A 133,136-nucleotide genomic window follows, 5' to 3' on the forward strand; every position below is an offset into this window, starting at 1 on the left:
AAGGGTTAATTATAATCGCCATTTAACTGCTACCTACCATTTGATTAGTTGGTATTAATAAAGGCAGGGCTCTTCCTTATCAAAGCATGCAGCTCTGTCACTCTCTCTTTGCATTCTTACCCTTACCAGCCAGTGTTGCTATGTGAACAGGGCTGGGGTAAGACTAATTATGGATGGAATCTGGAAAAAAACAAAAAGCTCAAAATAGAAAAATAATTTAGATGTAATGAAAACAGTCAACTGACAAAAGAAGAAATGAAATTAAATTCTGTTAACTGTCAAATGTTAGTTAAGATTGAAAACAGATTGAACCCAAACTGCTAGAAAATACTTTGCTATTTTATAATGGTCACACATCCGTAACGCTAGAGTCCAACTGTTTCAGTGACTAACCTCAAACAATAGTGGGCTGTTAAAAACAAAACAAAACAGCAGGGAATGATATTTGTTTGAAAGCGTACTTTATTAATGCAAAGTGCTGTCAAACACAGAAAACTAGATGTTAACCTGAGCAAGTGGAGGATCCTGTTGGAGCTCTATACGGATAACAATAGTCATTTAAATGCTATCCATCTGGGAGCCTGCCACTAATCAAATAGAAGCAGCTTGTATTTAGGGCGATGGTCAGCAGAATGGTTCTCTAAACACAGGTATCTAAGTAAATGTCACCTTCTTAACTCTACCTACCTTAGAAAGCTCTTATAATTGATTAGAATCTGTATCTTATTTATGAACTTTTCTAAACTACTAAGATATTAACCTCTCTTCACATTTTCTTTATCAGACATTATAATACAGCAATCGGAGCCATGTTCTCTCTCACACACTATTGTAATGCCTTTATATCATTTTAAGGGTTGACCTTTAGTTATAAATGTTATTTCAATTTTAATGGGTGGCCCTGAAAGCATCTAATAGCACTGGCGTAATGCTGCTAGGCCTTGTATGTTTCCATACACAATTCTGATAATGGAACTCAATCATGCTGGCCTGCAACACTTATGGGTTTCTATTTCTAATCTCATGGGGTGATCATCTGGCAATGGATTCAGGGGGCCTGAGGCAAAGCAAGTTCAGGGGCCTCTTCCATAAAAAAGTTGCAATACTATAGAATACTATATTTTTGTGGGGGCCCCTGTGGGGCCAGGGGCAAATTGCCTAAATTGTGTGTATCGATTAAGGGGCAATGTGCTTTAGTGGACTGAGCACAGGATTGCTAGCCAGGTAATTCTGCATTTTGATTTTAATTTTAATCCCATCACAGCCACTCATTTTTGTGACTTGGACCAGTCAGCCTTGTGAGCCAAATTCATCCCTTCATCTGAAGGGAAAGGAATTAAACCAGAGATTACTTTGATCATCTCATCTTCCTCATCTGTACAATGCAGATAACACATAGGTTCTGCACAATATTATCATTAAAATTATTCCAGTCATTACTGTTTTAACTGCTATATTAGCAGTAATTTGGGTCTCAGTTTTAGTTGCCAAATGCTTGGTTTTGCTTATTGTACTACAGGGAGGCCATGTGACCTAGTGGATAGAACAATGGACTGAAAAAATCAGAACATCTAGATTCTATTCCCAGCCAGTTCACTCTGTGCCTCAGTTTCCTCATCTATAAAACTGTGATAACGACACTTACACCCTTTGTAATGCACTTTGAGATCTACAGAGAAAAATGCAAGCATTAGGTATTATTAGTATTAAAGCAAACAATTGTCTTTCCCTCTTTCATTTTAAGATGAAAAAAATCAAGCTAGTCTTCATTTTAGCAATCTCCTTTCCTTCTCTTTCTGTACAGACATTTTTCAAAGGACAAAAACCTTGTGTGAGACTCTCAGATAATCTTACCTATTCATGTGGGGGAAAAGGGAAATGAGGCTATTTCAGGGTAGGATTTTGGGAGTTGTCCCACCACTGCTCTAGTATAGCAGCAACTCCACTTGTGCAAGCAACAGTGGGAGCACTAATGTAGAGAAGCTGCTAGCATTTTTATATCCATGACAGATAGATCTGCTGTAGAAATCCTGGGGATATCAATGTAGCTATGGCCTCTGGTTCTTTTCCATGCTTGTTCGTCTACAAAAAGAGACAAATGTACAAAAAGGGGACTAGGCACTGAAGAGCAAAAAGATAAGGAAATGCAGCTTTGGTTTGTCATGTTTGCACTTTAGTTGTCAGAAAGCTACAGGCACAACACACAGCATCACTCTTAGCTAGCCAGAGAAATCACAGCAAAGTTTTGCAATGAACCTGTCTGGCTAAGCCAGACTCTCACTAAGTAGAGAGCAAAAAATTAGAGACAGGAAAGATGTAAGAGGTATAAAATAGGGAAGGAAAGTGACACATGGGGAGGAGGGGAGCAATAGGAACCTTAGATTCACATCTCAGGAGTTGCTCAGGGCACAGCCATGGAGATGAATATCACCTGATTCCCTCTCCTCATCTAGTCTGGTCAGGACATCTTTTAGGATCAGGAAAAAGAAGGGCTGGCGGTAAAACCCTGCATCCCCACCTGTGGCAACACTGCTCCATTCTCATGCTGTGTGCAGAGCAGTTTGCCAAGTACTCCACAGAAAATAAATACCTAAAAGAGGTGGCAACTTTGTCCCATCCAAAACTCTCAAGTCAAAACAAGCAGCCAATGGTTGATATGTGTACACTTCACCTCACCATACGGTCTGTTGCTATAACAAAACTAATTCTTCGCTTGTAGCTTTGAATCCCTAATTAACAGTCTTCTTAGTTCCAATAAAATTAGTTTACATCATTTCTTTGCCATTGTTCTGTACTTTCAACCACAGTCTTATGTAACATGTTAAAATGATCCACCTGCCACCTTTCACTTGCTATGGACAATTTAAGACTTTGTCACTGGCCAAAGGTTCAACTCAGCACTACCTACATTTCAGGGGTATTCTGAAGATTAGTTAATGCTCGTTCAGTGCTTTGAAGAGATAGAACAATATATAAATGCTAAATATTATCTGCTTTCCTTGCTGGAAAAAATGCTTATGAAAAACAGGTTCATAGATATAATAAAATACAGTTACAGTTTTAGTAATTTCAGTACTTAAATATGTCATGTCCCTATCCAGTCCTGGGTTCCTTTTTTTAGAAAGTCAATTATGCTTAATTGTGTGATAGTTTTTTAATGCTGACAAACATCTACTAGGGAATAAGACAAAGCTACTTCTTCATTACTTAATAAATTACTAAATGCAAGATTTGAAGTAATATAAATCTTAGATTAAAACCTTAGAGCAATATCATTCTATGCATGGAAATCCCATGGAGGCCAACAGAACGTGTATGTAAAAAAGACGGTTACTTACCTTTGTAACTGTTGTTCTTCGAGATGTGTTGCTCATATCCATTCCAGTTAGGTGTGCGCGCGCCGCGTGCACGTTCGTCGGAGAAACTTTTACCCTAGCAACCCAGTCGGGTCGGCTGGGCGCCCCCTGGAGTGGCGCCGCCATGGCGCCCAATATATATCCCAGCCGACCCGGCCACCCTTCAGTTCCTTCTTGCCGGCTACTCCGACAGTGGGGAAGGAGGGTGGGTTTGGAATGGATATGAGCAACACATCTCGAAGAACAACAGTTACAAAGGTAAGTAACCGTCTTTTCTTCTTCGAGTGATTGCTCATATGCATTCCAGTTAGGTGATTCCCAAGCCTTACCTAGGCGGTGGGGTCGGAGCGAGATGTGGCGGTATTTAAAACTGCTACGCCAAAGGCCGCATCATCTCTAGATTGTCTGACTAACGCATAGTGATCGGTGAAAGTGTGTACCGATGACCAGGTCGCCGCACGACATATCTCCTGTATAGGCACGTGCGCCAGGAAGGCCGCCGATGTCGCCTGGGCTCTTGTGGAGTGTGCTGTGAGGTGGCCAGAGGGGACACGAGCTAAGTCGTAGCATGCGCGGATGCAAGCAGTTACCCAGGAGGAGATCCTCTGAGAGGATATAGGTTGCCCTCTCATGCGTTCTGCGATCGCCACGAACAGCTGAGGGGACTTCCGAAACCCCTTGGTCCTCTCGATGTAGAAAGCAAGCGCTCTACGTACGTCCAAGGAGTGTAGCTGTTGCTCCCGCCGAGAAGAGTGTGGTTTCGGAAAGAAGACGGGGAGGAAGATGTCCTGGTTTGTATGGAAGGCGGACACCACCTTAGGGAGGAACGTCGGGTGGGGTCGTAGATGTACTTTGTCTTTATGGAAGACGGTGTAGGGTGGGTCCACTGTGAGAGCTTTCAGCTCTGAGACCCGTCTGGCCGATGTTATGGCTACCAGGAAAGCCGTCTTCCATGATAGGTGTGTGAGCGAGCACGTCGCCAGTGGCTCGAATGGTGGGAGCATGAGCCTGTTCAGGACTACGTTGAGGTCCCAAGTAGGGGCAGGGCGGCGTACAGGGGGGTATAGTCGCTCCAGTCCTTTAAGAAATCTGGTGACTAAGGGATGAGAGAATATGGAGCGGCCATCTTCGCCTGGTCGGAAGGCTGAAATGGCCGCCAAGTGCACCTTTAAGGAGGAAGTTGCTAGGTCTTGCTGCTTAAGGTACCAGAGGTAGTCGAGGATTATGGAAACTGGGGATTGTGTAGGGTCCACCCCTTGAGAAGCGCACCAGCAAGAGAAACGCTTCCACTTGGCCCTGTACGTAGAGCGAGTGGAGGGCTTCCTGCTGTTAAGAAGTATATGTTGGACCGGTGCAGAGCAGCTGAGCTCCGCCGAGCTCAGCCATGCAGGAGCCATGCCGTGAGATGCAGGGCTCGCAGGTCCGGGTGGTGAAGCGTGCCATGATTCTGGGTAATCAGGTCTGGATGGAGAGGAAGGTGAATTGGGGGGGCCACAGATAGGTCCAGCAAGGCCGTGAACCAGTGCTGTCTGGGCCACGCAGGTGCGATCAGGATCACGTGCGCCTTGTCTCTGCGCAGCTTCAACAGGACCTTGTGTACCAGGGGGAACGGAGGGAAGGCATACAGGAGATGGCGGGTCCATGGCAGGAGAAAAGCGTCCGTGGTCGACCCCGGGGAGAGACCTTGAAAGGAGCAAAACTCCTGGCACTTCCTGTTGGACCTGGTTGCGAAGAGGTCTATGCGGGGAAATCCCCACCTCTGGAAGATGGAATGTATGACGTCCGGTCTGATCGACCATTCGTGGCAGAGGAAGGATCGGCTGAGGTTGTCCGCCAGCGTGTTCTCGACCCCTGGGAGAAAGGATGCCACTAAGTCTATCGAGTGGGCTATACAGAAATCCCAGAGTAGAATGGCCTCTTGGCAAAGGGGAGACGACCGGGTTCCCCCGTTTGTTGATATAATACATGGCCGTTGTGTTGTCCGTGAGTACGGAAACACAACGGCCTTGCAGGTGACTGAGAAATGCCCGGCAGGCAAGGCGGACTGCTCTTAGCTCCCGGACATTTATGTGGAGTGTTAGCTCGTGGGACGACCATAGGCCCTGGGTGCGAAGGTTTTCTACGTGAGCTCCCCACCCCAGGGATGACGCATCGGTTGTTAGAGTTATCGATGGCTGTTGCGGATGGAATGGCATCCCCGCGCATACCAACGATGGGGTCAGCCACCAGTCGAGGGAGCGAAGAGGGTCGGGGGGCACCGTCACTAACACATCCGGGTGGTCTCTGCTCGGTCGGTATACTGAATGAAGCCACGTTTGGAGGGGCCTCATTCTGAGTCTGGCATGCTTTGTCACGTAAGTGCAAGCGGCCATATGACCGAGGAGTGTGAGGCATACTCGAGCAGAGGTGAGAGGGGATGCTTGCAAGCTCCGGATGATCGCACCGATCGCCTGGAAGCGGGGTTGAGGTAAGAAGGCCCTGGCCTGAATCGAGTCCAGGGTCGCACCTATGAAGTCCAACCTCTGTGTTGGAACCAGGCTGGACTTCTCGGTATTGACAAGCAGTCCCAGTCGGGAAAAGAGGTCCGTGGCGGCCTCTACATGTCGTCGTACTTGCGACTGGGAGGAACCTTTCAGGAGCCAGTCGTCTAGGTACGGAAAGACATGGATTTTCCGCCGACGGAGGTAGGCAGCTACGACGGCCATGCACTTGGTGAACACCCTCGGGGCCGTCGAGAGACCGAAGGGTAGAACTGTGAATTGAAAGTGCTGATGTGCGACCGTGAAGCGGAGGTACTTCCTGTGCGGTGGGAAGATGGCAATATGGAAGTACGCGTCTTTCATGTCGAGGGCGGCGTACCAGTCTCCAGGATCCAGGGATGGGATAATGGTTCCCAGGGAGATCATACGGAACTTCAACTTGAGCATCCACTTGTTGAGGCCCCGAAGGTCTAGGATGGGTCTGAGACCTCCCTTGGATTTGGGAATCAGGAAATATCGGGAGTAGAATCCCTTGCCTCTCTCGGCTAGAGGTACTTCCTCTATGGCCCCCGCCACCAGGAGGGAACGAACCTCCTGTAGGAGGGTTTGCTCGTGAGAGGGGTCCCTGAAGAGGGACTGGGAAGGGGGGCGGGAAGGGGGTGAAGAAGCAAATTGTAGATGGTATCCATGCTTTACTGTGCGTAGTACCCAACGGTCTGACGTTAATTGAGACCACGCCGGGAGGAAGCGGGAGAGGCGGTTGTAGAAGGTAGGGAAAGGATCCTGAATTGAGACTGATAAGCCGTCCCCGGGCGCACCTTCAAAACCCCGACTTGGGGCCCGGTTGTGACTTGGAGGGCCCTTGGTTCTGGCCTCCCTGGGAGCTGGGTTGGCGTCTGCGTCCCCCGCGTCCACGCCGTCTATTGAGGTCTTGCCTCTGACGGGGTGGGAAGTATGGGCGCCGTGTTTGGGGCCTGAAGGGTCTACGCTGGGTGGACGGGGTATGCATCCCCAGAGAGCGAATAATGACCCGATTGTCTTTTAGATTTTGCAATTTTGAGTCCGTCTTCTCCGAGAACAACCCTTTCCCGTCAAAGGGTAGGTCTTGGATAGTGTATTGTAGTTCTGGAGGTAGTGTGGAGGCTTGCAACCATGAGATGCGCCGCATGGTTATTCCTGACGCAATGGTTCTGGCTGCCGAATCAGCTGCATCGAGGGAGGCCTGGAGGGCAGTCCTGGCCACCTTCTTACCTTCCTCCAGGAATGCGTTGAATTCTGGGCGTGAGTCCTGGGGTAGCAGTTCTGCGAACTTACCCACCTCCACCCATATGTTGTGGTTATAACGTCCTAGAAGGGCCTGCTGGTTGGCCACACGGAGTTGCAAGGCCCCCGCTGAGTAGACCTTGCGGCCCATGAGGTCCATGCGCTTAGCCTCCTTGGACTTGGGGGCCGGTGCCTGTTGTCCATGTCGTTCCCTGTCGTTGACCGACTGGGCCACGAGGGAGGAGGGGGGAGGGTGTACATACAGGTACTCGTACCCTCGAGAGGGTACCATGTACTTCCTCTCCACCCCTTTAGCTGTCGGCGGGATGGAGGCTGGTGACTGCCACAGGTTTTCGGTGGTAGACTGAATAGTCCGTATAAACGGTAGAGCTACTCGGGTAGGGGCATCTGCCGATAGGATGCTCACCACCGGGTCCTGAACCTCTGAGACTTCCTCCACGGGGAGGTTGATATTAAGGGCCACCCTACGGAGGAGGTCCTGGTGGGCCCTGAGATCTATTGGTGGAGGACCCGATGTTGACGTCCCGGCCACTGCCTCGTCCGGCGAGGAGGAGGAGGAGACTCCGGGGATGAGGTCATCCTGTGCGGCGTCTCGTTGTTCCTCTGGTTCCTGCTCGTGACAGCCCGGTGAGTCTGGACGCGGCTGTTTGTCCGACTCAATCACGGGAGGTCGGGAAACAGTGGCCTCTGGCACCCGATGCTCTGCGGTAGTGGGACGTGGCTGAGGTAGGGGGGCACCCTGGGTCTGTTGGTAAGCCCATGGTGTCCAGAAACCCCACTGTTGGGCACTCGTGTCCTGTGTGTGTGGGTCTTGAAACTCTCCCAGCGGTACTTCGGGTTCGTAATAGCTACCAGCATGGGAGGATGCCGACGTGCCTCTTGATGGCCACGGTGGTGCTGCAAAGGTCGGTGCCGAGGTGCCGACCGACCTCACACCTCTGGATACTGGCGACCGGTGCTGGTATCGGTGGGGAGAGCGAGACCGGGACCTGCGACCGGCTCGGTGCCGGGAGGTCGACCGGGATCGCGAGTGCCGTTGTCTGGATCTGCTTCTATAGGCACGGTGCTCCCTGCGGTGCCGTGAGCTGGAGCGGTGCCGGGAGTACAAAGTTGACGCACGTGACGTCGACCGGTGCCGGGAGCCTGACCGGTGCCGGGAGCCTGACCGGTGCCGGGGTGATCGGTGCCGAGAGCTCGACCGGTGCCTAGGCGATCGCCGTCGAGGTGATCGGTGCCGGGAGCTCGATCGGTACCGGGATCGGGATCGGGACCGACGCCGTGAGCCTGAACGGCGTCTTGAAGCTGAGCGTCTGCCGGACCGCGACCTGGAGCGGTGCCGGTCTGTTACACTGACCGAAGTTGGTCTGGTCAGGGTCGGCTTGCCCATAGAACACAGGACCCGCACCGGCGGTGCCGGGGGTAAGGGCATGGGTGCCTCTGTAATGGCGATCAGCTCTCTCGCCGCGGCAAATGTCTCCGGGGTAGTAGGTGTGGAGAGCTCTACCACTGTGTGCACCGGGGAGCTACCAGGTGCCGGACTCGACGGACCTCGCGGGGCCGGAGTCGACGGTACCGGTTTGGGCGGTGCCGCGGTCGGTATCGGTGCCGGGCAATCCGCCTTCTGCGCAGGGTCTGGCTGCGGGGCGGCTGATGGTGAGACGATTTGTGCCTTCGCCGCCTTCTGTCTCGGGGAGGTGGAGCGGCTCTGGCCCGGTTTCGGTGCCGCCTTCTTGGAGGAGGTACTCGGTGCCGCGGTGCCCTTGCTCACCGGCTTGCTTGCGCTCTGAGCCGAGGGCGAAGGTGTCAAGGCCGCTTCCATTAGGAGCTGTCTTAATCTGATGTCCCGCTCCTTTTTGGTCCTTGGTTTAAAGGACTTGCAGATTGAGCACTTAGCAGTTAAGTGCGACTCCCCTAGGCATTTTAAGCAGGAGTCATGAGGGTCTCCCACAGGCATAGGTTTGTGACAAGCCGAACAGGGCTTGAAACCAGAGGAGCCGGGCATGGGCTCCGGCTCCCCGTGTGGGGGAGGGGGGGGTACCCCGATCCCCTCGCTACTACTAAAAACTAAACTAACAACACTAAATTACTGACTATTGATAACTATAAACTATCTATATACAATAATTAACTATGTACAACGAAAGCTAAATGAGCTGCTAGGGAGTGTGGAGATCAGCGAAGCCGCGCTCCACAGTTCCAACGACCGACACGGGCGGTAAGAAGGAACTGAAGGGTGGCCGGGTCGGCTGGGATATATATTGGGCGCCATGGCGGCGCCACTCCAGGGGGCGCCCAGCCGACCCGACTGGGTTGCTAGGGTAAAAGTTTCTCCGACGAACGTGCACGCGGCGCGCGCACACCTAACTGGAATGCATATGAGCAATCACTCGAAGAAGAACAACAGTTTACGGCTGATTCCAAAGGGGAAAAATTATATATTATATATAGGAGCTAACTTCACATATACAGCTCAGGGACAATGAACATGAATAAACATTTTTATTCTAGGCAAAACAATTTTTAAAGGGGTGCTTTAACCACTGAATGTCTGCATTACTCTAATTTTACATCACTGTAACTGCACTGAAGTCAACTAGGATTCTACAGTTGGGAATTAGGCTCTCAGTATTTTCACACTGTTGAGTTATTAAACCTTAGTAAATATAGGACTATAAGAACTGATGCACTGAATTAAATGGGTTCCATCTAGTTGGGTATCTCGTCAACTGCCACACGCTTCAAAGGAATGTGCAAGAAACCACATAATGGACAATTATGGAATAACCTGCTCATTTACGGAGTTTTTTCCTACCCCCAGGCAGTTAGCTTATGCCCTGAAGCATGGGGGGGGGAGGGTAATATCCCTTATACATTATTTTTTATTACCTCATTACCCATATCATTCTTTTTTTAAATTCTAGTAAACTCTTTGTCAGTGATACTGGAGTAATGAGCTCCACAGGCTAACTAACTATCTCATGACCTACTGCTTTCTTTTGGCAAATACTTTTTACACAAATTCTTAGTGCTGTGGCATGTAGACACATAAGGGAAAGGAAAGTTTTCCCCCCTTGCATACCCAGCCATGCAGATATCCAGCACAGTGGCAGTGGCTGTGCTCTCCTTTGTTCAAGGGCAGCTCCAGCATCCACGTTATTACAAGCTCTTCAGTGGGAGCATACGTGGGCTGTGCACTCCACATCCTTTCCAAGGGTGGTGCAGTGACCACACTTTCTACACACACCTGGAATGACTGTGCCCACTCAAGGCAAAATGCCACAAAGAACTCCTGCTGCAGCTTTAATAGGCACTTAAACCAACATAAAGATGAAAAATCCAAAGAACCTCTAACATTTACCTGATTAAGACTTTCACCTAGTGAGTGACCAAACAAATGAACGTAGACTGCCATCTTAAGGAAACTGTCGTTATTACTTCCATCACAATGTCAATACACAGCATAGTGCTTAATTCATCATTATTGTGCAAACAAAGAGATACATCCCCAGTCTGTCATTTTTCTGACAGTAGGATTGGGTAGTTTTCTATACATTATTTGAAATGGGTTATACATCTGTCCGGGGAAGATACCAAGTCTGATGGCCAGTTCTGCATTTTATTATTTTTGCTGCCTCATATTTCATATGTTAAAGCTCTGGAAGCAGCTATGCTTCTAGGTATCAGATAAATTGAGCATCAAGCATAAAATGTAACACAGACACCCTTTTTCTTTTAACCGCCTCTTCCCCTTAGTCGATTCGATGTGTGTTCTACATGCCTGCATAGAAGCCATCAACTATTTAAAGGGAAGACTATTGCTTATTTTTGTGAGGAAAACTCAGAAGCTAAGTGTTCTACTCTCTCCTAGAAACGCTCTACTTCTGTTTATTACAACTGCTTGAAGTTAGATGCTAGTCTCACACTTGGACCCACTAAAAATTATTTTTCTGATGCTCTGTCAGGTTGTATTGCTAATGTAGAGATTAGCATTTGTAATATTACTGCATGAGTCATTCCCAACAGGATAAAAATATATCATAAAACCCCTAATAAGACTTTTCACCCTGCAAAAAGTATCTCCCAACTTCTATCCAATTTTTGTTAAGACAGCTGCACAAAAAGTCTTTGCGCTTTTCAGACTGAATTTTAAGTAGGCTTAAGATAATCAACAAAATTAGACTAACTACTTGATTTGCAGATACACACATCTGTAATTGAAAACTGAAAATCAAATAACTACTATTTAAATTCTAGCATTTGTACTCAGAAGGGATTGCAAGTACAAAACTGCAAATGTAAAATTAAAGGTGACTTTTGACAATTAGGCCTTTTATCTAAAAAAAACTGGTAAAGACAACACAAGTTTTCTCGATAGCTCCTTGGGAATACACTAAAATACAAAAGAAAGAAATACAAGACAACATTTAAACCTTTAAAGCATTACAATCAAACTTTTAAAATAATTTTTCCTTTGGCTTCTTAAATACCATTGATCAATTTAACTTCTTAGGATTACAGCTGCGATCTTATTTCTCCATACTGCATTTAATCATATCCATAAATTGTCTTAAAATCCACATATTTATGTATAGCTTTTTGATCATATACCCTCAAAACTACCATTTTGTAAAATGTTTATCATAACCTGACTCAAGATACAAAAGTACCTAAAAGCCTCCATCCTATAGTTCTTATTCAGACAGAAACACCACTGGTTTCAGTGAAAAGTGGAATTAGATTGAATGGCAAAAGACTACAATTAGGAAAAGACTCTTCATGGAGTCAAAGTACTATCTTTCTATCTTCAAAAGCATACATTACTTTCAATTTATAAATGGCTTAAAATGATGACTACTTTGAGTTCACAAACAAGAGAAAATATCTTTTATTTGAAGCAGTTTGATTTTCTGGTTTAGAGTAAGAAGAAAGCCAATTTACTCTGATTCAAAATAAACAGTTTATACACAAAAATGGTCAAATGTTTACACAACATTGTTATGAATTTAAACAAAGAAACTAATGTACTGATTTTCAGATGAAGATTGTTAACATTAGAGCATGCTAAGCAAACAATACCATTCACACACTCACAATAGAAACAAAACCGTTCTTAAAACCTAGGTCTTGTTAGGTAATTTAAGTAATCAGCATTAACTATTAGCTTATTAGAAACAGGTAAACATCATCATTAGACAAACTGCCACAAAATATGAACACAGACAATGAATCTGAACAGCCACATAACATTGTTATGGAATGTAGGTTAAACAAACTAGCAAGGTTAACTGATTCAAGTACACCGCCTTCCCAATGATTCTAAATTACTTACATTACAAAACTGGATGGGGTATCGCACTGCATTATAAAAGCTGTAGCTACTGTAATAAGTAGTTATATCAGTAGTTGTTTAAGGACTTGATCCTGTCCTGTGGTAGGATGCATCACTCTGTATCTCGTTAACCTGGGTACTCCAGTCTGCAGATGACAAGTGCCTTGGTGAGTTGCTCACCACCATTAACTCCTAGATGTGTGTTGGTGCACAAGAGGGTGACGTTGCTTTCCCACTTTCAATGGTAATTGAGTCTCAGCACATCACAGGATCGGCCTTATTTCAAAGTAGTGTGACTGCTACAAGCTATCTAGTTATACTTGCCATGTAAAGGACAGGATATAGTTCTTAACACTATATTAATTGAAAATAAACATGCATTTATTAACCTCTTAAAAGTAACAAAAACATGTATGTGTTCTTTCAGATGTGAACATTTAAACTCAGTTAACTTGGAATGCACGGAACACAGAAGAATCTTATTGTTATGGCTACAAAAGCATTGTTAAAAGGATAATTAAAAACCTATAGCACATAATTAGGTCTACGTGCAGAATATAAGTGGGGTATCAGTTTGAATTTACAGTATGTGTAGCTTTGTGTTAAAATACTTGCCTTAAAAACATTAGAATTAGGCTATTAGCCAACTAAAGTGAACCAAATTCTGCACTTTTCAGGCAAAACCTTTGCTGAAGGTGATGTTTTGATTGAGTAAAGACAGCAGGATTTGTAACACTCATAGAAACAATCCAGATATATAAAACATACTCCACATCTGAAAATCAAATGTATGTTGAGGTATTTTTAATTAAAATAAAATTTGTTCATTATGACTTGTCATTAAAACTAGTTTAAAAAAAGCATGTTTTCACTGAAAATGCTAGTATATACTTAAAGTATATATTTTATATTTTGAGCATGCTTTCAAATATTAATTGTAAATGAAAGTAAAAATAAGTGAATAATGCAAAAATTAGTTTTGCTCACTGTAACCAACAACAAATCAATCAATCAATGGTACTATTTGCGATTGTCATGAAGACTAAGCAGTAAGACTGGTATAAAAGTGGGGATTCCAACAAACTGGTAAAAAGCTAAAACGACTAGAATTTCATTGCTTTTTACACACAGCATGTTCCATGAACATTGTTAAAATACTTTTCATATTTTTTAAAAACAAGCATATATTATTTAAGGCCTGAACCAAAGTGATTTAAGTCAATGGGAATCTTTCAAATGACCTTTATATGCTTTTGATCAAGTTCCAAGTATAAACCCATTCTTACAGTCATCTGCATGTAGCTACATGCAAGACAGCTATAGCACAAAGTGGGTATAAAAGTCCTAGTAATCAACCAAAAAACAAGGATCTGATTTTCCTTCCACCCTGGTGTAAATCACAAGTGCCCAAACTGAAATCAGTGGAGTTACACCTGTGTAAAACTGGTGTTAAATAGGAGGAGAATTTGACCAAGGCCTCACCCAGTTTTGAGGCTTGGTTGTTATGATATAAAAGAAGTGTCTTTTTTAAAATTAAGAGATTAAAAGTGTACATATTGTAAAGTTAATAATGTTACAATAAACTTACTAACAGGGTACCCAGATGCATATCATGGTTCTCAGATTTATATATATAAAAACAGTACTATATTAGGCTAAAATTGTACAGATTTGTTAAGATCTTTAGTGTTCCAAGAGCAGACCTAGCTATGTTCTTTGCATCAAAATAATGTTGCCTTTCACAATGTGCTCACCATGAGGTAAATGCAAACAAGCTGAAAGTCACACAGATCTGGATCTGACAGGAGCACAGAGCTACTGTGGAATAAATTTGCTTGAAAACTGTATGTAATTCTGTAACTAAATCTGGAAGAAAAATGAAAAGTAAATTGAATAAATTGAACCTACTTCTTTTCCATGGCCTAGTTTTAAAATTTGTTTTTCTTTGATGCGGATGTGAACATGTTAGAATATGTGGCTTTCATGTAACTTTAGCTAACAACTTTTTAGCAACTTTTACAGAAACTAATACCTTCTACAGCTTACTTCCCTTAACATGCTTACAAACTTTGCATTAGTATACAAACTGACATTCTGTACGTTAACAATGGAAATCAGAACTTGTGTTTGTATTATTTGTCCATCATGTTGAGGATCATTTCACAAGTTATTTCTGTTTTCTGCTCCATCGGAGTACTTGTTTCTATTCCATATACGACAGGCACAATCTCACTGGCACAGCATTCAGTGTTCACAAAGGAAACATCTTGGAATGATCCCAGGTCAACAGCTTTGCAGAAAAATTAAACATCATAATTGTCAACTAGAGAAAGAATTAAATACTAAATGAATTTACCATTCTGCAGTTTCACTGTAGGGGGGAAAACATTTTCAGTGTCTATAACGTCCCACTACATTTTTTATTTTAAAGTCTCCAATTTTGGAGGATGAGTACATTCTGTTATAAATGTCACCTTCCTACCATTAGGATTCTGTTCTCAACTTTGGTGGATCAATTAGTTGTAATGTGCAATAATCAATGCTACTGAGTAGCACCAATGATTTACTAATCAGCAGAGACCTCAACATTAATTAACTGGAGACTCACATACTTTTCACATCCATGGCAGAATGATGAAGAGGGAATTTCTTTAAAAAATAATTAAATTCATTTTTAACAGCAGCAGCAGAGCATGTTATTCATCAGTCAGAAAGACACCACAAATCCATTTTTAAACCTGAGCAAAAAAGAGTCAAAAGTTCTTGTGATACTATGATCTTTTAATAAGCCAATTATATATCTATATTTTATAGTCAATATTCCAAGTGTGTGTGCAAAACTCTTCCTCTGCCCTTGTTTATCTCCAAATACTAACCACTGAAAAAAGTAATTTGGACCCAGTGCTTTAGCATGTAATATCTGAGAGAGTCAGATAATAGGAAGTAGTTGCATTCTGTCTCTCTAGTGCTTGTAGAGAGATTATTTAAATTCCAGCAAACTGAATTTCTCACCCCAAGAGCTGAAGATGCACAAAAATTCTCATAGTCTGTATGTAGCAAACAATGGCAGCAAAAGTCTACACAACATAAGCATTGCAAATACAAAAACCACAACCAAAGCCTAGGTCTGGGTCTACCCTGGCATTTCTTTTAAAATCTTCAGTCACAACCATTGCAGCCTTACCACTGAAAGGAGTGGAGGGAACACTATTGTAAAACCACCTGCTGATGTTCCACCTTGAGATGTATTCATCAGACTTTGAAAAATTACAACACCACAATTAACATTATGTGAAATGTTATCCCAGTGGCACTGTCCATACAGGGGAGAAAAAAAAATCAGTGTAAACTGCCTGCCAATACACTAAATATTGTGTTGCCTACTCATGCTTAGAAAGGGTCAAATAGGACAAGCTTGCAGCGGATCAATGAGCCAGCACCTTTTCATATTGGCTACCATCTTGTACTCCAGAATCTAAGCTTATTTTTTTAAAAAATTACTATATGGCCCTGATGACCGTAAAGATAACCTTCAAAATGTGAACAAATTGTAAACCAACGCAGCGTGATACACTATCTCAGCAGAGGTGCCTGAGCTGCTGGAAGGAGTTCTCTTTGAGAGGTTCTCAGTTTGGTAACTCACTTCCCCACCCTTGATCTGCCATAGCCCAGGTAGTTCTCCAGACATGATGCAAAGCTCACCTTGACTCGCTCACCCCTTTTGTAAAGGCTGCTGAGGAGAGTGAGAGAAATCCTTCTGTTCATCTTGTGATTTTTAATTTATGGGATAAGTGCCCAAAGTACTGGATGGGAGCCTATAGTTGCATTTTAAAAATCAGAAATAACAACAAAACAAATGTGTCCTCCCAAGCATGCAGACAGCCTGAAACAACTTTGAGGTGTGAACTGTCTTACTCATCTCAGTGGCATGTTAACTGGGAAGCCCAATTTTGTTCAAAATAGTCATTTTTACTATTTCTCTGATGACCAAACACAAGATAAAGAAGAGGAATTGATCATATTATGAAGACATGCTCCGTTTACTCTAAGCAGCATTCTAGTTTGGCATCACAAATGGCAGGAGCTTGGTTTGTGGTACTCAGGAGTTTTCAATTTGGTCCCTATTGGCTGCTGATCCACACTGATCCGCACAAGAAAACTCTCTGTGGCCTTCATCTTCCTTGATTAAAGAACAGTGCTGCACTTTTGACTATTGCTGGGCAGGGAGACTGCGAGGAAACTTGCATGAGCAGGGGAACAGTGGCTCCAGAACAAATAATTGAGCACTGACTCACACTCAGATGACTGGGCTTTCTGACACACACACAAAAAAGGATGAATGTTTGTTCCAGACACCATGTTAGCACTTAAATTAACTTCACTGTGAAATATTAATTAAATCACAGGAGGAGATTCACAGCTTTTAGCCATATCTGGTTGATTCCAATTTACTTGATTAAATTCTAACTTATTAGCTGATTACCTTCTTGCTTAACATCATGTTTTAGTCTGTCACATCTTTTCTTTTTGCCCTTGCTTCCTTTGCGGCGTGTAACAGATTCTGCTCTCACCAATCCACAGCTTTCAGAATGCTTATGCATATTACTCTGATAGGACAATGAAGCACAAACATATGAATGCAATTATGCATTTTAAATACAAAGACAAACATTTCAAGTTTCTAATATACAGATTTTAGAAACTAGAAAAAAAGTAAATTAATCGCAATGACTTGCTGCTTATCAAACTTCTGAAGATTGTTCCACTAAAAATTTTTAAATTCCACTTTAAGGGAACATTATAAAGACTGGCAGACTTAAAATCAGATCCAGCATCTTTGTTTGATTCATAAGTGAATAAAATTGATATTTTATAAACTAATTTACAAAGAAGATAGGACCAGATTTTGAAGCTACTATAATCACGAGGCCAAACAACAGTAACACTTCTTGTTGCTAACACAGTATCCTGTGTGCTCAGGGAGCTGGCTGAGATACAAATTCTGCTGGTAGCATATGGTTTTGAAGAATAGGATTATTATTCTCTCATTCACTTTGCTGAACTATTCCTTGTATTTTCTACTTTACATATTTTCTCAGTTTCTTCTATTTGTCTTTTGGTACCTATCTAGGATACTTTCCAGATATTTACATTTGTTTCTTATTTGCCTTTTATTTTCTATCAAGAGACTATTTGCACGTTCAATCTTATTAATTCCCAACTTGCACTGTACCAATAAAATTCTGGAAACAAACACCTGGCCTTTTATATAAAGTGGCAAATTGTCAATGTATTAACCCTTTGATGTAAAATCTGGGAAAAGCCTATTGGTGTGTCTGCATCAAGGAGCTAGCAGGAGATTCAGTTCAGCCAGTAGACTGCTTCTTTATAAAAATGAGGTATGTAGTACTTAACTAAAGATATCTCCCCATTGAGATTCCTTAAAAGGGAAGTACCTTACCCAGCGTGAATAGCCCTTGCCACATTTAGGGCATTCATAAACCATTGGTTTAAAATTGGAATCATGGTATTTCCTGAAGTGAACAGTCAGAAGCTGCTTCTGCCGGAAGCATTTGCTGCAACATACACAAGTGAAGGGTTTCTCACCAGTATGTGTACGCTTATGCACAATCAAGTGTCGTTCCTGAAACAAAAAAAACAATGTTTAAAACATAATGAACTTTTTGTGACAAGCAAGAAAACTAGAGTCCAAGGTTGTTGCAGTTTCCTTAATTTGTCTCACAGAGCACAGGTACTGAAGAACATGTAGGGTAAAATTCTGCTCCCACTGAAGTCAATGGCAAAACTGTCACTGACTTGAATGGGACCAGGATTTTACCCAATGTGTACCATCACTTGGAGAACAGTGATCCCTGAAATAAAATGTTAGGGTCTGAATACTGATATTTAGTTTGTATTTTCCTAAATTTTTCACTTTACCGGAACATTCAAGAGTGTCAATTATTTTACTGTGCAATCATTTAAAGAATGGTTGGAACAAAACAAACTTTTGCACAAAAATGAGAGAATAAGTTAACTGTTTTGATTTTTTTTTTAAAAAAAATGTTATTTCAAGAGTTAGTGGGTTCTTAAGACTTTGTCTCCTACTATCCATTGGAAACTCCACCCCTGCAGAGTTTGCATGGCCCCAATGATGCAGTGAGATCCACTGATATGGATCCTTGCATGCACCTGGAGACATGCTGAAGGAAATGGAACTCTATAGGGAACAGCCTATGCTAGCACATCAGGGCCTATGTAATTAACAGTGGGAAGGAATGACTAATAGCAACAGTATCAGATAGGGTAGAAAAGATTGCTGCTTGTAGAGAAAGCACGCCCGCATACTGCAGCTTCAAAAACCTCTTCAAGATCTAGCTTGCCTCCTGCCCTCTTTTCCCCAGACAAGCGGACAGCTGACTAGATAAGAGAATGCCTGTGCCCTCCTTTCCTCGGACAAGTGGTAACTGGTGAGTTCAGAGGGCTAAGTGGTTTTAATTCAACAGAAATTACTTAACATTAATAAGATGCTGAAGTTATAAACAACACATGTGAAAACCCATATTACTGAGCCCTCAGTATTTTACATTGTTACACACTTCAAGGGAGCAATGGCAAGATAAAGCTATACATGGTTTTAGTGGGCTTAAAAGCCCAGCCTTAAAAGTTAAATATCGCTTTCTACTACAGAGTATGTTTGTCTGATTGAGTATCCATGCTTTTGAGCCGTATTCAGTTATCTTCTCTATTTTAAGTCTCTTCCTGAGTGTGAGAGAATCTTTCTAAAAATCAACACACAGAACAAGTCACTAAATTTCCAGTGACAGTCCTAAAAGCACTTAGAGCAGGAGTCTCAATGAAAGAATCCAGTGTGTTTTTTATGAGTTCTTTTTAGAAAAACTCATACTACTATAGCATGTTTATTCCTTTGGCTGGTGAAGATTTTAACTGTGCTAATGTATAGTACATACATTGCTAACGTAAGGTAATAATGGAGTTAATAAACTGTTACGAACAAATAAATATTCCATAGAGCACGGCCACATATTTCAGTTTTTAAACTTGATAGATTTCTAAATACAACTTAAGATGATGAAAATTCATCACGTCTGGACTGCACATAATTCTCTAATCAGAGCATCCAAAAATAAAAAAAGTTTCTTTGGATTGAAATATAGTGTAAAATGATTTGTCTAGCATGTCCGTATCTCTTTAATCACATCATCCAGGAATGAAACAAAGACTACAAGGTTATATATTGGGATAAATGTTTCCCTATGTTACTGATATAGCAAAAAACGTATGAAACATATAGCATGATTTAATTCTTCCATTTTCAGATGCATGAAAATTCCTTCTAGAATAGGTATTAAATAGAAATATGTAGAAATACATTCTGATAACAAAAATGTCCACTAAGAAGTTTGTTTTAGCCAAGGCCAGATAAATAGAGCAAAGCTGATTGAGGGTATGAACAAAGCTGTGTAATGAAGTTTCTAAAGAGTTGTCTATATCTGCAAGATATGAGGTACATCTAATCTATTAAAAAATGTAAGTTGTGTAAATCAATTAGGCAAAGAATATAGTATTCTACGTCAAATTACTTTTTATGAAAATCACCTACTCCAGGAATCCAGTTTTTCCTGACATTTTGTATTGCATGGCGTCCAAGCTACTTTTATAACATATTGTTATTTGTTTTATATAAATGTCAGTTCCGACTGAAAAAAACTTTATTCTGTGCATGTTGAATACTACAAATAAGATGCAAATACCATGTTTTGTTATCACAATGGCAGTGAAAATAACTGCTCTTATTTTCTACTTTCGAACAGATCATGTCTGAATGATTTTTCATATGCAAATAGTTTAAGATTGTTTTGCATTACTAATTTATCATTCATTCATAAACCAGTTATCTTGCAAATAAATATAAACACAGAATTTTAGTTAGAATGTGGTAACAAATAACTATGATCAAAGCAAATATAACCCCAAAGCCAAGCCTACCCCACAGAAATATCAACTGAATAAGCAATCACACTCCAATTAATGTAAATACCTGCTTGCATGCATAACTGCATTGATCACATTTGAATCGCTTTTCATTTCTGTGAGTTTTCTTGTGCTGAATAAGAGCATAGCGCTCATGAAAGAGAGCTTCACAATAACAGCACTTCGTCGCTACGGTCAGGTAGGAATGCAAATTACGTAAGTGGACACCTAAAACAATTTAAAGATCATTACATTGAAAAGTTGTGGTAGCTGAAGATGGATTTTTGGATGTCTATAGCTTCAGACAAAAGGCTAGTCTGTGAATAGTCCTGAACAGATGTACGCGGCAGGGGGGGAAGAAAGCTGACAAGGAACCTTCCTGGCCCTTACTACCTCTGTACAGGAGCCAAAAAAACAGTCTACTGGCATCACCTATGAGGAACAGCACAAAGGACCAGATTTTCAAAAGGTGTTTAGGTGCTTAGTAGGATTTTCAAAAGCACCTAAGCAGTTTAGGTACCTACCTCCCATTGAAATCATTCTGCATCTTTAGGCACCTAAGTACATTTGACAATCTGGCCCAAAATGATATTTACCGTATTGTAATATAGAACCTGCAGTATACATAGACTTGTTAACAATCAATAGGTGCTTGTTAGGTGATAATCTTTGAACAAAGACAAATTCCATAAGTAAGCACCCTACCGTATTCATACCTTTGAAATCAATTAAATATTTATTCATAATTTGAGTTAGGCCTTTAGTGGGTTTTCCAAACGTGCCTAGGTGCCTGTCTTTATCTGCCTAAATACCTTTAAAAATGTAGCCCTTAATGTCTCAACCCACCTCATTCAAGCACTGGGAGCCCACTATGATAACTTATTTAATCAAATACACACACACTTGTGATGAAGGCATGAGCCTTTGTACAAGCTGAAAAATATGCAGTATTGACCCCAATCGTAACTTTTGGATATTCAGCACTTTTGAAAATCAGGTTGGCACGTAAATGGATACTCAAGACCCTAACTTTAGGCTCCTAGTTTGAAAATCTTGGCCTTTGTGTATAAATTTGTTTGGAACCTGTCAGTTATATTGACTCAATTATAACAAATAGGTTGTATTTCTAATACTGTGGCTTGTTAATAGAAATCTGGTTTCTATGAGGTCTTCATATTACTTAAACACATCAATTTACAAGTGAACTATATGGATACTGATAATTTTATTGGTATGCAAATGAAGTATTGTTTCATATAGAGAGTTAGTATAATCATAATTCTCTTGGAAACTCATGTGGGTTTGTATTTCCAATATAGTGGTTTGTATAACTGAAAATTTAATCTGCATATATCCAGCTTTCATTTATGATATTTTAAGCATAAATTTGCATATACACCAGTACTGTAGAGATATTACTTGCAGGTGAGAAAAAAATCCATGAGTTGTATAAAGAATTTAGGTATCTACATCAGAATATAGTGGTTTGCTTTCTGCTCGATGGGAAAAGACCCAAAGAGTTAAAGGTCATTTCTATTTATTGTACACCATCATCTGTCATGTCACATGAAACTTATAGAACCTGAAAATAGATCTGCTACAACTGCTTAATGGAATTTAGAAGTTATATAGTACAAATATCACCTGTTAAGCATATATGAAAGCAAGATTAATAGTTAATATACACTTTATGAATTGATTATGAATGTGATTCCTTGTACTCTTTGAAGTCTCATTAATGAAATGCTCCAAAATTCACAAGTAAAGTTAAAGAGACAGTCAAGGACAAATATAAAAAGGTACAAGCAGATCTTATATATTCAAGGATATCAGTATATTAAAAACATTCAATATATTTCTAGCTCCTCAGATTTCTGGTCTGACACCCACTTTTATTTCATGCTTGGGCTGGGGCTGGAACAGAATCTGGAAACTGTGACAGTCCTATCAAGATCTGCTCCTTCTGCCACACTGAGTTTCCATTCTGTGCAGTAGAGAATCTATGGCCTAGATTTTTGTTACGGCTGTCACTCTGGAAAATGGATTTTCCTAATGCCACAGGTATTTAGTAATATCTTGGAAATGTTAACTTGAAGTGGAGCACTATAACTGTACCAATCTATGGCAACCACAAGATGGCACCACATCCCCTCATCACGAGAAATCCATGAATACTTTTTCCCCAAGGAATACTTTAATGATAAACATAAGTCAATGAACATTTTTATAGCCTATGATCAGTAAGAAAAGATACCAAATTCCCTATGCATTTGCATTCCATTTTTTTCTTAAATCCAAACTCACCCAAATCACTTTTTCTTGCAATAAATGTATTACAATGTGGACACTGGTATCTGGGCACATTTTCACTATGCTTCTGTAATATATGGATTTTCATGGTACCACTTTGCGTGAATCTGGCCTGACAAACATAACATTCATAGGGTTTTTCTCCTATGAAAAAAGCATGAGAAGTTAGATAACATATGCTCAGCAGCTCTACATATATATTTGATATGAACACATCTTTTCCATGGACATCTATGGCCCTCATGCTGCACTGTGATCGACCAGCACGAACCTCTGTGCCCGAACAGAAACTCATTAACTTCAGTAGGAAAACTGCATGATGTCTGCAGGGATCAGCTGTAAACTAGTGTGGATCTCAATGCAGGATTTTAGCCTACAGAAGTTGTGAGCAGAACTAAGGACAGTACAAAAATATTAATTAGTTTGTTCTTTTTTTCTGCTGTGTTTAATGTAGGAAAATACACAATTGCTAACACTGAACTGGGCTAAATTCCGTTCTCAAGCAAACTTTGTAATCTGTTTGTCTTCACTGGGATTCCATAAGGAAATAGGAGAGCACATCAGGAACAAATTACTTTTGTTATTTTGCCATAAATATTAAAATAGTGCAAATTATAATTACAGGATTTGCAGTTACTCATTTGCCAAACTAATTTACATGAAGGGATTGTATTTTTAGGAAACAGATGTGCCACAGTCATGCCTACATGCCTATATTACATTGCCTTTTTTTTTTTAAAACCCTCCCTGACTGTCAGACACATGCTATGTAAAATTAACCAGGCCTGACACAAAACTGAAAATTGGATCACAGAAAACAAAAGCACACAAGTGAAGATGCTGAACGTTTTATTTCATATTGGTAAATGTCAGTTTAAACAAAATGAACACAATTAAAAAATTGTCATAATCTGATAGGCCACATTTTCAAAAATAGTTTTAAAAACAGACCGAACAATTTTACATGAACATTTTTCCATGTATGTTCTTGTGACACACAAAACATAAGTGAAAAAACTGTGTAAAACTGCAGCAGCAATTTCAGAGGCTGGATTGAGGCCAGTTTAAAAAAATATATAGTCCTACAGATTTACCAAAACTGTAAAATATATGTATTAACCATTACATTAGTAAATCTTACCTGAATGAGTTACCATATGTCTTTTCAGCTTATAGGTATCTTTGCTAGCATAACTACAGAGGTAACAGTTATAAGGACGTTCTCCTGTGTGTGAACGAATGTGACGCTTCAATTTGCTTGCCTAGTGTAAAAGTCAAAAATGTATTCAACACCACCCATATTAAAGGAACACGGTCAACTTAAAATCTAACCCATTTTACAAATGTAGCAATTTCAAGTTCTACACCAGTCATTAAAACACTCTTTCAATTTTAGTGGATTTGCAATCACAATTTTTAGAGGTATTTTTAACATTCCTCCCCTATACGGAACATTGAAGACCCATACAAACAAAAGGGAAACTGACTACGCAGGGGGAAATAGTGAAACTGGTCCTGCGTACACTTCCATCATATGCACAAAGGCTAGGATTTTCAAATCAGCCTAATGAGGGCACCTATTTCCCTTAGGCAGCTGTGAAAATACAGCCAAAGAAAAATTGAAAATACAGAGAAAAAATGGAAAGGCCATACTAAGTAACATATTTGCTCATCACATTGGTTTCAATCTGGAAAAGATATACATGCTTAATTTAACCCATGAATAGCCCCACTCAAAGTCACTACTCAAGTAAAAATCATGGATGTGCTTAAGTGTGTGCTGCATCAAATCCTAACTGCATAGCAATAACTATCTAAGAGCTTCTTCAGCACTCACTCAAGCAAAACTCTCAGAAACTCCAATGGGAGGTTTACAATAGGAAAAAGTGATTAATAGGAACCTTACTTAAAAAAAAGTACAGAGTATATTTAATATTTTTAAAAATCATTTCAATTTAGATTTAAATACTATTCAAAATCTACTAGCACAATGCATGTGGAGAATTAAGGGACCATATTTTGAAAAGAAGAATGGGCAAGGTCTGTACACAGCTGCAAATTGGGCACAGTATGATAGGCACTTAAGCATCTAAATAGTCATTTAACAATGTAACTGCAATAGTAGTGGACACAAATGTAGGTGCATGATTGAATGCTTACTATTCCATGTGAACCTCTGGCAATTTCTAGTTTTTATTTTATTTCACCCAAAATTACAATATAGATGCCAATACCACAAACACTAAGCAAGTGTTTTATACATTAGCAGCAACAAATGATTACAACAAGCCTACTCATGTGCATAAAGTTAACCAAGTGCCTGTTTGTAGGATCAGGGTCACTGTAAATACATCATGCAGCAGCCATTTTACTGTTGGATAATAACTAGAAAAAACATTAGAACAAAATGTATTTGTTGGTTTGTTTTTAAAAAAGGGTTAGATAAACACAGAAAATGTTAACTTAAAAAGTACAAGAGCTCACTCAGAAGAATGAGTGAGCAGACAAAATAAGGAAGTGATGATTCTGAATAAATATCTTTTTTTGGAAAGGCTTCTTCATAAATAATGAAATTCATCCTCTACTTCTGAAAGTTTTATTAATTGGGCTTTGTGAAGGCACCTAGAGGTGGAGGAATGGAACTCACTCCCTCAGTGTTTGGCCAGATCCTCGGGCTGAAAACTCAACCCTTTGTGGCCACTACACAAGTTTATGGGCCATTGAATCTGGAGATCCAGTATCTCCCTCTGCTTACACATGCCCCTGTGGCAATGTCCATGCCAGTCTATGGGATCAGTGCAGACCCCTCCTTTGTTGTGTGAAGGGACTATAGCTACTATCTGTGCAGCCACCCCTCTTCTGTGGAGAGAAGTAATGGGGTTAAAATGGTGGAAAAAGCAATACACAAGGCCTTTGCACTAAGGAGAATCTCACCAACCCAACCAAGTTGTCCAGTGTCAATACTGTAGCTTAACTTATGCAGCTACATACGTCATTTACTGACCTGTGTATCTGCTATGGTTAATGAGTTTTGTAAAACTAAGGTCAGTAAAGACAATATGAAGGTGCACCATTAGGTCCCAATCCTTCAAGCACTTGTGCTCATAAGTAATTTTATGCATTTATGTAAAAACCTACTGAATTCACAGCATATCAGGCCTTTGTATTTGAAAACATACATCCTCTCCCCCCCAAAGAAGAGACTCAGTAGAACTACACTTACTTCTACACTAGAATATTTACACATTGAGCACTTAAAGGGTTTTTCTAGAGTGTGCTTATATCGCCTGTGTCGTGCAAGCTCACCACTGGTCACAAATGCCATCTCACAGTCACTGCACTTATACGGTCTGGTCCCTGTAAGAACATATTATTTAGAATTTTTTAAAAAGGCATATCTGTGTAACTTCTCAGTAGCAAATAAGCATTTACACATTAATGAAAATAGTTTTAATATCAAAATGGATATGAAATTTTTTGAAGATTCAAATATTTTAAAACTATAAATGTATTATGAATGCAAAGTTTACGTATTACATTCCTAAAAATTTTAAATATTAGGAAGAAAAAAGCCCACAGACACTGAAGGAGACAGACCAGATCATGAGCACAGGAATTCGATATTTTAATTCATTTTACCTTGAGGATGGTTCTGTTGAATATTTTTTATATATATAAAAACCACTAAAGCCATGTCGTGTCACCGCTCTACATAATGGAACTCCCAATAAAATCAATGTGGGGTTTTGAATGCAGATTGATGGCAGAAGACAAGATCATTTCAAAGACACTTAAATCTGGCAGACACCAAGTAAAAGGAGAACTTTCTTACATATTAAGTATACCTGTATGTGTATTCACATGGTTACGCAGGAGAGTAACTGTACGGAAAGCCTTAAGGCAGAGATGACACACATGGGGTTTTTCATCAGAATGGGTCTTCATGTGCCGATTAAGACTTGACATTCTAAGAGAGGTGAATGCGCACAGATCACAATGGAAGATCATCTTTTTCCCTATGAGAATATAGACATATTTAGGACACACGAATCACAAAACAATTATTTGACTTAAAGAATAGTGCCAATTTCCTAACTAAACCTCCTAGATTAAGTAGTAATACTTTTCACTTCTGCAGTGTCTTTCATAAGAGTACCTCAAAGTGCTTTCCAAAAATTAAGCCTGTCAGAAAGGTATTATAATACCTATTATAAAAAGAGTTTAAAGTGATTCATCCAAAACCATATACTGAGTTAGTGGTACAGTTGGGAACAAAATCCAAGAGGCATGATTCCTAGTCTAACTCACACCAATGGATAATCCTCCCTCCCTTGAGAGTATCTTTAACATTTAGCTCATCTAGATGCTTATATCCTGTGGAGTATGCCTCTGATGTCAGTTTCATTAACTAGTGAGACAACCTCCTATACTTACACAAAAGCCTAGAAATGGCAGATTAATTATGAAATTCTCCACGTATTCAGAGGCTTGAAAATACTAAGTATAGACAAAAAAATTATTATAGTTTAAAGCCTCTTAATCTATTGCTTGAACTTCAAGAATGCAAATGCAGCAGAATGTTAGTTTCTTAGGCAGTCAAAAAGAACTATACTCCATGCTGATTATACAACACCTGCAAACTCACATAACAGAAGTAATGAATTTCTTTAGAAAATAAACCGAGGAAATTTGGAACATTTTCAGCTTTCAAGCAGATTCATAGTTGCCAAATGGCACGTAGTGTAATATTTGGACAGCATTCCTGGAACCATTATCTCAGGTCTGGGTCAAGCTGATTCTTTACAATAGCCATTCATGTTGCAGCCAACAAATACTTCTAGAGAATTCATGTGCCTGTATCAGGGCATGCAGCTAGCAGTATACTTCAATGAATAACAAACAAAAGTACTTTATCATTATTTTATCAGTTCATATCCACACAAAAAACTGCATCTTGGAACCACCCATTGGCTCCTCCAAACTTCCTGCAAATCGTGTAAGCTTGGCCACAGGGAGGCATTGTCTAGCATAGCTAGTAAGAGCCACCAAATCAGGGCTCAACATTATTAAGCACATCAGACAAAAAACCTGCCTCACCAGCAAAGTAGAAACTTTGCTTCTTAGGCAACTTTATCTGTCTGCCCACTTCAATCTCCTGCACCCTATATTGCCTCTGCTGCTGCTAAAAGTTTTTGCCTGCAAACCTCCCCTTCCTTCTGCCTTCTGTTAAGGACTGAGACATGGTGGCAGAGGGCACATGAAGTTTGTCACTGTTACAGAGACTGCTTCTCCACCTGGCAAACTCTTATGTCTCACTAGTAGAAACTCTGCTCTGGCAAACCTTACTAGGACTCAGGTTGAACTGGAATTCCCATTATCACAAAGAAAGCTGAAAATGAAGACACGGATGAGAGCAGACTGGAGGCACAGAGGCAGCTAGGAAGAGGGGCTGGTACAGTAGCAGTGGAACTAGATGGGTCAAGCAGGATGCACAAGGACAGGGAAGCCAGGATTCACAGGGCAAATCAAGAAGAGAGCCTCAGAGAATGGGAGTTATCTATGAAGATCCGAAGCTTCACCAGCTTCCTTAGCAAAACAAAACAAAAAACCCACCACAGATGAGTTATAACAAACAGCTCTTTTGTATTTTCCTCCACCATTAATTACCCTATTCTGAGTTTATACTTGATAAAGCACTCAGTGCAATTATAAATTGAGTTTTTCTCACCTTTGAGTTTGTCATAATATAGGAGACTGAAAAAGTTATAATCTAAGGATTTCAGAAGACAATTTTAAATATTAAAATTACCAAGAAGGTTCTAAAGAGTACAAATCTTAGAATGATTTTACAAATCTTCGTGTTTAATTATTAAGCATTTACAATCAATATTAAGTGGAAAAGCCAATGGAAACTTAGCTATGGAGTCAGGTTTCAAATCCTCCAAGTTACTCAAAGTGCAGATGATTGAGGCAGTAATCTGAGGAATTTCTCTGTTGAAACTTTTCAGTGACATTACACCGATTAAAAAATTCTTATCAGGTAAGGTCAGAAAGGGTTATTCATTCTTCCAAATTTCAGTAGTGGTTCTAACCTTAACTTACTCTAAACATAAAGAATGGAAGTTACTTTCAGGACTTCAATCGGTTTTCTAAATATGAGCTACAAATACTGTATAGTCAACTTTTTACCTTTTTTCCTATGCTGTGTGTTTTTTTGAGTTTCTAGAGCGTCAGTGTTTTTTATAACTGCTTGCTCTTCTTGCTCTTTGTGTTCACAGTGTGACACTGACATATCATCTTTGGCTTTACAGCTCAAGATCTTTGCTTTCTCAGCAGTGAAAATGTCCTTTTCTCTTCCCTCTTCATTTGGAGGCAGTTGCTGGACCTTACCTTCAACTGCATGTAGATCTTTACTTCTATCAATCTAGTTTAAAAAATAAAAAAAGTTTTGCACTTCATCAAGAAAAAAAAATAGTCTCAGTACAATCATGCTTGTGGCAAAACAGCAGAGGCTATCTGTACCAGCAAGCAGAATACAATAAACTACCCATCAATTAATTCTCATTTACAGCTAGTTATTTGGTACATAATCTGCAGGGATTTTGATTTGGGACTTACTGAATCAATGAGTTTTGACATATACTTCAACAGGAACAGGACCAGACTTTGGGGGACAGAGTTTTCAAGCACCTACAATTAGGGCCCAATTTTCAAAAAAGGCCATTTAGGCATCTAAATTGAGTGGGCAGATTTTCAACTCAGTGTTAATTGGTGGAAGCTGAGCACTTCTGAAAAATTAACAGATTCATGTAAGGTTCCTAAATGGGAGCTACAGAGTGCTGGGCAATTTTCAAAACCTGGCCCTGAATCTTTACAGATTTAAACAAATTTTAGACCTTCTTTTTGAGACTATAACAATGAGACTATAAAAGTTTATATTTTCAACTTCTTGTGACAGCATTTTTCATAATTTCTAGGACTCCACATTTTAAGAAAAAACAAGGAAAATAGATGTAATTTTTATAAATTATATTTTTGTAAAATTAATATAGATATATGCAGTGTATTTGTAAACATTCTGTATTAATTCCAAATCATGTGGTAGTTACTAAGGTATTGTAATTGAATTTTTGTTAACTAAATAGGTTTTAATAAATCAGTGTGATCATTACTACTCCCGAGACTACAAAATATAATGCATCATCTCTTGAAAGGGACAATGTCTAGTATTTTAGGCCCAACATTCAAGTTTTGTAGCAAAATTTACAAAGCCAAATATTTATAGCAATACTAGCGTTTTCATGAACTTTCCAAATAGTTTGTTCTAAGTGAAAACTAGTTGTGTCTGGCATTAAACATTCCAACTTTCACACACAAACACTACAGTATTATACTGATGTGTGAGATCCAGGAAAGGAAGCCTACCAGTGTACTCATGAACATCTGAGTCAACTGAAATGCAAATAATGCAGAAATGAGAAAATTAAATTTAAAAAAGTATTTTATTTTTAACAAACTATCAGTAATGTATTTAGGAAAGATTGCTTTTTAATAATATAGGCTGAGATTTTAACAACTCGCTTAAAGGATTTATATGTCTAAATCCCTTCATTTAAAAAGTCACAGCCATGATTTTTTTCATTTATATTTTTTAAAACCAGATTTTAGTTTTACGTCTACCAATATAACACTACAGACCAAAGGTTACCATCTCATCATCTTCATTGATGGTATCTCTACCTTAATCAGTAGCATTCCTGGGGGTTTATCCAATGACAGGTTTTCTTCATCTTTTGCCTGTACTTTTTCTTGCAAAACATTAATCTGCATCACCTCCACGTCATGAAATGTATAAACACCATCCTGTATACTTATTGCTACACCTGTGGGTAGATTCTGCTGAGCACCTACTCCCTGTTGCACTACTACCAAGGGCTGCAAGACACTTGCACCTCGTTGCACCACCATGTGCACCCCACTCTGCTGCTGAATATTCAACTGACTGACCCCCTGGAGCTCATCTTCTCCTTCCTTCAAATGCACCGTTTGCAGCATTATCAAATGTTTTTCACCCTGTACTGGAGATGGGGACAACTCCAGGTTTCCTCCTTCTTCCAGCTGCTTGGCTAGAGGGACTCCATTTAGGCCTTCAGCATCTGGGTCACAGATGCTGTTTCTTTCTTTCACCCAGGATATCTTGCCCCCTCCATCATCGTCTCTTGCCTTGTCCCAGGTTCTTTCAGCACCTTTTATTTTTGTGAAGGGCTCAGGCAGGGCTGAGTCCTGAGAAGCCATCACTAAGTGAACCTGTCCCAAGAGACAGCAAAGAAAGCTACTAAGGCTCCTCATCGCCCTTATATTACGCTCACACCAACTCCACATGCTGCCCTATGCTGCACCACTTCCACTCCCAGAAACCTTCTCAGCTAACACCTTGGTCACCCAAAACCTACCTCCACTAGCCACATCCTGGGAAAATAGTCCCCACGACCCTTCCAAAGCTGCCCTTCCCCATTAAACCCCAATAACCCCCCACCCTCTAGTACACCACCATGGCACCCCTCAGGCACCTATCCCCAAATCCCCCGATATGGGCTACCCTCCAGCAAACCTCCCTCCTGCTCTCCCCCAACCCACCTACTCCAACCAACCACCTCTGCACCCCACCCTAGTGACCCGGCCATAATGCCCCTAAAGCTCCACTAGCCCCCACCCCCGGGCAGCCCCCACCCTGCCGCTTCCAGCCCCGACCTCCAGGGGCAGCCGCCGCCCTTTCCCCGGCCCCGCGCTCCCCCCAGCGGCCGGCCAGGCGCGCTCCGCAAAGAGCGGGAGTGCGGCCGGCGCACGTGACTGCGGGCCGGCAGCGAAGCGGGCTCCGAGTCCCGCGGGGGGAGGGGCGCTGTCGCCCCTCCCCCACCGCAAGGGGACAGGGACCCACCCCTCCCGCCTGCAAGGGTTAACCGTGAAGTACCTCGCTCCTTCCCCCACCGCAGGGAGACGTGGGACCTCCACTGCCCTGAGATCCCCACTCCCTCCCCCAGCAGCGGGGACTGAGCTCTGAGCTCCCTTTCCCCAGCTGGAAACCAGCCCCTTCCACTTCATTTCCATCACACCTCATCACAAGCGGGCAGATGGAAAAAGCCCCGCCCTGCGCACCCCCTGCAATGTACTGCCAGGGTAGGGAGGAGAGCCTGACCTTGCCAGGCTGTCACTTGCCATCTGACCAGGAGGAGAAAGGCCTTGTGTCACTCTAGCCTTCATCAGCTAGGCAGACACAAAACCGTACACAGAAAAGAGAGTTAAAATGTATTTCAATTTCCAGAGACAGTACAAGTCAGGACCTTCAAGATGCTGACTGAATAGTTAGAGCCCTGCAAATCCATGGATATTCGCTTTGTATCTGCAGATATTTGCAGATCTGATGCGGATACACATTTTGTAGCAGTACAGGGCTCTATGAATAGGAACCACCTCTTCACCCTGTTAATGAAGGCTAACAGCCTGCAACTCTATCCCAGTGCATGAGCCCTGGGGACCACATGGATCTTGCTGCATGGTCAGAGCCCAAGTTTCCATTTTCCACTTTTATGCAACCATAGCAAGTTTCTGTGACTAGACAATAAAATCTCTCATAAAACCCGAAAATATTTAAAAGCAGCAAAGAGTCCTGCATGCATCCGACGAAATGCGTATTCACCCATGAAACCCCATGCTCCAAAACGTCTGTTAGTCTATAAGGTGCCACAGAACTCTTTGCTGCTTTTACAGATCCAGACTAACACGGCTACCCCTCTGATACAAAAATATTTAGAAATATTTCCCCTAACTGAGTCATAAAGAGAGATTTCTGAGTGTTTGTTTAATGTTCTTAACATGTGCTCCTACTTGGTGAGAGTCAATGGAACAGCACTCAGTTGGCCTTCCACTTTCAAACTAAAGTATTTACATGTTTCTCTTATGGAAACACTCAGCCTAGATATTATGCCAGTTGAGTGTTATTCAAGAGATTGTTGACTGCCAGTAGTGTATCATCTCTTACCATCAAAGCTTAAGTATTTTACAAAATTGATTAAAGAGCTATAAGCATCATTACACCATACTGTAGTTCAGGGTTGGTTATTCAACCAGGGAACAACAAGTTTATGTTCAAGAGTTCTCTAAAGGCTTTATTAAAATGTCTGAGATATTTTGTGAAATCTTACAAGTTTATTTCATCTTTTATATCCTTCAAAAACAGTATTTTTCAATCTTCAGGATAAACCATTAAAGTCCCATATATTTTTAAGGCCCATTTGCTACTAATACTCTAACATTAGATATCAGTGCAGAGGAAGGATTTAAAGATTCACCTCTAACTTTTAGGATGACAAATTGTAAAATGCCTATAGGTTACCATCTCCCATGTCCCAGTCGTGTCCTAGGCAGTCTATATAATATTCCAGTAAACTGTTTTCACATTGGTTGTCAAAACTGATAGGCTCGACCCATTTAAAAATATTGATTGTGATTGAAATTAGTTCAGCACAAAAGCAGCCCACAGTGCATACCCTGGTCTACATTGCTGATATAATGGAATTTTGCAGACAGCCTACATTACGCTGTACCTAATGTATACTACTGAATACATTTAAACTACGGTACAAATACTTTTCAATGTAAATCCAGGTATTATGCATTTCATTGTCTGCAAGAATATAACAAAGGCATAATTATTTGTTTCAGCTAGTGCCCACTATAATAGATGCTCTACAAACACAAAAGGAAGGCACTAAAGACTTCACAGTGTAGGCAGTGATCTTGTGACTTGTTGCAAGGGGTCAGTGCCTGAAATCCCCTTGTTATCAGAGGAGCTCCTCATGGGTGCAGACATCCAGGTTGCAGGATGTTGACCTAAAACATGCATACACAGAAAAGTGATTCTCATGACTTGACTGATGTTAGTACATTAATCTTACAAGGACTTGTTCTTGGAAGTGCTAAGTTTCCATAGTTCCCATGTGCTCCAGTGGGTACTACCAGAAACCAAACACCTATAGCCATAAACTTGCAGAAACCAAACAGCTGTAGGGTTTTACCTCATAGTAGTTTTACAGTTAAATTTATTCAGGAATACACAGTGGCACATAATGTAGCCAGTATTATCACAAAGCAACTAAGCCTACAAATTCCCATTTCATCTAAAGAAAACTTCCAGGTGTAGACACTAGAAAAATAGACACAGGCTACTTTATGAGCAAATAATTTCACAACTATTAAATTATTTGTTAATAGGGCAAGCCAAACCAAAGCAGTTATTGAAGTAAGATTATTTACTCCAGTAATTTCTGATAACATTTTAGTTGGGTATCAAATTGTTTACAACAATGGGAGTCTGTCAATACCACTAAAGATAAGACACAGAACAGCAAAATGGTGCCACTGGCTGCATTCATAGATCATACTTTCAGATTTTCTGTATCTCTTCAGGTTGCTACTGTGTATTATATAGTAATCATAGGTAGTTGAAGGGCACTGAGGAAAAAGAAGCTGTTAAAATTATACATCTTCCTTTAGGTCATTTTAATGAGTTTCTCTGCACTTGAACGGTCATCAGCACCTAAGTGCTCTCTTGCTTTGTACTTCTGTATTATTAATACCAGTACCATCCATGCAGTTTTAGTTAAGGGTCTATCATTATTTCCACTACCATCTGATATTTTCAGGATTTATAACTCTAATTTAAAATATCAATTCAGTTCATTTTCATTGAATTCAAAAGAGCCATTTGATCAGTGATCCACAAACTAAAAATTCCCTAATAAAGTTTTGACACAATAGACAGTAACAGCACCATTATGATCGTTATGGTCTATTGTGTGTACAATCTCCATAGCTATGAATATTGTCTGTTACATCATCTGTCTATAAACTACAACCAGACTTTTACCCAATACGCCGAAGGTTCCATTTCAGTCCGTCAGGTGAAGAATCTACATTTATCTTGTGAACAGTATAGTTTTTAAAAAAACATTCTAATTATTTTGGGGAGAGTAAACAAAGTATGAATCATTATTAATTAGGGAGTTCTTACCATATGGAATTTAAATATTTAAATTTTAAATATTTGTCAAAACAGTTTGCATAAAGAAACAAATAGTTCAGCTGTACAAATTAAGATAGATTGTTGTAAAGGAGTTAAGAGTGCATGAAAATGAATATATATATATATATATACACACACACCCTAAGATCTAAAGTCATTGGGCCAAATACTGCTCTTGGGTGCACCAGAGTAAAGGAACAGTGTTTGATCCAATATGAGTTTCTCCTGTGTACAAACTGCACAGTTGGCATTCACTTTTTGGGGGTGTATTTTGGCGTGAGTTAAAATCAGAACCTTAGTCCAGATTTCAGATGTAATTCTCAATTGACTGTCATTTACAGATTTAATTGAGACTCTTAATATTAGTTAAAATGTATTTAATGCTAATAGCCTTAACATCTTTATCATCACATACCATATCTTTGCTCTTCAGAGTAATTAAAAGCCTTCCTGTTGGTCCCATTCTTCCACTTTAGGAAACAGCCACTGGTGATTGAAGAACCTGTGGTAATCAAGAACCACTTTGTACATTTTGTACTGCTTCTGCATGTCCCTAACCTGGGCCCGGCTAATCCAAATCCCACTGAAATGATCTGGAGGCTTTCCATTGACGTCAGCAGATTTTGGATAGGGCCTGCGGTATATAAATCTCTGAAGCAATAAGGCCAGGTTTATTGAAAAATATTCAACCTGTCCAGAGTTCAGGCTGGATCAGGTTTATTGTAGCAATGAATCAAGTCGGCAAAAGGGAAAAAGCAAACAAACCAACCAGCCGCAACTTGGCCTCTAAGCAGAACCAATCCAAACCTTTTCAGCATTTCAAATGGGTTCAGTTTATGAACTATCTTTTTGCACTCCAAGGTCCATTCTAGTTCTAAACATGACTCCTATTTAGTCTAGTACAAAGACTCACATTCCATCTTTCTTAACAGCCTTAGAGTGGGGCATCTTGAAGGTTTTTCATAGTCCCCTGCCTGGAAGGTATCACTTTTCTATATTGCTCAATCTAATATTTGTAGCCTGCCCCTCATTGTGGTATCTGAGTGCTTCAACACTGCTCTCCATGGCAACAATTTTTATGCTTCTAACTCTGGTCTCAGTGGCAAAGATTACCTTCTTCACTATCACCTGATTTGTGAAGAGATATTCCCCCTCTTATTAGTCACACAGGTAAGTAATCCTCTACACACTGTCACCAGCTTCAGAGGCAGTGATTATTGCACTGTAATTTTCTAACTTTTGTTTTCTAAGTTGTTCAGTTTTGAAGCTGCTTCTACTCTGCTGCTGAAACTGGATGAATGCAATGTGTGTTGTCAGTTTGTAATTCTTTTACTTCTCCTGTCTTTCATGCTGATGAGTCATTTCTTCGGAGAGCAACTAGAGAACTTAATTAAAATATGAAAACATGTCCACTAAAGAGAGATTAGAAAATAGCTATTTTCTTGGTCAGGCCAGTACAGGAAATTGGGAGTTGCAGATTTAGAATTACCTTAATGCTCTGAAGTGCTGGCCTGGCAGATTGTCAAGTAGGAGGGGATACATTCTGAATTTCAGGAAGGATATTGATCACTTGGGAAAGAAAACTGTTTATTAAAGTATTTTAACCTTTTGTTGCAGAAATCTTGCTTCCCTGGCTCTGAGATCAGAGTTACACAAATACAGAAGGAAGCTGCTGAACATATACAAAAATGTTATATGCAGCTGTACAGTCAGACTGTGGTTCCAGTACATAGTTACTTCAGCAGATGCAGTTTAGGATTCAGTTGTGACTTGGACTACATGCACGATGCACAAGGCAGTTGTAAGGAAGCCCTTCCCTTTAACTCTACAAGGTATAACTCAGGGGTTCTTAAACTGGGGGTAAGTACCCTTAGGGGGTCACAAGGTTATTATACAGGAGGTCGCAAGCTGTCAGCCTCCAACCCAAATCCTGCTTTGCCTCTAGCATTTATAATGGTGTTAGATATATTAAAAGGTGTTTTTAATTTATAGGGGGAGATCGCACTCAGAGGCTTGCTATGTGAAAGGGGTCACCAATACAAAAGTTTGAGAACCACTGGTATATCTTAGGTCCAAGCATTTAGGAATAAATGGAGCTACTTGCTTCCTTACACCCTCTTCAAAGCAAGTGGGAACAGAAGGGCAAGGAATAGACAGAATCTTGGTTCCACAGCTCTGTGCACTGGCCAGACAATCTGTGTTATCCGGGGGAGGATTAGTACTTTACTGCAGTTATATGTCAGCAATAAATTATTCTTCCTTGTGTGGGGGCGAGGGAGGGAGGAGAGGGCAGATGGAGGAAAGGAGGAGCAGCAAATTGGAAGCTAGGGAGAAATTGAGACTGAGATACCCCTCTGAGGTATTCATCAAACAACTATCCCCTCTCTTGATAGAGAGGGGCCCTCCTAGAGGCCTTTGTCCTTCTCTGTTCCCAGGCTTTGCTCCATCTCATCTGAACCTGTTTGGTAGGTTGGCTTGAGATGAAGGTAAAATAACTCAAGTGAATATATCTGGCACTGTCTCTTAACAACACTTAAGTGTTTGCTGAGGGAGGGAGCTTTAGCTTTAGCCATTTTCTCCTTCCTGCTTGTTTTTCCTTATTAAACCCAGCCAATATGTTCATACAGAAAACATCCCAGTAACCAGGTCAACATACAGTATTCATCAATTACAGAGCAGCCCCAAATCCATCACAGAAGGCTAGCAGTGATTTCCAGCTTGGATAGTGTGAACCAACCATCTTACTGGCAGATAATTTTTTGCCAGTTGTGTAGCAGATGATTGTTTGGAGGCAAAAATTTCTGGTTTTTTTGGCTGTCTTAAGAAACATTTTGTCTTACCATAGTCTGTAAAAATACCCATTGTGCTGTGTGCATGACACCTCTCCTCTCCAGTCAGGTTTGATCACGGATAAAGCAAGCTAAGCCTACTTCCAGTAAATTAAAAATCTTCAATCAATGAGCTTTAACGTCAAAAAATTCTATAAAATAATTAATAGTAATGAAGACTTTGTATTTACACAAAGTATCCTACAACCATCAGGTAGGCCATATAGCATCCCTGCTAAGTATTTCTATATCCATTTTTGCAGTTAACTGAAAGTGAGTAACTTGCCCTACCCTCTGTGATGTTGCACTCCATGTTTTATGGAAATATGCTTATGAGTGTGAATATGATATCACTGGAACATGCTTTATGCAAAAGGTCTCTTGTAAGGTCTCAACAAAGGTCATAACCTACTGAATATATGCCTATTTGTACGTATGTATCATTCTTGTATCTGAAGCTAGAAATATGATGTATAACTCTGAGGTCCTATTGTAATTATGCAAAGAGTGGGCCATTAATGGTAGTTTAAAATACATTGATAGCTCCCATTGACTAGGACAATTGGTTGTAAATGGCTCTGTTTACTTACAAATCTTCCTGTGTACATGTAGGCCAGCCCAGGGAGAATGGTGGCTGGGGGTCTTACAGGACATGTGACCATGTCACATGATACTTGAATCCATCTTAAATCTGGTACTTTTCCATTTAGAAGGACGAGTGGGGACCCAGAGAGGCAAAAGATTCCCTCTTTGGGCCAAAGCTATAAAAGGGGATGGAACAAGACAAAGGGGGCTGCCAGTCATGAGAAAACCTCTAGTTTCAACCTAAGATGTCTGCTGGAATCAACAAGGACTGTACTGGGGAAAGGATTGTGCCCAGACTAGGAAGGAGTCTGGTCTGTGAAAGAAGCTTATTGGAACATCCCTGAGGGTGAGATTTTACCTGGAATCAGTTTCTAAATGTATTAAGTAGATATAGAATCATAGAATATCAGGATTGGAAGGGACCTCAGGAGGTCATCTAGTTCAACCCCCTGCTCAAAGCAGGACCAATCCCCAGACAGATTTTTGCCCCAAATCATTAGGCTTAGACTTGCGTGTATTTGCTTTATTTTGCTTGGTGACTTACTTTGTTCTATTGGTTATTACTTGAAACCACTTAATTCCACTTTTTATATGTAATAAAATCACTTTTGTTTATTAATGAACCCAGAGTAAGTGATTAATACCTGGGGAAGAAAACAGCTGTGCATATCTCTCTATCAGCGTTATAGAGGGCTAACAATTTATGAGTTTACCCTGCATAAGCTTTATACAGAATAAAATTGATTTATTTGGGGTTTGGATCCCATTGGAGGCTGGGTGCTGGAGGCAAGTAATCTGCTGAGCAGTTTTTAGTTAAAGTCTGCAGCTTTGGGGGCATGGAGCTGATCTGGGTCTGGGTTGCAGCAGGCTAGTGTCTGGCTAAACAAGGCAGGGTTCTGGCATCCCAATCTGGCAGGGAAAACGGGCTCAGAGGTAATCTCAGTACATCAGGGGACAGTCCCAAGGAGATCTCTGTGACCAAACCCATCACACCTTTCCTATCAGAACTATTATCTTACTGTATTGACTGCTGTCTTTGCTCTGTTGGCATGTGCAGTCTTCACTGCCCATTAAGCCTTTTCTCCCACAGGCACCTATGCACTCTCTCCCATGCTGCTACTAATGCATGATACAAATTTTCTGGAAAAAACAATCAGAAAGCTACTATCTCTATTAGGGCCCTCCCTTCTCTGCTGTGATGCCTACAGTGGTGAGGGTGATAGGACTATCCAGAGAGGTCAAACTCTGTTGCCCTTCCATGCACACTGCTTCAGGGAGAACAGTAAGATCTATATATAGAATAGGGTCCTCCAGCACCACAGCCCTCTCTCCCTGATCCTGCCCATGACCTGCTCTATCCACCTTCAATACATGGCCATGCAGCATGCCACTCTTCCCCCTCCCCACGAAATATCTTCTTTTGCATAGCAAAATTGGATTATTTCTCTGCCATGGAACCCTTCATGGCATTGGAAGCAGGGGCAAAAATTGCCCTACAGGACGATTTCTTATCCTTACTTTCAAGGCTCTTTACCCTTTTGCTCTTGCCTGCTCCACTACTGTCATTTCAACCCACTCTCAGCATCTCACTTTTTCCTCCCCTCTCCCAAACAGCCGGAACACATTTTCACTTCCCAGTGCCAGACACCCTCCTTAGAACTCACTTCTTTCATTCCATACAAATCTCTGCATTAGTCTGAATGACTTCAGTGAAGCTACACTGGTTTACACCTGCAGAAGTCTGAGGCCCTGGTCTCTTACATACCAAGTGCTGTGCAAACGTATGGTGCTCTATAAACAACAAAAAACCACTAACAATTACACTGGTCTACAATTTTTGAGAAGTCGTCTGCTTCAGAGATAAAATGTGATATTTATTATGTACTTTGATGTGCTGAATTCAAATATGACAATTAAAACAACTGATTGGCTACTGTTTCTAAGATATTTAAGTTTTTACATTTTATGTCTATGCATATTGTGTAGATAGAGTTTTAATCATAAATTGTAAAGCTAGGTCTTTTCATATGTTTATGGTTCCTTTACATGAAAATAGTTCACCTGTCCTGTTTATGTAACACTTTAAAAATCAGCAAAAGGGTTATATAAATAAAATTTATTATGAAACAAAAGGCAAAAAACTATTATGTACATAGTTTAGTCCTATTCAGTGTTTACTAGGCGCTTCTTGGCTTGTCTCTTGTATTCATTAAATGGAGCATCTCTTGTCACTGTCCAGCAATAGTCTGCAAGCATTGATGGGCTCCATTTGCCCTGATAGCCTGCCAGGAGATTCCACTGCTGTAGTCTGGCGCCCAACAGCTCTGCCTTACTCTTGAGTAGTTCCAAATCCCTGACAAGGTCATTCAGTTCACCTTGTGTTATGAGGTGTGGTTCAAAGGAGGAGGATGGGAGAAAATGTGGGTCCTGTGATATTGATGGTTCAGGACCAGAACTTTCATCCTCTTCCTCATCTGACTCAAGTGAGAATGATTCTGGTGCATCAGGAACCGGCAGTCCTTCTCCGTGGGGTACTGGGCGTATAGCTGATGGAATGTTTGGACAATGCACAGTCCACTTTTTCTTCTTTGACACACCTTTCCCAACTGGAGGCACCATGCAGAAGTAACAATTGCTGGTATGATCTGTTGGCTCTCTCCAAATCATTGGCACTGCAAAAGGCATAGACTTCCTTTTCCTGTTCAACCACTGGCGAAGATTTGTTGCACAAGTGTTGCAGCATGTGTGGGGCCTACCTCTTGTCCTGATCTCTAATTTTGCAGCCAAAATAAAGGTGATAGGCTTTCTTAACCACAGTGGTTATACTGCACTTTTGTGATGCAAAAGTCACTTCACCACAAACATAGCAGAAGTTATCTGCACTGTTCACATAAGTACGAGGCATCTCTGCTCACTTTGGCTAAACAGAAATGTGTCCCTTTGCAAAATCAAACACTGACAAATAAGAGAGCATAACACTGTATGATTTCTAGAGCTGATATAAGGCAATTTGTTCAGCAGAGTGATGTAAGCTTCATTATGATTGCATCATCCATGACTTCTAGGAATAACGTGATACAATTCATATCATGTATGACGCAATACCAGCTTCAGATTGCATCATTCATTGTTTTGCCTAAAAAGCAAGTACTGTCCAAACCCAGTCATAGATTTATTCATAGATCCAGTCAAAGATGTATTTTAGTCATTTCTGGTTTAAATTGAGATCCCTTCCCTTTATAACTCACTTATCCTCCGCCATTCTCAAGTCAAGGGTCGTATATATTGACCTAATAGCATATCTTGAAAACTAGAGCCAATCAACAATTTTAAGCATCATTTTCGTTCTCAGTGACCCAGAATTAGTAAAGTTGGACTACATTTATTTCAGAAGCATTTTAGCTGTAGAGCAGTGTTATTTTCTGAAGATCATTGTATTTACAGAACACTTTAATCTAATCAATAGCAGTTTTTCTAAAGACAACTCCCCCTTGTTTAGTGTTTTCGGCACATGATGCTATCTGTGCAAGAGTCAAAGAACTACCAAGTTGAGAAAGCAGAAAGTTTTCCATTTATTTTGGCTAACCTAGAGAAAAGTTGGAGTGCAGAATCTGATTGCCAAACCCCAAGTGAAGATACCCAAATGGGAAGAGATAGTAAAGGTTTAACTTAACTGATGAAAGAAGTTTCAAGGATGTCCATGTTTCCTTGCTTTTATCAGTGTTAATCGTTAATCAGGAAAAGAGTTCTGAGAACAGAGGGTGTGTGCCAACTCTTAGGAGTTAATAAACTCAGAGGATGAGACTATTAAATCATTGTTTCAAATATATTTGTGAGTGACAGTCCCAAAAGAGTTAAAATTCAGTCTCCCTTTGGAAATGCCCCCAACACAAGCACACAAACACTGCAAAAATCAGCATTAATGTATTCTGGCCAGCAGTGGTTGCATGCATGCAAGTTATTCCTACTGGGATCACAAACCTGCATGGACATTGGAACCATTGAGCGGACATGGGATAGATATAAAAACACATGAGCAATGCCTCTTGATGTTAGAGTTCAGGGGAATCCAGAAGGGGGTGCAAAACTTCATAGGATCCAATTCTGAGCTCATATTGGAATAACTTCACTGACTTCAGTGGACTCTCTCCTGAGCTACACCCACATCCAGACCCTGTTCCTTAAGATCATTTTCCTTCCGACAGTGAGATACCATAACTTGTAAGACCACAAACAACTCTAATAGTGAGCTCTTTTGTCAAGAAGAGGTAACATAGCTGCTTCTCTGCATCAAGGAAGCCCCTCATAAAAGTCTGCAAAAACACCAAGTCCTCCTTTAAATTTTTTTCCTTAAAACACATTGTAACAGGGTTCACTCACTCCTAAGGTGCCTCCTCCTGGCTGCTGCACACTTCCTCTTTGACTTTGTTGCTTCCCCCTTTGTGGCTTAGCCTTTTGGCTAGATCACTATGAGTTTTCCCCATTGGGGAGTTTCAAAGTCCCACAGGAGAAACAACCCCAGGAAGTCTTCAACTCTACTGCCCTGACTGTACCACTTCCCCAGTGGCTGGTAAGGGAACCTCTGCCCACTCTACTCTGGGTTCCAGCTCAGGGACCATCTAATCAGCAGTTAAGGTCTGAAACACCCCACTTTGCTGTCATTTCCCTGAGCTTTTCCTGCTCTGCCCACCTCAAGTTTCTGCTCCACCACTCTTCTGGGCAAATCCTTCCTTCAGGGCCTGGGTCCCTAGAGTTTCTACTCCTACTCTGTATTACCACCTTTCCTGCACCAGTGCCCATAGAATGGTTGTAGCCTTCCTACTATAGCCAGCTTCTTGGCTTTATACTAGCCCTGCCTTTTCCTTCTCAGCTGGGCTCAATCATCAGTCTGGGATTACTTAGGCCACCTAATTTCCCTCAGGTGTGGCCTATCTGGTTAATTGGCTCCTTCTCAGCCTCATTAATCCTTTCCAGGCTAATATGGGGTGAACATGTTCCATGATGCCTCCAGATAATGGCTAAGCAACTGTTCTGCTGTGGCCCCTGCTTATTATACTGTTAATAGCTATTATCTCCTGTTATCTTATGCTTCCTCAGCCTGTCATTCATATCCACCTGTTGCCTTTCATCTTAGATTGTAAGATCTTTTGGGCAAAGATTGTTTCTTATATGTTTATGCCAAATACAATGGGGCCTAGTCTTCTAGGTACAACCATACTACTAATTAATATGTAATAAAGTGTCCAAGGTTAGTGATTAATGAGTTACTTTGTTTTCCTTGATTTGCATTACAGAAATCAGTTGACTCATTTTCACATAATTTTTTAAAAAAAGCAGATGTAATAAAAGTTTTTTCCCCCTTAAAATAAATTGCATCCATTTGTTTATGAGTGGTGCTAGATTTGCAGATCTGAACATTGATGTGCTGTATTTATCAACAGAATAGATGCAGTAGAGCTAATATTCTGTCAATATGTCTTCACTGTGACCTGGAAGGACCACCTGTAGGGAGGTCTCCATGGCCCATTGGAATCCCTGCACAGACTGTCATTAACAGTTAACTGGTTAGTTTTTTGCGATGTGGACACATCTCAGAGTCACCAAACAGAAATGTGTTTTATTTTTAAAAAAAGCTAACTCACATTTGAATCATTCTTGTTACCTTCCTGTTAATAGAAATATATTGGGCTGTTTTTATACTTTACAATAAATTCTGCTGCATAGGAAAAGGAAAATGCACAATCTTCCCTAGACTGTTTTCCAGTCTGAATGCAGCTTGTCCCCTGCCTCCTAATGGTAGCCAGCCAAAAAAGAATTTATTTACCAAGCAAAGAGTCTACTCAATAATGCTTCGATAGAAAAAAAACAACAACCAAAGCCTCCTCCAGTAGAAACGAATTCAGCTGTTACTGTACAATACATAAAATTCTTTCAGCTGGCCAAATAACCCTTAAATCAGTGTTTATCAGTAAACACTTGAAACATTATAAATCAATTGCTTTTTCTAATGTTGATTTTTATGAAGCAGTCAGGTTCAGGCACCCAGGAGATATGTACTGCCTGATACAGGTACAATGTTTGCCTTCTGACCTTTATAGAGCTTGGCTTTTATTTTTACACAGTCAGCTTCTTTATCCTGTCCTTGTTTCCACTATTACACAGAGCGTGAAATATTCAGCCAAGCTACCTTTCTGAGCAAAATATGGAGCAAAGATTATTTGAAACAGAAAACATGCTTAAATCCTGTTTAAATGTGTCTGTGCTGGTAGGGAAGTAGAAAATAGGTTTTAGGTGAAAGGAAACGCATTTATCAAAAGGCTAGGAACAGGTGACAGAGAACATTAGTATTATTATTTGTATTACAATAGTCTCAACCAAGATCAAGGTCCCACTGTGCTAGGCATTGTACATACACAGCGTAATAGAAAGTTCCTGTCCAGAAGAGTTTAAAAAGCTAAATAGACAAGACAGCGAAGAAATGACTAATCTACATAGACAAGAGCAGGAAGAAGGAGGAGTATTACCCTCCCCATTTGGCAAATTGGGAACTAAGGCACAGAGAGATAAACATGCCTAGGGTCACAGAGGAAGCCTGTAGCAGAAGTATGGATTGAACTCTGAATCCCTGTCCTATATTTGTTAACTGCTTTTTCTCTACTGCCTGCGGGGTGGCGTTAGGAGATTTTTCACCTGCCCCTTCTTCATGCAGGAAGTGGGAATCCCTGACAATGTCACTGGCTGAGTACACAAAAGCTATGTGGTAAGCCTGGATTTCGATCACTGGCTGACTCCAGTAACTGTGCCCTTACTTTGTAAATGTAAGTCTCAGTGCCATCTGGACTTTGTACAAATTGACCAGAGCAGCTGCTGCAGAGGGAAAGGGAAATGCACAACCTTCCGCTGACTGTTTTCCAGTCTGAGTGCAGCTTGTCCCTTGTCTCCTAATGTTGGCTATGCCATCCATCGAGCCAAAGAGAATATATTAACCAAGCAAACAGCCTACTCAATAATGCATTGATAGAAAAAAATCCACCAAAGCCTTCCTGGGGCCACTTTGCAAGCCTGTGTTCGCAAAATGCTCCCAAGTGCCACCCAGCATCACCTCTGTCTTGTGGGGAGAATGTTTCAGATTGCGGCTATTCATCCAGATCCCCGCTGTAGCATTAGGAGAATGCCAAGCACCTTGATAAGGAGGATATGTAAAGCTGGATGCTGTCCAGATAATTAGAGCCCTGCAAATCCATGGGTATCCGCTATATATCTTTATATATATAGACCAGATGCGGATACAAATTTTGTATCTTTGCAGGGCTCTGACAGTAACAGTCCAATGGGCAGCTGTGAGGAACCATGGCACAGATCCTGCACCTGCCTTAGGCTGTGGCTCCGAGCTGCCTTCCCCTCTCACCCCTGGTGGGAGCTGGGTTGGGGAGAGCTGCGCTGGCAGCTGTGGGAAGCCTGGGTCCCTCCACCTGCCCTGGGCAGAGGGGCTGGGGGGTAGGGATAGATACTGGGCAGGTGGGCAGGGACATGGGCCCGGGGCTGCTCAGGCCCCCCGCCCAGGGCACGTGGAGGGTCTGCCACGGCTCCACACAGCTGCCTGCCTGTCTCTTACTGTGGCCAGGCTGCCCCTCCAAGGCACCCCGTTGCACCCCAGTCAGGGAGAGCTGCACTGGCAGCTGCGGGGAGCCTGGGTCCCTCTAACTGCTCTAAGAGGGGGGCCCGCAGGGCAGGGATAGGGGCCGGGGGCTGCCACAGCTGCCAACGTGGTTCTCCCTGACCCGGCTCTGGCCTGAGGGGAGGCAGCTCGGAACTGCAGCCCGGCCATAGTAAGAGCTGCATTGGCAGCTGTGGGGAGCTGTGATGGACCCTCCCTCTGTCCTGGGTGGGGAGTCCGAGTAGCCCCCGGGCAGCTCCACAGGTCCCCCCCCCCCGGGCCAGGCCAGCCTGAAGCCCAGCTAAGAGTGAGGCAGGTTTAGGGGAAGGCCAGAGGGGCTGGGGAGCTCCAGGCTGGCAACTCTCCAGGCTGCAGGGCCTTTCCCAAGGCTCCATAGAGGCACTGGGTTGCAGAGAGAGGCAGCAGATTCAGACCCAACCTTGCCTATAATAAGTGGCTGACACTGCAGTCTGCCCCAGGGCGTGGAGGTGAGTTGGTGACTGGCAGTCGCCTACAACTGAGGTGAGGTAGGAATAGAGGGGAGTGGGGTTCCCCTGGTTGGGGAGACCCTGAGACTGTGGGGGACAGCACCCCAAACATGAGGGACACTGGGGCCAGCGTCAGCAGGATACCAGCCTGCAGAGAATGCTCCAGAGGCTGGAAGAGCTAATTCCCTGGACAACCAGCAGTCACACATCGCTACAGAGATCTATAATCACCAGTTCCTCCAACTCTCACACAGAGGTTCTCCACCAGATTGGCATTGCAGCATCTGCCATTCATTGTTTACAATGAGTATGGAATCACCATCATCTCGGCACAACAGCCAAGTTCAGAATGTATTCTCCGTATCTTCTCTGTATTGCTGTACAGTTGTGAAATACAGACACTATGTCTTCAGACCGGGGAAAGCTGGAGGCTTTATATATAAAATGCCAACGCCATATATTGGGCATAAAGTGGAATTACTTCCTTGAAATGCAGATGTTTATGGTCATGCTGGTCCACAGTTCAGAGGGGCAGCAGCATAACATACTGCCCCTGAAACAAGGCTCATGTAATGACCAAGCCCTCAAGAAGATATTAACAATTTTTACTAGTAGGAAGCTCAGATAATCTCCTCAGTTCCATCAGCCAAGAGGGACATGGATCCATTTGTGTCACTGCTAATGCATTTTCCCCTTTGTCATGGATTTGCTTATATTACATTTTCACAAAGCTTCAGCATGGGCAGCAGAGATGAGAAAGCGAGAGTGGCAAATGCAAATGAAAAAACAAATCCACCATATTTTCTGGCACAACTATAAAACTAGACCAAATGTTTCGATATCTTCTGTCATTCTCTTGGCTCTCTCAGTAACTCAGCAGATCTTACTTCCCAGGCAATGTTGTGCCAGGTTGAAAACAATGCAGCTTCAAGGATTTTCCACCATATTAAATTAACTTTACAAGCAGCATAAAGCAAACAATGCAATAACATTTATGATGAGAAGAAACAGGTGAGATGGGGAAGAACTGTAATGAAGTCTGCAACCTTTTCTCCTCTCCACAGAGGCCCTATTCTGCAGTCCAATGCAAGGTTTTGCAGTCCAGATGTATTTCATATGCAGTGCACATCTGGGTTTGCAACGCCTTTTCTGTGGGGATAGGAATGCAGAAGGCCAAGGGCCAGAACTTCCCTTGACTTCAGTGGAGCTGGGCCCCTTTGCACAGCTGAGGATCTGGCCTTGAGAAATTAGAGGAAGGATGCTTTTGTGATTTCTTCATGTAGTGAATTATTCCAGGTATTTTCATATTAAAGAAAAAAGTATGTGACACCTGTTTTGTTTTAAGATGTGGACTGGGTCTTAATGGAGCTAGGCTCAATACCTGGCTCTGCCACAGACTCCCTATGCAGTCCAGATAAACTGATTTTTAAAAATCTATTGCCTTAAAACAAAACAGCTATCATACCAAACCTTTTTTATTTAACAATACCTGCAATAGTTAGCTATGTGAGGAACTCAGAATTTCCAACTCTATTACAAATAATTATGTTCCATTAGTGACTTCCAGAACTTTGTTGCACCTATGTCCATTTGTAGTGATGAAGCTAAAAGTGTGTGTGTGTGTGTGTGTGAGAGAGAGAGAGAGAGAGAGATTCTTTTCTTGAGTACCGTCATGGTATAAGTCCCCACTCTGAACCTTAGCGTCCAAAAGATGGGGTACCAGCATGAATTCCTCTAAGCTCAATTACCAGCTCAGTACTTGTAGCGCTGCCACCAACCAGGAATTCCAGTGCCTGGTACACTCCGGTCCCCCCCCAAAACCTTGCCCGGGGACCCCCAAGACCCAGTCCCTCTAGATCTTAACACAAGGAAAGTAAACCCTTTCCCTCACCGTTGCCTCTCCCAGGCTTCCCCTCCCTGGGTTATCCTGGAAGATCACTGTGATTCAAACTCCTTGAATCTTGAAACAGAGAGGAAAATCCACCTTCCCCCTCCTTCTCTCTCCCCATCCCAGACTCTCCCTGAGAGAGAAAGTAATCCTAACACAGAGAGAAAATTAACCTCTCTCTCCCCCTTCCCTCCTTTCTCCCCACCAATTCCCTGGTGGATCCAGACCCAGTCTCACCTGGGGTCTCACCAGAATAAAAAAACAATCAGGTTCTTAAACAAGAAAAGCTTTTAATTAAAGAAAGAAAAACAGTAAAAATTATCTTTGTAAATTTAAGATGGAATATGTTACAGGGTCTTTCAGCTATAGACACTGGGAATACCCTCCCATCCTAAGTATACAAGTACAAATTAAAATCCTTCCAGCCAAATGCACATTTGAACTCCTTCCAGCCAAATACACATTTGAACTCCTTCCAGCCAAATACACATTTGCAAATAAAGAAAACAACCATAAGCCTAACTCGCTTTATCTACCTAGTACTCACTATTCTGAACTTATAAGAGCCTGAATCGGAGAGATTGGAGAGAAACCTGGTTGCACGTCTGGTCCCTCTGAGCCCCCAGAGTGAACAACAACCAAAAATTAACAGCACACACACAAACTTCCCACCCTCAAGATTTGAAAGTATCCTGTCCCCTGATTGGTCCTCTGGACAGGTGACAGCCAGGCTCACTGATTTTGTTAACCCTTTACAGGCAAAACAGATATAAAGTACTTCTGTTCTATTAACTCCTACTATCTGTTTATGACAAGTACCTAGGAACATTTAATTTTATTTTATTGAGCTCTGGTAAGTCACTCCTAAACTGAAGCACTCAAAACCTCTAATTTGAATAGCCTGACTGGTGTCCATCAAAGTAGACATCTTGAAAACACTCTTTTCAAGGCACTTATTGAACACTATCATCTGGAAATGTCAGATTTTCACTCATTTAAATAATGTGACAGCTTCCAAAAAAGACACCTGATGAGCATCAGATTCCAGTGTCACAAAAAGTACAGAGAAGAAGTAGCAAGAAAATATTCAATCTAGAGGATTTGAATTCTGCTATTAGGTGTGATATATTAAAATACTCTTACTATTAAAAAAAGTGTTTTTCATTTAAAACAGAAAACAAAATGTACACTTGAGACATTTTTTAAAAAGGTCCTTACACTTTCCGCAATGATTTTATTGCTGGTGAAATATGCCAGCTTGATAGTCCTGGAAACTGGAGTATTCTGCTTAGCTAAGACTATGGGTGGCAGCAGCAGTGCAAGCTAATTGTAGTTGTGCAACATGACCAGTAGGGTTGGACTGTCAGGGGGCTGAATACCCTATGTACTACACTGGGAGTTGTGGTGCTCAGCACCTCTGAAAATCAGACCTCTTTAGTGTCTCAAATTGAGCACCCCCAAAGTGAGAAGAACCGGTTGGAAAACCATGGTCCTAGTTTTTCTAGTATCAGAGGGGTAGCCGTGTTAGTCTGGATCTGTAAAAGCAGCAAAGAATCCTGTGGCACCTTATAGACTAACAGAACGTTTTGGAGCATGAGCTTTCGTGGGTGAATACCCACTTCGTCAGATGCATGTAGTGGAAATTTCCAGGGGCATGTATATATATATGCAGGCAAGCTAGAGATGATGAGGTAGTTCAGTCAGGGAGGATGAGGCCCTGTTCTAGCAGTTGAGGTGTGAAAACCAAGGGAGGAGAAACTGGTTTTGTAATTGGCAAGCCATTCACAGTCTTTGTTTAATCCTGAGCTGATGGTGTCAAATTTGCAGATGAACTGAAGCTCAGCAGTTTCTCTTTGAAGTCTGGTCCTGAAGTTTTTTTGCTGCAGGATGGCCACTTTAAGGTCTGCTATAGTGTGGCCAGAGAGGTTGAAATGTTCTCCTACAGGTTTTTGTATATTGCCATTCCTAATATCTGATTTGTGCCCATTTATCCTTTTCCGTAGCGACTGTCCAGTTTGGCCGATGTACATAGCAGAGGGGCATTGCTGGCATATGATAGCGTATATTACATTGGTGGAGGTGCAGGTGAATGAACCAGTGATGGTGTCGCTGATCTGGTTAGGTCCTGTGATGGTGTTGCTGGTGTAGATATATGGGCAGAGTTGGCATCGAGGTTTGTTGCATGGATTGGTTCCTGAGCTAGAGTTACTATGGTGCAGTGTGCAGTTTCTGGTGAGAATATGTTTCAGGTTGGCAGGTTGCCTGTGGGCAAGGACTGGCCTGCCACCCAAGGCCTGTGAAAGTGTGGGATCATTGTCCAGGATGGGTTGTAGATCCCTGATGATGTGTTGGAGAGGTTTTAGCTGGGGACTGTATGTGATGGCCAATGGAGTCCTGTTGGTTTCTTTCTTGGGTTTGTCTTGCAGTAGGAGGCTTCTGGGTACACATCTGGCTCTGTTGATCTGTTTCCTTATTTCCTCATGCGGGTATTGTAGTTTTGAGAATGCTTGGTGGAGATTTCATAGGTGTTGGTCTCTGTCTGAGGGGTTAGAGCAGATGCGGTTGTACCTCAGTACTTGGCTGTAGACAATGGATCGTGTGATGTGCCCGGGATGGAAGCTGGAGGCATGAAGGTAGGCATAGCGGTCGGTAGGTTTTCGGTATAGGGTGATGGTCAAATGCACATTTGTCTATTAGTCTATAAGGTGCCACAGGATTCTTTGCTGCTAGTTTTTCTATGCTCTAATTATCCTACTGGAATATGGGTACGATACTAACATATCTCACAGAGGGGTTGGGACACTTAATGGAGTATTTATAATGGGCTTTAGATCTTCTGGCAAGAGGTGCTACCCAAATACAAAGCATATGCTGGTTATGGATTGACACTGCCCAGTGTATGGGTATTTATATTCAAATTCTGCTGACATCAAAAGTGAAAAAGTTTGGAAGCCTTAATGTAACATGAAATGGACATAGGTTCACTCAGCAGTGCCATCGATTTGGCTTTGCACGGATGTCACTAAGATGAGTCTGGCCCATTGCTCTTTTCTACAGATATACACATTGTTATTTTACTCTCTCTTGCTTGTTCATATAGACACAATACAGTGATTTCTTACGTGCCCACCACCACAGCCTCTGGCCACAAATACATCATTAAAAATAATATACCCCATACTACTGACAATAGGCAGCAACAATCACCAGTTAACCTGCTGTCTGTGCCTAGTGGTGACTTGGAAACAGCCCACGCTAGCTCAAGCACGCAATAATCCTTGGATAAATGCAGTGTGCCCTGGACTATGCTCTGCAAGTTTGCAAACTTGGCCCCCTCACAAGTTTAAGAAAAATCCTCAAGAATTTTACTTATTCCATTAGGCAAACATGGAAGTTTCCTGTGAGCTGAAATTTACAGAGCTCCTTTTGATTTGCCTATTAACTCCTCTTTGTCAACATCCTCAACCACGTCATCAGTAAAGGCAGCTTAGTCCCTGGAAGAGGTTTTCTTGGCTAACATGTTTGCTGTATTAGCTGTTTGGCTGGATCTGCAGAATCTCTTTTTCTCTGCCTGTCTCTGGATGAAAACTGTCACCTGCAACCTAAGGTCTGGGTGAAACTCTCCAACCTCAGGGCTAAAGCCACTATATGACAGTTGTGTGATGATACTGAAGCCACATAAACACACATCCCATCATCCCAATCCTGGCCTGACCCCAAATCATCGTCCCCATGTTCTTGTTACCCACTGCCCTGCATAGGAATTTAATTTAATTTTTTTATTTAATTTTATTTAATACAATACACAGTTCCAACCATATACCTCTAGCAAGGGCACAATGCTGCATATTCTTGAGCACCACCTACTGACAATTTATCTGTTAACAGATGTGCACGGATGGGGTGGGAAACCATATGAGGACAGGACAGGAAAAAGCTCTATTAATTAAGACATCTAAAGCTTAGAGTGGGTTGGAAAAATTCCAACAAAACATTGCCAAATCAGCAAATTCTGATGAAGCAAAGTCAGAACATTTTGCAGAGTCTGATTTTGCCAAAGTACTGATGGAAACCAAGTAGGGTTCCACTTGTAAGTGGGCCCAAAGCATGGGCAACCTTCCTCTCAGCATTAAATTGCTTTTAATTTTACCTATCTTAATGCATTTGTATTTCTCAGAGCAATCTTTAGTATCTCTTATCCACTCCATGCTTTACCAACCTTTGGTTTTATCAGGAATGTTGGCCTTGCTACACATCAAGGACATCTCTTGTTACTTCACTATTTTCTTTCCTTTGCTTGCACAAAACACAATAAAAGACTTTCCCAGGAGTGTACTCTTTTCTTTCCTGTATTATTGTTTCTGCCAGTCACTCACCAGCTAACACAAGAGACCGTTCAAACTGATGGCATTTTAAAGGTGGAGGTTGTGGGTCAGGTTGGAATTTTTATCTACTAAACAGATAGGTTTGGCATTGCGCAGTATTACTATTCAGGGTTTGCATTCCAGTATCAAGAGATGAATTGTCTGTAACAATGAAATCTAACTAATGGAAATCTACTTGGAAAAATATTACTGCCTCTGAATGGCATAAACTTGAACTTTTGACAGCTTCTGAATTCCCCTACAAGCTTGTAGCTCATTAGCTAGGCCACTGACACCACTTTTTTTACTTCATAATATTCAATAGCCTGACTAAAGTGAGATCCAAGATTTGCTGTCCTAGAAATAGCTGCAGGACCTGGCAGGCTCCATCCCCAGACCCATCCATCCCATCATCCCTGGCCCCCACTGCCTCCCTCCCTACCTCCTCATCTAAGGTTTAATTTATCCCCCAGCTTGCCAGGGTTGAGTAAGTCTGCTGTGAAAAGTAATATATGTATGTTTGTTAACATCATTTTTCACTGCCTCCCAGCTAGCTAAGAAGTCTGCTGTGAAAAGTGATTTTAACAAATGTATTTTTCAGAGAAGTGGACTTCTTAGCTAGCAAGTCTAACACAAAAATGCAACCAAAAAAGCAAAAGAAACAACAACAAGACAAGGACATGCCATGAACCTTCTCTATGTTTCTATTCTGTTTGGGTCTAGTAAAGAATAGAGACAACTGTACATCATTTTTATTATTCAATCTGCAAAAAAACCCTTACATAAATAAATTACTATGATTTGGATGTGTATATGTTCATATTTATATGTTTTTCCTCAATTAATTAAGTATTTTAGGAAAAATTGTCATAGAGGCCACCAGCAAGAGTTAGTGGCTGTACTCTGAGGCCACCAACAAATTTGTTGTGAGAACCCTTGCAAGAGGTGACATCTAAAGACCTAAACATAGCAAAATGCATAGGGAGTTATGGGCCAGATATCCAAAGAGTTTAGGCCATACAGGTGTCCTCAGTTGTCTGATTTGTAGGCAGGATTGCGTCAGTTATAAAGACGTGCAACTGAATGCCTGAACTCTGCAAATCTGATCCTATCTCTAGGAACCATGCAGGAATGAAATACTTTCACAGGGTTACTATAGGGTCAGTCATTTCATCAATCAAATTATATCAATTAATGACAAAACAGCTGCTGTTGCCTTACAGGAAGTTACATATGGAAAGCAGAATTTTCTTTTCTTTTCTTTTATTAACTTAGAAAACTGCTATTAACTCTTCCTTGCTAAACACAAGGAAGTTTTCTGATTTTTCTTGGGTAGCAATTTAGATACAGTTTTACATTTTCCATAGTAACTCTGTTAAATCAACAATAACAGAAGTTTTTTTAGGTGCTCAGACAATTGCTGATCTGTCACTGCTCACTCTACTGGGAAGTTACAGAATTTTGAGACTATCTGTTCTGTACACATGAAAAGCCCCAGCTTAGCGAGACAGAGCTTTTGCTTATATCTAACACTATAGGCAATACATCAGCAAGAATGATTTTGGCATAGCTTTTCAGAACTTCACGCACAAACTTAAAACCTCCAGGTACATTGATATGTGAATAGAATGTGAAATGCTCTCTTTTATTTCCCTGCTATTGCTGCTCAAAGCTGCACTTTATCCCCACATCAGGCAGTGTTTCCAAGGTGAGTAAATACACTTTGTATGAGGCTCCAGTTCACAGCCAACTAACAGGCGCACAAATACAAGATGTGCCAGGCTGTCTATTATGCTTTACTACCCTTGGCGTTCTAGTTTCAGCCACTCATTGCGCACAACCTTTCCCACACATTGAGGAGTTACAACACTTTTTGCATCAGAGCAGAACTAGTTCAAAGATTGGCCAAACCAACAAGTTTTGTAATTGCTTAAAACAGCAAATCCAAGGGCTGAGAATCTTGGCTTTAAGCATTCATTAATCAAGCCTGTTAAATAATTACCTCTTCGCGGCTTCTTGTCAATTGTTCATGACGATAACTGTCCACGACACTGTTCCAAGAGCCATCCTGTGATGACATAGGGGACAAGCCTGCTACACCTCAGCTGGTGGGAAGGACTTCAGCATGTGAGGAATATTTAAGAGAGGAGGATTCCTCCTTGGAAGTAAATGATCACAAGAATAGTTCAAAGTAGGCAAAATCTGAACAGATAGAAGAAGCAGTGAAATCCTCTCTGAACTCTTTTACAGGAAAGTAAGTGGAGTTTCTATATATAAATTTTATGCATTCTTCTAGAACTTTAAATTCCATATCTATGCACAGGTTTGATTTAGATTTATTACCATAAGCACACAATTAAATTTATTACACATTCTTTTTATTACAGAATGTGTTTTTAAGAAAAGCATATTCCTTGCATTAGGAATTGTTGGGTAATGTGCTAATAGGCCAAATGTTTGATCTTTGATTGCAGGTAATATCCTCTGCAGCCTACAAATAATGACTCCCCAGCTGAAGACTCAACTGAACATAACCCCACGACTCATCCAAGGGGATCTGAAAAGCCTGTCTCAGGAAGTGAGATACTTCATTGAAAGCAATGCCAAGCTATGCCAACCTGCTAGAATTCATATCTGTGACGGCTCAGAGGAAGAGAACAAAAACATTCTGGATATCATGGTAGAACAAGGCATGATCAAGAAGCTAAAGAAGTATGAGAACTGGTAAGTAACAGACATATGGAAAAGAAAGTCAGGGTTAGACCTGAGAGAATTGTGGTATATAATTTTCCATGAACATTTATATTTAAAAGGGCATTTCATTTCAACCATGTTCAAAACCCTTTAGTGTTTACTTTCCAGGAGCATTTGAGTACTCAGGAAAAGTGCACTTTATCCTTGAATATTCACCCAATGCTGATTTAAATGGTATTAGTCAATTGGAATATTCACAGTTTACAAATCATTTTTCTATTACATAAATCATCCAATTCAGGAACAAAAAACATATCATGTGACTTGCGTAACACCTTAAGTCTTCAAAATGCTTTGCCAACACAATGGATTAGGTTCTGATCTCACTTAGGCCTTGATCCTGCAAACACTTTCACCTGTATTCAAAGTGTTTACAGGGTCTCCACTTTAGCCAGAAGTGGCTCTATTGATTTCTGTGTAAAACTGGCAAAACTCTCGATTTACACTGGTATAAATCAGAATGAAGTCAAGTCTTACAACTCCTGGTGAGTTATTAACCCCATTTGACTGTTGGTGAAACTTAGGTCAAGAGAGATTAACATGTAACTATACTACGGCTAAATTTCTTAAGTCATGACATGGTCAGTTCATTCTGCAATATTTGTAGCTATTTTGTATGAGATCCTTTATCTGAATAAGCTGTGGCTGTCTGGAAAGATATCTGGACGTTATGGGCTCTGTCACCCTACCCACTATAATGCATTTTACTCTATTGTGCCTTCCCTCTAGGGAAGGATTAAATGTACTCTACTTACCACTTTTTAATGACCAAAACACAATTTCCTGATTTTTTTTTAAATAGTTGGTTGGCTCTCACTGATCCAAGGGATGTGGCAAGAATTGAAAGCAAAACAGTCATTATCACTCAGGAGCAGAGAGATACCATTCCGATCCCTAAAACTGGAACTAGCCAGCTGGGTCACTGGATGTCAGAAGAAGATTTTGAGAAAGCCTTCAATGTCAGATTCCCTGGGTGCATGAAAGGTAAAAAGAAAATTCACATGACACTTTCATCACAATAAAAACACCAGTAATAATAAATAATAATCTAAAAATACAAACACATTTGGCTAAGATTGACAAACTTTGGCACATAAGATTAGGCACCTAACTCATTTAATCAGGCCTTTCAGTCTCAGAGCTCTGCATACACATACGCGGTCATTCTACTACCCATTTTAAAGAAGGACAACTAAAGCTTGGGTGACTTTCCTGAAATCAACAGAGAGTCAGCAGTAGATGGAAAATTGAGGACAGAACCCAAGAATCCTGACTCCTTGGGTCAAATTCTCTTCAATGGAATTCCACCAGTTTATACTAGCAGAGAATTTGGCCCCTTGATCCTTCTGAAACTGCTAGACAATTCTACCTACATGGCACAGCAGCTTTTATAATTTAAAAACACAGAAAACTACTAGTAGTTAAAAACAAAACCTTTTATTCCATAACCTGACAAAAAGGAACACTTCAAATCTATAAATATCCTCTGGAACCACCTTGCAAAAGGTGGAGAGCTTTTAAGGAAGTGAGAAAATGTAAAGGGACAACATACTTTTTAATGATTATTCTAACAATCACTGTTTTTCTTCTTGGTCACATCTCCTTCACGTGGCTCTGCTCCTACTTTGCAGGACGTACAATGTATGTCATCCCTTTTAGTATGGGGCCCATTGGGTCTCCTTTATGCAAGATTGGGATTGAGTTGACAGATTCACCGTATGTGGTGGCCAGCATGAGAATCATGACCCGGATGGGAACAGCCGTCTTGGAAGCCCTGGGGAATGGAGAGTTTGTAAAATGCCTTCATTCGGTTGGGTGCCCTTTCCCAATAAAAAGTAAGTAATGGTATTAACCATTAACTCTGGCTAATTCTCAGACATGTGTGTTGCACCTATCTTGTATCCTTGGCACACTGAAAACGGCCAGTGAAATCAATGGGAGGTTTTGGAGTGTGCAAGAAAAGCAGAGTCAAGTCCAAGGTGAAGGAATTAGGATTTAAGGCCTTTCTAGGGGGCAGATTATTCCCCAGATGCCCACTGCAGGGTTTCTGAAGCATCTGGTACTGGTCAGTGTCAGACACAGGATGCTGACTAGACAAACCTTGGATCTGACCCAGTCTGGTAATTCCTGTATTCACGAGTAGTGCATTGTGTTTTGCAGAACCACTAGTAAACAACTGGCCCTGCAACCCAGATTTGACTCTGATTGCTCAGATTCCTGATCGCAGAGAAATCATCTCATTTGGCAGTGGTTATGGAGGAAACTCCTTGCTGGGGAAAAAGTGCTTTGCCCTCAGGATTGCCAGCAGAATTGCCAAGGAAGAGGGCTGGCTTGCTGAGCACATGCTGGTAAGAGCCGTTAAAATCAGAAGTGCATTTTTTAAAGCAATTAAACCTCAAAACAGCTCAGCGTGAATATGCCATGACTTGATACAGTATTAGTGGAATAACTGTCTGGCATGAATGTTACTGTGACGTGAGATATACATATGTAGAAATAGGGAAGTACTTGTGTTGTTGATCAGTAGAAGAAAATATAAAAATAGGAATCTAAGCAAGATTTCCATCTGCTTGTCTAGACCCTGATCCTGAATTACGTTCCATACAGGCAGACCTCAGTGCCTGTGCAGATCCCATTCACTTCAGTAAGGATACACATGGGAATACGGATCTACATGCATACAACAACTTGCAGGATAGGGTCCATAGTTTGTTAAATTGTCTTTAATATTAAAAGCAGACCTGAAAAAACTCCTGAAAACATGCATTTGCTTTTTCAAATAAATTGCATTTGCCTGTGTTCATGCCCTTCCTGTGTTAACTTTCCACTCTCATTTGAGCAATCAAGTTTCAGTAAAATGGTCCTGCAAAGTGAATTTCCTAGTTGACGTACTTGAGTATTCACGGCAAGGATATTTTACATTCATTCACACACTATTTATGCCAGGTTGACCCACTCAGGGAACTGAAAAATACCACATGGCTTACCTGATCATCCATCAGCTCAGCAACACAAAAATATTCAAAGTCTGAATATTTTTAATCTATTCAAAGTCTGAATATTTTTAATCTATAAAGTAAAGTAAATTGATCTCCCTCACACTCAATCTCCCTCCCTCCCCTTCTCCTCTTCTTAACTCTCCTCTGGCTCTTTCGCTTCACAATAAAAGTTTGCGCTAGTCATTCCTATCATAAAAAACAAAAATTCCAGCTTTGACCCCACTTGCCACTCCAACTACTGCCCCATCTCCCTTCCCCCTTCATCTCTAAGCTCATTGGGTGCACTATGTAACACAATAATAGTGAAGTTTGAGTAAATGTGTGAATAAATTTGAAAAACCTGCAATCTGTCACATGTATTCCACGAGGGGACACTGTCAAATAAAATTCTATCTGCAGCAGATCTAGCATGTTTTATTATTACCATTTACTGGTAATAACACAAGTGCAGGAAAAAATAAGCATATTAAACAGAGACATTTATTTTTCAATAGATCCTGGGTATCACAAACCCAGAAGGTGAGAAGAAGTACTTTACTGCAGCATTCCCCAGTGCATGTGGAAAAACTAACTTGGCTATGATGAACCCAACTCTGCCAGGATGGAAAATTGAGTGTGTTGGGGATGATATTGCCTGGATGAAATTTGATGAGCAAGGTAACTCTTCCTACTTTGAGGCTGAATTGCTCTAGAGACCAGTCCTGCTCTCATCAAAGTCCGTGACCACTTCCCTCTGACTTTGATGGCAGCAGGATCTGGATCCTACTCTGCCGAGAGCTCAAATGGTGAGTTAGGTTTGTATCATTGTTTGGTATCTCTTAAATTCCAGGTAATTTAAGGGCAATCAATCCAGAAAATGGATTTTTTGGAGTTGCTCCTGGGACATCAGTAAAAACAAACCCCAATGCCATAAAGACCATACACAAGAACACTATCTTCACCAATGTAGCAGAAACCAGTGATGGAGGCATATACTGGGAAGGCATTGATGAACCACTTGCACCAGGAGTGACACTGACTTCATGGAAGAACAAGAAGTGGACTCCAGGGAATGGTAACTCTGCATGTTCGGGGGGACTTTTTAAATTTCTCATCACATTTCACGTTAACTCTGCAATCATGAAATATTTTGGTCTGTACAGGGGAGACTTGCGCCCATCCCAATTCTCGATTCTGCACCCCTGCTAGCCAGTGCCCAATCATTGACCCTGCCTGGGAATCTCCAGAAGGAGTGCCGATTGAGGGCATAATATTTGGAGGCCGTAGACCTGCTGGTAAGAGCTGCAATAATGTGTATCAACACCAAAGCCCTAGCCACTGTATGCCTAAAACTGTGCTGGCAACAGGTGGGTTTAAATACGATTTTTGCTACTGTGTTGTCCCTGAGCAGTGAGAGCAGCAAAATAACTAGATTAGTAAACCATATTTTAAGAAGTGGCCTATGATTTTTGGGGGCCCAACACCTTATAATTATCTGTATTATGTTAACACCTAGGGGGCTCAACAAAGATCAGGGCCCCATTGTGCTAGGCATGGCACAGATAGTTAGTAAGATACAGTCCATGCCTCAGAGTCTGGGCTTACAGTGTAGATAGCCCAGACTGAGAAAGGGTGGGAGAAATGAAGTATTATCCCCAATTTATAGATGAGGCTGCCTACTGGACGAAGTTCAATTCAAAATCTGGCCAGAAGAGCAAGAGATGCCCACATTATGACTTTTAGCTCTGTGGCTAGAGCACTCACCTGGGAGGTAGAACACCCAGGTTTGATTCCCTCCTCTGCTTGATTAGGAGAAGCGATTTGTGTCGGGGTCTCCCACCTCTGAAGGGAGCACTCTAAGCACTGAGCTATGGGATATTCTAGGGTGGCGCTTCCTCAAGCTCTCCAATTGAAATTATTCAGTTTGGAAAGCTAATTAAAAAGTGATTGGAGTAGGGGGACTGGACCCTAAATCTCCTACCTTTTAGGTGGGTGTCATAACCATAGACTACAGTATCAGTCTCCCTTTCTCTCTCTCTCTCTCACTCACCGACTCAGAGTATTTATACACAATGGAACAGCTTCAAATACTTAAAGATTCATTGGGCCTGAGAGAAAGAGAGAATTCTACCCTAAATTATTTTCCAATAAGAGAGAGGGGGAAAATGAACTGAATTATATAACAGGAAAAAGAGGGACTGAATTCTATGGTAACGTGCATACTGCAGTACCTCAGGTAGCTAAAGCTGTTATAGCAAAGACTTTTGGACCTTTAATTAGTGAAGCTATTTTGTTCTCTGCAGGTGTGCCTCTAGTATATGAGGCCCTTAGCTGGCAGCATGGTGTATTTATAGGAGCAGCTATGAGATCTGAAGCAACAGCAGCTGCTGAGCACAAAGGTAAATCAAAATCTAATTTGCCTTTCCATATTAAAAGTAGTTCTTTCTGGATACCCAACAGTGATCACCTGTAAATTACTATACACTAAAGTCTGCTTCTTGGGAGTTAATTTTGTGAATTGTGCAGTTTTCAAAATACAAAATATTCTGCTTGGAGCTAAAAAAAAAATTCTAACCCAAAATTCAACACACAACAAAACAATTCCATGTGGGTAATATGGAGCAAGGACAGAGTGTGACCAACAGGATGCCGGAGTCTGAGTTGAAAGACTTGATACTGAGGCATTGTGTGATCTTGGACAAGTCACTGAAATCTTCTGTTTTGCTACAGAGCACATGTTGCATGGGCAATGCAAGCTAGTTTTGGGATGCCCAACTTCAGACACTCAGGGGTGAATTTTCAGAGTTCTGACCATCTTCACCATCCATTAACTTAAACTGGAGTAGACCATGCTTAGTGCCTCTGCAATTCAGGCTCCGAATCAATTTTTGCCTCAGTTTCCCCATTTGTAGGTTGGAGATAATGCTTAACCAGATTCTTAAAGCTCTTCTTGCTGACAGGTTAAAATGCTGTATGAGGCCTAAATATTTTCTTACTTTCCACATACATTCTTTTAACAGGAAAAATCATTATGCATGACCCCTTTGCCATGAGGCCTTTCTTTGGCTACAACTTTGGCAAATATCTTGCCCACTGGCTTAGCATGGCACATCGCCCAGCTGCAAAACTGCCCAAGATCTTCCATGTGAACTGGTTCCGAAAAGACAAGCAAGGAAAATTCCTGTGGCCTGGTTATGGGGAGAACTCCCGTGTGCTGGAATGGATGTTCAACAGAATCCGTGGAGAGGCTGATGCCAAGCGAACTGCTATAGGCTACATCCCTGCTGACACAGCCTTGAACCTGAAAGGCTTAGAAGGCATTGACATGACAGAACTATTTGATATCTCCAAAGAGTTCTGGGAAAAAGAGGTAATGGAAATCAAGAAATATTTTGAAGAGCAAGTTAATGCTGACCTCCCTTATGAAATAGAAAGAGAAGTTCTTGCACTGGAGCAAAGGATAAAACAGCTGTAAAACAGTTCTGAGTCCACACATAATGAAGATGACAAGCACACTTTACTGGAAGCACACTAATACATTGATAGGTAGGGGGGCAATGCTGAAAAATATAAAAATTTTCATTCTAAAAAGGAAAATCAAGGTTGTTAGTCAGCTCGAACTCCTGGACATGCCAGAGGTAACTTCCAGCCCATGGGTTTAGGATTACATGTGCAGATGACCCTTAAGACATCTGAATGATCATTTGCATGCATAATTACTATAATTCTGCACGCAATCACGTGTACAGATTACTTGGATACATTTTTGCATGTGCAATTCTGAAAACACAGACTCCAATGTTTTTGAGAATACCTGTTTCTGTTTTCTGCACGCAATCACGTGTACAGATTACTTAGATACATTTTTGCATGTGCAATTCTGAAAACACAGACTCCAATGTTTTCGAGAATGCCTGTTTCTGTTATAATGAGCATTAAAGACCCAGATGAATTTGTTTTTACTGTAGTGATGTCAGTTACAATAAAGAAAAAAAACCTGTAAGCTGTATATATGTATTATCTAGCTATATTTTCTATCTTTAAAAATATTTGGAAAGATTACTTACCAAAGTGAAAGATTATTTTGTATTACAAATGCATATTTAAAATATTTTTATTTTATGTCTCATATTTCGGTGATTTCCAGATGTTTTGCACAGCCTGTTCTTTAAATCAGTGAAATAAACTTTTTTTTACAGAATATTCTCTCATTTCCTGTATTCTCACTGTCCAGAAAACTGCATGCAAATGTCCTGGGCCTCCACTCATTCTCACTGCGAGGAGGGGTTGTGTTCATGGGAGAGAACTAATCACTAAATAAGTCAGTTTCCCACCCATTACTGAAATATACTTAAAGTCAAAGAATTCCAAGCAATAAGTGGCTTCTGGGAAAGTTTTTTCCTAATCTCCATGACTTAGAGGTTGGTTCATGTGCTGAAGTATGAAGGTGCGTATCTATTCCCCAGCTCCAGGGGGAAGAGGAGCAAAGGTGCTGGTGTGGTATCCAGGGTGCTTTGTGAAGAGTGTTCTGGACTTGTTGGAATGGCTTGTAGGGCTTCAGGAATGGGGAAGAGGGAGGAAGGGGTGCTTCACCCAGCCACTATCCTCCTCACCAAAGTGCTCCCTTCATACCTTCCAGTCCAAACGCATGGCAAGTCCCTGCTCTTTTCCCATTGAATGCTCGGTCACCCTGAATAGGTTGCAAATATTTGTTTAGCAAAAAGAAAACCACTTCTATGGTGTAATTAAACTCTTTATAGACTCTGCTTCCTTGCAAAACAAATAGAGCCAGGGGCTGGTCAACACATGGCCTTGAGAGCTTGCTAGGTGAGGTCACACAGCCTGGAAAACTTTTAACTATCTCTTGGTTGTGTGTTTAGGAATGACCTGAAGCAGGTCACCCATTACAGGGAGTCCTGCTAGAGCAAGGACATCAGGTTCAGATCTGTTGGACTGTAGCACTAGAAATTTCTCTCCCTCCTCTCCTTCCCCCCTCAGTTCTACCTCACCATTCTCCAGGGAATAGGCTTCTGATGACACTACCTAACATGATGCACTGAAAGAAAAACATTCCAATCAATTGTAACAACAGTATTTTAATTGTTGGTGGTTCTCCCCCTCTGCACCCTACTCTCTCCCCGCAAAGAACGTTGCTATTAAATGCTTGGATATGCAAACTATACACTCTTTAAGCAATTACAGAAAATGGGAAAAATATGTCATTAAGGGTATAAACCAGAAAATAATTTTGTATTTGAATCATTCAATACCTGATTTGTATGTGTATATACCCAAACCCATCAGTATCTATGGGTAATGCAATTTACATTTTGAATGATCAAAATGTTTAATATCAGCAGATGAAAATGTTTTTTAAAAAGAGAAAGCAGTGGTTTGAAATTTAGAAATGTAGTCAACCATGCCAGATTATGGTCTCAACTTCTCTCCACCCAACAAATACCATGCTCCATAAATGCAAAATGAATTAGAACAACACACTTTTAAATTGAAATCTGGAAGCTTCTCCGATTTAAAAAAAATAAATAAATCTAGACAAACTAGCAGTTAACTATAAAACCTGGCCTATTAAATGGGCTTCAGAGAAGCGAAGCATTGGCAAGACTAGTGCACGAAACATATAGAACCATAAAGTTTACATCAACTTATATTATTAAATGAACTTTGTATTCTGGACTCTTAGAAGAGATCATTTTGTTAAACTCTCAGGGATATAGCAGTGGCCATCATATGTGTGCATGTGGGGGTGTGGGGGGGAGAGGAAAATGTGAGGCCAAGTTGGTGTAACACAGTGTAGCTCCATCCAAGTCAATGAAGTTACACTGATTTATACCAGCTGGGCTGTGATCTCTTGTTAGGAGCATGGTACCTAGGATCAGGACTCTGCCACAGACTCCGTGTGACCATGGACAAGTCACTTAACCTCCTTGGGCCTCAGTTAACCCCTTTGCAAAATGCTATGCAAAAATACTCACCCCTTTTTGGGGTAAAAGTGGCTTTTCATTAAAACCATTCAAACAATGTACTCTTGGGCATGTTTTTACACAAAAGGAGACTTTTTTTAATGTATTTTGGACAAAAGAAAAAGCAGAGTGGGGCAGAGTTGGGGAGGGAGAAAATGGTGTAGCAGGGGATGAATGCACCTGATGTGGGAAACAAATATTTGCACAAAAATGACAACTTGTGTCCAGCTCTACTTCTGATGTCTCATTAGTAATGAAATCTGCATTCCATTCCAGTGAAGCTCCCATTGGATTCTGCTACTACCACCAAGGTCATGGTAGATTCTCCATCACTAGGAACTTTTAAATCAAGATTGGATGTTTTTTCGAAAAGATCTGCTGAAGTTCAAACAGGAATCATTTTGGGAAACTTCAAGGACATGCGTTATACAGGAAGTCAGATTAGATTATCAGAATAGTCCCTTGTAGCCTTGAAATCTATGAACAAGAATAAGGAGTACGGGTGCAGTGTTTGTAAACTACTTTTGAGGATAAGTCTGCATTGCAAGTAAAGAGAGGAATGTAGCATGGCTAGGCACACCCTTGCTGCCTTTATTCCAGCTAGTACAGGAAACACTAGTAGTGTAGATGTAGCAGCAACCTGAGTACATATGCAGGGTCCCCAGAAGGCTTGTACTCTGGTTGCTAGCCCTTGCTGAAGCCTACTTTACTATTGTTACCTATGCTAGCTAGAGTAAAGCCAGCATGAGTAGCCTACTCATGCTACAATCACACTTTCACTTGCAGTGTGGATATATCCTGAGATACTTGGGCAAAAGGCGCTTCTTTCGAGAAGTAATAGATGCATAGAGATAGGCCTCAGCCACAAAGTTCAGACCCAGATTTTGGTGCCATCTTCCTTAAAGTTTGGGGGCCTCTGAGTCTAGCAGTTTGTTTCAGACCCATTTCTAGGTCAAATTCTTCAATCCTGACCCTGCAAACCCTTTATCTAGTGACAATCCCAACATTAACTTGAATGCACACATCCGATTTCAAAGGGACTCATCAGTAAGCACTTTGTTAAAGAATAAGGGGAAAGAGAATCAGTCAAAGTTTGCACTCCTCCTTACAAAACTCACATTCTTTTCCTTACTTCCAGGAAGGAACAAAATCCAGCTTCAAACCTCTCACATCTCAGTCACAAAAGGCCCAATTTCTTAGGAAGAAAGAAAATTCAGGGAAATGAGACATCTTGTGTTCCAAACCCTTGGCTACCATAGTAACATTATTTATGCCACACTTGCTGCAGCAGAGTCAATTAGCTCCCTAACTGAAAGATAATTACCATAACTGGAGACATACCTGGCTGGGAAAGTGCTGCAACACTGCTTATAAAAGGCAAACTGGAATACTCTGAATTCCAAATGAGTCATCATCAGTGTAGATCATGAACTACTTTCCTGGCAGTGAACTAACCCCCAGAAACACAAAGGGCACATTTTCCAGTTCAGTGTTGACAAACTTTGATCAATGATATTTCAAATACATCCAGATGCCTCTGACAGTTAGAATGCAAAACAGTGCAGTATGAAACATTATTAGTGTTACACGGGATTGTTCAGCCATTGTAGACTTAATATTCAGCCATGAAACTTGGAAGGTACACCACTGCAGTAGAATCACTCTCTATTAATACTATTTAATGTGCAAAATTCAAACCCTATTTGAGCATCCCATGATAATTACTTTCCCACACAAGAATTATGTGTTTTTTATAGTGAAAAATCAGTGCAGAAGATCTCTGGCTTTGTGTGATGAAGCTTTAAGAAACAGTAAATTGTATTCTATTGTACATAGGTTCTTTTACTGCCTTCATGACTCCAGTACCAGAGGACCTTCCAGGAGCACATTAAGTGACGTGACTAACATCTGTCACATCAGGTCACATTCTCCTCTCCTGTTTGCTGTTGATTCCAGAGTGACTCCACCAGAGGTACTCCTGATTTGCACCACATAAGTGAGACCCAATTAAAGTTCTAAGATCCTTTCTGCTTTGCATGGCCTTTTGTCAACAAGTGCACTCACTACTTGTGTACCCTCTTGTGGCTGGTTGTGGCATACAGGGGCAGCTCCAGGCACAAGTGCACCAAGAACATGCCTGGGGCAGCAAGCCGTGGGGGGCGGCCTGCCGGTCGCTGTGAGGGTGGCAGTCAGGTAGCCTTTGGCGGCATGCCTAAAGGAGGTCTGCCGGTTCTGTGGTTTCGGCGGCGGGTACGCTGTAGGCGCGGGACCGGCGGACCTCCTGCAGGCATGCTGCCGAAAGCTGCCTGTCTGCTATGCTTGGGGTGGCAAAATACATAGATCTGGCCCTGGTGGCATAGCAGGGTCTCCTCCTTTCATGCCCCCTGCTGACACTCTGGCACTGTGGTGGTTGGCCTCTTCTTGTGACTTGGCCCTCTGGCCCTGTCATGTGTAGTCCTCCCCTTTTTGAGGTAAATAAACACACAATAAAATAAACCCAAACAAACATGGCTCTTTACCTCCACCCAGGCTCACTCCTCCCCCTGCCCAGGCTGTGGAAGGTTGTCATAGAATCATAGATCATTAGGGTTGGAAGGGACCTCAAGAGATCATCTAAGTCCAACCCCCTGCTCAAAGCAGGATCAATCCCAAATGACCCCCCCCCAAGTATTGGGCTCACAACCCTGGGTTTAGCAGGCCAATGCTCAAACCACTGAGCTGTCCCTCCCCACTCCCTCTGCTCTTTCGTAGCGTGACAGCTCCCAGAGCTTTTCCTTCCTTGTGTCAGGCTGTTTCCATATTACCTTTTCCAGAGGCCAGTAGGGGAACCCAGTCCCTCCCTCTCCTCTGGGATCCAGTCCAGGGATCCTGTGGTATGCAGGGTCCGCTCTCCCAGATTCCTCACAGCTTCCCTGGCCTTCCTTCAGACACATCCCATGGTGCTTCCCTGGCTTTACGGTACATCTGCCTCTCCCTAAGCTTTTCCTCCCCTCTCTGTTAACCGGAGTGTTCTCTCTCCCCACCATCTCCCTGCAGCTTCCTTCTCATCTGGGCTTCCTCCCTTTATGCTCACTACCAGCTTCTCACCCAGCAGGGCCTCATCTTTAATTGGAACTTGCTCACCCTCCTGGTGCAACCAGGCACACTAACTGCTCTCTCACTGAACTCTTTCAATATCTCTGTGGGCACTCACCCGCCACACCATTAAACTGTTCAGGTGGATACTCTTCCGGTGGAAACTCTCTCTATGGGCAGTTTATTCTCAAAATGCTCCCTGTGGGTTTTTTGACACCTCCCTCTGGTGACGGCATTGTCCCATATCTGCAATTGCTGTGTTCCACAGTAAAAAATCCGAGGGCTTGCCTAGGTGTCTTGGTGAGGGTTTGTAAACATGTGAAACAAGAGATTTCTATTCAGGATAAACTGTCCTGTCCTGCGATCCCTTCCAACATGTTACAACAAAACCAAAAGGTGGAAAGTCTATCTGTTTTCTTTCTCCCTAGAGGAGTTATCGAAGTTCCTGGGTTGTTTTGATTCCACCCTCATGGCCTTTCACCCAGTGAAGCAAACCTTGCGTAAAGCTGCTGTTTTTTTACTGAGCTATTGCTCACTTCAGAGTAACTGTTTTTTTCTTTGAAAGCATCACAACAACACTTCACAGGCTGAGAGACTGAACAAAGGCATCGAGGGGGCCCCCACAGCTCTTCCCCACAGATAATATCTGAAACCTGCTGTTTCCTAGCAAACCAGGCTCTATTTCTATGGAGAACAGCTTCTAGGCCCACGCAGATAACATATCTTACTCTTGCTTTAATTACACAGCTAATTTTTGAAAATGGCTTTAAAACTAGTTAGAGTAACAGTCTGAGCCCCCTCCTCACCCCCATCTCCTCAGTAAAACCATACGAAGCTCTTGTAATCATGATGTAGGCTCACTCAGACACAGCACATGGTAATCAAGCCTATGTAAGTGCTGAACGGCTGTAAAGGCAGAGAGCACGACAAACCCCATTTTAGCCACAGGAAACAAACTTCTTATTTCGCTGTGTGTTCCTAAATAGCTGAGAACCTTCCCACCATGTTTTATAGCTTTCAAATTCCTGGGGGTAGATCTCAACAGCAGTTAAACCCCAGCAGTATTTAAACAAGCCCAGAGATTAAGCTAACCTTATGTTACATGTGACAAGAGATTGTCCAGTTGGTCCAGAAGGCCATGTCACCACCTTTTGGAAATTGTAGGAGAGACAAGGAGGCAAACTCTAGCCCGTCATGGAAACAGAACCACCATGGGTGCCCACGTATGCTCAGGGCCGGCTCCAGGCACCAGCATCCCAAGCAGGTGCTTGGGGTGGCAATCTGCAAGGGGCAGCACTCCCTGTGTTTTTGCCCCAAGCAGGGCAAACCATTTAGGCAAACTAGGCAGCCACCTAGGGCGCCTCTTGGTTGGGGGTGCCTAAAAGTCCCCTCAGACGAGGAGGTGGAGTGGAGGTGAGCTGGGGGGGGCGCATGGGGAGGGCTGCCTGCAGTAACGGGGGGGGCGGTGCACAGGGGAACAGCTCCCCGCCTCAGTTTACCTCCACTCTGCTGAGCACACAGCCCAGCTCTAAGTCTCCTCCAATCAGCGCCACAAGTCTGGGCAGGGAGGAGAATTAGAGCCACGCTGGCGTGCTCAGTGGAAGAGGTGGAGCCGAGGTGATCTGGGGCAGGCTACCCAGGCAGGGTTAGCTTCCGCGGGGGGAGGACTCCCAGGCAGGGTTAGCTGCCATGGCGGGGGTGGGGGAGTCTCCGCAGGCAGGGTTAGCTGCCATGGTGGGGGAAGTCTCCCCAGGCAGGGTTAGCTGCCATGGGGGGACGGGGGAGTCTCCCTGGGTGGGGTTAGTTGCCGTGGGGGATGGGGGGAGAGGAGTTAGCTGTTGCGGTGTGAGGGGTAGCTGCTGCGGGGGGGGGATCCCTGGGTGGGGGGCTGAGATAGCTGCTGTGGGGGGACGGGATTAGCTGGGTGTGGGGTGCAAGGTGGAAGTTTCGCCTAGGGCGCGAAACTTCCTTGCACTGGCCCTGGCCCCAAGCAGCATGCGAATTGCCGTGGGATGGCGGGGGCAGTCCGTGTGCCGTTAGGGCAGCACACGCGTTTCCGCAGCCGCAGCAATTCGGTGGCAGCCTCCACATTCATCTGTCCGCGGGGTCACAGCTTCTGTCTTCCGGCTGAAGACAGAAGCTGCCTCCGAATTGCCACCACCGCAGAAATGTGCCTGCCGCCCTAACTGCACACGGACTGCCCTCGCCGTCCTGTGGCAATTCGGCGCACTGCTTGGGGCGGCAAAAACAGTAGAGCTGGTCCTGCATATGCTGCGAAAGTTGTGTTAGACTGCGTATATATTCTCAAAACTATTGAACACAGTCCCGCCCTCAAGCAAACAATTCCTAAAATAGGAATAATTTGGCTAATAATAGGCTAAAATAGGAATAATTTGGCTAATAATAGGCTAAAACAGGAATAATTTGTATGTATTTTCATGCATAAGAAGGAGGGCTGGGTGAGAGAGAATACATGAAAAATTCTCTGGTGGGTATGTACTTTCTGGCAGGCATCTCTGTGCAGAGCCCTGGTACAATGTGACACCACCAGTGGGCCCAGAGCAAACCTAAGACTCTAATCCATTTGAGGAGTTTTGCTAACATAAACACTTGTGCAATTTAAAAGCCACAGGAGAGGCCAAAGTATGTTTTGACTCTGGAGCAATTCTTTTGGGATTTATAGTACATTTCACTGTGTCTTCTCATTCAGCTCTATATTTTAATCCTACTTGTGTTCCAGCAAAAATGAATGGTAAATGTTCAGAAAAACGTGTGCCTTTCCCTACAGCTCCTCCAGGTCTGTTGAACTGAGCCAGACAAGGCTGTACTTGCTTTCCAGCTGAAATCACTGGAAAAATATGAAGACTATATAGTGAGTTCACTAAGGGTCCATGGTTGATCATGTTGAAGATAATGTCAAAACTCCAACTGAAATCAATGAGACCAAGATTTGGGCATAAGAGAGAAGAAACCAGGTTCTATGATGAGGTTTGTTTGGGGAATTTTTGTATGTTTAGTCTGTTTCTGGCTTTCAAATTGGAAATCTACCAACATTTCCCTGTGCCTCCATACGCAGCCAATCAGGACCGGCGCTAGAGTTTTTCGTGCCCTAGGCACACGGCCATTTTGCCGCCCCGCGCATTGGTCCCGTGGCTCCGGTGGAGCTGCCGCAGCCATTTCTGCAGAGGGTCCGTTGGTCCGCGGCGCTGGTGGAGCTGCCGCAGCTGTGCTGCGGGAGGTCCACCGGAGCTACACGGGACCAGCGGACAGTCCGCAGGCATGCCTGCGGCAGCTCCACCACAGCCGCGGACCAACGGACCCTCCACAGGCATGACTGCGGCAGGTCCACCGGAGCCGCCTGCTGTCCCCCCCCTCGCGGCAAAATGCCGCCCCCCCGAAAATCCTGGCACCCTAGACTATTGCCTAGTTCACCTCAATGGAAGTGCTGGCCCTGCAGCCAATGGAAACAAGAAGATATGGATTAAACTAGAGCATCGGCTGAAAAACACACACAAACATTTATGAAATGGCTGGGAGGCTCAAAGAAGAAATGCACTCGCCTCTTGCTGCTGGAGGGTGGAAGCAGGACAGAGATTTGATGGTCTCATCTTGATCCCTAAAAATCGCCACAAAGTTTGGCCTAATTCACTCCATGATTGACCATTTGTGCTCAGGAAAACCCCACGTTGCCACTAGCAGTGGTATTGCTGGGTCAAGGACTAGTTGTATTGAGAGACCTATACAGGGCAGATACAGACAACTGCCTGCACCTTTGCCTAATTCCAGAAGTTCTACTACCCATTTTCATAAGCACCATTGTTGCTTTTTTTTTTTTTAATAGTCTGCTCATCCCCTTCAGCTAACTGCAGAAGAGGTTCAAGGAAGATTTCTGCAGAAAATAAATTCTTGGCAAAATAATGATTGCTGTTAGGAAGAAGAAGCCACCATACTAATCTTGTTAGGGACTTCAAGCAGGAACTTACAAAATATGCACAGCAGAGATAAGCTAAAAAAGCAACAATATCCAGGAAGAAAAGGCAGCCTATCCAGCTGGCTGAGACTCTAATTCCAATCAATGACAGACCCCTGGGGCAGCTCCAAAGCCACTTAGCACAACCGTGGAGCTCAGCCAGGAGGCAGCTGCTGGCACTGAGAGAACGTGTCTGGCCATTCCAGATCTGAATTCTGTAATTTGCTGGCGAAACAGACATGGCTAGAACTGCAACTTTCTGGAACTTTTGGGTGCTAGCAGACTGTCACAGGACTGCATGCCCCCGCTCTGTAATACTTTCAGAAAAGGATACCCTTTGGAACTAATGTGACACCACGATACTGCAATAATATCACTTGAGTGACCTCTGTGAGCGGTGAGGAGAATGTGTGTGTATAGGAAGGGGGGGAAGAAGCAGTGCCTCTGTAAATGACATGGGTGCTAACATGTTTCCAATGCAGCTTAGCAAGGGTGCCTGTATCGAATGTCTCTGCCTAGTCCAGGCTTCAGTGGATCCATATTCAGAAATTTCTGTATCTTCAAGTAGCTGGCCTGAAAGTCAGCTCTGTGCAGAGCATCAGCACAAGGCCCACGTGCCATGTGGGTCCTGACTCAGAGTTATGTCTTAAGTGGTGGATAGGCTTCATGCTGCTTCTTTCGCACGGGGGTGAATTTCCCATGATAGTTGGCAAGGCACAACACCCAGCAGCAGAGGTCAAAATTGCCCACCTCTGCCTGTCAGATCACCTTAACATTATTTGATAAAAAGGAGTGGTTCGAAAGAACAGGCAGAATGTGAACAAAAGGAAACAGCAAGATATACCAAGTGTTGGCAGAGCATGGACTGAAAAACACTTGGACACAGGCTGCCCAATGGAAGATGTAGAAAACGAGCCCATGTGAGCAGGTAGATGGATATATTCTAAGGCCACAAGGAACCTTCGTTCTCATATAGTCTGACCTCCTGCATGACACAGGCCATAGGACTTCCTGGAATTAATTTCTGTTTGAACAAGAGCATAACTTTTAGAAAACCATCCAGTTGCATTGATCATCCTGGTGAGAGAGCAATCGCCCCAAAGAAAATCAAAAAGAACCATTTGCACTGTCATAGCACCTCTCACCAGAGGTCCTTTTCAGGTGTTTTGCAAACAATAGGCCTAATTCAAAAACCCATGTAAATCAATGGGAGACTTTCCACTGACTTCAGTGGGCTTTGGATCAGGCCCATTACGCCTCACAACAATGCTGTGATGTAGGTAAGGATTGCCCTTATTTATTCTGAGGCACAGACAGGTGAATAAATGCATCCAACTGACTCAGCAAGAGAGCACGGAAGCAAACTCAGAAATCCCAACTCTCTGCCCTCCGCTTGCCCCCAGAGCTGTGAGAAGAGGGAGCCAACAGGTAGTAAGCGTGGAAGATAACACCGAGAAAGAGGAAAATCTAGGTTATTCATATTTATGTTAATGTGGAACTCGAAGGTTCCTCACTGGGATCAGGGCCTTGGAATGCTACCGTAATATCCATATAACAATCATAGTCACTGTAAAAACACATGATAATGCAGCCCCTGATCTGCAGTGTTTACAGCCCATGACATAGAAGTTAGAAGATCCTTCTTCTAGTGCAAGCTCACCTATTGCTGGGGACAGCTTCTAACCCCCCTATTTCAGTGAAACATCTGGCAAGCACAGTCCACACTGATGGAAGAGCAGAGAAGTCAGAAAAGGACCTGTCCTTAGAGATGATGACGACGTCATGTTATTTGATCTACAAATTATTGGATGAAAAGCAACCTGTGTCCTAAGATTAATGACCAGCAGAAAGGTATTTATGGGGGCATTCATACAACTGCCTGCAGAAATTAATCACTTACAATGAGATGAGGAATATTTCTTTGGAGAAATACGACAGCTGAAACTTCACTGTAGTAAAGCAATTAATGAATGCATTGTAACAGACCCAAATGCAATCAGTCCCATTTCAGGGCTGCTGGGACCTTCTCCGATTTCTCTTCTCTCCCCCTTGCTCTGCTTATTGTTTGCTTTATTATTAATCTTACCTAATTTGAAAATGGGAAATTGATTTCTTATGTATCCATTACAAAGCCAAATAATTTCTTTATTACAAGAAGGCTTACATTTCATAAGCACGTCATGGAAAATTAAAGCCATTCCTGTTGCTTTGATGAAATAATGGAAAGAGGGTTGGCTGCTGTTGGCCCTCATGCAGCCTGCATTGCAAGTTAACTCTTTGCAAGCATCCAGATTCAGGACAGCTGGCTGGCTGGCTTTTCAGTTTGCAAGTGCTTTCATCCTCTTTTCAATCCTTTGGTTCCGTTGTAAGCATTCAGAGCGTGTCAGTCTGCTAACCTATGTGGGGCTGTAATTCAAGAGGAATGTAGTTCCTCTAATCAAGGTAAATTAATCATTTAAATTACTGCATGTAGTCACTATTGTTTTATCAATAAAAATTTGCAAGTGTGATTGCCTGCACAAACAGGTACACTGTTATTAAGTATATATATTGCAGTAGCATGCAAAGACCTCAGCCAGGACCTTGGAACTATTGTGCAAGGTATGGTATAAACACAAAGATATAGTTCCTGCCATGCAGCATACAATTTAATAAGAGTCTTAAATCTAAGTGGCACAGTGCTAGCTCTTAAAAAACAAGTGTTTCCTGTACCATAGTGTTAATGACACATCATGGGTTGTACGAATTCTAAGGATAGGAAATGCTGTAGTAAAATCAATGCCACAGTGTGGTAAGGTTTATTTTTAAGGGGGAAGCACTCTCTCTCTGTGTTGTAAAGTACCTACTTTTCACAGCAAATATAGGATCTGCCAGCAGGTACATACCTTAACTCTGTTATTAATCAGGAACCTAATGTAACCTGGGGGTAGATCATGAATTAAAATGGAACCCAGTGTGTGTGTTGTGGAGCTGTCTCCATAAACCGTTTGACAAACTTTGCCCTTAGAAACTGACAGGACATTGTTCCACTGAAAGATAACTCATAAGAACTACACTGGGCAGAGTGTTACAGTGCCATAGGCTTGCAAAGGTCATTGAGTACTCCACTAATATGCTGATCCCTAGGACTTCTAGCCAGTGAAACAAAACATCTTCCATTTGCTTGTCTGAAAGGAAAAGACCAGTGAGCTAGTACCATGCAATATATTAGGAATTGCATGTTGTTTTTTTTAATAATGTTGTATAGGAGCAATCATGTAAATATGGTGCCTGAGTATGTTATTAAAATTGTCCAAACCTACTGTTACAAGTCATGGGTGTGCAAACTCCACGAGGATCAAAAATTATACAAGGTGTTACAAATGCAGAGTAGCTGCACCTCTGATCCCTTCTCCAGTCTCTCTGACCGTACCCCCTCAAGTATGAGGCCTCATACTTTTACCTTCCTGAAGTGAAATCACGTTTCTCCCACTCTTAAACTGGATCCCTGGCTACAAACATGTGGATCAATCATGTTTATCCCAGAAGGTCTGACTGGGTTCAGGTACCTATGATTTTTCCCCTTGGGAGTTTGCGACCAACTGTATATACATTCACCCAAACCAGTCATCTCAAGGCTAAGTATTGTTTAATCTTAATAGCAGGAACAACGCATAAGTGAAAAGAATGTTTAAAACAGTAAAGAGTCCACATTCAGCTGTATCTTACCCCTACCCCATTGCAAAGGAAGTTTAGGACATTGTAGATTCTTTATACACCCCCCTACTCCATGGGTGTGAGTTCATGTCTTTTCAATGCTTTATGGTCCTTTTGAGCAGTTGGTTTTCACCACTGGCAGAACAAGTTTTATAACTTGGCTGGAGCCAAGGAAGTGGGCGCTTTCTCTGTTTACTCATTGTCTCTTAAGTCCCCTGAAGATTTTACCTGGAGATGTTTTACTGGAAGCCATTATTTTCCCTTCCTGCTCGAATTAGAGCCCCACATAGGTTAGCAGACTGACACACTCTGAATGCTTACAACGGAACCAAATGGGCCTCCCTAACATGGCGTTGTCCAAGCTACTTCGGGACTGAGGGTCCGTTGCAGGAGAATCAGGCTGTAACATGGGAGAGACAGCTGGAGCCAATGCTCTTCCAGCCATGATGGAGATGAGTCGCTCGTTCTCTCTGTTAAGCTCTGTCCTCCTCCCTTAGCCACCTTTCCTGTTCCAGAAACTGTTTTGCAAGTGCCTGCTCCTTTGCTGAACCCATGCCCTCCAGCTGTCTGGCGAGCCGCAGCATTTCTTCCTGCCTCTTGATGTGCTGGGATTGGGTTGAGAATCCATGAGGGAATTACCAGGATGCTGCATTAGCTTACACATGGCTTACCCCATTATGGCTGCATGCAAACATGCAGAACTCCACAGCCTTCCTCCACCCTGCTCACAGCACATTTCTGGGCAAAAATAGACACCACAGTCATACCTGGGAAAAATGATTTTGTCACCTGCAGACTGCATAGACTACTTCTAACTGAAATGGACTAGATTTTAAAATAGAATAGTGTCAGACTCACACTGACTTCACTGTTTCCAGGTGGCTCCATAGACCGCTGAGTGATTACAGAGTGGCAAACTTAAAGCCTTTATTACTTTAAGGAAAACAGGAATGATCCTAGCAGACATCTGTGCCTTTCCAGTAAAAATACTCTTTGAAGTTGCTGTTTACTATTTGCATTTCCCAGTCACCATTTTGAATTCCACATGAAGGAGGGAAGAGACAGTGAAGGGTTGCCAATGTGCTGGGATACAGTCCGCCATTAGCAGATACGCACTGATAGCTGAGGCTTCTCATAATTTTTGCAGTGGTTCCTAGAGCAGAAATCCCTCCCATTACTGTAGTAATAAACTTTAAATTGGAGGCAGAAACTTACCAGGTTCATGGGCAGCTTCTGTCTCCTCCGGGTTTGTTGCAGGTTCAGCAGCGGGGTGTTTCCTGGGGGCACATCAAACAGCTCCTCTGAGCATGGACCCAGAATTTGCCATTGATCCTGTTCCATGGCCTGGTCTGGAACAGGTTTCAGTAACAGAGTCATTTCATGGTCCCCTTGCAGAATGTGCTACTGGCTCCCATCAGTCCCCATACTGGGTTCTGGGGCCAGCAGGCTACCATACCTGCTGACCAGATTATCATGCACCATGATGGAGTTTGACCAGGTGGGTGCAGAGCCCAATACCAGGTCAAACTCCTCATAAAATAGACATGAAGTCAATGAGTTGCCTGTGGTGCAGTTCTGCTCTATGGTCTTCCAGCACTTGCTCTTCAGCCTCTTAATCCACTCCCTGCAATAATCATCAGTCTGGAAAATGTGCTGTGTTGCCAACTTTTTAGCTATTGCTGGTATGTGTGGTCGTTCTTGGTACTTTTGCTAAAGTCCCCAGTTTTACTGGCCTCGCACAAGAGATTTGCCAACATTTGGCTGTGCTCCATGATCATGAAGCAGCATGCTTTGCAAAAGGCTTGTTCTGTTTGGTCTCCATTGCAAACACAGACACTCTCTGATGGTGTGTTTGCAGCTCAGTAGTCAGAAGACACGGGAAGGGTTAATGCTGACTCACTGCAGTGCCACTGCATGCTGACGGGGGGTGGCTTTTGTTTTCAGCTGAGTCGAATGGAGATTGTTGGGATAGAGAGGACAAAGGAAGTTGGCCCATGGGATTGTGGGATACTTTTGGTGGACTCCCAGGACATGAGTCAAGTGGGGCTGCGCCTACACTGCAAAGCAATAGGGCTCGAATGTGGGTCATGGCTTGACCTGTTCTTGAACCCTCCAGCCCTCCAGGGTCCTACAACCCCAAGTCTGAGAGAGTTGTGTTTCGGGGGTTGGAGCTCGAGCCTGGGTTGTAGCCTGGGCTTACACTACAATGTAGACATACCCTAAGCCTCTAATCAGATTGATTAGCTCAGCATTAATTTCAAATAGCTTTTGGCAGTCCTCTTATTTATTCTCCTTTGTGCTCTATGAGTGAGCGTTCTAGTGCAAGGAAAGGCATTTTGCATGGCTAGCAATCGACCTCCAATCTTTCTGTTCAGATTCAGATCTGAACTTTGCAACAAGGGATACAACATCCTCTAAGGTCTGATAAGCAGGGCAGTAAACAGGATCCTAAAATAACTCCTATGTGTATGAAGAAAGTGATTTTGTTTAGATATATACAGTATGCTTCCATCCAAGGGCTAATGGCTAGTCCAAAGGTAGGTGAGCAGAAAATATTTCCAACCATATTGGTCCTTGAGAACAAGTAGATAAGGCTGATAACATGGTAAGTGAAATTCTTGTGCAAAATACTACTGTCAAAGGTTGGTCAGTTATAGCAAACATATTTGCTAATTTGTTGATTATTATTATGTGTATTACAGTAACACCAATAGGCCCCAGCTAAAATCAAAGCCTCATTGTGCTAGAATAGATATTGTACAAACACCTAATAAAAAACAGCCCTTTCCCCAAAAAGCTTAGGTTCAGTTATTCAAAGGTATTTAGGCTCCTAAAGATCTGACCTTTGAGGATCTGGGCCTTATCGTCTAAATCAATGGTGGGCAACCTGCAGCCCATAGGCCAGACGCGGCCTATCAGGGTAATCCGCTGGCAGGCCGCGAGACAGTTTGTTTACACTGACCGTCCGCAGGCCCGGCTGCCAGCAGGTCCCAGTGGCTATGGTTCACCATTCCCAGCCAATGGGAGCTGCGGGAAGCAACAGTCAGTACGTCCCTACGGCCCGCACCATTTCCCACAGCTCCCATTGGCTGGGAATAGCAAACTGCAGCCACTGGGAGCTGCGGGCGGCTGGGCCTGTGGACGATCACTGTAAACAAACTGTCTCACAGCCCTCCAGCGGGTTACCCTGATGGGCTGCAGGCTGCCCACCACTGGTCTAAATGGATCAGAGAGACAAAGGGTGGGATGGAAGATTGAGAGATGCCAAAGGTCACTGAGCATGGAGGTGACCCAGCTAGACTTGGAACACAGGTCTCTTGACTCCCAGTCCAGTGCACTATGATCCAGAGCCAGCCTTTGGGGTGGGCTGTCCAGGCCCCCATCCAGGGTGACCCACCAAAGAGGGCGCTGTGCACAGAGTTTGGATTCTCATCTGGCCTGCTGAGAGCCAGCTGGCATGACGGAGGCATCAGGCAGGCAGATGAACTGGGAAAGAATTGAACTCCCTTGTTTCAACATTTGTAATTTTAAATAATTATCCACAAGAATTAAAAACAACAAAACAAAACAAGACTAAGGAAATGAAGTGATATAATCCCATCAATCCACAGCAATGGTTCCCAAACTGGGGTTCATGAACCTGGGGGGTTGCGAAATGTTACAGGGGGTTCTCAGGAAAAAAACTTCCTAATGGCGGACAGAACTGTCCCGAGGGCTCTTGGGCAGCACAGGGCCAGCAGCCCGGAGCTCCTGGACTTCCAAGAGCTATGCAGATCAAAGCAAGCATATCTATCACACTGAGGAGATTTAAACTTCAAGACTCCTTTTAAGAAATGGAAAGGGAGGTGGATATTTTTTGCTGTTTTTAAAATTAAATAGGCAGCTAGTATTGTTTTTAAAATTATTATGAAGAACAAGTTTAAGCTTTGTTGTACCGTGCGTTGTTTGCCTGGACTGCTCAAGAGCTGAATGCTTGTGTAGGAAGAACTCTTTGAGTTGGCTTCTTAAATACTTTCCTGCTGTTTCACATCTGATACTCCGTGACGAAACATAGGAGCCTTGTCTTATAACAGGCTTATTCAAAGTGATACAAGCTACGAAAGTGAGATCTTGGAAGAGTGTTGCCATTTTCATAATGTAATAAAAATACTGTAATGATAAATAATAATTAATAATTAATAGAGTGTAATAAATAGTGTCTCATATAAACAAATGTTATATTCCCAAGATCACTGCTTTTATAATTTATACTCAGGTAAAGGAGAAAATTCCTGGAAATATTCATTTTTTTAGGAGGGGGTTCTTGAGACTTGACATTTTAGTGAAAGGGGTTCACAGGTTGTTAAAGTTTGGGAACCACTAATCCACAGGAATAGCCCTGATGAGCTGGCCCTGCAAGCAGAATTTCTGAAAGAGAATCTCCCTCAGCCCTTTTAGACAAAGATTCATTAATAACTGTAGAATTTAATAAGAACAACTGTAAAGGCCTTATTATTAAATTGCTCTGACTCTAGTTCCTTAATGTTCTTTCTTTATTCAATTAAATTTTTTCCCTATTAATTCCCCCCCCCCTTTTTTTTTTTTTTTTTTTTTACCTCTGGGACCTTAACAAATTGTCTGATTTGGATTAAATAGGCCAAAATGGGAATCAAGTCCTGGTAGGGCCAAAACGTTACTTTCCAATGAAACAATAGCTTAGAGTAGGGAACTACCTCATCAGCCATTCATACAGCCTTCAAAGCAGTGACTGCCCAGGGAGACTGTGGAGGGCTTAGACTGCCCCACCTTTGACATCTGAAAAAACACGGAGAAAGTACATTAAAATCAGGGACAAAGTTTGATTTTTAGTGGTGTTGAGCATATTCACTAAACTTGGAATTGTGGGTAAGTCACACGTTTTAAAAATGTTTTAGAAGGGGTAGAAATCCTCATGCTTCAGAGCATAAATCAGGCTCTGAGTGGTCAGGAGGAAACTTCCTCTACAGGCAGTTTATTCCATAATAATATACTACTACAGGATTTCTTGCACCTTTCCCTAATGCATCTGATACTGGTTACTGTCAGAGACAGGATATTGAACTTCATCCAGTATGGCCATTCTTCTGTTCCTCTGCATTATAGAAGCATAATTAATTATTGAAATGGGAGTGCTAGGAGTCAGCCTCCCATTCATTTTTCCATTGTGTTCCATGCTGTCTTGCCTGTTCCTCTGTTTCTTTTGGGGATATGTCAGCTTAGCACAAACACCCAGGGAAGCAGTTACAGTTCCTTCTTGATGGTGTAACATGTTTGTTCACTTACTTGTCAGATTCCTGTTTGCAGTTGGCTGTATTAGCTACTCGGCTGTACTTTGGCCCAAGATCATTTCATCTGAATGTATGAACTTATCCCCCTATTAACCAGAGTAAATATTTTATTTTCAGCAAGGAACACACATAGCTTTGTTAAATAAGCTAATATAATGTATTGACTTTATTTGTATTCAGCCTTTTCAGCAAATTCACACTATTCAGTGAATCCTCATAGCAAACTGTATCTGTTTCATAGAACGGATGACCTAAGTACTAGCCAGAAGACTTTGATGGGACCAGAGGAGAGGAGAGCTGCTGTGTGGGAACTGGGACAGCTGGTGCTTCACCTTTCCCAGCATCCAGCACCTGCTGTCCCTGGGTGGGTGGAGTTACTCTTTCATAAGGGAAGGAGATATATGTGAGTGGGGAGATAGCACATGCTGCAGGCTCCCATCTGGTCTCACTCCTCCCCCAGGTCTATCAGACATTTCAGGGGATGCAGAGACCTGAGTGGCTACTTGCCCTTCCTGGTAGGATATGTCTATTTCCTCTAGGTCTGGGCAGCCTCCATTGGTGCCCAAACTTTCTGCCCCACCCTTTGTCCCATTAGATAAGTGCACTGAATCTCCTGGTCTGCTGGAAGCTCAGCAGATCCCCTTTTGCAGGACCTGGAAGGGCGCCATATGGCGAAATTGGCAAACCACTTTGTGGGTGTTTTTCACCTTGCCCTTGGCATCCTGGAAGTCTGGCTGTGGGCTACAGATTGTGCTTGTGACTGATGAATGTTTCCAGGGTGGATTTCAGACTAACACAGGCCAATTGTGGTTCCTTAACCGTAGCTGTGAGTCTATGAGGCATTGACTTGGCATATTGGTGATGACTGCTTTAAGCTTCCCCTTCATAATACCTTTCCTCATGTGAGCAGGGCACATGGGCTCTGGTACCCCGACCCAGTCCCCTTACATGGCAGTTACCTGGGGTACGGCCCTATATCATTCTGGTTCGGTTGCACTGGCAGCTATTGGAATCTGCACTGGGACACCCTTGCCAGGCAGTGGTTATGAGGCTGTTTCCCCAACGTCGAGTTATAAGATACCTGAACAATGTTGCAGCCCTCTGCCTTTAACCCATATTGCTGCATTACTTTCTCATTGCATCCTTGTCCAGTTCAAATCAGACAGTGCCATTCAATTCCTATCTGAGGCTCAGCACTTGAAGATCTCAGCTTTCAGCAACCACAAAATTATGCCATTGTGCCAGGCGCTGTACAGACACAGAACATGTGCATTTTTAATGGGTTGACCCCTCTTCAGAGCTTTTGCTTCTCTAAAGCTGAGTGTCTCCCCTTCTAGAAATATTTCTCACTGGAGCTCTTAGGAGTGGCTACCACAAAGCTATGGTTTTGACTCCCTTTCCAGGCCCCTGCTTTGGCATCTAGTTTGTCAACAGAGGTGGAGCAGGATTGCCTCATCTCTGGCCCAAAAGCAAGACCAACATTGTCCCCAACATGTAGGCTCTTTTGAAAATTCCAACCTAATGCTCTATGAGCCTGGAATTGGGATAGGTGGTTAAGATTTATAAAAATGCCCTGAAAAAAAAATTCCAATATTGTCATGCCTCAAATCTCCCAGCAGCCCTGGGAGTTTCCTTGTACTGCACAGCTCTGCCCACTTGGCAAGCTAACCCTCTGATATAAGGCAGTTCAGTCCCCAAGGCCTGTTTAGTCTTTACTCTCTCTGCCAAGATGGCCAAGGGGGTGTAAATTTGACAAGGACCTCTGACTAATGGGAACTGGATTCAAGTCCCAACTCTTTTCACATAAGCCACTGAACAGCCATCAAATGGGTGCAATGTTCTGGCTACTGCGTGGACTCCCACTGATGACCTAAAGGTTCTGTTTCACATAACCTCCCTCCTTCCAGCCAATCCCCAACCCCGCCACAATTTTACTTGGCTCATAATAGTTTATGATGCAGGAAGCGGCACCTGCTGAGTGAATATGATCTAAGTATACTTTCATTATAACAATATAATGACTATGACACTACTAATGTTTAACCTAAATGACTTAAAAAGACAACGACCAGGTACTTAACACTTGGGGACAAGAGAAAGAGTTTGGAGTAAGCTAGAGCAAATGTCACGCTGTGTGAGAAGCAGGACTGCAGTTAGCAATTTACACACAGAAGTTAGCATCTCTCTTCCCACCCTCAGATTATATGTCCATAGCACCGCAAAGCATTCTATATTCTTTGATCACTAACATACTGAGGACAGTTGACAAAGAGATCTTAGCAGCATGTTATGAAGAGATTGACCCAGAATAAAAAAAAATAAGTATCGTCCAATAATGAGCCAGTATTATGCATCAGGAAATTTTAAAAATTATGCACTCTAGAGTGCTGCATGTTGTGCCTACCAACTCATGTCAGCTGGTCTGAAAGTGCAGCACTAGTTGACAGGCATCAGCAGTTGGTATATTAGACAACTAATTTCTATTACAAAATGGCTGCCATAACCTCTGTCCTTTGTTTCTATAGGCAGTAAAGTAATTACTACGATTCTGAAATGTAAGGAGCCTTTACTATATATTAGCTTTAGCACCAGAATTCAGTTCTGCCAGTCATGGTGCTTAATACAATCTTCTACTTGTTTTTCACACCAAAGTGACCAGTAGATATTGAGCCAAATGTGTCTTTGAATCAATAGGACTGCTTGGGTGTGACTTGTAGCAGAATCTGGACCCACTGACTGTAAATGCCAGAGGAAATATCCAATTTTTAAATCATGGGTATTTTATTATTTATGCAGACTGCATTTCTGATAAATGCTCCAGAGAAGAGGGTTGCCCCATAGCACTTCATTTCCATCCAGAATGGTAGCAGCATCAGAAAGCCATAAGGGATTGATTGTATCGTTGTCCCTTCTTCCACCACTAGTGTTCCATTTTGACACCACTGTTGCACCTCTGCCAACTGATGTCCAAGGTCTGGCAGGTTGGCCAGTGAAGGAGAAATCAGTGATGTGGAGTACAATCTAAGTGTAATTCTTTTATTTACATGAATATGCCAGTCCTGGAACAGAGGGACTCAAACAGTCCCATCTCCTAGGAATCTCAGTGCAACGCTAATGCCCAGTTCCCAGGGATTAACTCTGCCTCAAGACATGAATCTCATCAGAGCCCAAAGGCAGAGAGCAAACTCTTCTGCTGATTGCACAGCCCCTTTTCCAGAAACTGCTTCCGCACAGAACCTTGCATAATAAAAACCAATAGCAACACTGCATCTCCTCAACATTAGCTCGCACACTAAAAAAAATAAAATAAAAAGCAACTTGGAAGACTATTAACATCTCCACCTGGTCATGGCTCCGATAACAATATTTTCTTGAGACAGCTCCATTTGACACCAAAGAGATAATTGGCCTGTGGTATAAACTTCAGCAATACACATGTGGTCTGTGTGTGCCAAGTATGGAAAATTCTGTGGGTCTCCAAACTGCTTCAGCTAGAATGAAGTGAAATTGGGTCATATACCCACACAAATACACCCCAGTAGCCGCCTGAATGCACTTACCTGATTTGCATACATGTTTATTAACTTCATGTTTATTAACTTGTTTGAAAATTTGGCCCTTGATGCTGTCAATTGTTTTTTGCCATTGTCTTTCACTATTTTGTTAGGGGATGAAGGGGATTACAGTAGGACATGCAGGCAGAAGAGGCAAGTGGCAAGCATTTCAATTACCCATGCCTCTCCAAAGGCACACAAAATATTTATGCAGCAGGCATTTTCATTGGCACTAATATGACATATGTTCTGTACTTACTCCATACTCCGTGCAGTTAAGTAAATGAGAATCCTAATATTCAGATAATATAAGGATACAGTTAAACACACTCAGGCCCACCCATGTTGCCCTCCTAATATTCACTCAGGTAACTGCATGCATGCACCAGATTTGCATCTTTGGTCTTGTTAAACATGCACAAATTGGGCCCAAAGGGTCTAAACACTTTCTAATACACCCTTTTCATGGAAAATCACCATGTGCCACTAGGTTAGTGCCCCTGTTGGTTTGTCAAAGCTTTTAACTATGTAGACCCTGACTATATTAGAGCCCTCATCCTCAAGACTCAGGCTGATGGATGTCTGCCCACACTCACCAATCCCACATTGCCTTTTAAGTCAGCGGGCAATGGTGGTTTTGCTCTGATGGAACTGTGCTTAGATACATCATCAAACATACAAGACAACAACAACTTAACACTGATAAAGATACAGCACCATCTATTGGTGGAAGGGCTGGCTACACTGACCAGTGCAGAACTCATTCTGAAATCCATCTCAGACCATCTCTTTCTACTTTGAAAAACACTAGCATTTTCTTATTCTAAATCTGGGTTGGGAGTTTTGGTTCTTTTTAGTCTGACTCCTGTTGGTCCCATATTTTTTCCCCTTCCACTTCCTTTGTTCTTCCCTATAATTAAAAACAAACAAACAAAATAAAACAAACCCCACCAAAACTTACGGTGGAACCACAATGTGAAAGTTCAGTGATTTCACTTGCATGTAAAGAGATTACTTAGATTGCCATCTTGTGGTCTTTGAATGAATTGTTTCAAATACTTTACATTTTGAGGGATTCAATAGATGAATCATAGGGATTTCTCTTTGCCCTTTGTTGGATCCCACACACAAACACCCTAACAAGGTGAACTTAGTGCTCTCTAAGTTTTAAGCTGAATTTTCATTTTCTTTCTAACGAATGAAAAATAAATGGGCCCAAGAGTTTGTGCAATGAACTAAAATGAAAATTATTCTTTAAATAACAATAAAAAATAGAAAATCAAGAATTCTCCTTCCACAAAGACCTCACTTATGGTGGCGATTTTGTTGATCACGGCACCCTAAACTGAAAGAAATTAGCCTTATTTTTGTGAACATAGGCCAGGTGAAGTAGAAAGCCAGTCCTGTGGGTGGATGATGGGGTGGTATTAGGGTGACCAGACAGCAAATGTGAAAAATCGGGACAGGGCTGGGGGAGTAATAGGTGCCTATTTAAGAAAAAGACCCCAAAAATTGAGACTGTCCCTGTAAAATTGGGACATCTGGTCACCCTAGGTGGTATTTGTCTTCAATTTACATCAGAGCATTGTTGGATTGAAGCTTTCTAGAAGAAAATGGGCCAAATTTCCTTCTTAGTTACCCAAGTGTGTATTAACTCCAGTGAAGTCAGTAGATTTACACCAATGTAATTGAAAGAATTTGGCTTAGTGCCTGCAGTTTTCCTTTGCAGATGAGTTTACATTTAGGGCTCAATTCTGCTCCATGTATTTCACTGACTTCAGTGGGAGATAGAACTGGGAGATTAATATGATTAGACTGATAATGTGTTAGCCATGCAGACATTTCATACTCTGGAATCTTGTAAAGAATTTTAAAACCCAATTAAGCTGACTGCGGGCACATTTCCTTCAATGTGTTGAAAGGGGAAGGCAGCCACTGGCCTTGGGAACATAAAGAGTTCTTGAAAATCAAACTAAAAGAAAGCCTCACATGTTACAGCATGTGGATACAAAACTCCAGGGTATGTTGTGGAAATTAACTTCCCATCCACAAGTTATGGGACCAGGTCTCCAGATGTGGCTTTGGGCGCTCAATCCAGCCACCCAGAGGGGTGTGCAAAGGGGTTTAAAGGTCATCTGTGCTCCCACAGTCCTGGGGCCTCTGTGCACTATGCTGAGCCCCCAGTGTAAGTTAGAGCAGTCTGAAGGCTATCTTAACATACAATGATCCCAAGGCCATGCATGAGCAAGGCATAGTGGGCCCTCAGCCACATCTCCAGTGCCAGCTATAGGGAGGAAGAGGTTGGTGTCATAGAAGCTGCTATTGCATCTGTATGCTATCCATGGATCCCATTACACAGGAAGAATCCTCCAACACTGGTTTCAGGACAGCTTTGCACTGGTGGAGCAATGTACTGGACAATCTGCCACAAGCCTGTCAAAGTGAAACATCCCTTATGACTTATTCATTCAACTCTGTCAAGAGAGAATCAGATTTTGGCTCTCCTGCCTGGAGAGATGGGACTGATCCCAGAACCCCTTGCTCCTTGCTGACAGCTGGAGAGCACTTCTGTGGGAAGTCAGAGGGAGCTCATCTGGAGCGACAGTCTGGCCCCCTTTTCCTGGATAGCGTGGGTTGGGGGTCGTGTTTAATATGTTTCAGCTGAGGAGGGAAAGCCAGACTCCCCAGGACTTACCAATGCCGCACACACACTGAAGCTGCAGGAGTAGCCGAATGGTTTTCATTAGAGCTACAAAGGGAAATGAGGCTAGAGCAGAACTGACGCCTTAGAAGCTCTTTCAGGACTGGTTACGAAAACAGTACATTCTGCAGCCCGCCCCTTTGGGCAGAGTCCTGGCTGGGACTCCTGTGCAGGCACTCACCTCCCTCCAGCCTCCCTTTGTATCTTCCCCTTTGTGGAACAATCCAAATCCTCTCTAGATTCTCCCTTGTCCTTTCTTCCTCACCCCCCTCTCATTTGAGACGAACATCACAAAGGGAGCCGTCTCTTTTCCTCCGCCCCGTCTGGCAGGTTTGTGTTATTATTAAGACACTTGAGATTATAGTTGTCTGAGAATCGAAGAATGACAGCAAAGGACCAGATGCTGTAGACTGATAAATTACAAGGACATTATGCAGAGCCAGCTGTACCATATAAAAGCCTAGTTTTTATACCACACCATGATTTTCCATGTGGCGTCATATGGTTCCAGCATCTGGGCATCGCCATCAATGTCTCTCGTATATTTTGCTGAGCACTGTCATTATGATAATGAAGAAATTGCAGCAGACGATAATTGCAGTTCCCCCCAGCTATTGCAAGAACTGGGAGGCATCGAAACAGACTGGCTGGGCCCGTGTGATCTTACAATTGGTTTCTTCTCTTTTTCCTTTGTTAAAGATAAGAAAGTGGGGGACAGGATGGCTCAGGGCATTGATGATGTGATACATAGCCCCTCACTTCCAGGTTGCCTGTATCCAGCCCGGTTCAGCAGTGACCAGAAGTTGTTCCCTATATGAGGGCTGTTCAGTCATCTGTCTGAGGTGAACTTGGTGGATCTCAGTCTATCTCCCTATGAACAGGTGTCTGCTTCATGTAAATTCACTACCCATAATTGTCGTTCTTATTGGCCATCTTAGGTGAGAGAGATCAAGGCCAGAAGCTTGGAGACAAAACTCCCTTCTGGCTCAGGGCAGAGGCATATCATTAACGCAGTTTAGTAATGCTGGGCTGTGATATACATGGCTTTGTGAATATTCTCCAGGGTTGTCAATTCAGTACAGAATGCAGCACTGCAGGGTCTGTAGTAAGAAACAATTCCAAAGACTGGGGGAGAGATGGAAGAGATCTGTTAGGTCATTCTGTCCATATCTTACATCCCATGAATGCTAAGTCCGTGGTCTTTGCTACTGGCACAGAAAGATCATGATTCTGGCAGAACCAAAGGATCTACTCTGCACAGAGAGATGTTACGGTGACACCACAGAAACTCTATGCCACCTCTCACTCGTAGCTACCAAAACAGGGAGCAGGGCCAGAAAGAAGAAATTCAAGCCATGGGATCTCTGAACTACAGTGATATCTAGGTGGTGTCATGTCCCCCTGAGTCAATGGTGCACATTTGAACAGCTCGGTTGTGCTAAACTGGGGAGACTGGCCTAATGCTGGGGGTCAAGGGAGTGCAAGCAGCAGCTATGCACCTCCAAACTCTTAGCCACAGCAGAGGCCTTGGCTCCAAAGTTTCTCTCTGAAGTGTATTTACTGCATGTGGGTGTTTGCTGGCAAATACACTGGCGGGGTGAGAGGAGGAGCTGCTCTCTGCTGTGTGTCTTGGAGGCTGAGTTTTTCCTGCTGCTGGCTCCCCTCGGTTCCCTCCTGCTTCTCTGGGGCCTACAACTTAGTTTTCTGATCATTTTAAATTTGCTGGTGATGAGCTAATTGTCAACACCTGGCCCCTTATTTGTCAGGATCCAGTTCCTGACAGATGTTGGGAACCTTAATAGGAAATGGTGAAAAACAGGAGGGATAAACTATTAACCACAGGGAGGGAGCAAGTGAAGCTGTTGCAATGAATCTATGGAATTGTAACCCCTTGTCTAGTTCTGGCATAGCCTGTGAGTGCTAGTCCAACCTACTAAAGCTCCTAACAAATGTGCCTTCAGCTTGGGCACTGTGTGAGCAGGATGCACTGTACCTCTGCCACTGGCCCCAAAGAGCGTTTCTGGGTGTGATGAACCTCATGCAGTTAGCAGAGCAGATCTGGGAGGATACCTGGAGGGAGCTGGTTGGGTATTTCTGCAGAGATAGGCCCAAGCTACATCCCTGAATTTAAAAGATCCCCACACTTTTGGGGGTACTGGAAATCTGGACCCAATCCCAGATCACCCTCTCTGTGAAGAGTCAAATTAGAAACCGCAGTCTAAACAATCCTAAATTTGGGAGCATCCAAAATCTGATCCTATTTCAATCTGAAGTTTGCAGCCCACCTCTGTATTTCCATCTTTCCTAAACAACCTACAGTTCAGCAGCAGGATCCACCACAGCTGATGTAATTAAACAATATGCTTAAAGAGATACTGAAAGAGCAGCATGAGCCAAACTTGATATTTTCCCATCCGGCCATTCTAAGTGGCACAGATGGAAACGTGAGTAGAGGGCAGAAAACATTCCTCTGGCTTATCGGGCTAGGCCCAATAGGCTTCTTAGTCCAAGATGCCCGATATTGTCAGTGTAATGCCTCTGATCTTAGTAGATTTACTCCTCTTGTACACTGGTGTAAGGGAAAGGAGAATCAGGTAACTTCCAGATCACGGATTCTAATCCTGCTCCAGATAGGAGCACTAGAATCCTTCCCATCAGATGGCTCCATGAAATGAGCTGGTTCTCAGCCCAGTTCTTAGTGGACTAGTATCCACAGCATAACTGCTTTCATGAGTGACACTAAAAGCCCCTTAACTGGTAGTCAAAGAAGAGAGACCAAGGACCTAATGGGCCATGAAGATTGAACCCCTTCCTATCCTTCCAGAAGAGGGCTGAGATGCAGGAAGGAGAAGCCTTCAGTGCTGTACCATACCTGTCTGCAGAGCTACCAGTCAGGCCTCTTCCATCTGCACTAGATGCACAAAAACTTCAAAACCCCACCTGCCGCTGTATCATGCAGTGAAGTGACTGCAGTCAGCAGCAGTCCTGCTTCGTGAGAATCTTTTACAGGAAGATGTACATGGAGAATTTCTCAGTCTCAGGTCTCTTATCAGCTGTTTTCCCCAGCCATGCAGAAATAATGAAAACACCATGACACTTGTGATTTCTGCGTCCCCTGATACCTGCAGTGTGGGCACAAATTTCTTTATTCTTGCTAACAGGCTGGAGGCTACAGAAAGAAGGAACCAGATTCTCAAGCTCCCAGAACTCAGCCTCCTCCTTCACCAGCAGCCCATGGAATTAGAACATGATGCGTCTCTTTTTTCTTCTACCTGGGAACATACGTAACTCTTAGGGCTTGTCTACATCACAAAGTTGCAGCGCTGGTGAGGGGGTTACAGCGCTGCAACTTAGGAGGTGTACACATCTGCAGGGCACCACCAGCGCTGCAACTCCCTGTTTGCAGCGCTGGCCGTACTCCCGTTTTGTCTCGGGTGTAGAGGATCCAGCGCTGGTGATCCAGCGCTGGTAATCAAGTATAGACACTTACCAGCGCTTTTCTTGACCTCCGTGGAATAAGCAGGTATCCCAGCATACCTGAGGAAGCCTCTGGTAATCAAGCTGGTCTCCTTCCCCGGCTTGCTCTCGCGTTCCCCGAACCCCGAGCAAGCAGGTCTCCTTCCCTGAGGTTTGCTGGGTGGTTCCGGGAACGCGAGAGCAAACCGCGGCGAAGCTGGTCTCCTTCCCCGGTTTGCTCTCGCGTTCCCCGAACCCCCGAGCAAGCAGGTCTCCTTCCCTGCGGTTTGCAGGGTGGTTCGGGGAACGCGAGAGCAAACCACGGCGAAGCTGGTCTCCTTCCCCGGTTTGCTCTCGCGTTCCCCGAACCCCCCTTGAAGCCGCCCAACAGCGCTGCAGTGTGGCCACATCTAACACCACTTGCAGCGCTGGTTGCTGTAAGTGTGGCCACTCTGCAGCGCTGGCCCTATACAGCTGTACTAATACAGCTGTAACAACCAGCGCTGCAAAATTGTAGATGTAGACATACCCTTAGATATTAAGCTCTTCAGGGCAAGATCTTTTAGTTCTGAGTTTGTGCAGCACCAAAGCACACAGGAGCTCTGGTCCATGAGTAACAATAATACTAATATTCATTCTCCTATTAGAAATGGATTTTCAAAGCCTTTTCTCAGCAGTCAGTCTTCATGGCTGTGCCCCACAGGGCCAATGCAGGGCTGCCCAAAGCCTCCAGGAGACAATGTGGGCAAGGTAACATCTTTTTATTGGGCCAACTTCTGTTGGTGAGAGAGACAAGCTTTTGAGCTCACACAGAACTGGAGAAGATATTACTTCACCCACCTTGTTTCTCTAATATCCTGGGATCAACAGGCCTACAACAACGCTGCATACAAAGCCTTCAAAACAGGGTCACTGACTGGCTGAAAAGTTACAGAGAAATGAGGCTTTATGTGTTTGATCAATTATCCAAAATGTCCTTTCCTCCCTTTCTATTTTACAGACTTGCTGTAATTGTATGGGCAGTTGGCGGGAGCCAGTTCAGTGAACTCATAATCAGTGCTGGAACCAGCCTCCAAGCCTGCTCCACAGATGATATACTCTAAACAGTACAGCACAGCTTGAGGCAAGTCAGGGAGTGCAGACATAGCCAGTGACTTACGTTTATTCTCACATTATCCGTCATTCACATACCCATCCTATTAATTCTTCACAAATGCACAGATCACATTGAAGAAGGATGCCAAAATAGGACACTAACAAATGGCACTTCAGCATTAACATAACCCTTCCAAGCACTTTCCCAAATTCTGCTGCTTCTACGGCAGCATTAGCCCTCACAGCATCCTGGCCAACAACAGCAATTTATGAACATAAGAACGGCCATACTGGGTCAGACCAAAGATCCATCTAGCCCAGTATCCTTTGTTCCAATAGTGGGCAGCATCCAGGTGCTTCAGAGGGAGTGAACAGAACAGATAATCCTCGAGTGATCCATCCCATCATCCATTGCCAGCCTTTGGCAAACAGAGGCTAGGGACACCATCCGTACCCATCCTGGATAATAGCCATTGTTGGACCTATCCTACATGAACTGATCTAATTCTTTTCTGAACCCTTTTATAGTCTTTCAGTTATGAAATCTGTCAGCTCCCACCTCCAAAGGCCTAATGATTCTGCCTTTATTATCCCCTTGGTAAATTTTGAAACAAGTACCGTCATTCTTTCTTCTACACTGCCCCACACGCTTGAGAGAAGTTCCCTGAAAACATTTGCAAGGCTCCAAAGGCCTCCTCAGAACTCTCTTTTGACAACAGGGAGGCTACTGGGGAACGGAGTCTACTGCCTACTATGCTGACCAATATGGTCTCGTCGTTTGCTTGTGCTCCCCCATCTGTCTGTATACGCCTGTCGTCTTTTGTCTTGACTAACGGTGTGACTACCCTGCCATCAAAGGTTCAATTAGGTAGACATATCTGTGTAGATTTAACCTGGCTAGCACAGCTAAAAACAGAAATGAAGCTGCAGCGGCACGGGCTTCAGCATGGGCTAGTTTTGCAAATACGCACTCAGAGTTCTAGGCTGCCTTGTCCAGCCCATGCCGCAGCAGCTTCACTGATACTTTTAGCTGTGCTAGCTAAAGTAATGGTAGTGCAGGTGTGTTTACACACATAGGCACCGACTCTGTGGGTGATCTGAGACTGGAGCACCCACAGGGGAAAAGTGATGGGTGCTGAGCACCCAACGGCAACCCCCCTCATCTCCCCCCTTCCCTCCATGCCCAACAATCAGTGCTTCCCCCTCTCTCCCCGTGTCTCCCGCCTGACATGATCAGCTGTTTTGCAGCCTGCAGGAGGCTGTGCAGGGAGGACCAAGGGTGCTGCACACTTGAGGGAGGGGCGGAATATGGTGAGACGAGGCAGGGTGGGGATGGAGAGTGGGTGGGAAGAGGCTGGGGCTTGGGAGAAGGGGTGGGGTGGGGGCATGGCCTGGGACAGATCCAGGGGTCGAGCATCCCCCTGGCACATTGGAAAGTCGGCGCCTGTGTCTACACATGCTGCAATCACACTTTTGATTGCAGTGTAGACATACCCTTAGATTGTAAGCGGCAGGGATCTTGCACTTCAGGGCAGGAACCTTCTTTTTGTTCTGTGTTGGTACAGAGCCTAGCACAATGGGGTCCTGGCCCATAACAGGCACCTAAGCTCTATGCTCATGCAAATAAATCAGGGTTTCTCAAACTGGGGTTGCCACTTGTGTACAGAAAGCCTCTGGCAGGCCGGGCCGGTTTGTTTACCTGCCCCATCCGCAGGTCCGGCTGATTGCAGTTCCCACTGGCTGCAGTTCACTGCTCTGGGCCAATGGGAGCTGCTGGAAGTGGCACGGGCCGAGGGACTTACTGGCTGCCGCTTCCAGCAGCTCCCATTGGCCTGCAGCTGCGAACCGCGGCCCGTGAGAGCCATGATCGGCCAGATCTGCGGACAGGGCAGGTAAACAAACAGGCCCAGCCTGCCAGGGGCTCTCTCTACACAAGTGGTGACCCCAGTTTGAGAAACACTGAAATAAATCATAATAAGATGCCTTTGTTTTGGATGTCTGTAAGCTCTGCCTGTGTGCAGACAGACCGACCACGCCTTTGAGAGTTGCTATAACCTATTACCGAGGAACCATGCTCACTGCCCTTTCTCCTGGAGACTCTACTTCAGCTTTTTCTTCTTGGTTTTGCTGTGCTTTTAAATCTAAAAGAAGATCTTTGTGTTTGGAGAAATATAACACCAAGGAAGAGAGTGGATAGAAAAAGCACCAGTTGAGCGCCTCCTACGTTACAGATTCCAGTCAATAATCCAACAAAGCAAGTTCTTCAGTGAGCGTCCTTCAAAGCTTCTAGGAACCCAGGGTCAGCATAAGATGAACTCTTTGAGGTTCAGGCATTATAAGTTGGGATTTATGAATTTCACCATCTAAATCAAACAAGCTGAGGGTGTTCTTGATAAAAATAGAAACGGAGGTGAATTGTGATCTTCTCCCAAACAGTGCTTGGAATTTGTCATCTGCTTTGCTAATAGCATGCTGTGGCTCAAAGACCACTCTTCTTATGTGCTGGCCCAGACTGATTTAGAAGTGAAGTATCTGTGATACTGAATGCTAAGGGTAACTAGATGACTGTTGAGAGTGCTCTGATCTGATGCCAGTGATATCATACACGAAATGTCTGGACAATGATTTCTACATTATCTTTGGGTGTAGGTCCCATTAAGGTTGGCATTCCTGGTGATGGATAAAGCTTCTGGAACTCACCCATTGGTATTTCTTCGCTTCCTTAACAGCTGCGGTGAGCATCGACAGAATTGCTGTCCTATGAGTCAGCCTTCTCAATAAGTATTTTAAAACATATAACTTTACAGTCCAGCTTTTGGCTTGCTTCTTCACCCAGTAAAGGGTGGTGCTTGTGATAAAGGTATGACTCATGGGGATGCTGGCAAGAGACTGGTCTTTTATTTCCTGGCCTAACTCACATGACGTGGATTGGGGTTACAAAAAGTTACACGCCTGTCACACGACAGGCCTCAGAATCCTCAGATACCAGTAGCTACCCTTACATCTGCTCTTTTGAACGTCAAATGCCAGTAAAATATATCAACCAAAAATAGTAACCACAGCAAATCAGTGACCCAGCCCCATACAGCCCACCTCCATGCTAACAATGCATAAACCATTGGATCAGATAAGGACAGGCCCAAAAACTTTGCCTAGTACTTGTACCAAAATCCCTTTTGAGGTTCATAAAACCCACAAGTAACTCTTGTTTTCCCTTCCCTCTCCCCCAACACACCTAGTTATTTTACATCCGTCTGCTTTTCTGGGTCCCAACTAGAGCTGACACACTGCTGGATAGGTTGCTATTATAATACTGATGGTCTGACCAGAAGCGAGAAAAGACCAGAAAATTCTCAAGCATTTCCAGTCAGAGTTTTCTGACCCATTTTTGCAGGCCCAAGAATAAACATTTAAAAAGTGGGATTTTCCCAGGTGCTTAGTGTCAGCCCAATTCTCTGTCCATTGTAGTCAATAGGAAAATTCCCAATCACCTCAATGGAAGCAGAGTTAGGCAAACACTGAGCACTTTTGAACATCTTGCTCTAAAAATTCACAGCTTTTAAGGCTAAAAGAGGCCATCAGATCACCTAGTCTGACCTCCCAGTACACAGACCATAGAGTGTCACCTGCTTTATTTTGGTTACTTACCCAAACTGCCCTCCCAAATCTGTCAAAGGCTCCCCATCACTATTCCCACCTGTTCTTCCAGCATTTCTGCCAATCTGGAAGCCACTGTGCTTCTACCACCTTGGCAGTAGAAGTTCTGTTTCATTGCACATAACTATGAGCATTAAATTGTTCAGCCAGCCCAACACGCTGTTGACTGAACGGTGCGGTCGCTGTGGGTTCTGCAACCCAAGAATTAACTTGTGAAATAAATGCATTGCCTTTGTCATCATGATATAGCTGCAGATATTCAGCACCTTTTACAACATCACCTGTGCACTAAGGATACAATCTGAAGTCAGCAGGAGCTTTGCCATTGACTTAATGAGGAAAAGTGTTATATATAAGCTAAAGCAGCAAAGAATCCTGTGGCACCTTATAGACTAACAGACGTTTTGGAGCATGAGCTTTCGTGGGTTAATACCCACTTTGTCAGATGCATGAAGTGGGTATTCACCCACGAAAGCTCATGCTCCAAAACGTCTGTTAGTCTATAAGGTGCCACAGGATTCTTTGCTGCTTTTACAGATCCAGACTAACACGGCTACCCCTCTGATATATAAGCTAGGTGTTAGCCTAAAGACTCTGCAATCAACAGATCCTTGAATGGGCGTACATAGGAGGCATGCATTGTAAGAAGACTTAACTTTAAGATAGGTGAGCTAACCACTGCTGGGTGATTACTGAGCATTAAATCTCTCTCTCAATCCAGTCTGAAGGTGGTACCTGTAGTTGTAACACCAATCTTTGTTCAAATGAGCAATGGAAAATATGGCATGTATATGGTTTATAGTTTCAATGGAAAACTACTTAAGATATCTCTGTCTGCTAGGTGAGCTGTCCCATGAACTGTAGCATGCCAGACACTAGTGTAAACAAAGATCCCTGGAAATGACTCACCCAGGTTACAAACAGGAATTAATTTTTCCTTAGAAAGTGGATGCACAAGCCATTTACCAACTAGTGTCTTTGAGTGTGTCAGTGAGGCCTCAGTCACTATTTATATTCTGTTCCCTAGACCACTTTTGTCTGAGCCTGGCCAGATTTTGCCAGATAGTCTCTCCTCTCCTTTCCATGGCTGGCAGTTCAGGACGTGGGGTATGTTTTAATAGAGGGACCTGGGGAGAAGATGAATATTTTTCACTCCTTTATTGGCAATGGGATGGGACACTGTCCCACAATACTGTTGTCTGAAGGACAAAAAATGTCCTGTAGAAGAAGCAGTGCCTGGATCTTCATAACAGTGCAAGGGAACCAGCCAAAGACCTTCCATTCACTTTGGTGTGTGACTAAATCTCTTGCACAGCTTTGAAAAGTTCAACCCAGGTCTCCCGAGGGTTGAGCGTTAGGTGGCACAGTTATGGCTTTGCTATCCCACTGTGTGCCTAGCCTCCTACAAATCATGCCCATGCTCACTTTACCAACCTCCTAATTATTTATAAATAATTGAACCCAAATCCAAACTACAGCATCTTGGTGACTTTACCAGCTGTTTTAACCATAGGCCTCCTTCTGAATGCAAGGGATGAAATATATGCATTTGTTGGCAATTTAAAGTTTGCCACATCCAATTAATGTACCTCTTTGACTTATCTAAAATAATGAACCATTGTTTTCAACTTTAATTTTTTCCGATCACTGGGTAGCCTGGGGAGCTGTTCTGGAAAGCACAGAACTGCAGGAAGAATCAATGCATTGTAGCAAGCCTGACAGGAAAAGGACTTTGGGATTCTGTTACTTGCTAAAGTTAGAGAAAGACAGACAATAAAATGGGAGAAGAATATCCAGGACAGCTGAACTTTGTTAGCTTTAGGAGGGCACTTTTTCCATTATTTTTACAGACACACGTGCGTTTTAAATCACATTGCAAAAAAAAGTTCAAGTAGCTTTTCATCAGGTAGCATTTTAACCACCTATTTTCAAAGGACTTCTTGTTGCAAAACAAAACACACTTGTAAGTAGCAGTGAGCCCACTAGGAGACTATGAAGGGCAAGTCTACACTACTGCTCAACTTGATCTAACTTACATTGCTCGGGTGTGAAAGACACCCTTCCCTCCCACACACCCCCGAGAGACAAAAGTTACAGCAACCTAAATCAGGGTTTCTCAAACTGGGGTCACCGCTTGTGTAGGGAAAGCCCCTGGCAGGCCGGACCGGTTTGTTTACCTGCCCCATCCGCAGGTCCGGCCGATCGCGGCTTCCATTGGCCTGCAACAGCGAACCATGGCCAGTGGGAGCCGCGATTGGCCAGACCTGTGGAGGGGCTGGTAAACAAACCAGCCCGGCCCGCCAGGGGCTTTCCCTACACAAGCGGCGACCCCAGTTTGAGAAACACTGACCTAAACACTGTTCACACTGGCACTATGTGCAGCTGCGCCGATGTAGCATTTCTAGTGTAGACCTGCCTTAAGTTGGATGAACAGACGGAATAAGGTGCAGCAGTGCTCACACCAAGTCCTTCCTGGAGCAGCTCCATACTACCACCTTCTTGGACCAATACCTCTGAGGTACCACTAGCCCTTCACACAATGATTATTTCTGTTCCAACTGTGTTTAGAGACCACATCTGAGTTTGGAGCAATGTTGTGCTAGGAGCTGTACAAACACAAGTAAGGGCCCTTCTCTGAAGAGTTTACAGTTTACAGACAAGGCAGAAAAGAGTGTGAAAGGAAATAGTCTTATCTCCATTTTACAGAGATGGCCCATTCAAAGCACCTGTTGCTGAAAAAAAGAAAGAGAAAAACAACAAAACACAGCTTGTAAATGGCAGCGAATCCCTCAGGAGACTTAACCAGGCCACAGATTTTGGCAGGGTTCCTCAAATTGAAGATGCAAGAGTCACTTAGTGAATTACTCTTTTATCAAGTGCCGGTAATTGAATTAACTCACTGGTCAGGTATCATAGATTCACACACGTTTTCCTTCAGCTGCTGTGGAGCTGCAGGAGTTATAATTAATGGCAATGCAGCAGCAAGCAAATGTCTGTTTGGTTCATGTCTTGTTGAGGTGAGAGAGAGAACTTCTCTCATGTGGAGTCTATGGCACAAGGGAGCTACAGAAGTAGCCGTCCCAGACCAGAACTCAACTTTGTGTGGGAGTTTCCTCTATGCCCCATCCCAGAGACCATTGCCAAGTTTCCCAGGCAAGCAGTTGGGAGAAGCCACTATATTGATTTTAAAAGACTCATTCCAGCTTACTGATATGGACTTTCAAACATTTGAGAAATTGATACTGTCCTGAAAAACATCCAGAGTTCTGCACAAAAATCAGTGCATGCTGGGGCAGGACTTTGAATGTGACTAATTACTTTGAGATAGATGTCGAGCCAGATAGGATCCAAAAGCAGACAGATACTATGATAATGGGCACAATATAAAAACCTAAGTAGATCTTTATCTGGCTATATAGTTTCACCGATACTGAATAGAACAGGGCAATGTTTTTTTTAATTGTAAACATTTGCAAAATTGTTTTCATTTTGCAGGATTTACTTTTTCAAAAATTTTCCTGCTTATTATCATTGTAATCGAAATTGTATCAGAATGTTCTGTTTGCTGCATACCATATGTTAAATAAATGAAAATTTTAAATTATGGTGTCAATAAAAGTGTTGATTACAAAAGTCACAAAAACAAAACACAAAATTGAAAAAAAATCTGCAGTTTTTCATTCAATTTTCTCTTGACACACAAAAACAAGTCATTGGGGAAATTTTGACAGCCCTTAATGCTGACACACTGTAATTCCAAGTTCCCACGGACCAGGGACACAGCACTCAAAGTTAACGTGCAGGCTGTATCTAAACGCTGGCTGTCAAATTCAGAGGGTGCATTGTCTAGTGGTTGACATACAGAAATGGGGTTCAGCAGTTCTGGGTTCTGCTACTGATTTGCTGATGACAAACCATAAAAAGATTGTTGGGGTTTCATTCATTAGATGTGGGTAAGTGTTAGTAGAGTGTAGCATATTATGCACTCTAGTGAGATGTGCAGCATGATTCAAGTAAGGAAAGAGTTACTGAAACTAGAATAGCTTATAGGGAAGTGATGGTGTATTCAGTAAAGCAATCAACAAGCAGGGGTTGAAATATCTGCTGCACTGCTATTCTCTCCAGGCCGAACGTGTCTAGGCATGTTGTATGACCTATTTTCTCTGCTCTGCCCATCTTTCACGGTACTCACAGCTGGATGGGATATTTCTTAGGCCGGGGGGCAGGGGGAGAGGTTTAAAATGCCCTCCTTTCTTTTGCCCTCTATGAAGGGGCAGGGCCGGGTCTGGTTGTCAGTTGAAGTTTGGCCTTTTTCGCTTCTGCAAAAGATTGCGCTATGTAGCAGATTCTCAGCTGGTGTAACTCGGCATAGATCTGTCTTCGAGGGAGCAGTGCCAATGGATAGCTCATGTATTTTGAGCTCTGTTAGAACCATTGCTGGATGCGAAGCAGACTGTGTGTTTGGTTCACTCCCATCCCAACAGCCTGCCGGCTTCCTGGTACACGTGGAGCACTGCGCTTCCTGGAACTGTCTCCACCTAATCCCACGAGTCTGCCTCTGCCATACAGTCAGACTTCAGCAGTGCACTGCAGGACGCTCCCAGGAGGCTTTTCACTTTCCTCTCCTGTTCTCAGCAGATGTCAGCAGGGGAGGAGAAAGGCCCATGGAAAAGAGAAAAGGTTTCCTGCAGAAAAAGAGGATCCTTGCAGGCTTCCCCTCTCAGTTTATTATTGCCGGGCACCTGTGTCCGGGGGCATAGGTCCAAGCAAGTTGCGAGCAGGCACGATGCCATCACAACAGATGGGCATGAGCATAGGCAGTCATGAGACCGTGATCCTGCATCAGCTCAGGGCATTGACTGTTTAGGGCAAATTTCCCAGCGGAGAATGTCAAAACAGCTGCCAGTCTGGAGCTTATACACCTATAATTACGGGGCTATGTGATTTCTAATCCAGCTGGATTAATTGGCAAGCTAAATATAGCATCCAGGCCCATGTAAGGCAAGTTTTTGTGTGTGGTTTATATCAGGAAATAGGGCTAAGGCTGGCACGAGCAGGCAAAGAATAATAGACTCATAGACTCATAGGTCAGAAGGGACCAATATGATCATCTAGTCTGACCTCCTGCACAAGGCAGGCCACAGAACCCTACCCATCCACTTTTATACAACCCCTAATCCAGGACTGAGTTATTGAAATCCTCAAAACTGGTTTTAAGACCTCAAACTGCAGAGAATCCACCAGCAAGCGACCCATGCCTCCAGCCCTAGTCTCAAGCTCTGCAGTCATTGCAGACCTGAGCCCACTGAGGACCCTTTGTTTCCATTCATTAGTAACGGCATCACAACAGCACACAGAGGCTTTAACCAAGAGCTAAACCCCATTGTGCTAGACAAATACATAACAAGCAATAGACCCTGCCCCAAAGCCCTTACATTGTAAATAGATAAGACTGAAGAGGGTTGGGAGGAAGGGAGCATTATCATGCTCATCAGCACTGGAAGGAAGGATTAAGGGATGAATTCTGATATCACACAGGAAGTCTGTGGCAGAGACTGGAATGGAACTTAGATCTTCTGAGGGAGCTGGTTGGATTCATCAGGAAGGTTTCTTAGAGACACCCTCTCCCAACCCCCTTAGGCCAATAGGCTGGGGAGCAAGGGTTAAGGCACTTCACTGGGATGTGGGACACCCAGAATTAAATTTCCACTTAGATCAGCAGCAGGGACTGGAACCTGGGTTTACCCACATCCCTGGTGAGTGCGCTAACCACCGGGCTATTGACTAGCCTGGCATTAGGTGTTATTTTTTCATGAAAAGTGTTGAAAGGTCTCATTATCCTTCCACCTTAGAATGAAAACTAATGTCAAAAACTCAGGATATATCATGAAATGGAATTGTTGTCTTTCAGACAGCCCATTTCTGAGTTCCAGTCCCCCAGCTTAGCTACAAGACCATCCCTCCTCTTGAGTGGGAGCTAAGCCTTGCAGGAGCAAGTCCTCTGAAAGGTAAGATAGTTCCCTGGATCTTGTAAGCCAAGGGACAAACTGTGCTCTTAGCTGACATGTGCAATCCCACTGCTGTCACACTGGGTTCATGTGCATAACTGAGCAGAATTGGGACCCAAATGTCTTTCTTTCTGGTGCAGCTTTCTGGGCCTTAAACTCGAGTGGTATTATGATAAGCACCACCCTCTTTTTGTAGTCTTTCAAGGTGTTGATAGAACTGTGCTTTGGGAGGCCTTGATGGTGGCAGAACCAGTGGGGGGAAAAGAAGAAAATTTTCTTCTCCCCAAACTTCACCTGTTCTTCAAACGATCCCAACCTTTTAGTAAAGCTTCTGAATTATGATTTTTGTGGTACTTTCTTTCTAATTGCTGCTGCCTTTAAGCTTCCAGTAACTTGCAGGTAAGGTGGGAAGTTCAGCAATAGCGTGAGAAAAGGTTCTTCTCGGGGTATTCTCAACCAGGAACAAAAACAGAAGTGATCATAGGCTCTTGTAAGATTCCTAGCCTCTAACACCCTGGTGCATTCACATATACCAGTGAAATGAAGTCTGAAAGAATCTCATTCTCACAGGGTCGCATTTTATCTCTGCACAGGTGTGATGCACAAGTTACAAGACAGTGCAGAATCAAGCTCTGTGGCTGCTCCAAGACTTATTTTACAGAGATGTAATTGCCCATGCAAATTCCAGATTGCCCTTATCTATTCCATGCAGCCACCTACCAGCCTGGGAACACAGGGCCTTACCCTGTCCTACTTCAACTCCCAATGACTTCAATGGGATTTCTCCTGTATAAAGAAAGGCAGAATTAGGCCCACAGCATTGGGCTAATTGAGCCACTCCCAGTCTTTGAATATCCATCTATCCCAAGCCAGATTAATACCACACTGTGAATATCTGCAAGGTTAAATTGCTTTTAATTTTTGTTTAATTATTTGCAATGGCACAAATAAGTAACAGCATTGATTTGAACTTGGCACCGACGGCAGGTTCCAAATGGAAAAGCATATTAAGAGATCGAACTATTAAACATCGCTAATGAGCAAAATAATTATGTAGCGCTAAGCCATAAAAGGTTAGGCTTTAAAGGTGTCACAGTTCATAAGCAAGAAAGATTTAATCATATTTTAAATCAAATATTTATATGATAATGTGTTTTAATCAAAATAGTAGCAATTAATTTGGGGGTGGGGACATAGTGTATGCTTCCTGTCTTTGCTTTCCAGAGGGTTTTTTGCAGAGTTCACACTTTCTTACTGAATAATGTATTGGTCCCAGTCGTGAGCTCATAAAACAGTGTGTAAGCTGGATAAACTAGTGCAGCAATAAATTACAGTACAGTACAGAGACCATAAGTCAGATTCTCCACTGCCAAACACTCAGTATCATCACACCTGTAAAGCAGGTATGTTACCATTCGGAATTGGTGGCATTTTATACCCAATTTGTACAGTGTAAATGATAGCACGAAGTGCAGGGCAGTGGAGAATATAGCATATGGAGCGCTCCTGCTGTGTTGCCATTCCAGGAACTACCATCACTGGAAACAGGTACCCTGTACTTCCAAGGCAAACACTGCAGTGTCCAGTAAACAGCCTTTCCAATAACCTGTCATTCCTGGAACCACACTGCCTCTGGGAAATCTATCAAAAATATCATGACAGTTTCAAAATACTTGCCCCACCTCTGGGCGCACATCTGCACATTTAGACTATCCAATATTTTTTCCCTTAATCTATTTAGCTTCTTGTGCTAGATATGTATATAATTTTTGCCATCTGCCATTTTAAACACTTCATCAGCAAGTGTTATTTTTTCGCTAACTGCTAAGTTGGAGTCATGATGAAAAGCTTTCAATGAACCACCTTTGCCTGAAATGACTTCTTTTGCCTTCAATTTGGCCAGATGTTTCCTAATTACTTACCTGTCAAAGATTTATTTCTCTCTCTCTTTTTTTTTTTTACATGTATAGACATTTTCTCTAAATGAAAAGTAACATAAGTTGAGTATTTTTGCCTGGGTGAAATAGGCTGGGCTCAGCATCATCAAGGCTGGATTTTATGCTTGAAGATGCAACTTAACATCAAAAGCTCCATCTTTTTTATTATTTAGCATAGCCCTTTTGGATCAACTTTGACAAAAGCCAAATGGTACTTTATGGCTTGAGATTTATTTTTTAAAGCTAGAACTGAGTCATGCAGTTTTCTCCTGAGCCTAAGATCATTTCATGTAATGACTTAGCCTAGAGTCTGCCTCCATCACTCACATCAGATAGGACTTATTTACATGACGAATCTCCCATTGAATCAGTGCCACATGGCATCACTAAGGGTTTCAAACTCAGGCCCATATTAAGCTTGATATTTGTCCCATGGAAGTCAATGGCAAAAAAATTCTCATTGACTTAAATAGGCCAATTACGGGTTTTCTGAAGGATCTTCTGCCCTTTACTCATATGGCAATTCCTTAAAGCCACAGAATGAATAATTTAAGCCTTTAATTATGGGAATTGACCATTGTGGAGTTAGGTATAAACTTGTAGAGCTACTAGTCAGGGTGGCCATTGGGGGGCATATAGCGAGGAGATAAGGCTCTGTGTAAACAGGAGATAACCCTGACCATGGTGTCCTGGATCTCTAATCTCTACAACCACTGCTGAAGTGGAATACCAGACATCACGGGACAATGGTCTGACTTTGGTATAGTGAGGCATATGCTTACACTTCGATCACTTCGGACATTCAGCATTGATTTGCTATTTAGCTATGATCAGAGAGCTCTCTTTTCTTTTTTGGTCTGTTTTTTCCAGTGTCCCTAATTTTAGAGCTACCTTCACACAGGAAAACAAAACAATCACATTGCAGTCAAAATAAGCTTAACATGCATCTCTGCTGCTTTGACTGGGGGTGGGGGTGGGATCTGTCAGGTGCTTGTCATCCACTGACTATAAATACAGTATTCTCTTAGCTTTACACACACAAATCCTGACACCAATCCTCTTGAGTTTGTTGCTATGTTTTGAAAGGAACTCAGAGGTAGTTCTGATGCCATCTTGAGTCACTTTGGCTGGATAGATATTGCACATGCAGATTGATGTCCCTGGTTCTATTCACCCCTGAGTTAAGCAACCTGAAATAGTCATTATTAGGTGGAATGCTATACCTCTTGGTCTTTACAGGCATGGAGTTAAAAGGATATATTCAACACTGTGACTCCACTGATTTGCAGGGAGTATCTATCAATATTGTTACTAATTCCTTAACATTTTTATGCTCTACTGAAGTAGTTTTGATTTCGTTTACTACTTAGTTACAGAGGTAAATGAACTCTGGGGTCATAATTTTTTCACTAACTAGTCCTACCTTGCCTTGAAAAATCAAGGTGCCAATGGATCAATGTCTGACTCAACAGGAAATGCAGCAGTGACATGAAAAAGTGGTGGAGAAATCCCACTGGCTCAATGCTCCATCGGGCCCCTTCATGCCAGTCTGGCAGCACAAAGGGGCTATGAGGCTGGTAGTTTTGGCATAGGGGAATTACACCATCTCCTTTCTCAGCGCCTGGGTGTGCTGGAGACATGGCCAAGAGAAGCAGAATGCCACTGCTGGAATGGCCCCAGGGGTACCGTACATTGGGGCTGGGTCCAGAATACAGGGGAAGGAAACCCATTTATCTCCCTCTCCACTTTCTCCCTCAGCTTCTGGGGAGCTCAGACAGAAAGGAGACTTGAGCTGCATATTTGTAAATAGAAGCGATCCCCTTTCCAGGATTCAAACCAGCTACTTTAGCTCACCTTGTGTGCTGGTTTGTAGGGATTTGCATGAACCTTGTTTTTGGTTTCTGGTCTTCGAGCTTCAGAGCTGAGCCGGTATGTCAGCCCATAGTGTAGCTATCAAAGGCTACTATGCTGTAGATGGGTCCATACCTTCCTGACCCGAAGAGTGATCAGCTTAAAGTCTGCAGCAAGGAATCCATTTACCTTCAATTTGTCTCTGTGACTACAAATAAAATCATTCAGCCCTTTCAAAAACCCAGCTGCAGCATTAATTTAATTTGTCATATTTATACAATGTGCCCATCACTTGCTTTCTTGTCACATAAACAATCAAAACATTGACAAAAACATTGACAATAATTATCTAAATTAGCATAATGTTGAGAGAGAGAAAAAAACTAAAATAATCCCACAGGAAAGACCTGTGATGAAGACGCAGGCCTTGGAAAGTACCTGGGAAGCCAACACAGTGTGGAACCGTTGAGCTGAGGGGAAAGCAAATTCCAGAGTCCCTCATTCTCCTCTAACGATTCCTTGTGTCTGGAGCCCAGCTGTACAATACCCGGTCCATACCACAATGTTAGAAGAGTTTGTAACCAGTTACTGGCATGGTCGTGTCCAAGCACCACGTGATTAATATGGGCAGTATTGGCAACCCCAAGCATTCAGATATTATGAATCAGGCCCCAAAATCATGAGAGCAGTTTAAAAAATCATGAGATTTTTAAAATCTACACATTTAGGGGTTCTTTTCATTTGACTTTTTGGTTTCCGAGCCTGGAGATTGTACTTTGTTCACATTTTCAGCTTTATTTTCTTTTAAGAACAAGCAGAGAGGTTCTGAGTTGTAGGAGCTGGAGCTTTAAGAAAGTCAGTGAACATTGCGAGACTCATGACAACTTAATGAGAGGTGGAAACATTGAACACTGTTAGTAACAGATGCCTGTTAGCTTTTGGTAACCAGGCTAGCTCAGCTGTTCTCGCAGTACACACTGGACTCCCTAAATGTGTCTGTGCAGCTGTTTTGAACAGGCCTCCCCTTTCCCAGCTCTGAGGTAGGACATCCCAGTATCCACTGTCCCAAGGACAATTCTCTATTAGGATGGAGAAGTCTCTGTAGGGTGGCTCAGCTTTGGCTCCACAACCTTGGTTCCCACTTTGGGCTAGGTCCCAGAAGAGGTTCAGAATCTTAAACTGACAAGAACAATACGCATTGCATTCTTCCTTCTCACCCCCGCTCCCCACCCTTAGCTCATCTCCTCCAAAAAGGCAGAATTTGAAAACTCTCTCCATCCAATTGAGTCATAGCTCATGTTGGGCCATCGCCTCCAGTTAGCAGCTTGCCTGGGAGCCTACCAGCAGAATGATGGTGCAAACCAGTTGAGAGTTTTACAGCAGCTGCCATTTGAAATTCGTGACTTGCCAGAGCACAAGATTTCCAAGTCCTGGGTGGATTCAAGGTTTATGATGGTGCAAGGGTTCTGAAAGTTCACAGTGAGCATAAAATTGATTCACTCCCTGTTACTTTTCTTTCTCTTGCAGAAGAACTCCCTAAGGAAAGATATAGGGATCCTGTTTGCTTTTCAACACTTTGAGCAGGCAGAGAACAGTGTGTCCTGTTCCATTTACTGTCTGTAAATCACAGAAAATATCTTCCTTCTCCCTGGCAAAAATAATTAGAATTAGCAAGTTTCTTTACCTCTACCTGCTCACGTTTGTGAATTTCTGCACGGGCCTCAGAAGCAAGCTCTTCGCTTTCCCCACATATCTATTAAATGTCTTCATCTCCTTCACCACTCTCAGTATCCGCAGTTTCTTCTACATTCATATAGTTGTTGTTCCCAATGACTACATCTTGCAACTTTTCACAAAGGATGGAAATGTCACTTGACTGATCCAGGCTGCTATCATCACAGGATGTCCATTCGCTTTGCTCTGATATCAAGTTGGAATCTAGTGGAATTATTAAGCAAGAGGAGAAGTGAGAGAGCATTTAAGTGACTGGAGCAGAGCAGAGCAGAGCTGTGCATGCTATAAATGCAACTGAATTGTGCAATCCTTAAGTTAAAATTAATACATCGTGATTACTGACACTGGTAGCTACCCTTTTCCTCTATCGCTGTATATTTCATTTACAATTTAACAAACATGCATGATAAACGATTAAGATACAAAAATAAGAAATACTGATGTGAAAAAGTATAGCATGCAGCGAAAGAGGAATCAAGGTTCTTGCAAAGTAATTACAGTTTAGAATGATGGGGGAAGAACCCTAATAAATAAAATCAACCCTTGGGGTTGAATTCTCCAGTCCACTAAGGCCACTATGCACTGCATGGTGGAAATCACAGCCACTCCCATCCCTTCACTGGCTCCCTGGAGGGGACATGTCATAGTATTCGCTACTGGTATAAGATCACTAAGGGATATTATGCCAGTGATGTAAATTAGGGCTCCCCCTGTGCAAAGTACCAATCTATCCCAGCATTAGGAAGGATGCCAGGATCTGGCCCAAAGGGGGAGGTGGATGGACCCAGTGACAGTGATGCTTCTAGAATCTGATCCAAAGCCCATTGAAGCCAATGGAAAGATTCCCATTGACCTAAAGAGGCTTTGGATTGGGCCCATAGTGCAGAATTTTCAGAACCAGCCACCTGCCCAAATTTGGCAAGTATGACCTAGGTGTCAGTCTTCAAGTGTCTGGCACACACCATGGAGCCAGCTCATACACATCAGGCACTGTTTACATGCAAGAGAAGCCTACACGTGTCAACGTGGCATTCACTATATTCACCTGAAGCATCGTCTTTTTCATTTGTCTCCTCATCTGCGAGGCCGGCAGAACCACATTGCTCATGAACACTCATTTGGTTGTTGTTTCCGATCATGACGTTCTCCATCTCCGACTTGACGATGCTGACGCTTTGTGATGGAGCTCTCCCTTCCCCGGGGAGGGGCGTGTTAACAATTTTCAGTGATGATCCAGGGCTGGCAGAAAGAATGTCACCAAATGGATCTAGAGTTTAAAAAAAAAAGGGTAGGGAGCATTTATCATAAAAATGAGAGCGTAAGAAATCAGAAAGACAGAATCAGTGAATGTCAAAAAGGTGACACACTCATTTCCCAAGGTTCCGGTGGGACTAAGATTTGCATAATAGTAGCAGAAGTCTCATTTCAGCACATTAGTTTGTTGCACAGAAATAAATGGACACAGAGAGGAGGGTACATGGTACAGATCTAAAAAGTTCTTGGCACTTGTGCAGCGTGTTCCATGAAGGAGTTCAAAGCAACATACAAAATATTGGCATCTTCATTTTCCAGATGATGTTAAGCAGTTTGCCATAGGCCACTCTGCAAGTCAGTGGCATAGTCAAGAATACCCAGCTCTCCTACTTGCAGTCCCTCACTCTAACCACTTGGGAATACTTCCCCTTTATCTAGTTGCCTCATCCTACATCCCTCTGAAGTCGGTGGGAATCAGAGGCAGACGACAGGTGCTGAGTCAATAGGACCCATTTTCTGGGCTGCAATCTGTCATAAAGTTGGTCCTGCCTAGCTGGGATGCAGGCTTTCTGGGAGGGTGTCCTACCATAAATAGCGGAGCCACATGGAAAGCTTGCAGGGTTAAGGAGGTTTTTGTTATAGGAGTGGGTCATAAATATGCGCTAGTCGGATGTTAGAGGAAAGTTTTCCTGCCCCAGTTGTGAAAGAGGACAGATATACATGGACAGGGCCAGAGCACAATAACCACACATTGTACCTACTCTTTTCTGGAGTGCCATATTGGTCCAGATGCTCCTCTCGACTATCAGCGAAGTCCTTCGTAATGATATTCATTTGATTATCATTACCAATGACAGTATTCTTGAGTGTGGACTGAGTGACATCAATTTCCTGACCACCCTGGAGGGTTGCTTTAGCTTCTGCTTCACAGTGCAAAACATCAGCATTCTCTGATGCAGCCCTAAGACTTGGAACAGTTGGTCTAGAATCTAAAGCATAAGTGTAAAGGGAAAGAATAATAACTATATTAATAAAATAATAATAGTGAAATTATGTATGGGAGAGTGTCAAAATGAATCATTTTGGCAATCTCATTTTGATAAGGTCTATATTAGGTGTATATTGCAATAGTAATTTTAATATTATGTTATATTTATATATTATATATTTAATACATTTATATTATAGTTTCAGTTATTGACATGAAATGATTTGGTGTTTCCTAATAGAATTTTTTCAGAATTTCTGTTCTGCAGTAACTTAACTTTTAATTCCATTTGGCACAAAAGCAAATTTCAAAATGCTGGCATATCCTGCAGGACAGAAATTCCATTCTCCAACCAGCTGTAGTAAAATATGAAATCTTTTTTCTATTATTAATTATGACGGCTGTTGTTCACGTCTGTTCTTAGAGAGGATAACCAGGATAGCACCCATAAACCTGTGCAGACAGATGATTACCATCTTTTTTATCCACTAGATTCAGCGAGTTGTAGTTTCCAATTTGAGTAGCTTTGGAATCAGCTATGGAGATGGTGTTTTGCACTCCTCCCTGATAGATAATGTTTGTTGGATTATTCTGAATAAAAACTGGCCCAGCTTCCTTATTTGCTCCAGGATTTGTTAGTTTGTAACCTGGAAAAGAACAAAACAAAAACACACATTAGTCACCAGTACAAAAGACAAACATTTTCCTGGGAGAAAAGCAATTTTTGCCCTGTGACAAAACCCATCCCCTCTCTAGGTTTCAAAGTCTGCACAGCCATTGATAGCCCTGTAATGTGCATCCCATGAGCTCGAGCCTGTAAACCTAGCTCAGAGATGCTCCACAGCGGGCTGCTGGTTCACTGGGTAGATGCACTCCAGCAGAATCCTAGGACCAGGGTCCCATCTGCTTGCTGACCCAAGACAGATTGATTTGTGTGTGGATCAAAGTGGGGCTTGGGCTCAAACCTGAGTCAGAGCCCAGACTTAGCGTGCAGTGTAGACATACCTAAGTCTGTACATTTAGAGGGAGTAAGGGCTGTTTAGGTATCTTGTTTTCACAGTGACACTGACTAGTAGCAGTTATCTCTGTTGTCTCGTTATCTCAGAATGGAGGGTTGTGGCCAGGAAGACGTTGGGAGAAGCTATGGAAGTAAGCAAGCTTGAAGTTACACATCACTTCTGTGCGTGTATGTCGAATGGTGCCAGTGGTGAGGGCTGATCTCAGTCATCCAGCAGTACCCAAAAAAGATGTACAACTAACAACAATGGAAAGGGTGCATATCCCAGGGCAGGATTTGATCTTTAGAAAAGAATGATCGAAACGGGACTGATCAAGCTCAAGGCATAGAAGTAGTGAGATGACAAGATTTTAGTCAGAGAATGATAGACAACATCTTTTTTCTTATATATATCAGCGTAGGCATAACAATAACTTGTGGCTACACAATGCTAATCATTTCCGGAACTCAGAGCCCTTTACAAGGTGGACAAGTGCTCTCCTCATTTTACAGATGGGGAAATGGGAGCACAGGGAAGTTAAATGAACCCTCTTTTCCCTAGGAGGGCATACAGTGAGTAGGGCAGTGTCTGGCTGAATCAAGACCCAAGTCTCTCAGCCCCACGTTCTGAGCAGTTTACCAGAACTTCTGATTAAAGATCGATCAAACTGTGAGCATTAGTGCAGATATGCAAATCGAAGAAAAGCCCACGTTCTCGAAGCCAAAAAGAAGTGGCCTGGGGAAGGACCATTTAGTTGTCTAGCTGAAAGTGTTTACAGCCAAAAAGAAAACAAAGCCACTTTTTGTAATGCTACTCAGAATGCGGTGTTCTGAAAAGTGCAACTCAACATAATACCTGCACCCTGTCCGTAAACAGACCAAAGCTTTGTGTCTTCGTCCTGGCTGAGGACATGTTTTTTCTGCAGCGCGTATAAATCTGCATTGACTTCCTTTCGGGTCTTCTTTCCCATATGTCTGGCAATGGCCAATGCACTGCTAGGTCCATTTTCTAACAGAAACTGGTAAATCTTTTCCTCTGGGAAACAAAAGGTAGGCTTATTGAGTCACAGCCAGAAATGGAAGATAACGCAGCTAAATTTGTATCCTGCTCCCTGGGACCACTGGGCTGATAATCTATGGGCCCAAGGCCACGCATCATCTACCAAATTTCCCTTTGAATCTTACCAAGTTATCAGCTCACATGACTTCACTGGGATTGCTAGTAATGAGTTCTGTGCTATCCAGCTCAGGCCCACCCTTACACCCGCTGCAAAGGGAATGGGAAGGAGGTGGAGCCATAGTTCTGTCTCTATACACCAACTACCAGAGCTGGTGGGCTGCATGGAGTAGATAGGACAGTATGCTGTGCCATTTAAAGGAGTGTAGCAGTTCATGTGCTCCCCTGTGCACTAAAGTGCCTGAGGTGGGGCTCTGCCTCCTTGAGACAGAGGGTTTCTGGAGGTGCGCCTGGGATGACAAGGCTTTACTATGGCCTGTGTGCTTTTAGCACAAGGTATTCTTAGCAGGGATATGATTTATGACTCCTAGAACCATGCAAGACTTCTACACATACAATAGTGCAATGCTAGCATTAATAGCATTCTATTGTGGCTGCCAAAAATCATTAAATGTAGATTTCTAAAGTTACTCTGTTCAGTCTTAGGCGGGTGGCAAATATCTTACGTTTTTCTGACAGTTTGCGGTCATCTTTCACAGGAGTCACAGCATTCGCAGGCTGGCGCAGTGGGACTAGGGTGGTGTCATCTACAACAGAGATGTCATTGTCAGGCACTGTAATTTGGGGGGGGCTGAATTTGTGAAAAGTTCTGCTAATTAGCTAGGAAGAGAGACTGATTCCTCATTTTCCTTTCTTGTACCAATCTCCTAAGCCAGACTCCCAGGGGAGCAGACATTCTTGCTGCATACCCTCAGTACTGATCTTTACCCACCTCCAGAGAATGTGGGGCTTTAGAAGAGCTAGGATATTGGCAGATGGTTGGTTTGCTGCATAGCTTTGAGTTGATCAGGGAGAGGGAAGGGCACTTCTCTGCCTTTATGCAGAGTTTGTCCTCTCTCTCTAGTTTTCTTAAAACTATCCCCAGTGCCGCCCAGAGGATTCAGGAGGCCTGAGGTCTTCGGCAGCAGGGGGCCTCTGCCGTCAAATTGCCACCAAAGACCCGGCACTTTGGTGGCAGGTCCCGGGGCAGAAGGACCCGCCGCCACTGAATTGCCACTGAAGACCTGGAGCGGAGGAGGCTTCGGGGCCCCTGGCCCCATGAGAGTTTTCTGGGGCTGCCAGAGCAAGTGAAGGGCCCCGCTCCGGGGCCCCGAAAAACTCTCGTGGGGGCCCCATCAGGGCCCGGGGCAAATTGCCCCTCTTGCCCCCACCCTCGGGCAGCCCTGACTATCCCAGCCAAAGATCCCTGGCTAATAAAGGGCCCCATGAAGGGGAAGGGACACTGGATCAAAGCCCATGGGGGGTTCATGCAGAGATTTTCATTGTGAGGTTCAGGGAATGATTCACCCTCCTGTGGAAGAAGTTGGGGATCCCATGAGATCCACAGGATCATTCTTCTGCAGAAGCTGTGCTTACAGGGCCTATGCCTTCCAGAGGCCTCCTGGAGGGATGAAGGTCTCCAATGCAAAGGGTGGAGAAGTGCCACGTTCCCCTGCCTGGGAACCTGGTTCCTCATCACAGTCCTGTGAAGCTGGAGACATGGAGAGGCTTTTACAGGATGGGTAGATTATTCTGTAGAGGATTAACTATCCCCTTCCCTGGGTGCAGACCCCCTGCGTCTGAGCAAAGAGAGGAGCCTAACACTCAAAAGAATGGCCCTACTGGGTCAGACCAAAGGTCCATCTAGCCCTTATCCTGTCTTCTCACAGTGGCCAATGTCAGGTGCCCCAGAGGGAATAAACAGAACAGGTAATCATCAAGTATCAGAGGGGTAGCCATGTTAGTCTGGATCTGTAAAAAGCAACAAGGAGTCCTGTGGCACCTTATAGACTAACAGATGTATTGGAGTATAAGCTTTCGTGGATGAATTTCGTGGGTCAGACGAAGTGGGTATTCACCCACGAAAGCTTATGCTCCAATACGTCTGTTAGTCTATAAGGTGCCACAGGACTCTTTGTAGGAAATCATCAAGTGATCTGTCCCCTGTTGCTCATTCCCAGCTTCTGGCAAAAGATATTTCAAAGATATTTCTGAAGAGCCAACCTTTGTCTGCTTCTGGAATGCACCAAGATTGCAGGTATTACAAAAAAAGTGTCCTAGGGCAGGGTACCCTCAGAGAACACTACATGGGGTTAATCTGCCTTCCCTATCTACCACCCTGGACAAGGTTCAGTGCAAAAACTGCCTAGGAATGAATGCACCTTCTGCTTTAGTCAAGTTTCAGTTCTGTACAAAAGAAAAAAACACAGCCGACTGACTTGCAACTCAGTGTACTGAGTAAAAATGGACTCAAAGTAATTGGGGTCAAAGGCTCATGAATCTCTGAAGCAGTTAGGCAGCAATGTAGTTACAGACTTGAAAACAAACTCTGCTCCCAAATGCCCTCAGCATCAGAGGTTGCAGACATAGTTTTAAAAGGGTTTTCAAAACATTTACCGATTTTCAACTCGGCGGTTTTCTGATGACATTCCACCTCTGCATCCGCATGGACAACCCATTTGTTATCGTCACTCTGCTTCTCAACCTTTCCCTCCTTACACAGCTTGTACAGCACTTTGTTGGCTTCCTGTTTTGTAACTGAACATGCATAGGCAATCTCATAGGCCTTCTTTGGAGTGGCAGCTGTCCTTAAGTGGTCAAAGATGAGTTGCTCCACTTGCGAAGCTAAATGTAAGCACAAAAAGCCATCTACAGACAATTCTAAGCAATTCAGACAATACCCCACCTCTTTTTTTTTTTTTGGCAACCAGACTTTACTTGCATGCCCCTGATCTTCAGTCTGAATTTTGTGTTTATAACTTTGGATATAATATTCATGCAATAATGATCACAGAAGCCAAATGGGGAAGTGTGACCAGACACAAACAGTGGAGGCATGGAATGAATTGAAATTACAGGCTGGCGTGGCTTTGCACTGCAGTTGTCCATCATATAAACAGGTGCAGTTATATATTTAGGCTTTAATGAATACATATTTACCCACCCAAAATGACATCCTCAGAGCAGTCACGGTTATTGGCTTAAGGACTTATTTTAAAAAGTAATACTCACATTATTTTCCCATACTGGACTGATGAATACAAGAGGATAATTTCTGTCCCCCAACTCACAGGCTAATTTAGACGCCACTTCACAAGCCTAGAAGCACTGATTAAGTCTGGGAGGGATGTGAGGATCTAGCTTCTGAAGGCCACAAATTGACAATTTAAAAAAGAGACGCCATTTGGAAAAATGCTGCCCATATCCAGGGTTGAAGTCAGAGGCACTGGTCCTGCATTCACCTAAGCATTAACTTCCCCTCCTCACAAACCCAAAAAGAGCCCTCTGTCTCTGAGGCATAACTAAAATTCCCAGTGACTACCCCTTCCTTCAGGTCATGTGGTTTCAGGAGTGGTAAGTTAGTACCCCGTCTCTGAAGAGGCAGGGTACATCTCTGCATCTCTGGGTATTCTTGTAAGAGGCAGCAGTCCCTTCTGTAACTGCTTCATCCAGAGTAAGAACTGAAGAGATGTTAGGGTGAATGGGCTAAACTGGCCTGTGAGTTGGGGGACAGAAATTACCCTCTTGTATTCATCACCACTAAGTCTTATCCTTTCTCTGCCACAAGGGATGCTACATATTATGTGCTGCCAGCAGTCAGACAAAAAGAATCAGCAGGGTGGTGCAAGGTTTCCTGCTTGCTAAGAGACTGATCTTGTACCACTGAAGTGAGGGGCGTTTTGTCACAGCTTTCAATGGCCTTTGGATCAAAGCCTCTCATGGGTTCAGTGTGACGTCCACTATAAGGATCTCAGTCCCAAGGATCCTGGTTGCACCCAAATGCTGCATGTTTTACTCATGGTCTTCTATGTCCACCGGTGCCTGTCATGAGATATTTTTTATTTCTTTTCATGAAGACCAGGAAAGAAGGGGAGTAGGGTGGAGCACTGAAACTGACAAAGAACAGAAAAAGCATCTCTGACTGGAAATACATTGGCACATCTAACCAAAAACCACTTTTATTTCCCCCAAAATGCTACAGCTGTGAAACATGGTTTGCCCTTGCATAGAAACTAATTTAATCAGGAAATAGGAAATCCAAGGCAAGAGGCTTAGCTGTCATTTTACAAAAACAATTAAATGCATGAAATGTATCCTAATGATATTATTAAAGAGAAATTCCAATCATCCATTAGCAGCGGCTTTAATTATTGCAAGCACATTACAGTCAATATCATTAAAATGAGGAAATCATTTGCTATGCAGACTTTAAAAAAATAAAATAAACACAGATTTGCTCCTCCAGAGAAACTCCAAGAAGCTACTTTTGAATGTAACCTTGATTACATTTGTTTATTGAAGCTGATAGTAAGAGAGACTGCAGACACTGCTCAAAAGTGACAGCATCATTGTAAAAAATTCAAAGGCTGAGTGAAGCAGTCCTGTGCCATTGTTATATATTTATGAATGTGTTTAGGAAGCTGCAGATAGTCAGCTCTGACTAATACTTAAACTAATACTTTAACACTAAACTGACAATGGGCTGTTGACATGCATATACGGACAGCAGAGTTTCAGCACTGAAATTAAATAGTCATGAATGGAAAAAACCTGAGCCAGGTATATCGATGAGCTAGCAAATGAGTAAAGGCCTTTCTGACTCCTGCTCTTTGAGGTTCTGATACAACTCCCATCAAAGTCTATGGAAGTACTTGTATGGACTTCAGTAGAGGACAATTCAAGACCTGAAGTTATGGCTTGGAAAGGCCCTCATCTCCCATTGATTTCAGCACCACTCAAGATTGGACCCTAGAGAATGGGCTTTCAGCCACAGAGAAACTATCCCAAACAGTCTTCCTAATGCAGGCCAAATCCTATGCTCTGATATTCATGCATGAAACTCACATGGATATCTGAAGACAAAATTTGACCCTCTAGTGAAGGATATGACTTGGCAAAATGTCTAGAGTGAGGAATTATACCCTTTCCACTGCATTTCACATCTCCAGCTGCTTTTATTTTTTGAATTTCAGTGCCATTCATAGCACATTTTGTGAATTTTCCCAGCCATATTGTAAAGTTTTCACTGTATGTATAGTTAAATTCAGCTAATTTTGGTGAGAGTTGCCTCCTTAGATATGAGAAGCACTGCTTCCTAAGTTGCATTGCCAAGTGCCATTTGGTTTGCACTTCTCCCAAGTCCTTTGAAGAGCCAGACCTTTCAGGATAGATGTTCTGTACCTGGGCCTGACCTGAAACCCATTGAAATCAATAGATATTAACCCTGTATGAGCCAGTGCTGTATGCATGTTTAGGCAAATTTATGAAAACGAAGAATAGCTAACAGTGACTACAGCCAGGAGATATGCCCCACGCAGTCCTGCCCATGTATGTTGAGTGTGAGTTTCAGCAGCACTGCTGTTTCAGTCCTGGCTTCTGTTACCCAAGATGGACCAGTTGTAGAGTTGGTTTTTTTGGTCAATAAACCACAATTAGTTATGTTGAACTCCTGGGCTTTTGCACACCTCAACAGCTAAAGTAATTTACCTTCAGACATCTGAAAAAATGCACCAGTGGCCCAAGAGTACTTTGTACTTGTAATAAATAAAGCCACATAAATGTGCTTAAAATGACAAAATACGGTTAGGAAATTTTACAATGGGCGTTGAAATCTGAATAAATGAGACCTAAGGTACTTACAGGGCTTTCTTTTATCCTATCAAGGCAATTGAGATCAGCTGAATATCCTGAGATCTGCTCTGAATCAGGGCAAGGCCTCATTTGTAGACCACCCTTCACAAGTGGGAAACCAGTTTATGTTTTTCAAATTCTGACTCTTACTTTTATGTGCTGCCACCTCTCAAATTGCTTTGCAGTGATGGTGCTTTATGAATTAAATAACTCAAAAAAAACTCAGAAAAAATAGTTCAGAAAGAAAGAGCAAGAACTGTGTGGAGTTTCTTTTTCAAGCTGTGTTTTGTTTAGCTTTTGCAGAGGGAAGAACCATCAATGAGCTGTTAAAAGGGTCCTTGGATGTTGCTCAAAACATCTTTACAAATTGGGATTGTCACTGGAATTACTGACTGATCTCAAGGATCTGAAGACATCATAAACACCTACTCTGTGAGAAAGTCATCAATAAAGATCTCAGTCAGGGGACATCTATTCAGAGCCCTGAGCAAACTATTATACACTATAGGCTGCTTGTAGTGGCATTTTAAATCCAAATTCAGCTGCACAGCACATTTAAAAAATACATCCCAGCTAAAAATTTAGCTCCTGCAAATGCCCATGCAGCTATTCAATGATAACTGTGTGAGAACAAGCAAATGCATTGGCTGAGTAATTGTGTGATACCTGTTGAAAGAAGAGGATTTGCAATTATCCATGGGTGATTTTCTACACATACATGTCCCTTTATATCATAAAATCAATTACAGACAGTCATTTGTTTCTGAACACATTGGCTGGAAAGAACTATTAGTTCAGAGACATTAATTTCTGGACAAATGTTTACAATTAAAATGTAATTTTGATTCCATTCAATTCCTGTATCACCACATTGCATCTCAGCCAATTCTGGAGAATAAATTAACGACTTCAGAAGATACAGTTCAGGCTGAAGCATGATGGGAAATGACTCCCAGATGGTTTGCTTTATGAGGTTTCGCCATGACCAATAGGGACGACTTGGGGACATGGATCAGATTAGTCCTGCCAATCCGAACCTTTGTTCCTCTTGTGAGTCAAGCTCTAATGAAATCTTTTCCAGAGATTCAGAAATGTTTGGACTTGGGAAAAGGACCGAGAAAAGGACCAGGGAAAACGTCACAGGGAAGCTACTTCATTCCCAACTCTGCAAGCAGTAAAGGTTCAGAGAACTCAAATAAACCTTTCAGAAGGATGTGAACTACTGGGAGCTCATACAGATGGCAGGCAAATGCTAACCCTTCTCCACTCTAAGGTTTTAGAAGAAAAGTGAAAATGAAAGCATGTACGTTCCCTCTTTTATCTCCCTTCCCCACCTCACCGCCACGTTCTCCAAACAGCTATACAAAGTCAAAGCAGTTTCTCAGTTTACCCTGTAACCAAGATCAAAATGTGACCCAGTCACTGGCTTGATTGCTAAGCTTTACCACGGGAAATTCTAATCTAATGGACAATGCAAAGAGGGGTGAGGAAAGACACAAAGAGAGAGAAGAGAAGAGAGTAAACACACATTCTGTGATTGGAAAGATGGTCAACCTTTCCAGTCAAGACGAAAAGAAAGGGGAAAAGAGGACTGAATTTTCCTTACTTCGCTGCATGTTTAGAAGGTTCACTATTGCTATGTTGACAAAGCATTAATAATTAGAGGCAAGCTCCCTCTCTCACCTCTTATCTAGTCAGGACAAGTCCAGTCTGGCACTACAAGTTGATCTCTTCCACGTACGAATGCAGAGCAGTAAAACAGCCTGGGAAAGCTGGTGCTCGTTGTTGCCAGGTGCTAGCTGTGAGGGCTTTCATCAAACCAATTGTTTTTTGTGGCCATTTAATTGTTTTCTTTAATTATTATTTATTATTATTTGTCCATAAAGATTTAGTAGCTCAGCCACCAAAGCTAGCTCAGTGAACAAGTTTACACCTAATTAAAACTGAACGGCACAGCCACCCAGAGCCTCAGGCAGTGCACAGCTGGTGGCTCTTGGACCGGGAGATCCTCTGGCTAAGGCTATGCTGCAGTACCATGGGCCACAGGTGTGGATTACATATAACTAACCATATGGGAGTGATTCTCATGGGCATACCGTTTTCCAGCTTGGGGGGGCTGAACCTGAAAACAACTAATGGACTCAGATGAAGAAATTGCCAGATCTGACTCACTCTTTTAACCCTTCAGTCCCTTCCTGTCAGATGTCTTCATGATAACTGCTTCATAGCTTGCTCCTCCCACCTGCCAGCTTTGAGGTGGGTAGGGGTCAGTAGGGAAACCCATTTCTCCCCCAGTTCTCATGGCTAGGATAGTCAAAAATGTCCCATCAAAGCTTGTTTTCCTATGGAAAACTGGGGGTTTGGCTGAAAGTCTCTGCTATCATTGGTAACATTAATTTTTCCAAAAACTTTAGCCTGTAAAACAGGAAATTTTCTGCTTTCATTTTAGGGGCGGGGGGGGGGGAGGGTGGGATTGGACAGTTTGGGGCTGAAAATATATGGTTTTCAGTTTCTGAAAACCAAAAAGGTTTGGCTTTCAAAATTTTCTGCTGAAAATAATCTTGTTTTGGTTGAAAGTTTTCCACAGAAAGACATTCCATTTTCCGGCCAGCTCTATTCATGGCATTTGCAGGGACGTTTCCGATCACTCTTCCAAGGCAGAAGATTGATGACAAAGACAAGGACACAACCCATAATTTTGATTGTGAAGCCCCCTTCCCCTACCTTCCTGTTGCTGGGACACATAATGCCACTCGTATCACACCGGTTACACCTATGTGCTGAACATCAGCAGTAATAAAAAGAGCAAGGAGTATAAATGGGCCCCTAGAAAAGTCAGCCAATTGTTCACTAAAAACTTAGCATGTCTTTAAAAGGAAATCTTACCTGCACTAGGCGGTGCGTTTGCCATTTATCTGAGTCCCAAAGCAGATTGAGAGTCAATTACAGAACTTGCCAGAAAACAACTGACTCCAATGTATGAACATGTATCAGCAAGCACCAAATATCCAGTCAGAACTAAAAGAAAAGAATAACTTGGGTCTGGGTTTCTGACAAAGGACACACAACTATGTGGTGAAGCTGGAAGTGGAAAGTGAAACTTACATATCTCGTAAACTGAAATCGAGCAGGCTGACAAGACAGAGTCCACTGTACAAATGTTTGTCTGGGGAATAAAGCGTTACACATGACTCAGACAGTTCTTGGCCATTTTAATTTGCAGCACGTTTAATATACATCACTAAGCAAGAGTAGGGAACTTCCTGATAGAAGCAGTGAGGATATTAATAGAAAATCAGGAGGTCTGAATAGGTATTCCACTCCCCACAGCTTATCTTTACGTGTTCCCTTCTTTTACGTAAGTGTCCTTCGCTCAGTGTCATCCATTTAGGCACATCTCAGACTTGCTGATCTCAAAGATCCTTCGTTGAAATCTCTCTGAACTTCAGGGAGCAGAGTCACATGGATCTACATCCTCATATTTTCATAAAGGACAACATGCTGTGTACTCTGTTGCATTAGGATCCATTGTGTATGAGCCATTCTTTGTGTTTCTTTTTGCAGCGATCATTATTCTTTTTTAAATAAAAGTTTCTCTTCCACTTCCAAAGCTCTTGGTCATGTCAAAATTCTGAACAACAAGGCCTAACTATTTATACACTGTATGCATGCCATTGTGTGCATGCAGGAACAGCAATTGTGTGCACAGTTTCACTAGTTATTTATGCAAATAGTTGATACGAGGCTTTTGTATGCACAGTTACTGCAGCTGTGGTAACTACAATTGCAAATAATGCATGCAAAACTCTGGGTCTGGGAGAGTTACAAATAAGGAATGAGCTCTGATGACCCTAGTGTTACCAACTCTCAATTTGCAATGGGAAATCTTGTAATATTTAATGTTTCATGTTTTTTTCTTAAAGTGCCAGCTTCCAAGGTCAAGTGATAACAGGAAAATCTCAGCTTTCATTGAAAAAAAAGGGGGAAAAAAGATGCAAGTTTCTAATTCTCATGGTTACAGAAGAAAAACTTGAAAAGCCTCCAAGACAAGAAGGCAAATAAAAATAACTCCACATTATTATTTTTAAAGAGTCCAGATATTTTTTAAGCTAATCTCATGATATTGGGGGGCCTGACTCCTGATTTTTGAACATTTCGGTTTGGTTATGCAGTGAATCCTAGAGCTACACCCTCCTGTCACACACTGTGAGATGATCAGCTGTGGGTGGAGCAAAGAGTGAGTAACTCGGTTCAAACCACCTTGTAAATCTGTAAATGGTAAACGAAACTTACATTTTTCTCTGAAAACAAAACCAATGAAAAACACTGGCTGTCATGGAGACGGCAGCTCTCATATAAGAAAAATCAGACAAGGGAAACGAGCTACATGTCCTTATTTTTAAATATTTTTGTGTATTTAAACATTTTTAAATTCATTTTCTTTGCTCCATGTTTATCATGGCTTCATGTTAACATGTAATCTTTGGGTGGGCTAGTGTTTACTTCACTGCCTTTCTCCAGTGCCTAAAAAAATCCAACACCCATAGAAAAGCACCTGGAGACCCAGAGTTACATCACTGAGGATTTTCAGCAAGAATTACACAGAGTCAACCTGCCTGTAATCAAGATCAAAAGAATAAATGGAATGAACTTAATTCTTAAACGCTAACTTTATAAAATCTTATGATAAAGAAAATTAAATAATAATAACAAGTTAATTTTTATAAGATAACGTGACTATTGTGGAAGCCACATACATGATCTTTACAGTTACACATGAACATAAAAAAAAAATTAATCTAAACATGTCAGTCCCCACACAAACACAGTGAGAAGAAAATCCCAAAACGTTAGACTGAATTCACCTGAGTCTCAGAGTCTTTGGACACCAAATCTATATAGTCTGCTGAGTCAAAAGCAACATCCTCCCTCCATTTGCATGTAGAAATTTTCAGTTGGAATCCATGCAGACTCTTCCTCTTCCTCTGCTGAAACGAATCAGCTAAACAATTAACCAACCACTTAGTTAAGCATATAGATTTTTTAAAAGCCCTGTTACAAGACAAATACAAAACTGAGAACAGCAAAATAATTGACTTTTTCCCCATCATCACATTTAAATAAGAGAAAAGTTGGTGACTAATACTAGCTGAGACAATTTAACTAAAACAAACAACATTCAGAGTATACAATTAGAATAAAAAATTGTCTTCCCCTTTCAATTTCCCCTTTCTATAATTAACAATCGCCAGAGCTTCCCTGTTGGAGGGTTAACAATATCACGAACCTGCTACAAAATATTTTAGAGTTAAGGACAACAGCCTGCTTTCTGCTCCTGGGTTCAGCTTCTCCCAACCCACACAGGGCATATGGCCTTTTGTAACGCAGTCACCTTGACTATTTGCCCTCATGGAGTCTGAGTCCAGCAACAGGGAACCTACTGAGCATACCCAAAACTACCACATCCAATTCCAGAAACTCCTGTGTGTGGAGAGGTAATTGTGCATCTACCTAGCAGCAATGACCCAGACATAATTTATTCCTACCCATCCACCCCCAATAGATTTCTTAAAGAGACATCTCGCTATTTGGCACGTGGGTTACAAACGCACACAGTGAAAATCTGTCTAAGGTGGTTGTAAGTCAGGAGTACTGATGGTGATTCATTGTTGCATCCATTGCCTAAATGCCATCACTTTGAAATATTACAGTGTCTTCCCAATGAAATAAAATGACTCTGGGCCGCCTCCCGCAGAGTGTAACACACAAGTGGATACAACTAAGAACACATTGGCATCATTCTCAGTTGTCTCTCATTAGAGGGGACAAGCCCCAGTTTAGCACCCAATTTACCTTTCTCCTTCTCCCCTATGCAGCTTTGAAGTTCTAGCTTTTATCATTGTAGACGATCTGTAGAGGAGATGTTGGATCGTGAAGCAGATTCTAGCTATTAGATGAGATTTTCCAAACTGTCAAAGGGAGTTGGATGCCTAATTCCTATTTGTTTTAATGGGAAACGAGGATCAAACCCTCCAGGTAGCTTTGAAAAATCCCACTCGCTGCTCTTGATGTTAAAATAATTAGCATCATTTTCCATATAGGTCCTTATAATGTGCTCATTGCTGAAGTATTTGATCACCTCCTGGTAGCGCATTAGCACTGTGGTGAAAATCTCTCACATGTTGGGTTCTCCCATCTTCCCCCAGGAGTGTGCAGTGCAGTGTTTTGGTAGAGTTTTGTTTACACATACACACACCCCTTTTTGCTTATGTTACAGAAGGCCAGGTCAAAGAAATGCACTGTGCACTTGACCTGGAGTTTAGGGCTAATTCATATAATTTTAAGTGTCCTGAACCCTTTTTTCCCTTGTGGCCCTAATCTGGATCCATTGGCTCCCAGATTCCTCCCATATTTGGGCCTCAGGGATGCTAGCTGCCTGCACCACAGCTGTGGTTTCAATGGAGTTATAAAATCACCCCTCCTTTTCCTCTACAAACCTCTCTTTATAGCCTTCCGACACTACCAGGGCTCTACTAGCAATGGCATAGCAGGGGGTGCTGTACCCGAACTGACCGGCAGCAGGCGAGGTGCCAAGAAACCTAGACCAAAAAGAGAGGGTGAGAGACGCTGGGGAAAGGCAGTGACCAGAGATGGAGGGAGAAAGAAGTGAACTCTTCTGAACCACACTTTGGCATCAGTTTCAGAGTAAACTAGTGAGAGGTGTTAGCTTATCAGTGGCGTCAGCTCTCATGCTTTGCTTGCCATTCTCATGATATTTGGTGTTTTTCTTAAAGCCTCAGTTGCTGAGGTCAAGAGAATCCCAGCTTTTATTTAAAAAAGACAAGACATTTCCAACCCTCGTGGTTGCAGAGAAAAGCTCAGAAATACTAAGCAGGTGCACTGTAAAGGTTCAGAAACCAAAAAGCAAATAAAAAGCAACCCTAAATGATTAATATAAAAAATCATTATTTTCTGTCAATCTCATGATTTTTCTGGGGCCTAACTCATGGTGTTTGACTTCTTGGGACTGACAATACTGGTCAGCTGATGCGTTTCTTTACTCCGGGCACCCTGTAAAGCACGAAGGGACTCCTCAGTCAGTCAGTCTTTCCTCCCAACTCCCGGCTGACCTCACCTTTTCCTCCCTCAGAGAGGTCTGATACTCTTGGTTACATAGTCCCCAAATCAGCACCTGGCCAGGAGCTCTGGGCCATATCGCACCCTCCACCCAGAGGACAAGACACGTGAAATGGGAAACTATGTCAGAATTCCTCCACGGAGACTCATTTTGCCACATCCCTCAGATTAAGTAGCAGGGCTCAGACTCAGACATTACAAATACCATCATGGGGAGTGAGGGGGAGAGGGGGAGCACAGCTCCAGGTAGGAGGGAATGAAGGGAGAATAGTGCAAAAGATGATTTACATTTGCCATCTATACTCTAACTCCCCTGAGCCTGCACTGGTAAAAAGGAAGAGGGATCAGAGCGGTGCAAAGTCTGTTCTACCTGCACATTTCATTTCTTTAGAGCGGTTTGTTTTGGTACCTTGACACGTAGTTCTCCTCCTGCTTATTAGCAACACACACCACCACTAAGGTTGCCCACCTCTGCCCTTCAGCACTACACTCTTAATCAAATCCCATTCAACAGAGCCAAGCTGACCTAATTGTTCAACATCCAGGTTCTCTGTATTTGCGAGGGACAAATACTCCAAGGAGGCACTTTTTGACTGGCCTTCAAAATCCACCGTTAGATGCTGTGATTGTGATTTACGGCTTCTGCTAGCAATCAATCAATCTCAAGCCAACGTGTGTATTCGAATGAGGAGCTTGAACTACAGAGGGAAAAAAATATGAATAGCCACTGAGAGCTGACAAATAATTTATCCTGACTGATAGTCAATGCTCCCCCAGATTTCTGCTTTTCAGAATCCACTCTGACCACTGCAGGTTGAATGTTTAAAGCTACTTCACCTTCCCACAGTCTGGTGCCATTGGTTTATTTAGTTAGGGTTGTAAATTTCATTAGTGTGTCTTTTAATCTTCTCTGACAATATGCTTTCAACAGGCTGAAAAACTCAAGCAACTTGTCAGTCCATTTTCCCTGTTGTTCGTCAAGACTGAGCCAGATGAAGCCCTGAGACAGGCACTGTGCGGTCTCTGCCTGCAGTGATCCTAACCCGTGCAGTGACCCAAACAGGTGTCACCCCCTAATTAGGACAGGAGGGAGCATCTCACTGCCAGAACATGGTGCTGGTTATTCATGGGGGCGCATCCTTCTTTCTGAGCCAGTTCTGAACTAAAGCATCAGCATGACTGTACATGGAACTGACTGAGTTCTGACCATGTGGGGTCATTAAAGATCTTGAAGCACATTATGGGGCTTTGTTCTTGTGCACCCTACAAGAACACTCAGACTGACCCTGACAAACCCCTCAAATAAGACAGGCATAGCAGGCTGCCATTCCACAGCTTCTACCTTGTTCTTCCAGAGCCCACAGCATCCCCAGATAAGTGAAAGGCACATCTGGTCTGTTCTTGAGACATTTGCAGATCAGCTGAAATAAAAGTTACTACATATCTGTGAAACTTCTTGGAGCCCCAGGGCTGTGAGACAGCTCCCTACCACCTGCCCTTAGCATCAGAAAGCCTTGGCTGTGCCTGCCAAGGGTTAAATCCCCACCTCCACCTGCCACGGGCATCACAAGTGCACCTTATCTAGGCCTTTCAGGCCCCACAGTCACTCTGTAGGCTAGCAATCAGCACACTGCAACCTTCAAGCCCTCCAAGCATCTCTCTGGGATTTCCAGCCCCTGTTCCACTGGACACTCTCCATATTCACAGATTCACTGCTTCCAAAGAAGCAGGACAACACAGTTTACCAGTTCCACCTTGGAGCACCAGTCTGCTGAACACACAGCACTGAGATATGTTTATAGTGAAACCCATTGTATGTTTATTGAACAAAGAACAGAGATTCAAATAGTTGAAGTAGTAGTACTGGAAATAAATGGTTACCTATAAAATAAAATCATAACACACATTGTAGAAGCTAGACTTAATAACAAGAGACTCATGTCTGGTAGAATATTGCTCACCCAAAATCTTTGCTGCTTTTTACAACCAGGCTGGCCATGACCCTCCTTTCATGAGACAAGCACACTGTCAGTTTGCCTCCTAAGTGAAGGATTCAGTGTGTTGCTTTGCGCTGTAAGACATACCTGAACGATCCTTTGTCTTTATTCATAAATGGGACACACACACACTCCACTGCATTTCTTCCTGTAGATTTACTCTCTTGTAGATTTTGCAATCTCTCAGTCCACACCTGACTCAGTATGCAAACAGGCACACATTGTGAGGCATATAACACAAAAATGGCAGGACAGAGCGATAGGAGTCTATCTCCTGCCTGAAGGAAGATTTACGAGGTACCTTACCTCCTGGTGACCGGCCTTAACTCCAAGATCTTAAGAAAATAATTTTCACTGTAGATATATAGCTCTTAAATATTATCCACACATACTGTTTGCAATGATTATGATGATCAGTGGGTGACTGGCTCTTGGTAGAGACCTCACATGCCACCCTTCAGTGAACTATTAGACAGATATCCAACCCAGGGGATCCCTATAAAATCCCATACAACTCTTGTATCTTCTGCCAGTTGGCATCAAGGTTCCATAGATCACAACATCTCATTCAACTTCAGGGGCACCCGGAGGGAAAGGGGGGACACTGCATTTGTTCTGCTTCTGTGTTACTATTTTTTGCTTACAGGGCTATGCACTTGGACCTCACATTGCTTGGTGTGTATGGGTTGGGTGGCACAGAAGAAATGGAAATGAAAAGGAATTCTTTGGTAAATTGTTACCTATTCACTTTCAAAAGAATCACATCAATGTTTTTTCCATCTCTATAAAACAACCCCAGCATTTCACTGGGACCAATTTCAAGGGGAAGCCACCAAAGGCATCTTGACGCTCTAAGAATTTTTGCCAGTTTTTTCCCCACCCCTAACCACGAGGACACAATGCAACGCACAATGGCAGTGCTCCCTGAAACCTACACAAAGCATTTCCTTCACAAAGCACCGAACCTCCCAGTTCTTCAAAAGAAATGACTGATGTCACAGTTCAGGGCAACTGCACCTGTATTCACACATGGTGGCCCAGCAAGGGTGCCCACTCTAGGATCCAGGCTCCGCAGTTATCACCAATCTTGGGCAGACACCAGCGTGTCTCTCCTTCCTGACCGGGGTATTTCCAGGCTACATCGTTTCCAGACTATACTGTGAAATCCCCAGCAAAAAACAGTCTGCCTAAGGAGGCCTGCTTTGCTTCTTTCCTCAAAGACGGTATACAGTGAAATCATCACAGTTAGGATTCAGTACAGTTTTGTCTCAGCAAGAAAGGTAAAAGCATTACAGAGAAAACATATTAACAACAATAAAAGAACCTACATGCATGCTAATAAGCTTACCAGAGATCAGCCCTCACTCCACAAGGGCTCTGGCTGTTGAACAGCACCTCCAACCCCAAGCATGGGTTTTCTGTGGCTACTAGTTCATTATCTTTTTGCTGAGAGCAAGAACTCACTCCGAGCGGGTATGTTTCTAGTGGAGGTCTTGCAGGGATTAGTTCTTTGCCATACGCTATTGAACATTTTTATCAATGACCTGGAAGAAACCATAAAATCATCAATGATAAAGTTTGCAGGTGATACAAAAACTAGGGCAGAGTAAGTGGTGAAGAGGACAGGTCACTGATGGAGAGTGATCTGGCTCACTTGGTAAACTGGGTGCAAGCATACAATATGCATGTAAATGTACACATCTAGGAACAAAGGATGTAGGCCATACTTACAGGATGTGGGACGCTATCCTGAGAAGTGGTGAGTCTGAAAGAGATTTGGGGGTTGTGAGAAATAATTAGCTGACACTGTGACCAAAAGAACTAAGGCAATGCTTTGATGCGTAAACAGGAATCTTGAGTAGGAGCAGAAAGACTATTTTACCCTCGGATTTGGCACTGGTGCACCAGCTGCTGGACTACTGATTCCAGTTCTGGTGCTCACAATACAAGAAGGATATTGTTACATTGGAGAGGGTTCCGGAAAGAGCCATAAGAATGATTAAAGGATTAGAAAACATGCCTTATAGTGATAAACTCTAATCGCTATGTTTAGCTTAATAAAAAGAAAGTTAAGGGGTGACTTGATTACAGTCTATAAGTATCTACATAGTGAACAAATATTTAATAACAGGCTTTTCAATCTAGCAGACAAAGGTATAACAAGATACAATGGCTGGAAGTTGAAGCTAGGCAAATTCAGACTGGAAATAAGGCTTAACATTTTGACAACAAGGGTACTTAACTATTGGAACAATTGGATTCTCCATCTCTGACCACTTTTAAATCAAGATGAGATGTTTTTCTAAAAGATCTTCTCTAGGAATAATTTTGGGGAAATTCTATGGCCTGTGTTATACTGGAGGTCAGATTAGATCACCATGTTCCCTTCTGGATTTAGAATCTATGAGTCTTATAAGGCACCTGTAGGTCAAAGTCCTGACAACTCTTTCCAACCGATTGGGGCCCCTCTTGAACCAGAGGCCCTATCCATTTGATGGATCAAAGAGAAAGCCCTGAGTCAGTTTTAACTCAAGCTATTTTTCCAAAAGTCCTTTCTGCATCTGCTGGTCCCTGGCGAATCCATTTTGAACCAGTAGATGTGGTGGTAGCTCTCTGGAGATGGTACAACCTGAAGCAATTTGTCTAACCATCCCCCTAACATTCTAGTTCCTGGGGGGCTGTGGTCCCCCTCCCCATGGAAATATATATAATCCCTCAATAGTTCCTAAACATTTTAATGTTTAATGTTAAAATACTTAAACTTAATTCAATAAGGTCTGTCCAGGTTATGGTCATATCTGTCACTGCTGAATTCTCGGCCATCAGGCTGGAAAAAAGAAAGCTTCAAAAACTGGTCCAACTCTGCCTGGAACAAGATTGTCTCCCCCCTCCAACCCCCAGTTTGGTTTCCATACATCTATTCATTTTCTCATACCCCTAGACTATCAGATCTCTGGACAGGTCCAGTTTGAATCTCAACTAGCTTGGGGGAGCCCTGCTTCTTAATTGGAGCCTCTGCGCATCACTGTGGTGCAAATAATAGTGACCTTCACTTAGGCTTGATGGCGGTCACTGTGCCGCAGCACACAGCCAGTCAGACCGTCACAGTGATGTTTGAAATGGGGCCCATCCACTGCCAAAGCACAGGCTGTGCAGCTTGGGGTGAAGATGGATCTCCATACTCATGGAGAAGTAGAATTTAGCATTAGGAATAGTTGATATTTTTCAGTTGAAAACATCTTTTCTGAATGGAAAATGCCCCACCCCCCACCCCTGGTCTCTGCCTAAGATCACTATTTTTCAGTGAAAAATTAGAATTTTTTTCAGTGATTTTCAGTTTATGAAAATGGATTTTTTTTTTACTTTTTATTATTAAAAAAGGCAAAATTCTGAGGAAAAAAACCTGAAAACATGTCCAAATCTTTTTTTAATTTATTTTCCATAAAAAGTTTTGGGGGAAATACATTTTTCAGCCAGTTCTAGTAGATACATCGGAGTATTTCCAATTCTATCCAGTAGAGGGCAGATGAGCCAGTGTGTTACATACCCTTATCCACAGCCCACCACAGCGACTCTGTGACCTTCATAGTTGCACTGTTCTATTGCCTGATTACTGAGCCACTTAGGAAACATTTCCTACCTAACTTGCAGCTTTTTCTTTTTTGAGTTCAAAGCCTCTGTTGGTCTCCAAACACTCCTCCACATAGCCAGCCCTGGAAGCAGCCATTATTGTAAGCATACATTCGCCAACCATCTTGCACTAAGAGTCTCCGACACCACCAGTATCCCTTATAGGAGGAAAAAATTAGTGGCAAGTGTATAATTGAATCCCTATCACCAGAAAGAGTGTCTACCTGAGAGTATGTTATTCATAGAACCATAGGATCATCCAGTCTAACTCCCTGCCAAGATGCAGGATTTGTTGCGTCTAAACCATCTATCCAGCCTCTTTTTGAAACCTTCAGCGAAGGAGCTCCCACAACGTCCCTAGGCAGTCTGTTCCATTGTCCTACTTGTCTTACAGTTTGGAAGTTTTTCCTGAGATTTAAACTAAATCTGCTTTCCCATAGTTTGAACCCATTGCCTCGTGTCTGCCCTCTGTGGCAAAGGAGAACATTTTTTTCTTGCTCTTTTTTTATGGCAGCCTTTCAAGTATTTACAGAGTGCTATAATGCTCCCCTCCTCCCCAAAATCACCTCTTTTCCAAATTAAACATACCCACTTCCTTCAGCCTTTGCTCATATGGCTTGCATTCCATCCTTTTGATCATCTTCGTTGCTTGCCTCTGGATCCTTTCCAGTTTCTCTACATCCTGTCTATATAGCGGTGACCAAAACTGGACACAGTACTTCAGCTGAGGCCCAACTAGTGCCAAGTAGAGCGGTACTATCACCTCACGGGACTTATATGTGCTACTTCTGTTAATTCAAGCCAAAATTGCGTCTGCTTTTTTTTGCAACAGCATCGCATTGCTGACTCCTATTGATGTTGTGATCCACCATAGCTCCTAGATCCTTCTCAGCAGTGCTGCTACCAAGCCAGTAATCTCCCACTCTGTATTTGCGCATTTGGTTTTTCTTCCCTAAGTATAGCACCTTACATTTGTATTTGTTGAATTTCATTTTATTGTCTATAGCTGAGTTCTCCAATTTATCAAGATCCCTTTGAATTTTAGTTCTATCTTCCAAAGTGTTTGCAAACCCTCCTAACGTTGTGTCATTTGCAAATTTGATCAATATACTCTCTATTCCGACATCCAGGTCAATAATAAAGATATTAAATAACACCTGACCCAGAACAAATTCCTGTGGAATTCCACTTGAGACCTCTGAAAACTATTGCATCTGTCCACCAAAACTGGACAGGAAATCATATGCTATGCATTTTCACTTCCTAAATAGAACAGATATTCTGCTTCCTAATAGGAAGAGGCACTGCATGGAACCGGCAGCTACTATTTATTCTAAACTGCTCTACAGTAATCACTTTGATTGGAGTCAGTTTTTGGTTAGGGTTAGATGGAGTAATGTATTAGGGGATGACAAATTGAGTGATCAGGCCCAATCAAAATTACACTAAAGAGCTGCAAGTCTGGGATTACTTTTTCGGCCTGTACTCCAAAATCTTGCTACCATATAGCTTCTGAATCTAAGCACAAAAACTATAGACATGTATCTGCGCTAAATTGTAAAACAAAATTAAAAACATACCTTTTTTCAGTCGATACTTATCGCTTGCATAGTGCTCTTCAGCTGCAAGGCAGTTTTAGCTGAACTAGATTAACAAGATAGGACATCCATGGGAGACAAGAACAAACAGTATTATTTCAATTTTACAGATGGGAAAACTGAGGCAGAGAGGTTAAGTGACTCACCCAAAGGGAGAGAAGTCAAGGGCTGAGAGTAGAACTCAGTCTAGTGATCTAAATGGGCAAATGAGAGCCAGGAACTCCTAAGAGCCAGCTCCTCAGCTGGAATAAATGGGAGCAGCTCCACTGACTTCAATCAGAGCTGCAGCCAGCTGGGGAATCTGGCTGGGTGTCGTTTTTTCCAGTCAAACACCATTGCTTTAAACAAAAGTTAATTTCTGAGTATAAATTTGTATGTCACATGCAATAACCCTCCCAGGACTACAGCATCCTTTCACTTGCAAATCAGGAGCGACTGCACTGCAATCCACGTAGTTGCAGTGGTGTAAGCAAGAGGAGAAGCAGGCCCTCTTTCATGATGGCTTTACTGCTCTTCGGCAGTAAACACAAAACCATTTCAAAACCAGACTTATATTATTGGCCAGCTGGGTTTTCAAAAGCAGCTCAAGCTCCCACTGAATTTGGGCACCTAACTCCCTTAGTTTCCTTTGGAAAAATCTTAGCCGAAGGCCTCTGGGTGATAATTCCAGGTGGCACTTGTGTTTTGGGTTTCTGGCCCAGCCGCCATATCAAATGTCCTAGCTACTGTTTATGGCATCTGAGAATATAACAAACAGCAGATGAAATCAAGGACAAGCGAATGCTATCATCCAAGTGTCTAGGAGTCTTATCTTTGGACCTTTTCATCCCCTGCCAGGGTTTTGTTAGTTTGGCCATGATTAAAAAGAACTTTCCTTTGGATCCAAAACACTCTCCCCCACTCTCTGTGCCACACACACTGAGAAAAAGAAAAGTAAAGAAACTGGATAAAACGGGCACTCTTTCCCACTGCTCTCAGCAAAGAGTCCCTATGGATTCTCTTCAAAGAAACAATCCTCTAATGCATGTTACATTGTTAGCTGAGATCCCAATTTCAGAAGAACCCTGCAGGTGACAAAACACATTTATAGTATTGGAAGAAGGATGATGCTCAGCGTTTCGAGTGATGACCCTGATCTGTATCTACAGCAGCCAGCAGGCAGTGTAAATTCTCAGTCAGATACAAGGAGAGGAAGGCAATTGCGACAGTCCACAGAATGCCAGACAAGCAAGCAGCACAGCTGCCGTGATTTTAAAAAAGCAAAACCAAAACAAAACCAAAAACCCACACATAACTGAAAGCTGTGGCCAGATATGCTGACTGAAATCCAGGGAGGGATCAACTCTAGGTTTCTCCCTTTCTTTCCCTTCTAGTCTTAAGGCTCTATCATCCCATCCCCAGGCTATTTTGCTCAGAGGAATGTATAATAACCTCCACCAATGATCATCAATATGGAGAGAACCCATGATCTTCCCCACACACAGTCATTTGGGCTGAACAAATACTTCTGTTAGCTGGTAGCAGCAGTAGGCTATTATCCTCTGTAGACCAGCTGCTGGAGGGTGACACATTTAATGGACGGGTTATACAGGCATGTGAAGTGTGTGGGTACATGGGACACCCAAGCAACGTCAGTCTCACTTTTCTCCAGATCTAAAGAAGCCCTCACCCTTTAACTGCAAGATGGTGAGCTCTATGGGTTTTGTGGGATGGAGGGTGAAGCAGGGCTGTGGGCTGTGAAGCAGGGCTGTGGGGAGAGCAGAGTTGCTCTAACTCTCTGACTTTGCAGAAGTTAAGCCATAGTGTGTATGAGACCTCTTCAAACACATCAGGTGTTCTCCCCTCCTCTCCAAAATAATAATAAAAAATACAACCTCTTTGCATGTTGGTAGCCAGGAACCTATAACGTAGGCTATGCTACTAGAGGACTCAGAATAGCTCCTAAAGCTGGGTATGAAAACTTCCCCTTTGCATGAAATTGAGCTGCCTCCAGGAACACAAAATTATTAAATGCAGTCATAGGCAGCAACATGGCTAGAACTGCCGACGCTACGTGAGAAGTGAATCATCTGTCAAGCAGCAATGGGAACAAGGATTAACTCAATGCCTGAGGAAGAAGATCTCAGCTTGGAAGCTCTAACAAACAACAGTGGAGAAAAGTCTGGGTTATGATGAGAAAGAAAATGTTGAGGTTAAAAATTAATTAGGGGAAAAAAAAAAAGAAAGACGCTGTGAAGTTCTGATGCTTTCCAGTTGGTACAGACACCTTCCAGCAAGCAAAGCCAGGAG

At 42.8% G+C, this 133,136-nt stretch overlaps 3 protein-coding genes across 4 annotated transcripts; 1 reads left to right on the top strand and 2 right to left on the bottom strand.

Annotated features, from left to right (window-relative positions):
• Positions 1-14,195: 14,195 nt before the first annotated feature.
• On the bottom strand, positions 14,196-106,399 carry CTCFL (CCCTC-binding factor like). 2 transcript variants are annotated; one of them, XM_050918200.1, is made up of 10 exons: positions 106,350-106,399; positions 28,944-29,178; positions 26,600-26,770; positions 25,978-26,111; positions 23,896-24,016; positions 22,749-22,898; positions 20,512-20,672; positions 17,911-18,093; positions 16,933-17,056; positions 14,196-14,739 (listed from the first exon to the last, which is right to left on the bottom strand). In XM_050918200.1, the coding sequence occupies exons 2-10, from the start codon at positions 29,044-29,046 to the stop codon at positions 14,582-14,584; spliced, it is 1,305 nt and encodes a 434-aa protein (XP_050774157.1). In that variant the 5' UTR covers positions 29,047-29,178; positions 106,350-106,399; the 3' UTR covers positions 14,196-14,581. The 2 variants fall into 2 exon arrangements, with proteins under 2 accessions (XP_050774157.1, XP_050774155.1); XM_050918198.1 differs by lacking the exon at positions 106,350-106,399 and adding an exon at positions 30,495-31,156.
• PCK1 (phosphoenolpyruvate carboxykinase 1) lies at positions 54,513-62,197 on the top strand. Its single transcript, XM_050918201.1, has 10 exons — positions 54,513-54,900; positions 55,121-55,370; positions 56,203-56,384; positions 57,032-57,235; positions 57,561-57,748; positions 58,894-59,056; positions 59,229-59,453; positions 59,542-59,673; positions 60,682-60,777; positions 61,399-62,197. Exons 2-10 carry the CDS (start codon positions 55,147-55,149, stop codon positions 61,851-61,853), a joined length of 1,869 nt encoding a protein of 622 aa, XP_050774158.1. The 5' UTR covers positions 54,513-54,900; positions 55,121-55,146; the 3' UTR covers positions 61,854-62,197.
• Positions 105,113-119,468, bottom strand: ZBP1 (Z-DNA binding protein 1). The gene is made up of 8 exons (XM_050918241.1): positions 119,372-119,468; positions 113,252-113,479; positions 111,322-111,402; positions 110,495-110,674; positions 109,115-109,288; positions 108,415-108,642; positions 107,445-107,666; positions 105,113-106,603 (listed from the first exon to the last, which is right to left on the bottom strand). Exons 1-8 carry the CDS (start codon positions 119,394-119,396, stop codon positions 106,422-106,424), a joined length of 1,320 nt encoding a protein of 439 aa, XP_050774198.1. The 5' UTR covers positions 119,397-119,468; the 3' UTR covers positions 105,113-106,421.
• Between the last annotated feature and the right edge of the window lie 13,668 nt (positions 119,469-133,136).

Source organism: Gopherus flavomarginatus, chromosome 11, assembly GCF_025201925.1.
Source record: "Gopherus flavomarginatus isolate rGopFla2 chromosome 11, rGopFla2.mat.asm, whole genome shotgun sequence".
In the NCBI taxonomy this organism is placed as follows: Eukaryota; Metazoa; Chordata; order Testudines; family Testudinidae; genus Gopherus; species Gopherus flavomarginatus.

What these genes read in the sequence shown, in the direction of transcription:
- ZBP1 (XM_050918241.1), bottom strand. Translation starts at nt 119,396, where the DNA reads ATGGCAAACGCACCGCCTAGTGCAG. An exon ending in CCGCAAACTGTCAGAAAAAC is followed by an intron (nt 110,675 to 111,321) that starts GTAAGATATTTG and finishes TTTGTTTCCCAG; the next exon opens with AGGAAAAGATTTACCAGTTT. An exon ending in ATATGGCACTCCAGAAAAGA is followed by an intron (nt 107,667 to 108,414) that starts GTAGGTACAATG and finishes TTTAAACTCTAG; the next exon opens with ATCCATTTGGTGACATTCTT.
- CTCFL (XM_050918198.1), bottom strand. Translation starts at nt 31,136, where the DNA reads ATGTGGAGTTGGTGTGAGCGTAATATAAGGGCGATGAGGAGCCTTAGT. An exon ending in CAGGAATGCTACTGATTAAG is followed by an intron (nt 29,179 to 30,494) that starts GTAGAGATACCA and finishes TTTTTAAACTAG; the next exon opens with ATTGATAGAAGTAAAGATCT. An exon ending in GCAAGGGCTATTCACGCTGG is followed by an intron (nt 17,057 to 17,910) that starts GTAAGGTACTTC and finishes TTGTCCTATCAG; the next exon opens with AGTAATATGCATAAGCATTC.
- PCK1 (XM_050918201.1), top strand. Translation starts at nt 55,147, where the DNA reads ATGACTCCCCAGCTGAAGACTCAACTGAACATAACCCCACGACTCATC. An exon ending in ATTCCCTGGGTGCATGAAAG is followed by an intron (nt 56,385 to 57,031) that starts GTAAAAAGAAAA and finishes CCTACTTTGCAG; the next exon opens with GACGTACAATGTATGTCATC. An exon ending in TGGAGGCCGTAGACCTGCTG is followed by an intron (nt 59,674 to 60,681) that starts GTAAGAGCTGCA and finishes TGTTCTCTGCAG; the next exon opens with GTGTGCCTCTAGTATATGAG.